The sequence below is a fragment of the Salmo salar genome, chromosome ssa01 (genome assembly GCF_905237065.1).
Source record: "Salmo salar chromosome ssa01, Ssal_v3.1, whole genome shotgun sequence".
NCBI classification, from domain to species: domain Eukaryota; kingdom Metazoa; phylum Chordata; class Actinopteri; order Salmoniformes; family Salmonidae; genus Salmo; species Salmo salar.
In genome coordinates this window covers 59,288,603-59,412,681 of record NC_059442.1, presented here as the reverse complement: position 1 = coordinate 59,412,681, position 124,079 = coordinate 59,288,603, and the positions used below count along the sequence as shown (strand labels likewise).

The 124,079-nt window shown below is 41.9% G+C and overlaps 1 protein-coding gene across 1 annotated transcript; it reads left to right on the top strand.

Moving 5' to 3' along the window:
• Nucleotides 1-10,946: 10,946 nt before the first annotated feature.
• Nucleotides 10,947-64,990, top strand: LOC100136392 (V-type proton ATPase subunit B, brain isoform). Its single transcript, XM_014202781.2, has 14 exons — nt 10,947-11,247; nt 46,518-46,573; nt 46,873-46,971; nt 47,057-47,150; nt 47,716-47,793; nt 48,483-48,622; nt 51,098-51,199; nt 52,058-52,155; nt 52,307-52,430; nt 58,333-58,483; nt 60,538-60,620; nt 60,832-60,936; nt 62,397-62,526; nt 64,105-64,990. Exons 1-14 carry the CDS (start codon nt 11,142-11,144, stop codon nt 64,245-64,247), a joined length of 1,509 nt encoding a protein of 502 aa, XP_014058256.1. The 5' UTR covers nt 10,947-11,141; the 3' UTR covers nt 64,248-64,990.
• Nucleotides 64,991-124,079: the final 59,089 nt, after the last annotated feature.

Sequence of the window (124,079 nt, the reverse complement as noted above, 5' to 3'; positions counted from 1 at the left end):
CCAGCTGCATTTACTGCTAAGTAGGTGAAACTGGAAAAAAATGACAATCTCTCTCTCTCTTGCTACTCCTTCATTTTTGAAGAAATTGATTTGTTGAAAACTGTTCAACTATTGTCTTTCTCTCTCTTTGAGTGAACTACTCACCACATTTATGCACAGCTTATGCTTTAAGTACTAGATTCATTCTCCGATCCTTTGATTGGGTGGACAACATGGACGTCCTCCAGAAGTTGTCATAATTACTGTGTAAGTCTATGGAAGGGGGTGAGAACCAAGAGCCTCCTAGGTTTTGTATTGAAGTCAATGTACCAAGAGGAGGACGGAAGCTAGCTGTCTTCCGGCTACATTATGGTGCTACCCTACAGAGTGCCTTTGAGGCTACTGTAGACCTTCATTGCAAAACAGTGTGTTTTAATCAATTATTTGGTGGCGTGAATATATTTAGTATAGTTTTATCTAAAAAGGATATATTTTTCCAATGTTTCACAATTGACATTTTTATGAAATTCACTGAGGAGGATGGTCCTCCCCTTTGTCCTCTGAGGAGCCTCCACCGCCTTGGGGATAGTGTACACCCCGAAAAGTAGACTTCTAAATATTGTGATGTTGGAGAAATAAAGCAAATAACAGACGTTATGGATGTTACATGACATTTACATTTTTGGGGAGACTGAACATATTACAAAATGTCTGTGAGTTTGTAAGTCTTAGGTCAAAACATGGATAACCATTTCGAGGGAAAGGCTTGGCAGAACAATTTGTTGACATCTGGAACATTTTTAAATGTCAGCAGAAGCCATAATACCTTAGAACTAAATAAAGGTAGCTTGAACTGCATAGGCTAAAGCCAGGCACCACATCTGAATAGAGCATATTAACTTTTTCTATATTTTGTTACATTACAGCCTTATTCTAAAACAGATTAAATCATTTTCCCCCTCATCAGTCTACAAACAATATCACATAATGACAAAGGAAAAACAGGTTTTTAGAAATGTTTGCAAATGTATTAAAAATAATGTACTGAAATATTACATTTACATAATTATTCAGACCCTTTACTCGATACTTTGTTGAAGCACCTTTGGCAGCCATTACACAGCCTTGCTTCTTCTTGGATATGGCGCTACAAGCTTGGCACACCTGTATTTAGTGAGTTTCTCCCATTCTTCTCTGCAGATCCCTTCAAGCTCTGTCAGGTTGGATGGGGAGCGTCACTGCACAGCTATTTTCAGGTGTCCCCAGAGATGTTCGATCAAGTTCAAGTCCGGGCTCTGGCTGGCCCACTCAAGGACATTTGGAGACTTGTCCCGAAACCACTCCTCCATTGTCTTGGCTGTATGTTTAGGGTCATTGTTCTGTTGGAAGGTGAATCGTCGCCCCAGTCTGAGGTTTTGAGCACTCTGGAGCAAGTTTTCATCAAGGATCTCTCTGTACTTTGCTCTGTTCATCTTTCCCTCAATCCTGACTAGTCTCCCTTTCCCTGCCGCTGAAAAGCAACCCCACAGCATGATGCTGTCACCACCATGCTTCACTGTAGGAGCAGGTTTCATCAGACTAGAGAATATTGTTTCTCATGGTCTGAGAGTCTTTAGGTGCCTTTTGGCGAACTCCAAGCGGGCTGTCATGTTTCTTTTACTGAGGAATGACTTCCATCTGGCCACTCTACCAGAAAGGCCTGATGGTTGTCTTTTGCTGGTTCCAAACTTCTTCCACTTAAGAATGATGGAGGCCACTGTGTTCTTGGGGACCTTCAATGCTGCAGACATTTCTTGGTACCCTTCCCCAGATCTGTTCCTAAACACAATCCTGTCCCGGAGTTCTACAACAATTCCTTCAACCTCATGGCTTGGTTTTTGTTCTGACATGCACTGTCAACTGTGGGAGCTTATAGAGACAGGTGTGTGCCTTTCCAAATCATTTCTAATCAATTGCATTGAACCAATGAAGTTGGTTCCCTGTGGCTCAGTTGGTAGAGCATGGTGTTTGCAACGCCAGCATGGTGTGTGCAATGCCAGGGTTGTGGGTTTGATTCCCACGGGGGGCCAGTACCAAAAAAAATAAACAAATGCATGAAATGAAATGTATGCACTCACTACTGTAAGTCGCTCTGGATAAGAGCGTCTGCTAAATGACTAAAATGTCAAATGTAAATGTAGAAACATCTCAAGGATTATCAATGGAAACAGGATGCACTTGAGCTCAATTTTGAGTCTCTTAGCAAAGGGTCTGAATACTTATGTAAATAAGGTATTTATGTTTTTTATTTGTAATACATTTGCAAAAATGTATTGTTCCTTGAGGATAATTAGGAACGTGGTTTCATTTTGATGAATAAAAAAAAAAAATCTCAGGTTGACATTCCGCTGGAATTGCCCTAATACCTACATAGTTTGTTTAAAATGTTCTCAAATTTGGACAATTTGGACCAAAAGGTGACCACTGCATATATTCTTACATGGTGTCCCCCACACATCACACTTTGTAAGGAAGTTAGAACCACTGGGGTTGGCTATAAACAACGTTCACTTTAAGCTGCGCAAGGGGAGAACACAGAAGAAATATCAGCCCGCACAGAGAAGAACGATACTGACCTTCACTTAAATACCCTATATATGACTCTCCCTGTGGTTCCTTCCCTAGGCGTCATTGTTTCTGTTTCAGTTTCATGTGTGTGCGTTGTTCATGTTCCGTTTATTGATTAAATCACTCACTCCCTGAACTTGCTTCCCGACTCTCAGCGCACATCGTTACAGAATGATGCCTCACCGAAGGGAAGCATCAGGGAGTGTTTTTTTGGTTTCGGTGGGGTCCGGGAGCCGCTACAGTCTCTCATGCCTCAGACAGATCGCCAGGCTCCTCAGCCTCCGGCGGTTCGTCAGACTCTCATGCCTCAGCCGGATCGTCAGGCTCCCATGCTTCCACAGGCTCGTCAGGCTCTCATGCCTCAGCCGGATCGTCAGGCTCCCATGCTTCCACAGGCTCGTCAGGCTCTCATGCCTCAGCCGGATCGTCAGGCTCCCATGCTTCCACAGGCTTGTCAGGCTCTCATGCCTCAGCCGGATCGTCAGGCTCCCATGCTTCCACAGGTTCGTCAGGCTCTCATGCCTCAGCCAGATCACCAGGCTACCCTGCCTCAGCAGGGGACACCTGAACATAGCTGTGCAGCGACGCTCCCCATCCAACTTGGCAGAGCTTGAAGGGATCTGCAGAGAAGAATGGGAGAAACTCCCTAAATACCCACTCCTGATCATCCCTTTGGTTGGCGTCCTGCGGCTGGAGCCAAACACGCCTGGGAGGGGGTACCATCATGTATGCTCTCTCTCTCTAGCCTCTAGGTCACCAGGCTACTCGTTATGGCGCACACCTGTTACCATTGTTACGCGCACCTGCACATCGTCAGACTCACCTGGACGCCTCAGGGCGAGTACGGAGAGAAGGCACAGGATGTACTGGTCTGAGGCGCACTGGAGGCCTGATGCGTGGGACCGGTACAGGTGGAACCGGGTTGATGACGCGCACCTCAGGGCAAGTGCGGGGAGGTAGCACAGGACGCACCAGACTGATGTCACGCTCCTCAGCACGCCCGCTCCTCAGCGCTCTCCACGCCAGCACGTCTCTCCGGAATCTTGCGTCAAGCTCCTCACTCGACTCCCTGACTGGCTCTCATTCACCCCTCGGCTCTCCATGGTAAGCACGGGAAGTTGGCTCAGGTCTCCACCCTGACTCTGCCAATCTCCCCGTGTGCTCCCCCCCAAAAAAATGTTTTGGGGCTGCCTCTCTCACTTGCCTCGTGGTTGGTATAGTGCCTCATAATATCGCCGCTCCGCCTTCACTGCCTCAATCTCCTCCTTAGGACAGCGATAATCCCCAGCCTGACTCCAGGGTCCTTTCCCGTCCAGTATCTCCTCCCAGGTCCATTCCTGTCTCTCCTGGGCACGCTGCTTGGTCCATTGGTGGTGGGAGATTCTGTCACAGTTGTCGCAGGAATGAGCGGACCAAAGTGCATCGTGTGTCGTTCCACATTTTATTTATACTGTGAAACTATGCAATACATAAATAAACTTGAATGACAAAAACATTTAAAAACGTGACGCAGAGGTGAAACAGACACTACTCAAAACTAATCTCCCACAAACCCAGGTGGAAAAAAAAACCCTACTTAAGTATGATCTCCAATTAGAGACAACGAGGACCAGCTGCCTCTAATTGGAGATCATCCCAAACAAAACCAACATAGAAATACAAAACTAGAACATGAACATAGAAATACAAAACATAGAAAAACACCCCCTGTCACACCCTGACCTACTCTACCATAGAAAATAACATCTTACTATGATCAGGACACAGCCATTATGCCTTTTGTTTTATCCATTGCACATTTTTCACTCAGCCTCATGGCAAAATGTGTAGAATATCAGGAAATTAGCTAAATTCAAAAAAACATTTAGTGTTAGTTTTAACATATCAACTAACTCTAAATGTTGTGATCTTATATATCAATTACCACAAAGTGATGGTTTATCTAACACCAAATGTGCAGTGGCCTCGTCTTTAAAGCAACACAATGAGCCAGACAAAATATAACAGCACTATACTTGCATCTACAGTATGAAGATTCCAGGTAGTTTAGGTTGGTAGTAAAGGTGTTTGCGTGAAATCATATCTGATAAATGAGGGCAGTGCTCCTGTGGGCGGGAGCCCTTCAGTAGTATTAATGTGCTATTTTTTGCATGCAGTCTAAAACTTTTGGATAGGCTCTCCAGGGAATACGGGAATGGGTTGTGTCGTCAGATTCCCCACTGTAAAGCTTACCCACTTCAATTTGTAGTGCTTTTTCTACCATCAGAGAGCTGGAGTGAGTAAGTGAGAGTGTGTGTGGGGGGAGGTGGGCAGTTAAGAGCGCTGGGCCTGTAACCGAAAGATTGCTGGTTTGAATCCCTGACTCGACTAGGTGAAGAATCTGTCGATGTGCCCTTGAGCAAGGCACTTAACCCTAATTGCTCCTGTAAATCGCTCTGGATAAGAGTGTCTACTAAAATGTAAGTGTGTGTCGGTTGGGTAGGAAGCAGAGGTTCAAAACCATCTTCAAATGTTCACGTTTAACCTATTGTGCTGGATGTGCTGCTTTAAGTGAAACAGGATCAGTGATGTATTTACCTGGAACTCAAAATAAGTGACAATGCACTTACCAGGACACCGTGTCAGTGTGAGGCACATGTGGTTTCAGAAATCTGGAGCAAATACTCAAGCTAAGGTCACAATGCACTAGCAGATCACCATTTTTGATAGATCACTAACTTGTGTACAGTAGCAATAGGTTATGTGGAATATACAGACAAAGCCTCTCTCTTTTGTCATACATTATATCAAACTAAATTATAAGGTGAGAAGTCATGATTTTCATTCATGACTCATGAGATTCTAGTGGGCATTGCATATTGCTGTTCTCTCATAATTTGCTAATATAGTACCTGAAAAAACAAACATCATAGGGAAAAACTAAAAAGTTAAAAAATTATAATTTTCACATGCCTAAGATATTAGACATTGAATATTCAGTGAGGCTTTACTGCCACACTGGCGGTGAGAAGTCATCCAATTTTGGTATTTTGTAGCACTGTTTTTAAATGTAATTTTAAAATGTAACCTTTATTTATCCAAGCAAGTCAATTAAGAACAAATTCTTATTTACAATGATGGCCTGGCCAGTGACGACTTGGAAGTGCGGTTCAATAAAGGTATTCAGGTATTCTAACTGAAGTAGCCTACTTTCAAGGACCTTTAAAACTGTACTCCCTCAATATACAAGTACCCTTGCCCGATCCTGGCCGTTCTACTGCTGTTGGCTAGGCAAAACAATTGCCACTCTCCTATACCCTGCAAATCTACAATGGTCCCAGTAAGCAAAATGCCATTGAAAAGATGTCTAAAATATGTATTTTCCAGATGTTGAAGTTAGGTTCATTTTAGGGTCTGAATGAAAAGTGAAAAGACGTATTTTACAGACGTTTAAGACACAGTACCGGTCAAAACTATGAAATAACACATATGGAATCATGTAGTAACCAAAAAAGTGTTAAACAAATACAAATATATTTTGTATTTGAGATTCTTCAAAGTAGCCACCCTTTACCTTGATGACAGCTTCGGACACTCTTGGCATTCTCTCAACCAGCTTCATGAGGTAGTCACCTGGAATGCATTTCAATTAACAGGTGTACCTTGTTAGAAGTTAATTTGTTAAAAGTAAATGAATGCATTTGTGCCAATCAGTTGTGTTGTGACAAGGTAGGGGTGGTATACAGAAGATAGCCCTATTTGGTAAAAGACCAAGTCCATATTATGGTGAGAACAGATCAAATAAGCAAAGAGAAACGACAGTCCATCATTACTTTAAGACATGAAGGTCAGTCAATCCGGAAAATGTCAAAAACATGTGCAGTTGCAAATACCATCAAGTGCTATGATGGAACTGGCTCTCATGAGGACCACCACAGGAAAGGAAGACCCAGAATTACCTCTGCTGCAGAGGACAAGTTCATTAGAGTTAACTGCACCTCAGATTGCAGCCCAAATAAATGCTTCATGGAGTTCAAGTAACAGACACATCTCAACATCAACTGTTCAGAGGAGACTGCGTGAATCAGGCCTTTATGGTGGAATTTCTGCAAAGAAACCACTACTAAATGACACCAATAAGAAGAAGAGACTTGCTTGGGCCAAGAAACACGAGCAATGGACATTAGACTGGTGGAAATGTTGAGAATTTGGTTCCAACTGCCATGTCTTTGTGAGACGCAGAGTATTTGAACGGATGATCTCCACATGTGTGGTTCCCACCGTGACGCACAGAAGAGCAGGTATGATGGTGTGGGGGTGTTTTACTGGTGACACTGTCTGTGATTTATTTCGAATTCAAGGCACACCTAACCAGCATGGACACCACAGGATTCTGCAGCAATACGCCATCCCATCTGGTTTAAGCTTAGTGGGAGTATCATTTGTTTTTCAACAGGACAATGACCCAACACACCTCCATGCTGTGTAAGGGCTCCATAATCACCCGATCTCAACCCAATTCAGATGGTTTGGGATGAGTTGGACTGCAGAGTGAAGAAAAATCAGCCAACAAGTGCTCAGGATATGTGGGAACTCCTTCAAGACTGTTAGAAAAGCATTCCTCATGAAGCTGGTTGAGATAATGCCAAGAATGTGCAAAGCTGTCATCAAGGCAAAGGGTGGCTACTTTGAAGAATCTCAAATATAAAATATATTTTGATTTATTTAACACTTTTTTGCTTACTACATGATTCCATATGTGTTATTTCATAGTTTTGATGTCTTCACTATTATTCTACAATGTAGAAAATAGTAAAAATAAAGAAAAACCCTTGAATGAGTAGGTGTGTCCAAACGTTTGATTGGTACTGTATGTATTTTTCGGACATTGAAATCAGATACATTTTAGATTCTGAATGAAAGTAGAAAACACTTATTTTCCGGACATTGAAAATACATATTTTCCTGACGTTGAAATCAGGTTCAATTTCAGTTCTGAATTAATGTAAAAAAATAGGTCATTTGCAGATGTACATTTTTGGACCAACTTAAGGCCGGTGCAGACCGGACCAAATCGGAACCAAACATTGACGTCTATGTTTGTGCCAATTCAAGGCTGGTCCAGACAGGACCAAATCTGAACCAAACATAGACTTCTAAAATTGGATCAAGGCCGGTCCAGACTTTCCCAGAAATAAGACAACCGTTCTGGTTCGTGCTTACTGTGATGTCGCTTACACTGTTGGCCGCAATGGAATTTTATGAATGTTTATCCATGTGGTAGGGCAATGTTTGTAAAACACCAAGAAAGTAATCTGGACAGGACCAAAAAAAGATGTCCAAAAGACGTTAGCGTCAGTCCGTGCTTACTGGGGCGTAGCATTGAGTGTCAGCCCACAATGGAATTGTATGAATTCCCATCCATCTGGGAGGCCTACTGTTTGTAAAACAGGCAGTTGCATTGGCTTTATTAGTCATTATTTATGTGACTCATCAATTTGGCTATTTAAGCTTTGAATATCACCTACCCAACTTAACAGGAGTTATCCTGAGTCTATTTGCAATGTGTTTACACAGTGGGAAATGCAGAAGTATTTTCTTTTTCGCTATGATCAGCTTGATGCAAACTTTAAACCATGGACAATTCCTCCCACGGGGTAAAACTCCTGGACAGCTGTGAGTATTGTCCATTCCATATTGTCCATTTTACTCTGACCTGTTTTCATGAAATGGTGTTTGTTAACATGTCAGCACATTTTTTATGTGATTGGGCGCCATTTAGGTTACAGGCTGACTACACCGCTCGCGTCGCAATTTGTTTTTAGAAGTCTATATTATTCAATTATTGCACCCACACTGCTCGCGCGCTCCAACGAGCGTCTGCGTTGCCAAGGGCTAAATTAGGTCAGTTCTATTTCTGACGCAGATTGCGCTGCAAGTCCTGCCTCTCCCATCTCCTCATTGGTTTATAGAAGCAGGTACCCACGTGCCATCTCCTCATTGGTTATACCCACGTGGGTGACTGAAAGACTAATGAGGTCAGTGGCGGTAATACACCTAATTTATAAAAGTTGTCAATCGCAATATAAAGTCAAGAGAAGAAAAAGCCTAGAAGGAGGAGAGATGACTAGAAACGATTTGGTTGACCATTTTATGTGTGGATTAATAGTGTGTGGATTAATAAGGACAGGTCGAAAAGCATTAAACATTTATGGCAATTTAGCTAGCTAGCTTGCACTTGCTAGCTAATTTGTCCTATTTATCTAGCTTGCTGTTGCTAGCTAATTTGTCCTGGGATATAAACATTGAGTTGTTATTTTACATGAAATGCACAAGGTCCCCTACTCTGACAATTAATCCACACATAAAACGGTCAACCGAATCATTTCTAGTCATCTCTCCTCCTTCCAGGCCTTTTCATCTCTGGACTTTATATTGCGATTGGCAACTATCATAAATTAGATGCATTACCGCCACCGACCTCGTTCGTCTTTCAGTCACCCACGTGGGTATAACCAATGAGGAGATGGCACGTGGGTACCTGCTTCTATAAACCAATGAGGAGATGGGAGAGGCAGGACTTGCGTCACAAATAGAACTGACGTCTATTTTAGCCCTTGGCAATGCAGACGCTCATTGGCGCACGAGAGCAGTGTGGGTGCAATAATTGAACAACATTGATTTCAAAATTTATTTTGCCTCGCGCACGCGAGCGGTGTAGTCAGCCTGTTAGGCTATTTGATCAGAGAAACGTGCATGATGTAAAAATGATGTCTTATTACATTGTCATACACTTTATCTACAGCCTGTAGAACACAGAAAGAACACAAAGTATTTATACCTTAGGCTACAGTATATTTTCTACATGATTTATGTTAGATTATTTTTTGATGGAATGTTGTTGGAGCGACGTGTCTCTCCAACCTGGAGAGGCACGCTGGGAATGGACAAGCGTTATTTTTCACACCTGCTTAGTGGGCACTGCTTATCACAGGGCGGCTCAGCACTCACCTAAAAAGCCCATATGCCACTGGTTGAAATACATTTTAATTGTTTTTGGGAAGAATTCTGTGAGGTTTTATGTGTTGTTGGAGGTGCGCATTGGTCAGTTTAGCTTGGAAAATGCCCCCCTCGTCATAGGCGGCAGCCTAATCTTGTCTAATGGGCAGGTTGGTCCTGCAAGTACCACTATAGCCAAAAGGTGGACATGCTCATAGGGGGTGGGGTGCTGAATTTTTGGGGGGCTCGCGCTACAGACGGCTATATTGGTCCGGTAGTACAGGAATAGTAAAGGACCAGTGCACTACTTTTGTGAAGAAAATAATAACAATACAATTAAAATATTAATAATTTCAGGGGGGTGCTGCAGCACCCTGCGCATCCCTACTTCCCACGGCTATTGGCATGCTGGGAGAATGTCAATTTCTTGATACCATACCAAAATGTAATCCCCATAGGTGCTGGGAAAGACAACATACACTGAACAAAAATATAAAACGCAACATGTAAAGTGTTGATCCCATGTTTCATGAGCTAAAAAAAAATCCAGATGCACAAAAATCTTATTTCGCTCAAATTTTATTCCCAAATTTGTTTACATCCCTGTTAGTGAGCACTTCTCCTTTGCCAAGATAATCCATCCAACTGACAGGTGTGGCATATCAAGAAGCTGATTAAACAGTATGATCATTACACAGGTGCACCTCACACTGGGGACAATAAAGGCCACTTTAAAACGTGCAGTTTTTCACACAACACAATGCATAGATGTCTCAAATTCTGAGGGAGCTTGCAATTGGCATGCTGACTGCAGGAATGTCCACCAGAGCTGTTGCAAGAGAATGTAATGTTCAGTTCCTTAACATAAGCTGCCTCCAACATCATTTTTGAGAATTTGGCAGTAGGTCCAACCGTCAAAAACCACGTGGGGGGGGGGAGTATTTCTGTCTGTAATAAAGTGTTTTTGTGGGGGAAAAGTGGGCACTGCTTATCACAGGCCGGCTCAGCACTCACCTAAAAAGCCCATGGTGTTTTTGTGGGGAAAAACTCATTCTGATTGGCTGGGCCTGGCTCTCAAGTGAGTGGGCCTATGGTTAGGGACTAATGAATTCATTTCAATTGACTGATTTCCTTATATGAGCTGTAACTCAGTAACATCTTTGAAATTGTTTCATGTTACGTTTATATTTTGGTTCAGTATAGATAATCACATTTTAATTTGGCATTATAAAATCTATCAAGTGGGTGTGTAAAAATGTTCACCTTCCTCCAATTCTTCGGTTGAGAGTCGTGTTAATATAATTATTTAGTATAGGATCGGTTTGTATCCCATATTCACTATGTAGCGTATATTGAAAAAATGTGCCTCTGATACAGAGGCGCGCGCAGACAACCGCAACGATCATGTGAACGCGCCCTCTGTGGTGGCTTCCAATGTCATATGACTAGCCGACGCAGTGTTATTTAATACCATACAGAAATAGCTAGCTCGTTACCAGTATCTTTGAGTTAATACCCTTAGCTACTAGCACACCAGCTATACTGTAGCTCAGGTAGAGGGTTTCGTTTATTTAAGTATGGCAACCTTGGTGGGAAACAGGACAATGGACATCAACGGTCCTGCTGCGGCAAGGACACACACACAAGCTGTGACCAGAAACTACATCTCTCAACCAAGGCTGAGTACGTAGCTAGCTACCTAGCCAGATGCTTGATTCTCCATAGCTTGCTAACTACTGGATTGTTTGCTCGAAAACAAATACTTAGTGTACGTGAAATATTCGATATAAAATGCATTTTGCATTAACATTGAGCCGACTGTCACTGCAGCGACAAGTAAAATGCTTAAATGTGTGAAATGGCTAGCTTGCAAACTAATATTAGCACGCTAGCTAACCTGTGTGCGGAGCTGTTTTTCAACAGTCCATTTATAATCTTTGCTTGTATGTTATGTAAAAGTATAATCTGCCAGTTTAATATTAGCGTAAATATAGCTATGCATGTAACAATTTATTATATTGGTTAATCATTAAGCGTTATGCGAACATTAGCTAGCTTAAGGTAAAGACAAAGTAAGCTAACTAGCTAGCATAGCCAAATCAGCTGACTGCTCCTGACAGAATGAATAACCGTGCGATAGCAAAATATAGCGTGTCACGCAATCGACGCCTTTACTCTATAATGTACAGAAGATTGATGCATGTCATGGAAATTGTATCTATGTGGCTAACTAATTGTATTGGTTTGTGGTGTGGAAATTGCTAGGAAGGATATAGTTATAGAATGACAAATGGGTTGATTATCCCACTCTAAGACGTAATCACGTGAGGCTGAAGGCACAGAACAATCAGACCGATATTTCACTGGACGTATAAATGTGACGTATCCGTTTGGCGTTTGTAGTGAGGAAGCCAACTGGCGCGCAGTGGGAGAAGATGGAACGAGATGCATTTTGGCCGACATTCTGCAAATCTACTCATCAATTAAACATTTGATCTCAATACAGTTCTGTTCCCAAAACTAGAATCTGTTATTAACAGAACCGACAAAGTTTTGTAGACTTCACCCTTTGCAAAAGTAAAAAAAAGGAGTGTGAAGATGAACTGAGTTATTGGACACGATCACCAGAGAGTAGGCGTTCCCTAACACAATATGCAGATGTATACTAGAACGCGCCAATAGGATATGGTTATTGCTTGTTCTGCCTACCGACTCATGTGTTCCTATTGGAAATGAGAAGCTGTGGTCTATATTGGTTTAGTTATCACTGTACATAGATTTTTTTCCTATTGTGTTAGACTGTACGTTTTTATGTGTACCTGTTTTTGTCGCACTGCTTTTCTTTATCTTGGGCTGTTGTAAATTAGAACGTGTACCCAACTGGCCTACCGAGTTAAATAAAACATTTAAAAAAGTTAAACAATCTTTGTTGCAGGCCTGCAGCTGGTAGTCATTAAATATCACATTTTAGTTTTTTGCCCTAGCACTACACAACTGACTCAAATAACCAACTCATATTCAAGCTTTGATTATTTGAATCAGTTGTCATGCTAGGGTAAAAAAAACAAGTGCACCCCTGGGTGGGGCAGGGGGCAGGACAGAGTTTGGGAAACCCTGATGTAGACCAATGCCAGTGAAATGCTACTTACGGGCCTTTCCCAACAATGCATATTAAAAAAAGTACAACACTTAATAATAGATACAGTGAGTAATGATAACTTGGCTATATATAAGGAGTACCAGTAACGAGTCGATGTGCAGGGGTACGAGGTAACGGAGGTAGATGCAGTGCATTTGGAAATTCAGACGCCTTGACTTCTTCCACATTTTCCTACATTAGCCTTATTTGAATTGATTAAATAGTTTTCCCTGATCAATCTTCACACAATACCCCATAATGACAAAGCAAAAACAGATTTTAGACATTTTTGAAAATGTATTAAAAATAAAAAAACATCACATTTACATAAGTATTCAGACCATTTACTCAGTACTTTGTTGAAGCACCTTTGCAGCAATTACAGTCAAGGCTTCTAGGGTATGATACTATAAGCTTGGCACACCTGTATTTGGGGAGTTTCTCCCATTATTCTCTGCAGATCTTCTCAAGCTCTGTCGGATTGGATGGGGAGTGTCACTGCACTGCTGTTTTCAAGTCTCTCCAGAGATGTTAGATCGGGTTCAAGTCCATGCTCTGGCTGGGCCACTCAAAGGAGATTCAGAGACTTGTCCCAAAGCCACTCCTGCATTGTCTTGGCTGTGTGCTTAGGGTCGTTGTCCTGTTGGAAGGTGAACCTTCGCCCCCCCAGTCTGAGGTCGTGAGCGCTCTGGAGCAGATTTTCATGAAGGATCTCTACTTTGCTCTGTTAAAACCTCTTACATCTAGACGTTCCGCTAGCGGAACACCTGCTCCAATATCCAATGATGGGCGTGGCGCGAAATACAAATTCCTCTAAAATCCAAAAACTTCCATTTTTCAAACATATGACTATTTTACAGCATTTTAAAGACAAGACTCTCGTTAATATAACCACACTGTCCGATTTCAAAAAGGCTTTACAGCGAAAGCAAAACATTAGATTGTCAGCAGAGTACCCAGCCAGAAATAATCAGACACCCATTTCAAGCAAGCATATAATGTCACAAAAACCAAAACCACAGCTAAATGCAGCACTAACCTTTGATGATCTTCATCAGATGACAACCCTAGGACATAATGTTATACAATGCATGCATGTTTTGTTCAATCAAGTTCATATTTATATCAAAAACCAGCTTTTTTACATTAGCATGTGACGTTCAGAACTAGCATACCCCCCGCAAACATCCGGTGAATTTACTAAATTACTCACGATAAACGTTCACAAAAAAACATAACAATTATTTTAAGAATTATAGATACAGAACTCCTCTATGCACTCGATATGTCCGATTTTAAAATAGCTTTTCGGTGAAAGCACATTTTGCAATATTCTCAGTAGATAGCCCAGCCATCACGGCTAGCCATTTAGACACCGACCAAGTTTAGCCCTGACCAAACTCCGATTTACTATTACAAAAGTTTGATTACCTTTGTTGTCTTCGTCAGAATGCACTCCCAGGTCTGCTACTTCAATAACAAATGTTGGTTTGGTCCAAAATAATCCATCGTTATATCCAAATAGCGGCGTTTTGTTCGTGCGTTCCAGACACTATCCGAATGGTAAATCAGGGTCGCGAGCATGGCGCAATTCGTGACAAAAGATTTCTAAATATTCCATTACCGTACTTCGAAGCATGTCAACCGCTGTTTAAAATCCATTTTTATGCCATTTTTCTCGTAAAAAAGCGATAATATTCCGACCAGGAATCTCCATTTAGCTAAACAGAGGAAAGAAAACAAAGCTTTCGGTCGACGCGGGCACGAGCCTGAGTCTCACAGTACTGTAACCAGCCACTACCCAAACGCGCTACTTTGTTTCAGCCAGAGCCTGCAAAGCCACGATTCAGCATTTTGCCGCCTTCTGAGAGTCCATGTGAGCCGTAGAAAGTGTCACGTAAGAGCAGAGATCCCCTGTAATTGATAGAGATAATCAACAAGGCCAAGAAATGGTCAGACAGAGTACTTCCTGTACAGAATCTTCTCAGGTTTTGGCCTGCCAAATGAGTTCTGTTATACTCACAGACACCATTCAAACAGTTTTAGAAACTTGAGTGTTTTCTATCCAAAGCTAATAATTATATGCATATTCTAGTTTCTGGGCAGGAGTACTAATCAGATTAAATCGGGTACGTTTTTTATCCGTCCGTGAAAATACTGCCCCTAGCCATAACAGGTTAATCTTTCCCTCGATCCTGACTAGTCTTCCAGTCCCTGCCGCTGAAAAACATCCCCACAGCATGATGCTGCCACCACCATGCTTCACCGTGGGGATGGTGCCAGGTTTCTTCCAGATGTGACGCTTGGCATTCAGGACAAAGAGTTCAATCGTGGTTTCATCAGATAATCTTGTTTCTCATGGTCTGAGTCCTTTAGATGCCTTTTGGCAAACTCCAAGCGGGCTGTCATGTGCCTTACCGGGGAGTGGCTTTCGTCTGGCCACTCTACCATAAAGGCCTGATTGGTGGAGTGCTGCAGAGATGATTGTCCTTCTGGAAGGTTCTCCCATCTCCATAGAGGAACTCTGTAGCTCAATCAGAGTGACCATTGCATTCTTGGTCACCTCCCTGACCAAGGTCCTTCTCCCCTGATTGCTCAGTTTGGCCGGGCGGCCAGCTCTAGAAAGAGTCTTGGTGGTTCCAAATTTCTTACATTTCAGAATGGAGGCTACTGTGTTCTTGGGGACCTTCAATGCTGCAAACATTTTTGGTACCCTTCACCAGATCTGTGCCTTGACGCAATCCGGTCTCAGATCTCTACTGACAATTCCTTCGACCTCATTACTTGGTTTTCGTTTTGACATGAACTGTGGGACCTTATATAGACAGGTGTGTGCCTTTCCAAATCATGTCCAATCAATTGAATTTACCACAGGTGGACTCCAATCAAGTTGTAGCAACATCTCAAGGATGATTAATGGAAACAGGATGCACCTGAGCTCAATTTCGAGTCTCATAGCAAAGGGTCTAAATACTTATCTAAATTAATGTTCCTGTTTCTTTTTTTTTTTAATACATTTTGTTAAAATTAAAACAGTGTTTTTTGCTTTTTCATTATGGGGTATTTTGTGTAGGTTGAGAATTTGTATGTATTTAATCAATTTTGGAATAAGGCTGTAACGTAACAAAATATGGAAAAAGTCAGGGGCTCTGAACTTTCCCAATGCACTGTATGTACATATTTCTAGGAATAAAGTTAGATTGTTAACAGTAACAGCAGCATATGATGAGTCAAAGTTTATACAAAAAGGGTCAAGGAAGTTAGCAGACTTATGGCATGGGGGTATAAACTGTCCAGGGTCCTGTTGGTTGCAGACTTGCATCGGTTCTGCTTGCCATGCTTAAGCAGCGAGAACAGTCTATAACTTGGATGGCTGGAGTCTTTGACAATATTTAGGGCCTTCCTCTGACACTGCCTGGGCTGTCTGCACTACCCTCTGTAGCGCTTTATAGTTGGATGCCAAGCAGTTGCCATACCAAGCGGTGATGCAGCAAGTCAAGATGCTCTCAATAGCACAACTGTATAACTTTTTGAGGATCTGAGGGCTCACTTCAAATAATTTCAGCCTCCTGAGGGGGAAGAGGTGTTGTCGTGCCCTCTTCACGACTGTTGGTGTGTTTGGACCATAATAGATCCTTAGTGACGTAGACACCGAGGAACTTGAAGCTCTCGACCCGCTCGACTACAGCCCATCGACGTGAATGGGGGCGTGCTCGGCCCTCCGTTTCCTGTTGTCCACGATCAGCTGCTTTGTCTTGCTGACGTTGAGGGAGATGTTGTAGTTCTGCTACCACACTGCCAGGTCTCTGATCTTCTTATACGCAGTCTCATTGTCGTCGGTGATCAGGCCTACCACGTCTTGTTGTTGGCAAACTTAATGTTGGTGTTGGAGTCTTGTGTGGCCACACAATCGTGGATGAACAGGGAGTACAGAAGGGTATTAAGCTCGCACCCCTGAGGGGCCCCAGTGTTAGGGTCAGTGTGGTGGATGTGTTGCCTACATTCACCACCTGTGGGCATCATGTCATGAAGTCCAGAATCCAGTTGCAGAGGGAGGTGTTCATTCTCAGGGTCTTTAGGTTAATGATGAGCTTTGTGGGCACTATGGTGTTGAACGCTGAGCTGTAGTCAATGAACAGCATTCTCATGTCGGTGTTCTTTTTGTCCAAGTGGGAAAGTGCAATAGAGATTGCATCATCTGTTGGGGCGGTATGCTTATTGGAGTGGGTCCAGGGTGTCTCGGTTGATGGTGTTGATGTGAGCCATCGCCAGCCTTTCAAAGCATTTCATGGCTATAGATGTGAGTGCTACGGGGCGATAGTCATTTAGACATATTACCTTGGTGTTCTTGGGCACAGGGACTATGGTGGTCTGCTTAACGTAGGTATTCAAGTGTCGCGTTAAACACAGAATTCTGCATTTTCGTTTAAAAAAAAAAAAACTCGTAAGAAATATCTTGCTTCATTTTGCAAATGCAGATCTAAAATGCTTGTTATTGTAATTTCTGCTCGACATCACTCATTTTGTACTTCAGTTGCACTTCTCCACTCGGTGGATAATTCACCAATGGCAGAGCTCTGACAGATGTGTAGCTACTTTTCTCGGCATAGCCTACTTTTCTCCGGTGAATTGTAAGATTCACTTCAAACAAAACATTAGGAAATGTAGCTGGCTACATAATTTCTATGATAAACATTTAGAAATATGATGGGCATTACTTTTTTCAAAAATTGCTCATTGTAAGCTCATTTACTTGTGTGGCTGCTAGCCAAATAGCATTACAATTCTGTCATCTGATGAAAAGGAAGCTATTTTCATCTGAATGTGTTACAATAATATATTTTCTGTGAAGGAAAACTTTAGTTGCACGCCACTGATGACTATTGAAGCCAAAAAAAAACGGACTTTTAATATAAAACACAGGTGAAATGGATTAAAAAACTGATTTTTGAAAATACAGAATTCTGAACTCTAACACGACCCCTGAGTATTAGACTGGGTCAGGGAGGTTGAAAAAGTCAGTGAAGACACTTGCCAGTTAGACAGCGCATGCTCTGAGTATGCGTCCTGGAAACCCGTCTGGCCCTTTCCCTTTGTAATCCGTGATAGTTTGCAAGGACTACTACATCCAACGAGCATCAGAACCGGTGTAGTAGGATTCCATCTTAGTCGTGTGTTGACACTTTGCATGTTTGATAGTTCGGAGAGCAAAGCAGGATTTCTTATAATTGTCCGGGTTAGTGTTCCGCTCCTTGAAAGGGGAAGCTCTAGCCTTTAAAACCTCTTAGTGATCCCTTCCCGTGCGATTTGACAACACCCAGTGAAATTGCAGGGCGCCAAATTCAAACAACAGAAATCTCATAATTAAAATTCCTCAAACATACAAGTATTATACACCATTTTAAAGATAAACTTCTTGTTAATCCCACCACAGTTTCCGATTTCAAAAAGGCTTTACGGTGAAAGCGTACCATGCGATTGTTAGGTCAGCGCCTAGTCACACAAAAAAACATACAGCCATTTTCCAGCCAAAGAGAGGAGTCACAAAAAGCACAAATAGAGAGAAAATGTATCACTAACCTTTGATCTTCATCAGATGGCACTCATAGGACTTCATGTTACACAATACATGTATGTTTTGTTTGATAAAGTTCATATTTATATCCAAAAATCTCAGTTTACATTGGCACATTATGTTCAGTAATGTTTTGCTTCCAAAGCATCCAGTGATTTTGCAGAGAGCCACATCAATTTACAGAAATACTCATCATAAGCGTTGATTAAAAATACAAGTGTTATTCATAGAATTAAGGATAACTTCTCCTTAATGCAACCGCTGTGTCAGATTTCAACAAAGCTTTACGGCGAAAGCACACCTTGCAATAATCTGAGTACAGTGCTCAGGCACCAAAACAAGCCATACAGATACCCGCCATGTTGTGGAGTCAACAAAAGTCAGAAATAGCATTATAAATATTCACTTACCTTTGATCTTCATCGGAATGCACTCCCAGGAATCCCAGTTCCACAATAAATGTTCGATAAAGTCCATATATGTCCCAATACCTCCCTTTTGTTCGCACGTTCAGTCCAAATGCAAAAGTTTAGACAAAGTCAAAAAAGTTAAATTACAGTTCGTAGAAACATGTCAAACGATGTATAGAATCAATCTTTAGGATGTTTTTATCATAAATCTTCAATAATATTCCAACCGGACAATTCCTTTGTCTTCAGAAATGAAAAGGAACTCAGCTCGCTCTCACGGCCGCGCGCGTGACTGAGCTCATGCCATTCTGCCAGACACCTGATTCCAATGGCTCTTATTCTCTCCCCATTCACAGTAGAAGCCTGAAACAACATTCTAAAGACTGTTGACATCTAGTGGAAGCCTTAGGAAGTGCAACATGACCCCATTTACACTGTATATTGGATAAGCAATCACTTGAAAAACTACAAACCTCAGATTTCCGACTTCCTGGTTGGATTTTTCTCAGGTCTTTGCCTGCCATATGAGTTCTGTTATACTCAGAGACATCATTCAAACAGTTTTAGAAACTTCAGAGTGTTTTCTACTAATAATATGCATATCCTAGCTTCTGGGCCTGAGTAGCAGGCAGTTTACTCTGGGTATGCTTTTCATCCGGACGTCAAAATACTGCTAAACTCTTCAATGCCATCGGATGAATCACAGAACATATTCCAGTCTGTGCTAGCGAAACAGTCCTGTATTTTAGCATCCACTTCATCAGACCGTGTCCGTATTGAGCGCGTCACTGGTACTTCCTGTTAGATTTTTTTGCTTGTAAGCAGGAATCAGGAAGACCGTTAGGGTCAGATTTGCCAAATGGAGGGCAAGGGAGAGCTTTGTGTGCGCGTCTGTGTGTGGAGTAAATGTGATCTACAGTTTTTTTTTGTCTCTAGTTGCACAGGTGACATGCTGGTCTACAGCTTATCATGATTCAAGCATTAAAAAGCAAATTCCTTCCCAAACCATATATTTTTCAAAAAAACGTGATACTACATTCACTAAAACTGTCAAGTGCAATTTTAGGCGTTCTCTGGTCATTAGTTCTATTCGTATTGACTGCCATGTAAGACAAAAATACCCAAGCTCTGGTTAATAGTTCCAGAACTTTGCAGGTTCTTATGGCAAACAAAAATGGTTGCTGTGGAGCCCCCCCTTGCTAGCTAGCCAACTACACAGCTAACACAATCACTTCAGACTGAAGATGGCAAACTATCTGCGTTTCGTGTTACCTGTTTCTATTGGCATTGCTTTGTATATATCAATACAAATTATGCAGATTCAGTCTCATCCCGACACAAATTATTATGGGACACAGTGGAGATCAAATGTCAATATTGCAACAGTGTTGCAAATGTCGGTGATAGTATCTTGATGCTTTTTTTCAGTGGATATCAAGTTTATAAGTTGCCTGGCTGGTCAGATGAGACAGTGGCTCTGTAGAGGTAACAGTTGCTAGGTAACGTTGTCAACAATGGCACTTTTTAGGATGTACTGGCCATGTGTATATGTTGTAAAGTATATTGTGTGCAGGATAGACTCTAACAATGGGAATTCCAAATCAGCCGGTGTTTAAATCAAGATGGTTTACCCACAGTTTATAAACCCAGGGGGTAACCTCGCTAGACTTCTGGGAACACTTGTGAAACAGACCAAGCAGATCAGGCCGGGGTTTGAGAAATCAATGAGGGAAGTGAACAATTCTTACTTAGTTAATTTTCTCAATCTAAAGGCACAACCTAGATTTGAGCCAATGTCTTAAGTACTTCAACATGTTATTACTCCAGCCCTGTGAAAGTGTCAAACTGACATGTTTTCATGTTCTTCAAAAACAACTAATATCAAAGGAGTGCCTTTGAGCCTAACTGCGCAGGCCGTCAAATCAAGACGACAGTTAGAGCCGATGACGTGTTCCTGCGCAAAAGCTTAGCTACCCATCGACGCCATGACATCGCCTACAAGTGTGGTCTGGGATTTCTATTGGAGAAGCATTTTCTGTCCATCTTCATACAGTCTTTGGTTTACCATTGATTGAAAATAAAATTTGTCAGTTCTGGTCTACTGTACCAGGATGGGTCTCCCATAGACATCAATGCAATAGCAGCTTGGTCTGGTCTACTTAGTTAATTTACTTTTATTGAACCAGAAAAAAACTGTGGGTGGGACATCTAGCTTCCTTTCAATCTCTGAATGTGTCATGCATTCATTTTGTCATTGTATTGCCATCCTGTATAAATATATATTTGTAAACATGTTTGACATTGACTTTGTCTACGACACTGCAAATATTAAAACTAATCATCTAGCTGATGCCCCATTCTAAAATATCCATTAAATGGTTGAAATTGTCACCCAAGATATAGCCTAGCCAACTGCAATTTTGGTGAATTGACTCATGTTAGCAGTAGGGCAATTCCACGGTAACGAAATTACTCTGACTCAGATTTTTCACTTTACACTGTATACCAGACAAACAATTGATTTAAAAGTTGAACAAACCATAGAAATCTATGCACAATGACTACTTTTAACAATTTCCACAGAAAATTGTACAACACATTTACAGGAAGAACTGTGCAGATACAAAGTTTGGTTTCTGTTACCTAACTGGAATTGCCCGTTACCAAATTATGACTAGCTTTATCAATTGAACTGGAGCTTGCAAAGCTTTTTTTCTTGTCAGTACAAAAATACCTGCCTGCATTTGTGTTGCTAAACAATACATTTTTGCAGCTCAGTTTTTACTTAAATTTTTATGAATCGATTTGCCTAAAAATGGATAACATGTGGTTTTTGATGTGTTCTTGAGTAGTGGCCAAAATTGAACACAGGATTATATGAAAGAGAACAGAGAGAAATCACATCCCCATGTTATTATTTCAAGGAACAGTTAATGGGGTCACCATCCATCTGTGATATGCCTCCATCTCGCAGGCCTTTTAGCAGTGGTGTATTAGGAAAAGGCTGCCTTTCAGAGATCTATTCTTCACCACAGTGTGAAAATAGGCCTGGCCATCATCCTGCTGTCTCTGATTCCGGCTAAAGGCAGTACACAAACAACCTTAGAACCATATTAGGAACACAAGCATTTCTCTACACCTGCGATAACATCTGCTAAATATGTGTATGTGACCAATCAAATTATTTTATTTAATATTGTAGTATGAATTCAGCCTTCTGCTCTTGGTGACCATATGTGACCCGTTTCAAGAAACTAGGTGTATTTCGCACGTCACTACTTCCCAGGAGAGGCATTTGAATGTTTCTTTTTTGGATCAAAATGTTTTTGTTGTTGTTAAATCTCTAAAGCAACATGTGAACGTTTATGTGCCTTAACAAACGTGTATGCCATCTGTTAATACGAATAAAATGGGTAAATAACGAGCCTAGTTGGTTTACCCACGGAAAAATACAGGAACAAATGATTGGCTGAGATAATGGATGGGCTGGAGATGTCGAGAGATGAGTTCAGATTGGTCTGCCATGTAGCATGCTTCTGTCTATAACATGAGCTGCTAAGTATGTGTGGATAATCCGGTCAACCGCAGCTTTTTTTGAAAGATATCATGAAGAACTGAACGGTTTGCTACTGCTCTCAACACTGCTGCCCTGAAGTTAATAGCTCGATCGACAAAGCTCAGTGGGAAAACGTTGGAGTACTTTCTAGAGGATGATCGTGCCATGCTTACTCTCGCTGACTCTGAAAAGGAATCAGCCAATGAAGAAACCCCTGATTTAGTTAACATTTTCATTGAACCAGACATTATATTGTCTTCTGATGACAATGGTGGGGAAGGCTGGCTCGCTAGCTAACGATAGCTGCCTGGCTCGCTAGCTAACATTTACGATCTGTGTAGGATTCCCCCCGAGTTCCCGAGTTGGATGACTGTTGAAATTGTATTAAATTTTTCTTCATTTTCCCCCCCAGTCTGTTTATTTTTCTCTCGAGTTCCCAGTTATTTTCAACGCGGTTTTAGAGTTGGGATTATGGTTCATTGTTTAGCTAGCTATCTAGCTAGCTACATGTCATAACAAAAGACTCCACAATGCAAGTAACAATTTCACTGTACTGTTTACAGTTTCTGTATCCTGTGCATGTGCGTTTAGGGATCCTGAGTGGCGCAGCTTTCTAAGGCACTTCATCGCAGTGCTCTAGGCGTCACTACAGACCCGGGTTCGATCCCGGGCTGTATCACAACCGGCCGTGATCGGCAGTCCCATGGGGCGGCGCATAATTGGCCCAGCGTTGTTCGGGTTAGGGGAGGGTTTGGCCAGGATAGGCTGTTATTGTAAATAAGAATTTGTTCATAGCTAACTTGCCTGTTTTGAATAAATAAAAACGTGACAAACAATTTTTTTTTATATAGTGTATGTTTGCCAGAGACTGTAATGTGAAGAACAACATTTTGTTGTTACATCCTGATTTCAAAATTGATGAAATATTTTTTTCCTCACTCCTCTACACACAATACCCCATAATGACAATGAAGACATGTTTTAGCAAATTTTTTGAAAAATGAAATGCAGAAATCTAATTTGTACTGTACAAAAATATAAACGTAACATGCAACAATTTCAAAGATTTTACTGAGTTACAGTTCATATAAGGAATCGGTTAATTGAAACGATTAAATTGAAGGCCTAATCTATGGATTTCACATGACTGGGAAACCAGATATGCATCTGTTGGTCAGATACCTTAAAAAACAAGTAGGGGCGTGGATCAGAAAACCAGTCGGTATCAGGTGTGACCACCACTTGCCTCATGCAGCGTGACACATCTCCTTCGCATAGAGTTGATCAGGCTGTTGATTGTGGAATGTTGTCTCACTCCTCTTCAATGACTGTGAAGTTGCTGGATATTGGTGGGAACTGGAACACTGGTGGAATATTCAATTCAAGTGAGAGAGACTTTGTCATTTCTTTAAACAATCATCTTTATTTAATATTGATAAATTTTTGCAATAATGAAACCGGTCAACGCAACAGTCTTCACTGTTGGGATGAGCAGCCTAACTGAAAATGAACAAACAGATTATATAGGACCTAAAAATGCTTAGTCAGACTGGTTCCAACCTTCCCATAAGCCACCTTGGTCCATCTCCTGGTTATCTGCAAGGGATGTTGTTTGACTTCCAACCCGGCTTAGTTTCCCAGATGCCAGGAAGATGAGACAATGAGGCATTGTTCTAAACTCTTCCAGGCTATCTCGGGTCACACACACCACGTCTTGTCTATGGAATGCCAGCTTTAGGTTTTTATCACCAAGTCATTGTCAGCTCAAGCTATCTCTAGCAAAACCCATTTTTCTTGACCATACGCCCAGACTAACTGCAGGAAGCTAGAGTGGAAACCACCTCTTTATAGAAACGCAGTATTAAACAGAACAGGAATGTCCTACTTTTTAAGTATTGATTGCTAACTATTAATATCAAACAAATCAGGTAAAATGTAATTTTTCTATCACATTCCCCCATTTTGAGAATTCTCTTACCTTTTTAAAAGAGAAATTACAAGGTTTTAAAGACATTTCCTCTGGTTAGTGCCTAATGAACGTGACCCGGGACAAGCATAATGATTCCACTATGTATAAGGCAACGCCTATGAACTCTATGTGCCATTAGCACAAATCTGCTATAGTTCTTAAGTATTATCATTATCATCAAAAATTGCAATTTGGCAATGGATATAAATCAAATAGATTAGGATCAGTTTCACTCAGGATCAGAGTTCACCCCTCCATTCACCAAGGCATGCTGAGAAGAGTCTCAACATAGTACACATCTTCTTTACCCATGTCATCATTAGCATAACAATAATAACAAAAACTTACTCAGTCTTTTTTTTTTATCATTCAGTTTCCAAATCATAATTAAAACCCCAATTTAATTATCCAACGCAAATTTAGAATGACATTCCTCAGTGATTCACATTGGTTCTATCACTCAAAATGTAAAACCCTCAACTTAAAACACATCAACACTGGCAGAATGTACATTTATATTAACTTCTCTAGGGCCAGTGGGACGAAATCGTCCCACCTACGTAACAGCCAGTGGAATCCTGTGGCGCGTTATTCAAATACCTTAGAAACGCTATTACTTCAATTTCTCAAACATATGACTATTTTACACCATTTTAAAGACGAGACTCTCGTTAATCTAACCACACTGTCCGATTTGAAAAAGGCTTTACAACGAAAGCAAAACATTAGATTGTCAGCAGAGTACCCAGCCAGAAATAATCAGACACCCATTTTTCAAGCTAGCATATAATGTCACATAAACCCAAACCACAGCTAAATGCAGCACTAACCTTTGATGATCTTCAACAGATGACAACCCTAGGACATTATGTTATACAATACATGCATGTTTTGTTCAATCAAGTTCATATTTATATCAAAAACCAGCTTTTTACATTAGCATGTGACTAGCATTCCCACCGAACACTGCCGGTGAATTTACTAAATTACTCACGATAAACATTCACAAAAAGCATAACAATTATTTTAAGAATTATAGATACAGAACTCCTCTATGCACTCGCTATGTCCGATTTTAAAATAGCTTTTCGGTGAAAGCACATTTTGCAATATTCTAAGTAGATAGCCCGGCATCACAGGGCTAGCTATTTAGACACCCAGCAAGTTTAGGCCTCACCAAAGTCAGATTTACTATAAGAAAAATGTTAATACCTTTGCTGTTCTTCGTCAGAATGCACTCCCAGGACTTCTACTTCAATAACAAATGTTGGTTTGGTTCAAAATAATCCATAGTTATATCCAAATAGCGGCGTTTTGTTCGTGCGTTCAAGACACTATCCGAAGTGTAAAGAAGGGTGACGCGCACGACGCGTTTCGTGACAAAAAATTTCTAAATATTCCATTACCGTACTTCGAAGAATGTCAACCGCTGTTTAAAATCAATTTTTGCCATTTTTCTCGTAAAAAAGCGATAATATTCTGACCGGGAAAGCGTGTTTACGTTCAAAGAGAGAGAAAATAAAAACATGGGATCCCCTCGTGCACGAGCCTCAGTCTGATGGTCCTCTGATAGAGCACTTACCAAAGGCGCTAAAGTTTTTCAGCCAGCGGCTGGAATTACATCATTCAGCTTTTTCCCGGGTTCTGAGAGCCTATGGGAGCCGTAGGAAGTGTCACGTTACAGCAAAGATCCTACATTTTCAATAAACAGAGCCAAGAAGCCCAAGGAATGGTCAGAGAGGGTACTTCCTGTACAGAATCTTCTCAGGTTTTGGCCTGCCATTTGAGTTCTGTTATACTCACAGACACCATTCAAACAGTTTTAGAAACTTTAGGGTGTTTTCCATCCAAAGCCAATAATTATATGCATATTCTAGTTTCTGGGCAGTAGTAATAACCAGATTAAATCGGGTACGTTTTTTTATCCGGCCGTGTAAATACTGCCCCCTAGCCCTAACAGGTTAACATGCAATACATTCACCGTATAATTAACCCAATGAACTTTCTCATCAGGGTTATAATTACAGATCAGTAGCAGTGTATAGACCTCAATGAACCTGATATTATAAATCAATTACGGGCACAGTTGACCAACCCCCTCCCTTTCCCAGCACTCAATCTTCTGGCATTTCTTAATTTTTCTTCTTCAGATAGCTTCAAAGTGGATGGCCCATGACAATGTCCCAATTTCAATGTCTCACCTGAACCCCACCACAACTATTATGTCTTGTCAACCAGTATACCAGCAATGTGAGAGATGTTTTGGAACGGATCTCTCTCCGTGCTCACTCCACATGGACTTCTTATTGCACTCCAGATAGAAAAGGCAGTTGATAGCTTCAATTGGATGCTGTACACTGGTGGCTGGCTCAGACTCAGATCTCTCGATAGAAGTGGTGTAGGACAAGGCCATATTGAATGCCATTCTTCAGCCGGTTAGAGGGGGTTTTGAGGTCCACACCCTGTTTGGTCAAATTATCCCTTCCATGCATCTACAGTGGTTCCTCCTTTAAAAGTTGCAAGCTTACACCGCAGGACTTAGAGGTAATTTGTGGTTTAGTACGATACCCTGCGTCACCACTTCATTGCTCCAGACCAGCGCAAGGGGTAGTTAGAGCACTGATTATGCTTTTGGGTCCTACTGTGTCTCTAACGGACAATGAATGGGTGACATAAACCTAAATAGAAACTGATAATTGTGCACGACTTCAGTATTACTTACTAAAACTGTTGTTACACTAAGGTTTTTATTTTATTTTGTAAGCATTATTTTGGTTTTACTGTAGGCCACTCCCGACCAGTCACGTTGTACAGCGCCTGAGTGGCGCAACGGTCTAAGACGCTGCATAGCATACTGTGTAGCTGCAGCAGATGCTGGTTCAATACCTGTGCCAGCCTCAACTGGGAGACCCATGAGATGACTAGGTTTTTGGTTTTTCTCCCTCTAAAAGCAGAAATAAATAATTCTAAATAACAAACTGGCTTTGTTTACAAATTAGTAACAATGTCTCACCTCATGTTCGACAATGGCCTTTTTTATTACTGATTTAGAATTATATAAAAGCCCGTTGGATATTCTCACAGATAATATTAACCCTGTTATTAGCAGGACAATATATATATTGGTCTGGCTCCCGAGTGGCGCACAATGGGACTGCATTGCAGTTCTCCAGCTGTATCCACTGTAAGCGTGTGACGTTCAAGGCACGAGGGCAGGGGGCACGGGATGGGCCGCAGAGCCGCGCACAGAAGACCGCCCTAGCCAATGGGGAAGGGAGGGGGAGGACCTCCACACTGGCAACACTTTTTAAAGGGCATTACACTAATAATGGAGCTGACTCGGGAAACGTTCCCTGTGTTAGTGCCAGTCTGCACGTTTAAACTAAAACCATGTAACTAATAATGGCATCTTTATGTTTTTGTTAATAAAATAATAATAAAAATACTTTCAAAATGTTGATGTTTATTTAGTTATGGATCCATAACAAATTACCATGGGAATAAATATCACTGAATTACAGAAATATCTTCTATGTAATTATTGGCAGGGATTCACGTCATATTTTTCTATATATTGCAACATGAGTCTCACTAGTGTTGAGTAATGTGCTATTAAAAGTGGTGTAGGTCTTATTTATTTAAAGAGCATATTGAAGGTAGAAGCAATAGGATTTGAAGCGATAGCCTACAGCTATTTTAGCACCGTTTCGCGCTGCTCTGAGACAAGAATGGGAACTGGTCTTGATAAATCAATGAGATTTTTATTTTCACTGACTCTCCGATTGGTTATTGGTTAGACTAGAATTAGAAAATTAGGGTATAGAAATGTTATACTCTTAGTGTAACCTTTTATTTAACTAGGCAAGTCAGCTAAGAACACATTTTTATTTACAAGGACGGCCTACTCCTTCCTCGCCGTCGGGGAATTGAACCCCGGTGTCCCGCATGCCTGCAGGACATGGGGATTCTTTAGCTAAATAGCCCAGTACTGTACTCTCGACCGTCACGTTGTACAGAGCCATATTTTCAGTTCCATCCTAACGGAAACCCAGAGGGTTTTTCTTGGAATCGAAACACCATTAAAAATAATCAAATTTAATTAAGAAAGTACCAGTCAAAACTTTGGACACCTACTCATTCCAGGGTTTTTCTTTATTTTTACATTGTAGAATAATAGTGAGGACATAAAACTATGAAATAACACATATGGAATCAGTTAACCTGTTATGGCTAGGGGGCAGTGTTTTCACAGCCGGATAAAAAAATGTACCCAATTGAATCTGATTATTACTCCTGCCCAGAAACTAGAATGTGCATATAATTATTAGCTTTGGATAGAAAACACTCCAAAGTTTCTAAAACTGTTTGAATGGTGTCTGTGAGTATAACAGAACTCATTTGGCAGGCCAAAACCTGAGAAGATTCTGTACAGGAAGTACCCTGTCTGACCATTTCTTGGCCTTCTTGATTATCTCTATCCAATACAGGGGATCTCTGCTGTTACGTGACACTTCCTACGGCTCCCATGGGCTCTCAGAAGGCGGCAAAAAGCTGAATGATATCGAGGCAGCCCCTGGCTGAAAAACAGTAGCGCGTTTGGATAGTGGCCGGTCACAGTACTATGAGACTCAGGCTCGTGCACGAGGGGATCCCATGCTTTTATTTTCTCTCTTTTGTACGTAAACACGCTTTCCCGGTCGGAATATTATCGCTTTTTTACGAGAAAAATGGCATAAAAATTGATTTTAAACAGCTGTTGACATGCTTCGAAGGATGGTAATGGAATATTTAGAATTTTTTTGTCACGAAATGCGTCGTGCGCGTGACCCTTATTTACACTTCGGATAGTGTCTTGAACGCACGAACAAAACGCCGCTATTTGGATAGAACTATGGATTATTTTAATTGTGTAAACAATAATCAACTTCTAATAGTAAATCGGAGTTTGGTCAGGGCTAAACTTGGTGGGTGTCTAAATAGCTAGCCGTGATGGCTGGGCTATCTACTCAGAATATTGCAAAATGTGCTTTCACCGAAAAGCTATTTTAAAATCGGACACCTCGATTGCACAAAGGAGTTCTGTATCTATAATTCTTAAAATAATTGTTATGTTTTTTGTGAACGTTTATCGTGAGTAATTTAGTAAATTCACCGGAGACTAAAAAGCTGGTTTTTGATATAAATATGAACTTGATTGAACAAAACATGCATGTATTGTATAACATAATGTCCTAGGTGTGTCATCTGATGAAGATCATCAAAGGTTAGTGCTGCATTTAGCTGTGGTTTGGATTTATGTGACATTATATGCTAGCTTGAAAAATGGGTGTCTGATTATTTCTGGCTGGGTACTCTGCTGACAATCTAATGTTTTGCTTTCGTTATAAAGCCTTTTTGAAATCGGACAGTGTGGTTAGATAAAGGAGAGTCTTGTCTTTAAAATGCTGTAAAAAAGTCATATGTTTGAAAAATGGAAGTTGTTTGTATTTTTGAGGAATTTGTAATTCGCGCCACGCCTATCATTGGATATTGGAGCAGGTGTTCCGCTAGCGGAACGTCTAGATGTAAGAGGTTAAGAAGAAATTCTTATTTACAAGGATAGCCTACTCCTTCCTCCCCGTTGGGCAATTGAACCCCGGTCTCCCGCATTCTCTAGTACAGCCATTATTGAAGGCTATCAAATGCTTCTCAAAGATGTCCTCTGGTGGTCAAACTAGCACTAACTAGCATTAATGGTACCAGTGATTCACACTTAAATAACGTGCCATAGAACTCTGCGGCACCATGCAAGCTGCGCCGCACTACGCTGCAACTTTTAAAGGAGGAACCACTGTAGGCAGGTTACCAAGAGTGACAATGCTCCTCGCCCCAGCAAATGGCTCTAAACTGTTACTGTGTTGTCATTGTTCTTTAGATTTATAGTAACTGCACCACTCTGCCACCTGTTGCAGAGGCTGTGGGTTTAACCAGCTGTCTCTTTGAATAGGTGTCCCCATCAGTATGCGCCCTGCCAGCAAAAATATCCCACAGATTACTGTTCCCACCCTGCCAGCCAATTCTACACCGTTTTCAAGCCTGATTACACATGCCACAATCAATGCAGTCAGGTGGGGAGTCCTCTTTTACATATTGGGTCCATCTACTTGCAGGGTTAAAAGCCTGCCCATTTGATGGGGTTGTCATCACTATAAGGAGCATTGTTAGAAGAGCCAAGCGTTAGAAACTTGAAAGAGCAAGGTAATGGCAAATTTGGCAGCATCCACATTTTTGGTGAATGCCTCAGACCTAGGCTATTCATTAATTAAACCTATTCATACTATTTGATGAATGTCTTAATCATTTGCACGCTTACATATTTGTATGATGACTGTTGGAATATTTCAACATACTTCAAATTAAACCTCCTTTTCCCTCCACATCCATCATAAAAGTGTGGATGTTATATTTGGTTTGGAATTTCGCTTCTCAGAAACGTGATACTTTCTAGTTTGAGGTTCTGCCATTTCAAGAAATTAGTCAACGTACCAATGCCTGTATGCAGGCTTTTATAGCCTTTAATGATTTCAGGAAGCAGGCTGATTTAGGCTATTCAATGTCATATTCATGTAAAATAATCCTGCTAAACTGTCCTTCTACCATATTTTTATTAATTGTTTTTTGTTTAATCTTTCTTACACTGGTTTTGGAAGCCATTGAGATTTTACTGAAGGTTGCTTTAATTCAGTTTTGCAAGGTCCGTCTTGACTCTTGTCCAATGTTCCCTCTAAACTGCCGGTCATCTCCCCCAGGACTGCTGCTCAGAAATATAAGTCCACAGAGAGAAGCACGAGATTGAACTTCACTCAACTTTCTACAGCAGTGATCACCAACCTGGACTGGTTGATCTCCATGGCATTCCTAGTCGGCAAACATTTCTGTAAAAAAAAAAAAAAACGATAAAGCCTTGTTCCTATTTTTGTTGGTATTCTTCTTGGACTGTTGGTGCACGATTCATCTGACCTGCACGTCGGGTAGGCGAACTGTTTCCATTTTGAGCCATTTCATGTGTCTGAAGGTACAAACTCCGTCTTCCCGGTGGGCCCAGAGAGCAAATCAAGTGCACTGTACGCCTACCACTGGCCAAATCGGATGGCTCAGATTACCGTGTCTGCAGTAATGTAGCAGGCATAAAAGAAAGCTACAGCAAAGTTGATACTGTGAGATTTGAAAAAGTTTAAAACCATTACTAGAGAGGGACTCAACGAGTTTAAGTTCTTACTCAGCACTGTCCATTTTTATAAGCCATAAAATGTGCGTTCTTCCTATTTCCACTCAGCGCTACAACAAACACTGCAGAAGTAATGAATTAGTAGCAACGTGTATCTATAGGCTTATGTTATTATTAGTAGCTTGGGTCTTTTAATGTTGAGGAATATTTCACTTTCATAGGAGTAACAACATGAATTTGTGCATGAGGGAGAAATAATGCAGTGTGACTCGAGTTTTGCTGTCCATCTGGAAGATGTCCCTTTTTGGTCCAGTGTCAGTGGAGGAAAGGGAGTGGCAGACCCTCAGTCTGCTGCTCACTCTGTCAGCTGATACTGACCATCAGATGCAGGCACCATCAGCCCAGTAAAATAAAAAGCATTTTAAATGCATAATCACTCAGCTGTGCTTCACAAGTAATATAACAAGTCTTACCGGTGTGATCATATCGCCTGTCTCATATTTTGAAATATGTTTTTTAAAGGCCCAACAACAGGGCAATTGAAGCAAAGCCCATATGTGGTGTCATTGGCCCTATAGCTTACTGCAAAAATTGGTTAATGTTGCATAAGCTTAATATTTTTAAAGTCATATCTTAAATAATCCTCCTCACCTCGAACCCCAAACAAAAAATAAACAAAATATAACACTTAACCTGCACTTTACCCCCCCCCCTTCTAGCTCTGACCCTACTAATAGCTACATTATTTAGGAATCATTTACTTTCTATGCTTGTTAAGATGAATGCACTAACTTTAAGTCACTCTGGATAAGAGCGTCAGCTAAATGACAAAAATGTATTTAAAAAAAATATACAAATAATAATCTGAGCGGTAGATCTTGGCTTGCATCTTGACTCAGAAAAGGTTGTAGACCACTGTTCCAGTGTTTTCCCTGTTAGGACTATCAACATCTTCCTTTACTGTGGCAATTGTGAACGAATCAATGCAATATTAGCCACTTTCAATGCAACATACCGAAACAAAACGAACTATGCAAGAGATCTTTTTGTAGGCAGAGCGCATCGGAGTAGGATTCTATTGCATTGACACGCACTACTCAGCCCGTACTCTACACAGACCAGTGCAGCATAAGCAATCAAAGCTGCAGTAGGCCTTTATGCAAATAGACCATTGCCATATATGGATCTGTGCCATTTACTTTGAACTGGACTGTGTTTACTGCATGAGTGGTCGTGAGTAGATGCCTTGTTTTGAGATCAAAGCGAAAGCTGCAAGTAGCCACGTGTGCACATTTTGTTTATATCCTTTGCTAGTTAGAGTTATTAGCCGAATTCATAGATCATTTGTAGTCAGCGATAGTCAGTGATTGTTAAGAGCACAAAACGTGTACATTTCTAGACATCTTTGATGTTAGAGCTTTTTTTTGTCTTAAAAGGGCACTGTTGTATTGAGACAGGCTTGAATAAGCTAAGTAGCCAATAGGCAGAGGGTAGTATTTTTCTGATTCTCTGTAATAATGGTATGGGAACAATCTTACACTACGAGGTCCGGAGTACTGCTGGAAAATATGGTGTATAAAGGAAGATGTCCCATTCAGGCCGTTTAACATTGAAAAGAATGTCAGTTCCGGTCTGTTTAACATGGTGGCTCTCCCATAGGCACACATGCATTAGCAGCTGGGTCTGGTCCGCTTAGTTCATGGACTGTATATGAACCAGAAAAAATTAGGGAGTGGGATGTCTCGCCTCCTCTTCCGTCTCTGCTGCTGGTTTTCTTTTCTACCTGATAACTAATTATAGTCACCTGGTGTGTCAGGTTTATATCAGTCCCTAATTAAAGGGGAAGTGTGAAAAAGCAGTGGAATTGCTTTCAAAGTCCATATTTGTATTTAAGGTTCCTATAGCGCAGTGCTTCTCAAACCTCTCCTCGGGGAACCCCAGCCATGTATTTGATCTATTCCAGAGCTAGCACACCTGATTCAGCTTTCCCAACTAATCATCAATCCTTTGACTAGGTAAATCAGGTGAGCTAGTTGAGGCCTACAACAAAATTGTGAAATGTCTGGAGGTCCCTAAGGAAAGGTTTGAGAACCACTGCGTATAGCAAACAGTTACAACCGTGACCTGTGAATGTATAGTGTTGTAAAGCTTGTTCACACTGCAGGCCTTAATGCTCAAATCAGTTTTGTTTTTTTAAATCTGTTAAGGTCTACTGACTGTACAAACGGCAAGTTACAAGTGACCAAATTTAGTTTGTGTCCTGACGGCAGTCATTTGCTGGCATGGCTACGCTAGTTGTCATAGTAACGGCGGGTGTGTGGGCAGTGGTGTAGGCTGATAGGACGCACGAGCGCCACCAATCACTCAGAAGTGATGTACCAAGCTAGGGTGACAATAATGCCTGCCATGAACGTTTCCTAGTTGCTTTGAATGTTTAAAATCATAGTGTAAGAACCACTTTTATAGCCTCAAAGGATAAGATGATCCAACTTTCAAAACAAATAATTTTAGGCCTACCACAGCAGTCAACTAGCTAGCTAGGTAGCTTGTAAACAACTGACACAACCTGGTCTCAGAGCATTTCGTATTATTCTGTGTAAAATCTGAGACTCTCCATTTATTATGATATGTTACATTTCGTATGGCATGTATTCATTTGTGGTTGTCCATTAACCATTTTATGTGAAATATTACAATTTGTATTATATGTTACAAATTTGCAAAACATTCTATGCTACGAATTCTAGCTAGCTGGCTAACATTAGCTAGGCAAGAGGTTAAGGTTAAAGGGTTAAGTTGGGTTAACCTCTCTAGGGTAGGTGGCACCAAATCGTCCCACCTACGTAACAGCCAGTGTAATCCCGTGGCGCGTTATTCAAAAACCTCAAAAATGCTAAAACTTTTTCAAACATATGACTATTTTACACCATTTTAAAGACAAGACTCTCGTTAATCTAACCACACTGTCCGATTTCAAAAAGGCTTTACAACGAAAGCAAAACATTAGATTATGTCAGCAGAGTACCCAGCCAGAAATAATCAGACACCCATTTTTCAAGCTAGCATATAATGTCACATAAATCCAAACCACAGCTAAATGCAGCACTAACCTTTGATCTTCATCAGATGACACACCTAGGACATTATGTTATACAATACATGCATGTTTTGTTCAATCAAGTTCATATTTATATCAAAAACCAGCTTTTTACATTAGCATGTGACGTTCAGAAATAGCATACCCCCCGCAAATGTTGGTTTGGTTCAAAATAATCCATAGTTATATCCAAACAGCGGCGTTTTGTTAGTGCGTTCAAGACACTATCCGAAAGGGTAAATAAGGGTGACGAGCATGGCGCAATTCATGACAAAAAAATTCTAAATATTCCATTACTGTACTTCGAAGCATGTCAACCGCTGTTTAAAATCAATTTTTATGCCATTTTTCTCATAAAAAAAGCGATAATATTCCGACCGGGAATCTGCGTTTAGGTAAACAGACGAAAGAAAATAAAGCATTCGGTCGACTCGAGCACGCGCCTAAGCCCATAGTACTCTGATCGGCCACTTGCCAAAAGCGATAATGTGTTTCAGCCAGAGGCTGCCTCGATATCGTTCAGCTTTTTCCCGGGCTCTGAGAGCCTATGGGAGCCGTAGGAAGTGTCACGTTATTGCAAAGATCCTCAGTCTTCAATAAAAAGAGTCAAGATGAAACACAACTTGTCAGACAGGCCACTTCCTGCATGGAATCTTCTCAGGTTTTGGCCTTCCATTTGAGTTCTGTTATACTCACAGACACCATTCAAACAGTTTTAGAAACTTTAGGGTGTTTTCTATCCAAAGCCAATAATTATATGCATATTCTAGTTACTGGGCAGGAGTAATAACCAGATTAAATCGGGTGCGTTTTTTTATCCGGCCGTGTCAATACTGCCCCCTAGCCCTAACAGGTTAAAGGGTTAAGGGAATGGTTAGCTAACATGTTAAGTAGTTGCAAAGTAGCTAACAAGTTGCTAATTAGCTAAAATGCTAAAGTTGACCGTGATGAGTTTTGAACTCACAACCTTTGGGTTGCTAGATGTTCATGTTGTACTCCATTTATAGCTTTGTGACAGAGGAACTGCAAGTTGAACTCTGTGAGAGAGACTCCTAAATTGATAGTGCAGTTTGTTCAGGATATTTTTCAGCTTGCTAGTTACTTCACATGCTGATATTGACATTGGTATTATTGTGGGTAGTTATGTTTTCTAGCTACAGTTGAATTCGGAAGTTTATATACACCATAGCCAAATACATTTAAACTCAGTTTTTCACAATTCCTGACATTTAGTCCTAGTAAAAATTCCCTGTCTTAGGTCAGTTAGAATGACCACATTATTTTATTTTAAGAATGTGAAATGTCAGAATAATAGTAGAAAGAATTATTTATTTCAGCTTTTATTTATTTTATCACATTCCCAGTGGGTCAGAAGTTTACATACACTCAATTAGTATTTGGTAACATTGCCTTTAAATTGTTTAACTTGGGTCAAACGTTTCAGGTAGCCTTCCACAAGCTTCCCACAATAAGTTGGGTGAATTTTGGCACATTCCTCCTGACAGAGCTGGTGTAACGGAGTCAGGTTTGTAGGCCTCCTTGCTCGCACACGCTTTTTCAGTTCTGCCCACAAATTTTCTATGGGATTGAGGTCAGGGCTTTGTGATGGTCACTCCAATACCTTGACTTTGTTGTCCTTAAGCCATTTTGCCACAACTTTGGAAGTATGCTTGGGGTCATTGTCCATTTGGAAGACTCATTTGCGACCAAGCTTTAACTTCCTGACTGATGTTTCTTAAATATATCCACATAATTTTCCTTCCTCATGATGCCATCTATTTTGTGAAGTGCACCAGTCCCTCCTGCAGCAAAGCACCCCCACATGATGCTGCCACCCCCGTGCTTCATGGTTGGGATGGTGTTCTTCGGCTTGCAAGCCTCCCTCTTTTTCCTCCAGACATAAAGATGGTCATTATGGTCAAACAGTTATATTTTTGTTTCATCAGACCAGAGGACATTTCTCCAAAAAGTACGATCTTTGTCCCCTTGTGCAGTTGCAAACCGTAGTCTGGCTTTTTTATGGCAGCTTTGGAGCAGTGGCTTCTTCCTTGCTGAGCGGCCTTTCAGGTTATGTCGATATAGGACTCATTTTACTGTGGATATAGATACTTTTATACCTGTTTCCTCCAGCATCTTCACAAGGTCCTTTTCTGTTGTTCTGGGACTGATTTGCACTTTTCGCACCAAAGTACGTTCATCTCTAAGAGACAGAACGCGTCTCCTTCCTGAGCATTATGACGGCTATGTGGTCCCAAGGTGTTTATACTTATGCACTATTGTTTGTACAGATGAACGTGGTACCTTCAGGCTTTTGGAAATTGCTCCCAAGGATGAACCAGACTTGTGGAGGTCTACCATTTTTTTTCTGAGGTCTTGGCTGAATTTCTTTTGATTTTCCCATGATGTCAAGCAAAGAGGCACTGAGTTTGAAGGTAGGCCTTGAAATACATCCACAGGTACACCTCCAATTGACTCAAATGATGTCAATTAGCCTATCAGAAGCTTCTAAAGCCATGACATAATTTTCTGGAATTTTCCAAGCTGTTTACAGACACAGTCAACTCAGTGTATGTAAACTTCTGACCCACTGGAATTGTGATACAGTGAATTTTAATTGAAATTATCTGTCTGTAAACAATTGTTTGAAAAATTACTTGTCAAACACGAAGTAGATGTCCAGACCGACTTGCCAAAACTATAGTTTGTTAACAAGAAATTTGTGGAGTGGTTGAAAAACGAGTTTTAATGACTCCAACCTAAGTGTATGTAAACTTCTGACTTCAACTGTACCTATTTAGCCAGCCAGTTCGTAAACTTGAGCTGTAACAGAGTTCCCAAAACAATTTTCACATGTTTCTACCATTCTTCTTATTATGTCAAAATGAAACATTTGTTCACACAAAATATTGTTTTCACATAGTGTTATTTAACACATTTTAACACTGTTAATAATAGGAACGTGTGGTTTGGAGTGGATTATCCCTTTAAGGAACCATCTGTTTTATGTTATCATACGAAACCTAACATATCATGAACTCAGCAAAAAAAGTAATGTCCCTTTTTCGGGACCCTGTCCTTCAAGGATAACTTGTAAAAATCCAAATAACTTCACAGATCTTCATTGTAAAGGGTTTAAACACTGTTTCCCATGCTTGGTCAATGAACCATAAACATTTAATGGACATGCACCAATGGAACAGTCGGTAAGACACTAACAGCTTAATTGCCTACTGTCTGTAAGTTCACAGTTATGAAAACTTAGGACACTAAAGAGGCCTTTCTACTGACTCTGAAAAACACCAAAGGAAAGATGCCCGGGGTCCCTACTCATCTGCGTGAATGTGCCTTAGGCATGCTGCAAGGAGGCATGAGGACTGCAGATGTGACCAGGGCAATAAATTGCCATGTCCGTACTGTAAGACGCCTAAGACAGCGCTACAGTGAGACAGGAAGGACAGCTGATCGTCCTCGCAGTGTAACAACACCTGCACAGGATCGGTACATCCGAACATCACACCTGCGGGACAGGTACAGGATTGCAACAACAACTGCCTGAGTTACACCAGGAACGCACAATCCCTCCATCGGTGCTCAGATTGTCCGCAATAGGCTGAGAGAGGCTGGACTGAGGGCTTGTAGGCCTGTTGTAAGGCAGATCCTCACCAGACATCACTGGCAACATCGCCTATGGGCACAAACCCACCGTCGCTGGACCAGACAGCACTGGCAAAAAGTGCTCTTCACTGACGAGTCGCGGTTTTGTCTCACCAGGGGTGATGGTTGGATTCACGTTTATCGAAGGAATGAGCATTACACAGAGGCCTGTACTCTGGAGCGGGATCGATTTGGAGGTGGAAGGGCCGTCATGATCTAGGGCGGTGTGTCACAGCATCATCGGACTGAGCTTGTTGTCATTGCAGGCAAACTCAACGCTGTGCGTTACAGGGAAGACATCCTCCTCCCTCATGTGGTACCCTTCCTGCAGGCTCATCCTGACATGACCCTCCAGTATGACAATGCCACCAGCCATACTGCTCGTTCTGTGTGTGATTTCCTGCAAGACAGGAGTGTCTGTGTTCTGCCATGGCCAGCGAAGAGCCCGGATCTCAATCCCATTGAGCACGTCTGGGACCTGTTGGATCGGAGGGTGAGGGCTAGGGCCATTCCCCCCAGAAATGTCCGGAAACTTGCAGGTGCCTTGGTGGAAGAGTGGGGTAACATCTCACAGCAAGAACTGGCAAATCTGGTGCAGTCCATGAGGAGATGCACTGCAGTACTTATTGCAGCTGGTGGCCACACCAGATACGGACTGTGCTTTTGATTTTGACCCCCCCCCCTTTGTTCAGAGACGCACTATTCCATATCTGTTAGTCAGAAGTCTGTTGTTGAATCTTGTTATGTTCATACAAATATTTACATGTTAAGTTTGCTGAAAATAATCGCAGTTGACAGTGAGGGGACATTTCTTTTTTGTCATTACAGTCTTAAAAAAAAAACACTTGAGGGCAAATAAATCAGATTTGACCATTCAGACACAAGTTACATTTTTATTTTTTATTTAATTTAACTAGGAAAGTCAATTAAGAACAAATTCTTATTTTCAATGACGGCCTAGGAACAGTGGGTTAACTTCCTTGTTCAGGGGCAGAATTACACATTTTTACCTTGCCAGCTCGGGGATTAGATTTTGCAACCTTTCGGTTACTAGTCCAACGCTCTAACCACTAGGCTACCTGCAGCCCATGCACATGGCCAGGAATCAGATTTGTATCAGACTTCAAACCACCTATGAAGGTGGTTTGAAATGTGGCTTGAAATATCAGATTATATGTGGTTTTTGGCTGTTCAGAATGCAGGAAAAATAACCAATTGGATTTTGATTTACTTCAAACTGCCAATGTGAACACTGCTTAAGAACCCTGTCTTGGTGAATTAATTTCAAGTTTCAAGTGCTTTGAGATTCTTTGCTTGTTGCTTCATGATTATTGGACAATTTAACAATTTGTTGCATGCTCCGTGATTTGTAGTTGCTCAAACATGAAAGGCTCTGGGTTTGAACATTTCTGGGGGTGTGCTTCCTTGAATCCCTTTGTCCTGTAAATTATCATTGAAAGTCTAGGAATATACACTTTTGTTTACCACCAAGGACATCAAAATTGAGTTGAAATTGCCTCCCTATTACAAATTGATTTGTGCTCTTGGTCCATTTGTCTCCTTTGCCTTGGATTTTTCTCCATTGAAGATTCACCAAAGATCCAACACATCCATCTCAGAGTAGCCTATCTGTCCAACTTGAATAAGCCAGAGCATTGTTTGGCAATGGGCAAGCCTTTCATTTGCTTAAAGATAGTAGGGATGTTTTCATTCCAACATCCAATAAGCCTACTCTGATACAATACAGGATTTGTACTGCTTGTTTTAAATACTGCCATATTTCTTCTGAGTAGCAACAAGGAGGTTGTTAGGTTTAAGCTGATCTAAGCACATTCTTTTTGGTTGAGTGTGTTTGTTGGCTAAGAGTTGCATGTTTGAGTTAAGGAGGTTCCCTGGTTTCAGGCTTGGGCCAATTAGCATTCCCATCTCCTGGTGGCCTGTGAGAAGCCCCCCGTGTGTGCTTGTGGTCGGGTAGAACTTGATTGTGAGCCGCATGTCACTGTTACCACTGCTTCGTACCATGTATTCAGCGTTCGAATGATGCTGCGCCCCATCCCAGCACCCACAGAGCCCCCTCTTTTTAGCTGGGAAATTCAATTGTGTTGGAATGCTCTGTGCCTCTTTTCTCTGGTACTTGAATGGGCCCTTTAGTATTTCACACCAAGGTGTCCTTCAGGGTGTGAGGTCAGGCTACCAAAACAGTTTCTAGTGGCGGATTAGGACCAATTAACATCTTTGTACACAAAGGGCTCTGGCAGCTGAACAGGCCGGAGGGTGACCCACACTGCCGTTGCATGCCAAGCCAGGGGACTGCTGCACTTGAGCTCAAGTAGCAAAAGAGGGGTGGGGAAAGTTTTTCAAACCTAATGAGAAATGTTGCTACTTCACATCATATGAATGTGTAGCGCATTGATTAATCATGATCTTGCGTAATGAGTGGGTACTATATTTCTTTTAGCTGCGTGCAACTGTCTCAGAGGACATCTCTGAGTTGGTTTTTTTTTTTTCATTATTAGGGAAGTTCTGGTGGGCCTAGTCTAAACCATAATTTCAACAATGTGTCAGTGCAACGCACCACAACATTTTATTTGCTTTGTTGGAAGGACTTATTGTGTTCTAAAAGGGTACCATCCACCAGAGGCAACTATGGTCATTTTTCACACAATAAATGTGAAGATGGTCTCTGCAAATAGGGCTATCTTGAAATTGGGCTTATGTTCCCATTTCTGTTTTCAAATATTTTCCATTAGAGCTTTGTGGACTTGTGGAAAGAGGTTGTACAATTGTACAGCCACAATTTTCTTGCATCATAATTATTATAACCCTTCAGTAAGTAGCCATATGTATCTCCTTTGAGCCATATATGGATAATTTGTAGGGTAAGTGTAGCTATTAAGTCCATAACAGGTCTAACATGACCAACCAACATACATTCTGCAATTTGTCTGAGGAGAAAGGGGCAAACAAAAAAACCTGTACAACACATACCCCCTTTAAAAAAGCAGGTTAATGTATTTGGATGCAAGATTTGTCGGAGGCGAAAGTATAATCATGTCAATCATGAGGCTAATCTTTTATTTAATTGACTGTTGAGCTTGTGGGCCAATAGGAGATTAGGGCATGCTGATGACTAGGAGTATATCACACATTTTTGATGGCCTGCACTACTCATTATTTTGGATATTGACGGTGCTTCTGCATATTTCTGCAGTTACTTTTTTGTATTTTTAGTTTTGGGAACAAATTCAACTGGGAACTCAAGAGCTTTAGGCTATGAAGTAGAAGTCCATCTGAGATGAGGTTGAATTTTTCCAGATGTTAGATGCAAGGTTTGAATGCAAAGTGTTTAGTCTGAGAAACTAATCAATTGGCCCCTAACCTTAAATTAAAAAAATTATAATCAAAGATTTGCCTATATTTGTATCGACCGGGTAGTTATAACCAAAACTCAAATGCTAGGCTGTATTATGGTGTGGCATAGTTAATAATTTAATATGTAAAGATATCATCTAGGATAGCTAACATCTTGATTATCACCACTGCATGCTTATATTTAATTCATATAGGCCTACTTGCAGATTTTTAGTTGTGCCAAGTTATGAAATGGAGCTAACCAGTATTCATAGCTCATTAGGAGATAATTTAAATAAAACAGTTTTGAGACGGGGATCGTGGTCTCGCACTGAGACTTAGCAATGTTAATTAATCCTAGACTACTCATTAGCCTACGTTCAAGGCCTGTGCCGTAGGGTCGAGGGAGGCAAAACGGAATTAATCAATGACTTTAATTGATTTTTCACTGGTAGGCGCTATGTTTCTATCAGGATGAGATGCTGCATAGTTGTGTTGTAGATTTTGGAATCTTTAAGTCTCTTCACGCCTCCACAAATGTCTTTACTCCCGGTGCAGGGAGTTGATAGAGTAGTCCGAGCAGAGGCAGTTTATTTGGAGAAGGAAGGGAAACTAGTGCCCCTCTGTTGGGGTGGTCCTTTTATCACACTTGAGAACTCCCTTTGTCTCTCACACTCTCTGTCTCACTCTCTCTCACTCTTCCCCATCTCTCTCTTACAGCCTGTCTGGGTAATAGGGGTTGAAATGCAGGTGTGTGTGTGTGGGAAATGGCTATAGCGCTATAGTGCATTGACAGGTTATTTGTTGGCCACTGCCTAATTAGTGGCAAAGTGGATGCACCCCGCCAGGCTTTAGTGCTCTGTGTTAGAACCAGTCTGCTCTAATTTCCTTGCAGCTTTGATATTGGCCAAGAGATTGACGGTTCACACAAAAAAAGAAACACAAGGGCATGATGGAAGACCTGATGAAAACAATGCCCCCGTACTCCCCTTCACTTCGCCTCCTCGGGCTATAGCTGTGCGAGGAGAAGTAGACGGAGGCCCCTGGTTTTTGCAGACACTACCAAATTGGCTCTAATGTCAGCAGAGCTAATGTTTTCCCAAAGAAAGTAAGAGGACAAAGTTTTGGACCACACCTATGCTCTTCTGTTTCTCCATACTTGGGCCTTTAAAGGGGGGCCTGAACTTCCTGATTTTGGCCTAGTTTTTCATCTTGGTCATTAATTAAGCAATGCAACGGCCATGACTGAAGCCAAACAAGAGTTGTCGGTGGTATCAAAGCACCTTACACCTTACAGTGAAATGCTTACTTACAAGCCCTAACCAACAATGCAGGAAAAAAAAAAAAAGGAAAAAAAAGATATGAATAAGAAATAAAAGTAACATAATTAAAGAGCAGCAGTAAAATAACAATAGCGAGGCTATATACAGGGGGTACCAGTACAGATTCAATGTGCAGGGGCAACGGTTAGTCGAGGTAATTGATGTAATATGTACATGTAGGTAGAGTTTTATTAAACTCTCTAGGGTCGGCGGGACGAAATCGTCCCACCTACGTAACAGCCAGTGGAATCCTGTGGCGCGTTATTCAAATACCTTAGAAATGCTATTATTCAATTTCTCAAACATATGACTATTTTACACCATTTTAAAGACAAGACTCTCATTAATCTAACCACACTGTCCGATTTCAAAAAGGCTTTACAACGAAAGCAAAACATTAGATTATGTCAGCAGAGTACCCAGCCAGAAATAATCAGACACCCATTTTTCAAGCTAGCATATAATGTCACATAAATCCAAACCACAGCTAAATGCAGCACTAACCTTTGATCTTCATCAGATGACACACCTAGGACATTATGTTATACAATACATGCATGTTTTGTTCAATCAAGTTCATATTTATATCAAAAACCAGCTTTTTACATTAGCATGTGACGTTCAGAACTAGCATACCCCCCGCAAACTTCCGGTGAATTTACAAAAAATTTACTAAATTACTCACGATAAACGTTCACAAAAAGCATAACAATTATTTTAAGAATTATAGATACAGAACTCCTCTATGCACTCTATGTCCGATTTTTAAAAAATAGCTTTTCGGTGAAAGCACATTTTGCAATATTCTCAGTAGATAGCCCGGCATCACAGGGCTAGCTATTTAGACACCCAGCAAGTTTAGCACTCACCAAACTCAGATTTACTAGAAGAAAAATGTTATTACCTTTGCTGTTCTTCGTTAGAATGCACTCCCAGGACTTCTACTTCAATAACAAATGTTGGTTTGGTTCAAAATAATCCATAGTTATATCCAAATAGCGGCGTTTTGTTCGTGCGTTCAAGACACTATCCGAATGGTAAAGAAGGGTGACGAGCACGACGCATTTCGTGACAAAAAAATTCTAAATATTCCATTACCGTACTTCGAAGCATGTCAACCGCTGTTTAAAATCAATTTTTATGCCATTTTTCTCATAAAAAAGCGATAATATTCCGACCGGGAATCTGCGTTTAGGTAAAAAGACCAAAGAAAATAAAGCATGGGGTCGACTCGTGCACGCTCCTAAGCCCATTGTCCTCTGATCGGCCACTATCCAAACGCGCTAATGTGTTTCAGCCTGGGGCTGCCTCGATATCATTCAGCTTTTTCCCGGGTTCTGAGAGCCTATGGGAGCCGTAGGAAGTGTCACGTTACAGCAAAGATCCTCAGTCTTCAATAAAAAGAGCCAAGATGAACAAGAACTTGTCAGACAGGTCACTTCCTGTATGGAATCTTCTCAGGTTTTTGCCTGCCATTTGAGTTCTGTTATACTCAGACACCATTCAAACAGTTTTAGAAACTTTAGGGTGTTTTCTATCCAAAGCCAATAATTATATGCATATTCTACTGGGCAGGAGTAGTAACCAGATTAAATCGGGTACGTTTTTTTATCCGGCCATGTAAATACTGCCCCCTATCCCCAACAGGTTAAAGTGACTATGCATAGATAATAACAGCGAGTAGCAGCAGTGTAAAAGGGGGGGGGGGGGGGGGGCAATGCAAATAGTCTGGGTAGCCATTTGATTAGATGTTCAGGAGTCTTATGCCTTGGGGTTAGCAGCTGTTTAGAAGCCTTTTTGGACCTAGACTTGGTTCCCCGGTGCCGCTTGCCATGCGGTAGCAGGGAGAACAGTCAATGGTGGTTGGAGGCTTTGACAATTTTTAGGGCCTTCCTCTGACACCGCCTGGTATAGAGGTCCTGGATGGCAGGAAGCTTGGCCCCGGTGATGTACTGGGCCGTACGCACTACCCTCTGTAGTGCCTTGTGGTCAACGGCCAAACAGTTGCCATACCAAGTATGATGCAACCAGTCAGGAAGCTCTCAATGGTGCAGCTGTAGAACCTTTTGAGGATCTGAGGACCCATGCTAAATCTTTTCAGTCTCCTGAGGGGGAATGGGTTTTGTCGTGCCCTCTTCACAACTTTCTTGGTGCGCTTGGGCCATGTTAGTTTGTTAATGTGGACACCAATGAACGTGGAGCTCTCAACCTGCTCCACTACATCCCCGTTGATGAGAATTGGGTCGTGCTCGGTCTTCCTTTTCCTGTAGTCCACAATCATCTCCTTTGTCTTGATCACATTGAGGAAGAGTTTGTTGTCCTGGCACCACACAGCCAGGTCTCTGACCACCTCCCTATAGGCTGTCTCATGTTGTCGGTGATCAGGCCTACCACTGTTGTGTAATTTTATGTGTGTGTCTCTTGTGTGTGTTCGCATGTAGCAAAAGTTTATACATTCACTCTGCCAAAACGGTACACAGTCACTCACTTGTCTAGATAACTTGAAACAGTCTAACCAGGTCTTGAAGTCTCCTAGGCTAGCTAGTGCTAGCCAATTTATTTTGCAAATTAACTTCAGCTGGCTGGTGTACGACCCTGTGGCAAAGTTGGTTTGACATTAGATAACCTATCTTTGGGGCTAGTTATGGACCGTCAATAAATTACACAATGTAAATGGGACAATATTTTCATGTTGCGCACCCTTTTAGTTGTCTCATTAAATTATTGCTACACAAAAGTCAGTAATAATGATATAATTCATGCCTTACCTTTTGAAGATCATCTTCTGTTGGCACTCCAAAATGTCCCATAAACATCACAAATGGTCCTTTAGTTCGATAAATTGCTTTTTTATATCCCCAAAATGTCCAAATGCGCGTTTGATTCAGAAAAACACCGGTTCCAACTCGCCCAACATGCCTACAAAGTGTCTAATATGTTACCTGTAAAATTGGTCCAAACATTTCAAACAACGTTCCTATTCCAAATCTATGTATCCTAAAACGTAAATAATCAATAAAATTTAAGACTGGAAATACTGTGCTCAATACCGGACGAAAACAAAGTCAAGCACGTTCCAGGTCGCGCGCACCAAAACATTAGAGTGCACCTGGAGTGACACATGGAAATAACAGGGCTACTTTTTCATTTCTCAAAGGAAAAACATCAACCAATTTCTAAAGACTGTTGACAGCTAGTGGAAGCCATAGGAACTGCAAGCATATTTCTATTAAAAAGGGATTGCCATAGAAAATTTATGGAAAACAGATTGAGCTCAAAATAATTTTTCCCTGGATGGATTGTGCTCGGGGTTTCGCCTGCGAAATAAGTTCTGTTATACACAGACATTATTCAAACAGTTTTAGAAACTTCAGTATTTTCTATCCAAATCTACTAATAATATGCATATCCTAGCTTCTGGGCCTGAGTAGCAGGCAGTTTACTTTGGGCATGCTTTTCATCCGGATGTGAAAATACTGCCACCTAGCCCAAAGAGGTTTTAAACCCCTTTACGAAAGTATAGTTTTAATTTTTGTGATGTTTTTCCCCTACACTTATGGTCATTGTTTTGATCAACTATTTGTAAAAAAAAATTTAAAAAGATTTTTAATATGATCTAATTTTTACTAATATTTTTATAATTTTATTTTTTTACTGTTATTCTCTATTTCAGCATATTCTACTGTGTCTGGAGTGAATGGCCCCCTGGTGATTCTGGATAATGTGAAGGTGACTAAAGATTTAAAATTACTTTTCTATTAGGGCTCAGACACACCAATAGCATTTCCTGAACGAGTACTTAGCATCTCGATCAGTGTGCAAGCCTTTCATCTCTTGTGGACAGAACTTATTATCTTGCAACTATGCTAGATTTTTTTTGGTTCTGGGGTTCTGACTTGCTTAGTGAAATTGATAGTCTTATTTTCTGCAGGGTTAGCCTAATTGCTGGTCATGTATGTTTTCTGTTTTGAAAGACCGAAATAAACGTGTTTGTTAAATGGAGTTTTCCAACCTTTTTTATGTGGCAGTTTCCCAGGTATGCAGAGATTGTGCACCTGACTTTACCTGATGGCACCAGGAGGAGTGGCCAGGTGCTGGAGGTGATTGGCACCAAAGCTGTCGTACAGGTGAGTCCCTCGCAACACACACACACACACACACACACACACATACCACAAACAACTGAAAGATACCGTTTAATGTCATTTTCAGGTGTTTGAGGGGACATCTGGTATTGATGCCAAGAAGACGGCCTGTGAGTTCACCGGTGACATCCTGCGCACACCTGTGTCTGAGGACATGCTGGGTAAGATGAGCCTTTCACGGCGAGCGGAGTGGCATCCGGTGGGCGCTAGGCAGGAGGAAGCATGAAATCCACCTCTGATTAAGACTGTTTTCACCACTCTGTATAACTGTTTCCGCCCACCCTCCTTCTCACACAGAAGAAAATACCCTGCAGGCTTTACTCTCTTGGTGTGCTAAATACAATTGTTCTGTTCCATTTTTACCTCGCCTCTGTTAATGCCTCAATTTGAGTCCTGCATTGAGTCTTCTCCGTGAGCAAATTAGGGGAACAAAACATTGAAGAGAATCTTTGAGGCTTGTATGACTTTTTATAAATCTCCCAGTCATACCACCTCAGTGGGACTCAATGTTAGGTGTATTTGAAAAGTTGAGTGAACCATCTGTTGCTAGTATCATTTAATAATGGTCCTAAATGAATTGGAAATATAAAATGCAGCATCTCTACCATTGTCTGAAACCTGAAGAAACTGCTCATATTCTTTTACGAATTAGAGGTAGAGATTATTATGTGGCTAGCAATCCATGCGATATGAAATGAAACTAATAGAAAATGTCTTTCATTTCAGGACGTGTTTTCAATGGCTCAGGCAAGCCCATTGACCGTGGCCCCACTGTGCTGGCTGAAGACTACCTGGACATCATGGGTAGGATGGAGCTATGATTCAGTTCATTCAGGAAGCGAAAGATATTCTTAGATAACAACATTGTCTGTGTTGAAATGCAATTGACCCTGATGTGCAAAAATAGAAACATGGTACCTGGACTATATTCTTAGTATACTGAGCTTACACCGGATCAACCCCATCTTTACTCTGCTAGTGGACTTAGATGTGAAACTATACATTAGCTTGTATAGTGTGAGTTCAGTTTTTAGTTGTATCTCACTGCTACAAGGCCAAACACTGTCTTTATATTGACTGTTGATCCCATCCCTGAATCCCTTTCACGTGTAGCATGCCATTGTGTAGGCATGGCATCCCAATGAATAGATGACTTGTAGAGGGTCATGAGTCTTCCATCTTAAGGGCAATAAGGTCTTTGACCCTGACCTCCGGTCTGACCATTTGTTCCATCTCGGGACAATGTATGGATGTATAACCTTTTGGGGATTTCATGCATCTCCTACAAGTGTACTTATTTCATTTTCTTTTCTAAACCATAGTTTGTTTACGTATGTGTGCAACTGCACATGCAGTGTAAATAGATGAATTGAAACTATTATAAGGCCAACTCTACCATTTATATCCCTAATATGACTACTATCTGGGTTGAAAGTGGCTAACCCTCTGGTATGTGTTTCTGAACCTCTGCTGTGACCGCTGCCCTGTTCCAGGCCAGCCCATCAACCCTCAGTGCCGTATCTACCCCGAAGAGATGATCCAGACCGGTATCTCTGCCATCGATGGGATGAACAGCATCGCCCGAGGTCAGAAGATTCCCATCTTCTCTGCAGCCGGCCTGCCCCACAACGAGGTACGATGGAGACGCTTGCTCTGCGAAGGCAAGGACACCCAAACACATAAGCTATATGTGCCTTAGGCTGCATTTTGCCATATTATAGCCTCAGTCAATAGCGTTGGAGATGGGTTTTCTAACATTACCAATGGACTAATCTGATCTGAGACCTGAGGCAGTCCATTCTGTTAGACACCTCAGCGATTTGTAATATCGCAACCAAGTTGATTCTAATTTAGTGTTGTCTGTTTTGGTATGTTGTAATCTATTCTTCTGTCTTTACTTTATTTGTCAAACACCCTGTGTGTGTGTGTGTGTGTGTGTGTGTGTGTGACCAGCAAATTTAAATTATTGCTGAAGTTAGTGCTAATAGATGGAGAATATTGAATTTTGTCCCTGTGGTGCAGGAGCTGGCAGAAACAGCAAAGTGGGTCTGGAGGACATCTCAGAAATCCACTGACATTTTACTGATTGTGGAGGGCGTTTTCTTATTTCACAGAGAGCTTCGCCCCGTCTATCGTCACACACAGCATTCCAGAAATCCACACACATCTACTCATTTTACTCACTCCGTATGTCTTAGTATTTGTACAATCACGCACCTGTCACATTTGATAGTCTGTATCAGACACACTGTTAACTAGATGCTTGTTCTCCATTTCATTTTAGGCTCATATATTAACAGCCTATTTAGTTACAATGGTTTGAACACATTGCATTAAACCTACTAAAGAGAAACCTGAAGGTAGCGTATAACATTGTTCTACGGCACAGCTATTAGTTGCCAACCTGCCTCTAAACATGAGTCAGATCCATGTCTCTGTGTGTCAGTGTGTTAGTTATGGGCACATGGCAGCCGTCTGGACTTCACTTCCTGTCTCACCGCCGAAAAAATAGGACGGCCCAACCAAACCTCCTAGAGTTCCACTGGTGTCATAAAGTATTTAATTTGGATTTGGAGAACAGAGTTGAAAATATTTGCTTATAGCAGACAGTCATTTAAAATTGGATTCATTGGAAAAGTTAACTGTGGCACTTTTCCACAAAAAGTAAACTTACTTGGCGTGAACTCAAGTGAAAAGGACATTCGTCAACTCTTAGAGGACAGTCAAAGTTGGTTAAAGTACTTATTTATTGTTGAAAGTAAAACCAACATGTTTTTGTCAGGGTTTTACCTTTGACTGAACTTGGAATGGGGTGAAAAATAATCTCTTGTCATTGCCAGCTTGACTGTTGTTCATCTGACTCAATCTTGGGAGTTATGGCACATCATAGGTGCAAGGTGCTGGGCAGTGTTAAGGAAGTCAGAAACATTCTCCATTCCAACATGTTCTTATTACAAGCCTCATTTTGTGTTAGTTTTATCAGTCTCCATGAGCACTTGAAATCTCAGGGAAAATATAAGAAATATCAGTGCTAAAGGACTAACCCAAAAAGTCTGGACCACCAAACTATTGCACAATGACTTTGAAAACAAGATTATGAGTTTCAACAGTTCATGTATACAGTCTTAAACAAGTTTAAGAGTATGCTGCATCGTTTCATGAGTTCATATTGTCATATCAGACCGTGTCCATGGTTTCCCATGACTGAAGGGAGGCTATTTTCTGATGCCCATGGGGAGAGCGCGTGATGGCCGCCGAGGCCTCCTGGTTAAACTGGTGAACGAATTAAACTAATAAGACAATGGTGGCGTGAGGAGATTAGGCGATCGTGTGAATAGCACTGATTTAATGTAGGATTGGTAGCCCAGTTAACGCTTGAGGTGGCTGTCCTCTCACCAGTCATCGCTGTTTGTAAACAGCCTCATTATGACCTTATGACCGTCCGGGCACACTGCCAAACTAAAACATGCACGATCAAATTCCACCGGAGGGGGAGCCTCAATCAAATGCATAGAATCCCACTGAAGCAACAGAATAACAGTGATTTTGGGCAGTGTAAATAAATAAAGAAGATAATCTGGTCGCTTGATTAGCAACTTCGTTTTGGATGTGAATAAAATAATCGAAAGGGGGTGGTTGAATGGAGCGCCTACTGAAGAATCCTACTGTAGTAAAAACAGGGTACGTCTTGTCTGACTAATGATGCTGGTCGACTTCCCGTGCCACTGGAATGGTATAAAACGCTTCTCGTTTCATTAAACATGTCATGGGGTCATTTGTGCCGCGGATCTCAATGGGCCAGGTGTCTCAGCTCAGGGTGCACTGAGAGGTCAGCCCTGATTAACAGACAGCAACCATTACGTTAAGTGATAAGCGTGAAATTCCTCCCCTCTACATTCCTAATCACTGAGTTTTTATCCAACTATGCACCTCCGACACAAGCATAGTTGGGCACACACGCATGCCGACACACACAGAAGACTCCAGTAACAAGCTGGCTGGACGGGGCGCTCGCTGATGTCCAAACATTTTTGAATAGACTGGCCGTTTTATTAACGTAAATGTTTCAAGACCTCGTCATTTTTAATCCTGTGTTTTTGATTCTCAGATTGCTGCACAGATTTGTCGTCAGGCTGGCCTGGTGAAGAAATCTAAGGATGTGATGGACTACAGCGACGATAACTTTGCCATTGTCTTTGCCGCCATGGGGGTGAGCTGAGCGGCACCAGATAGACAAAACATTTTTTTAAATCTTGTTCTTGTCTGTTTTTTCCCTCTAGTGTGTGTGGCTAATTGTTCCTCTTAACCCCAACGTGACACTGCCCCGGCTCCTTTTCTCACTCTCATTCACCAGGTGACTTAGCGTTTTAAGTCCCCTGTTACGTCTGCTCCTTTGAGCAGGTCGACGTGGCCAGAACAGGTTATTATTCAGCCGTCTTGAACACATTCAGCCGGCCAGTATCAAGTTCTCTCTAGTTCAGCTGCTCTGGTCATGACTATTTAACACCGGGTGGGGAGTCTTCTGTGACCTGTGGCAGAGATGTTAGTGACCCCCACCTCTGCTCCTCCGGGCCCCCTTATCCTCTCCCTGCTGATGGCTAATTCATACACCCATTGAGGGCCTTGTAACATAAGCACGAACTCTGTAACAGGGTAGTGGAAATGCAGTGCATAGGGGCAGACTGGTATGAAAAGGGATTAGGCCATTTTGAAGCATATGTAAAGGAGATTCTAATTTAGGAAAAGGACACTGTGTAAAGGACAGTGTATTAACACCTAATTAACACTTAACCCTGTTTTCACATATCAGAACATATTAGGTTACCTTGAGTTGAAAACTGCTGAACCAGTAAGCTGCAGCATAATTTGCACTACATTGCCCTAGGTATAGTATTTGAGAAGAATTTACCCTAATTTGTTGTGATATTTGAAAACAGGAGCTCCTTTTTCTGATATGCATTTTTTTTTTCTCTGCCCTTGGGTGACTAATATATTCCTGCTTTTGTTGAAGAATGTTCAAGGCCTTCTACTATCAACTTGGTGTGTAATCTCAAACCTATCTTTTCAGGTGAACATGGAAACTGCTCGCTTCTTCAAGTCCGACTTTGAGGAGAATGGATCCATGGACAATGTTTGCCTGTTCTTGAACCTAGCCAACGACCCCACGTGAGTTCATTTGCATAAGCTCTGTGCCAAATCAGTAATGCACTAGCTCCCTCCTATAATAAATAATCTATGGATTCATGGCAATAAAGTGTGTCTAATATTGCTACCTTTTTTATTATGTTAATTAAAATTGAATTCCTTCCTTTCTCAGTATTGAGCGCATTATCACCCCTCGCCTGGCTCTGACCTCAGCTGAGTACCTGGCCTACCAGTGTGAGAAGCATGTCCTGGTCATCCTGACTGACATGAGCTCCTACGCCGAAGCTCTGAGAGAGGTGGGCAACCAAACTAACTCAATGAAGTCTGCTGTTTACTCCTGGGAAAAAAATAACTTCTACTTTATTTTTGTGAGGTGTCAAACTTACACATTTAATTCTGTCAAAGTTTGAGAGCCATACAATTCTGTCAAAGTTTGAGAGCCTTAACTTTTCTTTTGAGTATGGGTAGCAAATTCAATGTGCCGGTTAAAGTTTGGTCAGTACAGGCTACATGGTTGTGATATTGAAAACCTTCACAAATCAAATTTTATTGGTCGCATTCACATACTTAGCAACGTTATTGCAAGTGTAGCGAAATGCTTGTGTTCCTAGCTCCAACAGTGCCGTAATATCCAACAATACACGCATCTAAAAGAATGGAATAAAGAAATACAGAGATGTTAGGATGAGCAATGTGTGTGTGTGTGTGTGTGTGTGTGTGTGTGTGTGTGTGTGTGTGTGTGTGTGTGTGTGTGTGTGTGTGTGTGTGTGTGGTGTACAGTGCATTTGGAAAGTTTTCGGACCTCGTGACTTTTTCCACAATTTGTTACGTTAGTGTCATTTTAAAATGGATTCAAAAAAAAAATTCCCTCGTCAATTTACACACAATACCCCATAATGACAAAGCGAAAACAGGTTTTTAGAAATGTTTGCTAATTTAATAAAAACTGAAATACCTTATTTACAATCGTTAAGAATCCAACCACCCAAGCCATAGACTATTCTCTCTGCTTCAGCACGGCAGGCGGTTCCGGTGCATCAACTCTGGCACCAACAGGCTCTTGAACAGCTTCTATCCCCAAGAAATAAGACTGATAAATAGCTACACAGACTATCGGAGGTAACCTTGTATCCTCATTGACTTATTTATTTTTGTCTCTATTCACACTCACAAGGCCCTATACACTCACACATTCACCCCATCATCATCTGCTCACTCACATAACATCTGTCGTGGAAATTCTCACACAGGGACACTCGAAGTCAATCTTAAGTGAATCATCCTTTATTTGTCAGCGCGCTGGAGAGTTTCCAACCAACTAAATGTACCATAGTACACATGTTAATCAGGAGCTCTGCCTGTGGGCAGTCCTAGTAGTTGTCTTATGTATGGCTATGCACAGACAAGTTAGTATTGCATGATTTAGCATAATTAATTAATTAATTAATCGTTACTGTTTTGTTTCATTCATGTGACAGAACACTTGTTTATATAATGTTCCACAGTTGACAGTGAATGTCAGAGCAAAAACCAAGCCATGAAGTTGAATTTACCACAGGTGGACTCCAATGAAGTTGTAGAAACATCTCAAGGATGATCAATGGAAACTGGATGCGCCTGAGATCAATTTTCGAGTTTCATAGTAAAGGGTCTGAATACTTATGTAAATAAGGTATTTCTATTTTCGCCTTGTCATCATGGGGTATTGTGTGTCGATTGCTCAGGATTACAATTTTTTTTTAATCCATTTTCGAATAAGGCTGTAACCTAACAATGTGGAAAAAGTTGAAGTCTGAATACTTTCCGAAGGCACTGTAAATGTATGTGGATGTTGTGTAAGTGAGCAGATGGAGTGTGTAGGGCCTGGTGAGTGTGCAATAAAAAGGTAATTGAGGATACAAGGTTAACTCCGATACTCCATGTAGCTATTTTGTTAGGTATTTAGCTGTCTTTTATTGCTTGGGGATAGAAGCTGTTCAAGAGCCTGTTGGTGCCAGAGTTGATGCACCGGAACCGCCTGCCGTGCCGAAGCAGAAAGAATAGTCTATAGCTTGGGTGGTTGGATTCTTTAACAATTTTCCAGGCCTTCCTACCACACCGCCTGTAGAGATCCTGGATGGCAGGGAGCTCGGCCCCAGTGATGTACTAGGCTGTCCGAACCACTCTCTGTAGCGCCATGCGATCGAGGGCGGTGCTATTGCTATCCAGGCAGTGAGGCAGCCAGTCAAAATTCTCTCAATGGTATAGCTGTAGAACATTTTGAGGATTTGAGGGCCCATTCCAAACCTTTTCAACCTCCTGAGGTAGACGAGACGCTGTCGCGCCTTCTTCACGACTGTGTGAGTTTGGACCATTTTAAGTCTTTAATGATTTGGACACTGAGGAACTTGAAGCTATCGACCTGCTCCACTGCGGCCCCATCGATGTGGATGGGAGTGTGCTAGTGTAACCGATGTGAAATGGCTAGTTAGTTAGCGGTGGTGCGCGCTAATAGCGTTTCAATCGGTGACGTCACTCGCTCTGAGACTTGAAGTAGGGTTGCCCCTTGCGTTGCAAGGGCCGCGGTTTTTGTGGCGCGATGGGTAACGATGCTTCGTGGGGTGTCAGTTGTTGATGTGTGCAAGGGTCCCTGGTTCGAGCCCGGGTTGGGGCGAAGAGAGGGACGGAACCTACACTGTTACACTCGCCCACCTTGTTTCCTCTAGTCCACTATCAGCTCCTTGGTTTTACTGACATTGAGAGAGCGGTTGTTGTTCTGGCACCACACTGCCAGGTCACTGACCTCCTCCATGTAGGCTGACTCATCGTCGCCGGTGATAAGGCCTACCGCCGTCGTGTTGTCAGTAACCTGATGATGGTGTTGGAGTTGAGCATGACCACACAGTCGTGGGTGAAGAGGGAGTACAGGAGGGGACTAAGCACACACCCCAGAGGGGCTCCTGTGTTGAGTATCAGTGTGGCAGATGTGGAACTGACAGCGTTAACTACTTTTGCAGATATGAACCAAACAGTCGATCATAATATCAGTCAACAATATCAAATTCCTAGTTTATGCTGCAAAACCAACTTTTATAAGATGTTTTAAAAATGGGTTCTATTTGACTCAACATTCCATGATGTCCACTAAGGCATTGTTGGCAGAATAGATGGATGCAGTTCAATGCATGATTAATATAATTCCCCCAATTAATTTCTTGGTAGTCCCAAACATATTGCTATCAGGTTGTAAATCACAGCTGGCCTGGTACATTGTTTGTTGCCTTCATTCAGGATGCACTGTTTCAGTTTCAATGACTGAATATTTTGGACAAAAACAGACAAATGTAACTAAGGCTGGGAATGTCATTACAATCCAACTAGCAAGGGCAATGCCAGCTAGGAGGACATCATGTCATTGGAAGAATTGGTGAGTGACTGACTTTTTTCCCCTCGAATTGTTTTTCGGTGGCTACACAGCTAGAGATGCACATGTCATTTGGTTAGCTAGTAAGAAATGTGAATCGCTTAGCTAGCTAGGTATGCTGAATGACTGTTATCCAGTTAGCATATCTCTTGCGTTTGCAAATTCACTCTGGCTAGCCATCTAGGCAAAACGTAAGCAAAATAAGTAAGTTAGTCACAAACACTCTATAAAACATGTCAACAGCCTAACCAGCTCTACTAGAGTGAGTGAAATGGTCAGTGAGGTGTTTTCTCATTTGTGTCTGGAAGTAGCTGAGCGGACTTTCAGGTTATGTCGATATAGGACTCATTTTACTGTGGATATAGATACTTTTGTACCTGTTTCCTCCAACATCTTGCTGCTGTTCTGGGATTGATTTGCACTTTTTGCACCAAAGTACGTTCATCTCTAGAGACAGAACGCGTCTCCTTCCTGGGCGGTATGACGGCTGCGTGGTCCCATGGTGTTTATACTTGCATACTGTTGTTTGTACAGATGAACGTGGTACCTTCAGGCATTTGGAAATTGCTCCCAAGGATGAACCAGACTTGTGGAGGTATCCAATTTTGTTTCTGAGTTCTTGGCTGATTTATTTAGATTTTCCCATGTCAAGCAAAGAGGCACTGAATTTGAAATTAGGCCTTGAAATACACTGCTCAAAAAATTAAAGGGAACAATTAAACGACACAATGTAACTCCAAGTCAATCACACTTCTGTGAAATCAAACTGGCCACTTAAGAAGCAACACTGATTGACAATAAATTTCACATGCTGCTGTGCAAATGGAATAGACAACAGGTGGAAATTATAGGCAATTAGCAAGACACCCCCAATAAAGGAGTGGTTCTGCAGGTGGTGACCACAGACCACTTCTTAGTTCCTATGCTTCCTGGCTGATGTTTTGGTCACTTTTAAATGCTGGTGGTGCTTTCACTCTAGTGGTAGCATGAGACGGAGTCTACAACCCACACAAGTGGCTCAGGTAGTGCAGCTCATCCAGGATGGCACATCAATGTGAGCTGTGGCAAGAAGGTTTGCTGTGTCTGTCAGCGTAGTGTCCAGAGCATGGAGGCGCTACCAGGAAACAGGCCAGTACATCAGGAGATGTGGAGGAGGCCGTAGGAGGGCAACAACCCAGCAGCAGGACCGCTACCTCCGCCTTTGTGCAAGGAGGAGCAGGAGGAGCACTGCCAGAGCCCTGCAAAATGACCTCCAGCAGGCCACAAATGTGCATGTGTCTGCTCAAACGGTCAGAAACAGACTCCATGAGGGTGGTATGAGGGCCCGACGTCCACAGGTGGGGGTTGTGCTTACAGCCCAATACCGTACAGGACGTTTGGCATTTGCCAGAGAACACCAAGATTGGTAAATTCGCCACTGGCGCTCTGTGCTCTTCACAGATGAAATCAGGTTCACACTGAGCACGTGACAGACGTGACAGAGTCTGGAGACGCCGTGGAGAACGTTCTGCTGCCTGCAACATCCTCCAGCATGACCGGTTTGGCGGTGGGTCAGTCATGGTGTGGCATTTCTTTGGGGGGCCGTACAGCCCTCCATGTGCTCGCCAGAGGTAGCCTGACTGCCATTAGGTACCGAGATGAGATCCTCAGACCCCTTGTGAGACCATATGCTGGTGCGGTTGGCCCTGGGTTCCTCCGAATGCAAGACAATGCTAGACCTCATGTGGCTGGAGTGTGTCAGCAGTTCCTGCAAGAGGAAGGCATTGATGCTATGGACTGGCCCGCCTGTTCCCCAGACCTGAATCCAATTGAGCACATCTGGGACATCATGTCTCGCTCCATCCACCACCGCCACATTGCACCACAGACTGTCCAGGAGTTGGCGACGCTTTAGTCCAGGTCTGGGAGGAGATCCCTCAGGAGACCATCTGCCACCTCATCAGGAGCATGCCCAGGCGTTGTAGGGAGGTCATACAGGCACGTGGAGGCCACACACACCACTGAGCCTCATTTTGACTTGTTTTAAGGACATTACATCAAAGTTGGATCAGCCTGTAGTGTGGTTTTCCACTTTAATTTTGAGTGTGACTCCAAATCAAGACCTCCATGGGTTGATAAATTGGATTTCCATTGATTTTTGTGTGATTTTGTTGTCAGCGCATTCAACTATGTAAAGAAAAAAGTATTTAATAAGATTATTTCTTTCATTCAGATCTAGGATGTGTTATTTTAGTGTTCCCTTTATTTTTGTTGAGCAGTGTACATCCACAGGTACACCTCCAATTGACTAAAATGATGTCAATTAGCCTATCTGAAGCTTCTAAAGCGATGACATAATTTTCTGGATTTTTCCAGGCTGTTTAAAGGCACAGTCAAGTCGGTGTATGTAAACTTCTGACCCACTGGAATTGTGATACAGTGAATTATAAGTGAAATAATCTGTCTGTAAACAATTGTTGGAAAAAATACTTGTCATGCACAAAGTAGATATCCCGACCAACTTGCCAAAACTATCGTTTGCTAAGAAGAAATTTGTGGAGTGGTTGAAAAACAAGTTTTAATTACTCCAACCTATGTCGACTTACTACTTCAAGTGTATATGAACAGATTTGAGTAAGATTTCGTGTTGCTAAGATGCTGTCTATTCCACTTTAAATCCCAATGCACAGTCCAATACATTTATTGACTCAATCACATGCTCTAACAATAAAATGTTCAGTAGTTTGTGTTCAGGTTCCCATTTCCTATTACCTGGTTCCACCTATGGCTCACTTCTTTGTCCCATGTCTCCCCAGGTGTCTGCTGCCAGAGAGGAGGTGCCTGGTCGTCGTGGTTTCCCCGGTTACATGTACACTGATCTGGCCACCATCTACGAGCGTGCCGGGAGAGTGGAGGGCAGGAACGGCTCCATCACTCAGATCCCCATCCTCACCATGCCCAACGATGGTGAGACATGCCGGCTTTTCTCAGAGAAAAACAAGCTAGATTTATTTAGAAGATAATGTATTTAGAAATGTTTAATTCTTCTTTTATTTATTTACTTGTCACATTAGCAATATTGGCCCAGCGTCGTCTGGGTTTGGTCGGTGTAGGCCGTCAATGTAACTGACTTGCTTGGTTTAAATAAATGTTAAATAAAAAAATAATAGTTGATTCTCCGGTTTCGTCTCTGAAGAGCTGCGTTTTAAAATTTTTTTTGACATGGAACAAATTGTTGCTTGCTGTTACTATAGTAACCTCTCGATGGGCCTCCAATCTGTATTTGAATGGGAGTTCCCCCCCCCCCCCCCTCCCCCTTTAACTTCTTGGGGCTATGTGGGACGCTAGCGTGCCACCCGTGGTGCACCCTATCAACAGCAGGTGCATTTCAAGAGCGGCAAATTTGAAACCAAATAAATGTCAAAATTCTAATTTTTCAAACATACAACTATCTTACACCCTTTGAAAGATAAACATCTCCTTAATCTAACCACGTTGTCCGATTTCAAAAAGGTTTTACGGCGAAAGCATAAAGTTAGATTATGTTAGGAGAGTACATTGACAATAGCTGTGTGTAATGTTTTGTTAATTCAAAGACAGGGTCACCAAAACCATAAAACCAGCTAAAATGATGCACTAACCTTTTACAATCTCCATCAGATGACACTCCTAGGACATTATGTTAGACAATGCATGCATTTTTAGTTCTATCAAGTTCATATTTATATCCAAAAACAGCGTTTTACTATGGCATTGATGTTGAGGAAATCGTTTCCCTCCAATAACCGGCAGTCAAGTCAGCACCACAAATTAAATAATTAAAATTAGAAAACATTGGTAAAATATTATTGTCATTTAAAGAATTATAGATTTACATCTCTTGAACGCAATCAACTTGCCAGATTTAAAAATAACCTTACTGGGAAATCACACTTTGCAATAATCTGAGCACTGCGCCCAGAAAAATATGCTTTGCTATACAGACAAACGGCCATGTTGGAGAGATCTAAAATCGAAAATACTATGTAAATAATCCATTACCTTTGATTCTCTTCATCAGATGTCACTTCCAGGAATCCCAGGTCCATAACGAATGTAGTTTTGTTCATAAAAGCTCATCATTTATATCCAAAAAGATCCGTGTTGTTAGCACATGATCTAAGCCAGCCGGACTTCTCGTCATGAACGAGGGGAAAAAATATATTTACGTTCGTTCAAACATGTCAAACGTTGTATAGCATAAATCATTAGTGCCTTTTTTAACCAGAACATGAATAATATTCAAGGTGGACGAATGCATTCTCTTTTATAACGTATTGGAACGAGGGTACCCAACATGAACTCGCGCACCAGAGTCTAATCGGCCATCACCGTTCCATGGCTCTTGTTCGGTCAGATCTCACAGTAAAAGACTCAAAACACTTTGTAAAGGCTGGTGACATCTAGTGGAAGCAATAGGAAGTGCCAAAACATTAATCAACCCCTGTGTGTTTCAATGGCATAGGCTTAAAGGTAATTCAACACATCAGGTATCCACTTCCTGTCAGAAAATGTCTCAGGGTTTTGCCTGCCAAATGAGTTCTGTTATACTCACAGACACCATTCAAACAGTTTTAGAAACTTTAGGGTGTTTTCTATCCATATATAATAAGTATATGCATATTCTAGTTACTGGGTAGGATTAGAAGAGAATTTGAGCGAGCATATTTTAGAGCACTCTCCTCCCAAGATGTGGATCAAAACACTCATTGTCCTTAAACTGGGAATTGCTGTAAAAACTTTATATTGGATCTGCATTTCAGTATCTATACGCATTCTACTCTTAAATTGTAGACATTTTAAAGTGTATGCCTGGTTCATTGACATTTATTTTGGGAAAAGTGATTTACGAGCGTGCTCAGTGCATGCTTTGAATGTACAGTATGCGTGCGTATGTTTGATAAAGGCCACTTGATTTATCGTGACTTGAACCCTGGATATTATCTCTTGATGTTGACCTCCATGTTAACTGTGTTTTCCAGATATCACCCATCCCATTCCTGATCTCACAGGGTACATCACTGAGGGACAGGTCTATGTGGACAGACAGCTGCACAACAGACAGGTACCGACATACTCACTGATGATAGACGTGTATTCACATTTTCGCTAATATGTCTCAAACCCACCCTTTTTACCTGACTATTGAGGAGTCTATCTTGAGTACTTTAGTTCTCTCCCCTGACAATTGTTGCCCAATGATCATTTGTTTACTACTTCTTTGTTGAACATTGAATTGACTATTATTATTCTATTATTTCATGCTTTCCTTTCAGATTTACCCACCGATCAATGTGCTGCCCTCTCTGTCTCGATTGATGAAGTCTGCCATCGGTGAAGGAATGACCCGTAAAGACCATGCTGATGTCTCCAATCAGTTGGTAGTTGTCAAGATCTTCTATAACGAAGCCTAATTTATAATGAACTACAATAGACATTAATAGTTTGTTGCATACAGCACCTTTAATTCACTGACTTCCCTCCACGCTTCTCTCTCTCAATGGCTCACATCAACACCATCATCCCAGAAACCCTAGACCCACTCCAGTTGGCATACAGCCCCAACAGATCCACAGATGACGCAATCTCTATTCCACTCAACACTGCCCTTTCCCACCTGGACAAAAGGAACACCTATGTGAGAATGCTGTTCATTGACTACAGCTTAGCATTCAACACCATAGTGCCCTCAAAGCTCATCACTAAGCTAAGGACCTTGGGACGAAACACCTCCCTCTGGAACTGGATCCTGAACTTCCTGATGGGCCACCCCCAGGTGGTAAGGGTAACCAGCAACACATCTGCCATGCTGATCCTCAACACGGGGGCCCCTCAGGGGTGTGTGCTTAGTCCCCTCCTGTACTCCCTGTTCACCCATGACTGCGTGGCCAAGCACAACTCCAACACCACCATTAAGTTTTCCGATGACACAACAGTGGTAGGCCTGGTCACCGACAACAATGAGACCACCTATAGGGAGGAGGTCAGAGACATGGCAACAACCTCTCCCTCAACGTGACCAAGACAAAGGATATGATCGTGGACTACAGGAAAAGGAGGGCCAAGCACGCCCCCATTCTCATTGACGGGGCTGTAGTGGAGCAGGTTGAGAGCTTCAAGTTCCTTGGTGTCCACATCACCAAGAAACTATCATGGTCCATACACACCAAGACGATCGTGATGAGGGTACGACAACACCCATTCCCCCTCAGGAGACTGAAAAGATTTGGCATGGGTCCTCAGATCCTCAAAACGTTCTACAGCTGCACCATCGAGAGCATCCTGACTGGTTGCATCTCCCCCTGGTATGGCAACTGCTCGGCCTCCGACCACAAGGCACTACAGAGGGTAGTGCGTACGGCCCAATGCAGCACTGGGGCCAAGCTTCCTGCCAACCCAGGACCTCTATACCAGGCAGTGTCAGAGGAAAGCCCTAAAAATTGTCAGACTCAAGCCACCCTAGCCGTCATACTGTTCTCTCTGCTACAGCACGGCAAGCGCTACCGGAGTGTCAAGTCTAGGTCCAACAGGCTTCTTAACAGCTTTTCCCCCAAGCCATAAGACTCCTGAACATCTAATCAAATGGCTACCCAGACTATTTGCATTGACTCTGTTATGATCTATGCATAGTCACTTTACCCCTACCTACATGTACATATTACCTTGACTAACATGTACCCCCGCACGTTGACTCTGTACCGGTACCCCCTGTATATAGCCTCGTTATTGTTATTTTGTTTTTGTGTATTTCATGTGTATTTCATGTGACAAATAGAATTTGATTTGATTTGAATCTCAATGTCTTGATCTACCACTTGTCCCATGCCTTTGTCCCCCTCAGTATGCCTGCTATGCCATTGGTAAGGACGTGCAGGCCATGAAGGCCGTGGTGGGAGAGGAGGCCCTCACCTCCGATGATCTTCTCTACCTGGAGTTCCTGCAGAAGTTTGAGAAGAACTTCATCGCTCAGGGTGAGACAGATGAGACTCAACCTATGACCGTAGCACCACAACCAGAGAGCATGCCTAGTAAAAATCTAGTTGTATGGCATGGTTTAAATCAAAAGGTGAAAACAGTGGCATGGCATTCTCCCGGGGTTCAGTATTTGGTAACGGAATGAATGGGTGTTTTGGCAGGCTTTTCACACCGTTAACTGAGAGGCATTATGCTTGGCCAGGTCATTGACACACTTGCTCGGAGATCTTGTCTGTAGATTTTATTTACATGTTGCATTAAATATTAGATATTATACATTTGCCACCATGGCTTATGTTTGTCTTACCTTTTATTGCACAAATTCCTTTAAATCATTGACTGATCAAGTGTTGCCCGAGGTCTTTGACCTTATTACTCCAAAATTCTGCCTGCGTAGCGGTATCATTCAAGTGTGATATTAAAATGGAGATTGATTTTGCCCAATGACATTGAAAAATATTGTAGTATTATTTGATTAATAATATTTTGTTTGCATGTTGAATCACATATCAGCTAATTAAGGTTTGTTAGATGTTTCTTAATAAACCATTTTGTTTTGCATGTCATTAATTGCCGATATTATCATAAAATGTTGCATCGCTGGGTTTTGAAATATATTTTACTGTGATCTGCCAGCTCTTGGCTCTAGCAAAGGATGTATGAATGCTGCATGCTGTTTATTCTTCTTTCCTTCAGGTCTTTGTTAGTAAAAGTTCATGTTCAATGCCTTCAGGCATGATCATTTTTATCAGCAGAGGGAAATAAAAGCCAATGGCAAACTTCATGTCAGATACATAGATGTATTTTTTCCCCTCAACACCTTGGTGACATTCAGCGATAATGTGTGCATGTCGTCAAAGCATTATGCCAAACCTATTCTCACACTTGTCCTTGGATTGATGAGATTGCTAAAGGAAGGATTTGTGAGCAAATCTCTCCAGCCTTGTGTATAGTGAGCCTGAATTCCTTTTTTAACATGAGTCAAAGCCTAATGCGATCCATTATAATGAGAATCTCATTAGTATTGAGTCTACTGACGTGAATTGAAACCTCAAATCGAAAAAACCTCGCTCCATAGAAGTAATATGAAATGCAAGTATCATGTCAGACTTTTGCGTCTTCTCTCTCAGCTGAAACAGACAAATGGGGCCGTCTTTTGGGCGACGAACAAGTGCCTGCCGTTCAGTCTTGTCCTTCAGATAATGACATTACAAAGCAGGGATTGCACTATTGTAGGCTATGCTTCACAGGGAGCTAATGCTTGTAATCCTGTTGTGACACGATATGATTATTGACTTAATATCTAGCCTAACAATTATCTCTTTCCGACAGAGTAAGCTGTGATGTATTGGGGGGGGAAATTTCAGAAATGTTAGCTCCATGACCTGATGTTGACCATGGCACCTACAACATGTGTTCTGAAAAATATCACGGAATCACTGGATAATATTGTTGTATTCATACTCTTACTAAAACCTCTGAATAAAATATTCAATTAGAAATTAGTCATCACATGGAATATTGTCAAATGTCATAGCGTTCAATATCTAAAACAATGTAACCTCACCCCTCAGGCCCTTATGACAACAGGACTGTGTATGAGACCCTGGACATTGGCTGGCAGTTACTCCGAATCTTTCCCAAAGAAATGCTGAAGCGGATTCCCCAGAGCACCCTAGCTGAGTTCTACCCCAGGGAGTCTGCAGCTCGTCACTGAGCGCCCCTCGACTCAGAGATCAGAGCAATAATCTCAGCTCCCTCTGTAATGTACTGTATCTGTGTCCGACTATCTCATTTTATTTAGAGATTTAAGCTTACCCTTAAATCAAAGAATGATCCTGTTATTTATTGGGGAATGTTACAGTTGGATTTTGTTCATTGAATGTTGTCCCCACCTAAAGTAAAATAAACTTTCCAAAAAGGTAAAACATCCTATACATTTAGATCTCAAAGGAAGTTGTGTGTTCTCTTTCACATTTCAATGGTTTAAATTTGTCCAATATGTTTGTTACTGTCACCCTGAAAATAGCACTTCAGTCACTTATTTCAGATGGTGGGGCAATTACTGTCAAATTATAGGACTTCATCAAACACCCAGGAGGTCTGAAAGTGACATGACATAGGTTCATTTATTACACTGAACATCATTGGTACTTAAATGTTTACTTGTATAGGCTTCAGGTAAGGGTTTCGATATTGGACAAACTTTTGGCCTACTTGAAATTGATTTATATTGTAGATGTCGAACTTTGTAGACTAATTGCTTATTTATTGGCCTCTAATAACTATTGAAAGAAAATTGTTTACATGGTTTGTTATTGCTATATGTATGTGCTGTTAAAAGAATAATAAACATTCCTCTGTTTCGTTGTTAATTGTCTTGTTCGTTTGCCGAAATCATCTCTGTATTATGGTTCTTCTGTTTTCCTGTCCATAAATAAATTATATTAGAACTATGAAGGATATGACGTGTTTGATTTTGTATGCAATGTCAGGTGGGATTACAATGTTATTTAAAGGGGAAATCTGCAATTCAAACAGCTGCTACCCTGCCACTGATTTGGTAAATAGCTTAGGCGTGGGGCTTTAGAAATGTGACCGCTGTCAAATTCATAGATAGAGCTATGGATGCACGGGTGGGCGGGCTGTCCATCCATGATAATACAATTATAGTCTTAACCATGTTTTGAGGCTATACAGTGTTTGTTTACAAATATGATGGGTTAAGACCAATTAACGAAGCTCATGAGGCATTTATAAGTCATACCTTTCAAGAATCAATGGGTATATATGAATTTAAGAATCTCAAAAGGGATATAGCAACAGCAGATTGACCCTTTTTAAGGTTGATGGGACACACACTTGTAGTAGGGCTTAGTAGTGACTCAGCAAAAAAGCCAAATCGAATAATATTTTTTTTATATTACGTGTCTGAGTCATAGACCGTATATAGGCCCAAGTTAACAAAAACATGCACTCGTATCCTAGATCAGACCGGAGGTTGTAAAATATGGCCAAAGGTAAGTCTTGTACATAGGCAGAAAGGAAGAGGCCTAGCGAGAGCGTCCACTCCCATTAAAATCTGTCCACGTGGAAATATATAATATAATTTCTCGCAATAGCGGCCCCAGAGGAACTAACTAAAATAAAACTATACTGAACAAAAATATAAATGCAATATGTAAAGTGTTAGTCTGTTTCATAGAGCTGAAATAAAAGATCCCCAACATTTTTGCGCACAAAAAGCTTATCTCAAATTTGTTTACATCCCTTTTAGTGAGTATTTCTCATTTGCCAAGATAATCATTCCACCTGACAGGTGTGGCATATCAAGTAGCTGATTAAACAGCATGATCATTACACAGGTGCCCCTTGTGCTGGGGACAATAATAGGCCACTCTAAAATGTCCAGTTTTGTCACACAACACAATGCCACAGATGTCTCAACTTTTGAGGGAGCGTGCAATTGGCATGCTGACTACAGGAATGTCCACCAGATCTGTTGCCAGAGAATTGAATGTTAATTTCTTTACCATAAACCACAAACTAAACTTCCGGCTTAACAACAGCAGACAACCTGTAACCACGCCAGCCCAGGACCTCCAGCTTCTTCACCTGCTGGATAGTCTGAGACGAGCCACCCAGACAGCTGATGAAACTGGGTTTGCACAACCGAAGAATTTCTCCACAAACTGTCAGAAATCATCTCAGGGATTCTCATCTGCCTGCTTGTGAACTTCACCAGGGTCTTGACCTGACTACAGTTCGATGTCGTAACCGACTTCAGTGGGCAAATGTTCACCTTTGATGGATTCTGGCACACTGGTGAAGTGTGCTCTTCACAGATTAATCCCTATTTCAACTTTATGGCATCCAGTGGGTGAGTGGTTTGCTGATGTCAACATTGTGAACAGAGTGCTTTGTGGTGGTGCAGTTATGGTATGTGCAGGCATAATCTACGGACAACGAACAGAATTGCATTTTATTGATGGCAATTTGAATGCACAGAGAAACCGTGATGAGATCCTGAGGCATTGTCTTGCCGTTCATCCACCGCCATCACCTCATATTTCAGCATGATAATGCACAGCCCCATTTCGCAAGGATCTGTACACAATTCCTGGAAGCTGAAAATGTCCCAGTTTTTCCATGGCCTGCATACTCACCAGACATGTCAGCATGTTTGGGATGCTCTGGATTGACGTGTACAACAGCGTGTTCCAGTTCCCACCAATATCCGGAAACTTCGCACAGCCATTGAAGAGGAGTGGGACAACATTCCACATCTTTCAGAACTAACCTGCTCCAGGGTAGGCTAACTCCACTTACCCTGAATGAAATTACTGAGCCGTGTGTTGAGGACCAATGAAATCAGATTCCCTCCCTCTTGCAAAGATTGCATCATCATCCCCTTAATTTGAGGAAGGCAACTGGTTAAATATTGTATTAATTATATTGTACATATACACATACATACTAGCTACTACTTTGAAATATTGTTACCCCAACTGAGCGTATGATGTCAATGTAGTGTGTCTGAGGTGCCCTCTGAATCACCTATTTGGAACACCGTGAATGCACATTATTCACCCCATTATTCACCCACTCAACCCCAAATTCCAGCTCCTTCTCTCTGGCTGCAGGTACAAACTACCTAAGGTAAAAAAACAAATAGGGCCAAGTATTATTTTATTCCGAATGCAATTCTGCACTTTAGCGCTTGTACTTTAACTATGAAATTGCACTTACACAGACTACTGCTTGCAAACATCTTTTGCTATTTGTTATTGTTTTATTATTATTTTTTATATGTTTTATGACTGCTGCAAAATGAATTGCCTCTCTGAGGACATTAAAGTTTTCTGAATCTGAATGAAGTGTGAAATCCCAGCAAAAATGAATCACTGCATTCTGAGATAGGATGCGTTTGGGTGTAGGGTGCTAGCCAGCATGATGTGTTAGAGCAGCAGTGTTGAGTAAGCACATGTGACCTGAATGTTGTACCCTAAAGGAAATAGTACTTGACCTGGTTTGTAGGTTGAAATATGACTGCACAGTGCCTCACAGTAGGGTACCTACTAAGCAACCAATGCTGATTATGTTACATGTAAGTCAGAGTTATCCTCAACTGCAATTAGTACTAAAGGTATAGTAGTAGACTTTTATCATACCACTGTGTAGAAATATCACACTGGGCTAGTGAGTGAGACAAAGATGCATTATTGTGGCGGGGTTTAGAATTGTGGCAGACATGGCTTGGGAGACCAGGGGGCAAATTCAACCAGTGTCATTTCCCTACATTTCTCCAGATTGTGGTTGATTTAGCATGGCAGACAAAACAAGCAAAAATGAACTGCCCTGGATATATGATACTTCTCAGGACTCACTGAACTAACTCGATTATCCACTGCCAGGCTGGTCTTACTTTTAAGAGGGAAAATAGAACATTCATTGTGTTATCATATCAAATTAAACTACTGTTGTGATGAAATCTCAATCTCATGAAGTGCACTCTTAGAAAAAAATACTTCCAAAAGGGTTCTTTGGCTGTCCGCATAGGAGAACCCTTTTTGTTTCCAGTTAGAACCCTTTTGGATTCCATGTAGAACCCTCTATAGAAAGGGTTCTACCTGGAACCAAAAGGGTTCTTTCTACCTGCAGCCAAAAAGGGTTATTCAAAGGGTTCTAGAAAGCACCTTTTTTTCTAAGAGCTTTTTTTCATTGTGCCTTAGGACCATCAATGTAGTCTGACTTTGGATGATTTTGCTTTTCTCATTTCACTTTAAAGCTATATGGCAGCGGTTTATATAGCACTTGTTAAGGTTCACATAAGGTTTATTCATATTGGGAAGCTTTATTACATAGCCCATCATCCTCATGACCTCAGCTTCTCTCCCTCTGAATATTTAACTCAGATTGTGTTTAAGTGGAGTCTGATCTTGCATTGACTGGCTCAGTGAAAGTAGGCCACTAATGAAAAAGAAAAAGAGATATTGTCAAAGTGTTTTGTTCTCTTTTGTGCTTTTGGTCATATCAGTGTCAACGGATGCAGGCAGCAAGAGACGAGGCAGTCAAAAAGTGATTGACAAAGATGATTGAGCTAATATTAATATGATATTCTTACATATCAGATTGATATTGTTTTCCCCCTGGCAACATTTGCATCATATTGGAAACTAGTCAGTGATTCTAAAGAAGGGAATGTTGTGACTGTTAACACATTCAGTTCTGTTGTGTAGTGTTTACTGATAGCATTCTCTGCCAACTATCAACCACAAAATCTCTGCTGCTGTGACCTTTAAAACCTGGACTCGCTGTGAACTGTGTATGTTTGACGTTTACCTTTGGTAAAAAGCACACCCTAGCACAGATTTATTTACTCTTGCTGCCCCTTCTGTCAATGCAAAATGTATTCATCTTTAGTTTAATAGAGAAACATACATTAATTGGATTTTCTTTTGTAAATGCTAGTGTACAGAATGCAAAATGACACCTAAAGCATCTCTGCCACTTCTCCTCTTTTACTTTTTCACATACAAATACAAATGTGCTTGAAATACAATGTATTTCTGTGTTATTTTGCAGGGACAGTTTTTCTTAAAACCAAAAAATGCATCACTCAAGCCAGTGATTTTGATCGCTGGAATTTTAGGAAAATATCAAAGATATTTGAAATAATTGTTCTTTGTAATCGTTGCAGTCGAAGGATTTTTATCTGAATAAATGTGGCCTTTGCTCATACATCCAGTGTTTCTGCAGTCAAAAAACACATATTGTGTTTGACTTCCACTTTAAGAGGCTGCCTTGCTATGCCAAGCAGCTGCATATTAGGACCTATTACGTGATTTCATAGCTCTTAGAAAATTGCTCCTATTCACGACGAAACACCGGGGCTACAGAGGGAGAGAAAAAAATCCCCCCAACACACAATCATGTCTTTTCAATTGACGATGGCAAGGTTGATGACAACATGACCATTGTGCTATAATGATAACACCACAAAGGCATCTGCCCCCTCATCAAGGCTTCCGTACGGCTGCAGATACAATTTAATTCACTTCTCTGTCTGCGCTGATACCATTATGCAGCACGTCGACACAGGGGTAATCACTGTCTTCCCCGATAGGAGGGAAAAGAGGGTAGAAAAAAAGATGGACTGATGATGGTGAGGCCAAAACTTACAATTAAGACTGCCAATTCTGATGTGTCAGAACCCCTGTCACCCCGCACTTGTTGTCACGCCCTGACCGTAGAGAGCGTTTTTTATTCTCTATTTGGTAAGGTCAGGGTGTGATTTGGGTGGGCATTCTAGATTATGTATTTCTATGTTGGCCTGATATGGTTCCCAATCAGAGGCAGCTGTCTTTCATTGTCTCTGATTGGGGATCATATTTAGGCAGCCTTTTCCCACTGGGTTTTTGTGGGATCTTGTTTTTTGATTAGTTGCCTGTGAGCACGCCATTTGCTTCACGTTTCGTTTGTGCTTTATCGTTTTTGTTTGGTGAGTTTCATTTATTAAACGATGTGGAACTCTACGCACGCTGCACCTTGGTCTCCTTCTTACGACGTACGTGACAGAAGATCCCACCAAAAATGGACCAAGCAGCGTGGCCAGGATGAGTGGACATGGGAGGAGATCATGAGTGGAGCAGGGCCCTGGACGCGAATTGGGGAGTATCGCCGTTCAAGGGAGCAGATGGAGGCAGCAAGAGTGGAACGGCGACGATACGAGGAGTTAGAACGACAACGGAAGCCCGAGAGGCAGCTCCAAAAATAAATTGCGGGGGGCACACGGGGAGATTGCGGAGTCAGGGTTTAGACCTGAGCCAACTCCCTGTGCTTACCGTGGGGAGCGTGTGACCGGTCAGGCATCGTGTTATGCAGTGATACGCACTGTATCTCCAGTGCGTGCCCACTCTAGCCCGGCAAATGCCGGCTCCCCGCATTTGCCGGGCTAGAGTGGGCATTCCTGCCAGGACGGGTTGTGCTGGCTCAGCGCTCCTGGTCTCCAGTACGTCTCCTCGGTCCAGGATATCCTGAGCCGGCTCTACGCACTGTGTCGCCAGTGCGCCTTCGCAGCCCAGTGCGTCCTGTGCCAGCGCCCCGCACTTGCCGGGCTAAAGTGAGTATCCAGCCAGGACGGGTTGTGCCAGCTCTACGCTCCAGACCTCTAGTGCGCCTCCATGGTCCAGTATATCCTGCACCGGTTCTACGCACCAGGTCTCCAGTGCGCCTCCACAGCCCAATACGTCCTGTGCCTGCTCCCCGCACTCGCCCTGAGGTGCGTGTCACCAGTCTGGTGCCACCTGTCCCGGCTCCACGCACCAGGCCTCCAGTGCGCCTTCCCAGTCCAGAGCTTCCGGCGACAGTTCCCAGTCCAGAGCTTCCTGAGACGGCCCGCAGTCCAGAGCCTCCTGAGACGGCCCGCAGTCCGGAACCTCCTGAGACGGCCCGCAGTCCGGAACCTCCTGAGACGGCCCGCAGTCCGGAACCTCCTGAGACGGCCCGCAGTCCGGAACCTCCTGAGACGGCCCGCAGTCCGGAACCTCCTGAGACGGCCCGCAGTCCGGAACCTCCTGAGACGGCCCGCAGTCCGGAACCTCCTGAGACGGCCCGCAGTCCGGAACCTCCTGAGACGGCCCGCAGTCCGGAGCCTCCTGAGACGGCCCGCCGTCCGGAACCTCCTGAGACGGCCCGCGGTCCGGAGCCTCCGGCGGCGGTCGGCGGTCCGGAGCCTCCGGTGGAAGTCGGCGGTCCGGAGCCTCCGGCGGCGGTCTGCGGTCCAGTCCCTCCGGCGACGATCTACGGTCCAGTACCTCCGGCGACAGTCCGGGTCCTCCGGCGACGATCCACGGTCCAGAGCTTTCAGTGACGACCCCCGAAATAGAGTCGCCACCGAGGATGGCGGATCCGCGAGCAGAGCGGGGTCTACATCCCGCACCGGAGCCGCCACCGAGGCTAGATGCCCTCCCGGACCCTCCCCTATTGAGTCAGGTTTTGTGGCCGGAGTCCGCACCTTTGGGGGGGGGGGGTGTACTGTCACGCCCTGACCGTAGAGAGCCTTTTTTATTCTCTATTTGGTTAGGTCAGGGTGTGATTTGGGTGGGCATTCTAGATTATGTATTTCTATGTTGGCCTGATATGGTTCCCAATCAGAGGCAGCTGTCTTTCATTGTCTCTGATTGGGGATCATATTTAGGCAGCCTTTTCCCACTGGGTTTTTGTGGGATCTTGTTTTTTGGTTAGTTGCCTGTGAGCACGCCATTTGCTTCACGTTTCGTTTGTGCTTTATTGTTTTTGTTTGGTGAGTTTCATTTATTAAACCATGTGGAACTCTACGCACGCTGTGCCTTGGTCTCCTTCTTACGACGTACGTGACACTTGTACACTTCCAGGCCTGTTTATTTACCATGTCTACCAGCAATTATAATTAACGTGTAATTTAGTTCAAGATGTCCTTTTTCTGGTGTTGAGTGAGTTGGGCATTATGGATTTTATGAAAGATAAGAGCAAGAGAGGTGGGGATGAAACTGGCAGCTAAGTGCTGTTGAATGAATGACGTGGAGAGGGTGCAGGAGGAACTTTGATATCGCAGCCACAGACGTTCATCAAGTTTTAATTAGGTGTCATTGGGAAGGGAACGGCCTGTGTTAACGGCATTAATTCCTATTTTTCCCCTTCGACCACAATGTTTAATTAGTTAAGTGGCAGTAAGACTCTTTCACTGGGGTTTGTGATTACGCCTGCACATTATGTCAATGGTTATAGTATTAAGTGTGTCTCTGAATGTTTCTGTTTTTATAACAACTCACTGGCTAACGTGAGATTTTATACTTCAATGTTTAAAAAGTCTATCATCAGGGACTACATTTTTTTCTAAATGTGCTAAAAAATGTCCTTTGTTTCCATCAACAATTCATAACCACTCTGGTGATAAGATCTATTATGTTTCTATAATAATTTGCCTTTCTGACCTTGAGCACCCAATGACATTAATTACATTGTAATAAAATGCACCCATTGTTGCAGGGTGGTTATTTTCTTTGACCTTTGTATAGTGGTCTCAAGTAGTCTCAAATGTGTTTAAGTAGTTCCGCTGATGTTGTGGTTTTCCCAGAAAGCAAAATTGGTAACCTCAGTCGCAGTGGTAATATTAGTTCACCTTATAAATTGAAAAGAGAACATATGTGGTTCATGGCAAAGCTTTGACATAACAGAAAACGCAAACATACATACTTATATTGTCAAGTTTGTCAAGTACATTTCTTAGTAAAGTTTCAGATTTCACAGTAAGGGAGTCTACAGAAATGCTAATGTTTCTGGTTGTTTTGTAAAGAGCTCATAAGAAGTGCACAAAGCGTCAAAGTCCTAGTCGTCTCATCCTTAAGCGTTACCTCTGTCCTTCAGATGTAAAGCTAATTGTGAAAGCAACTGAACATGACCAACCAAAGACATGTAAAAAAATGAATCCGTATGATATTCAAGATTGAAACATAAAGAGATGAGTTCCAAGAAGGTGAACCTTAGGATCAGACAACATGGTAACATTTGTGTTGTCTACAGTATGCCAACAACAAAGCTACTGTAGGTCTACCTCTGTAGTGTAACTCTGCTATTGATCCAAATAAAAAATAGATATAGTCCTTGGGCTCCAATTCAATCAAATTGTTCTCATCACATGCTTTGTAAACAACAGGTATGTACATTAACAGTGAAATGCTTACTTACGGGCCCTTCCCAACAATGCAAAGAGAGAGAAATAATAGATAAGTAAAACTCGTAATAATAGAAGTAATAATAAATACATAATGAGTAACGATAATGTCACGTCCGTCGTTGAAATGATCGAACCAAGGCGCAGCGTAAGTAGAGTTCCACATATTTATTAACGGTGAAATTCCCAAAAAACAACAAAGAATAAACGAACGTGCAGTATGTGGCGCACAAAGGCAACTCAACAAAAACAAAACAATATCCCACAAATGTAGGTGGGAAAAGGACCACACTAAGTATGATCCCCAATTAGAGGCAACGGTCATCAGCTGCCTCCAATTGGGAACCATACTCACACCAACATAGAAATACAATACTAGAACACCCCCTTGTCACGCTCTGACCTATTGCACCATAGAGAACCCCAAGGGCTCTCTATGGTCAGGGCGTGACAGATAACTTGGCTATATACAGTACCAGTCAAAAGTTTGGACACATCGTCAAGGGTTTTTCTTTATTTTTACTATTTTCTACATTGTAGAATAATAGTAAAGACATCAAAACTATGAAATAACACATATGGAATCATGTAGTAACCAAAAAAGTGTTAAACAAATACAAGTATATTTTATATTTGAGATTGTTCGAAGTAGCCACCCTTTGCATGATGACAGCTTTGCACGCTCTTGGCATTCTCTCAACCAGCTTCATGAGGTAAACTGGAATGCATTTCAATTAACAGGTGTGCCTTGTTAAAAATACATGTGTTGAATTTCTTTCCTTCTTAATGCGTTTGAGCCAATCAGTTGTGTTGTGACAAGGTAGGGGTGGTATACTGAAGATAGCACTATTTGGTAAAAGATCAAGTCCATATTATGGCAAGAACAGCTCAATTAAGCAAAGAGAAATGACAGTCCATCATTACTTTAAGACATGAAGGTCAGTCAATCTGGGCGGCAGGTAGCCTAGTGGTTAGAGCGCTGGATTAGTAACCGAAAGGTTGCAAGATCGAATCCCCGAGCTGACAAGGTAAAAATCTGTTGTTCTGCCCCTGAACCCACGGTTTCTAGGCTGTCATTGAAAATAAGAATTTGTTCTTAACTGACTTGCCTAGTTAAATAAAAAAATGAACAAATCTGGAACATTTCAAGACCTTTGAAAGTTTCTTCAAGTGCGCTAGCAAAAACCATCAAGCGCTATAATGAAACTGGCTCTCATGAGGAGGAAAGGAAGACCCAGAGTTACTTCTGCTGCAGAGGATAAGTTCATTAGAGTTAACTACACCTCAGATTGCAGCCCAAGTAAATGCTTCACAGAGTTCAAGTAACAGACACATCTCAACATCAACTGTTCAGAGGAGACTGCATGAATCAGGCCTTCATGGTTGAATTGCTGCGAAGAAACCACTACTAAAGGACACCAATAAGAAGAAGAGACTTGTTTGGCCAAGTAACATGAGCAATGGACATGAAACCGATGGAATACATATTTGAGATTTTTCTATCCATCCGCCGTGTCTTTGTGAGACACAGAGCAGGTGAACGGATGATCTCTGCATGTGTGGTTCCCACCGTGAAGCATGGAGAAGGAGGTGAGTTGGTGTGGGGGTACTTTGCTGGTGACACTGTCCGTGATTTATTTAGAATTCAAGGCACACTTAACCAGTATGGCTACCACAGCATTCTGCAGCGATACGCCATCCCATCTGGTTTGTGCTTAATGGGACTATAATTAGTTTTTCAACAGGACATTGACCCAAAACACACCTCCAGGCTGTGTAAGGGCTATTCGACCAAGGAGAGTGATGGAGTGCTGCATCAGATGACTTGGCCTCCACAATCCCCCGACCTCAACCCAATTGAGATGGTTTGGGATGAGTTGGACCGCAGAGTGAAGGAAAAGCAGCCACCAAGGGCTCAGCATATGTGGGAACTCCTTCAAGACTGTTGGAAAAGCATTCCTCATGAAGATGGTTGAGAAATGCCAAGAGTGTGCAAAGCAGTCATCAAGGCAAAGGGTGGCTACTTTGAAGAATATCAAATATAAAATATATTTAGATGTTTTTAACACTTTTTTGTTTACTACATGATCCATGTGTGTTATTTCATAGTTTTGATGTTTTCACTATTATTCTACAATGTAGAAAATAGTCAAAATAAAGAAAAACCCTTGAATGAGTAGGTGTGTCCAGACTTTTGACTGGTATTGTACATGGGATACCAGTTCCGAGGTGATGTATGGGGGTACGGGGTAATTGATGTAGATATGTACATATAACTTGGAATAAAGTGACAGATAATAAACAGTAGCAGCAGCATATGTGCTGAGTCAAAAAAGTTTGTGCAAAAAGTCTGAAAGAGGATAGTCTGCGTAACTATTTAGCAGTCTCATGGCTTGGGGTTAGAAGCTGTTCAGTGTCCGGTTGGTTCCAGACTTGTTGCGGTAGCAGAGAGAACAGCCTATGACTTGGGTGACTGGAGTCTTTGACAATTGTATGGGCCTTCCTCTGGCACCGCCTTGTATAGAGCAGTGGTGGAAAAAGTACTAAATTGTCATACTTGAGTAAAAGTAAATGCTATAGATCAAATTCCTAACATTAAGCAAATAAAGCCGCACGATTTTCATTTAAAAAAAAATTATGGACAGACAGGGGCAAATTCCAACACTCAGTCATCATTTACCAACACACTATTTGTGTTTAGTGAGTTCGCCAGATAAGAGGCTGTAGGGATGACAAAGGGTTATATTGATAGATGCATGAATAGGACCTGATACAGTAGATGCATGAATTGCTGTCCTGCCTGAGCATTTTAAATGTAACGAGTACTTTTGGCTGTCAGGGATAATGTATGGAGTGCAAAGTACATATTTTCTTTAGGAATGAAGTGGAGGAAAAGTAAAAGTTGCCAAAAATAGAAATAGTAAAGGAATGTACACATACTAAAAAATACACTTAACTTCTCTAGGGTAGGGGGCAGTATTTTGAAAATTGATGTGCTCATTCACTGGAGGGTTTTGGAGGCAAAACATTTTCTGAACATTACGCGCCAATGTAAAATGGGGTTTTTGGATATAAATATGAAAGCGTGCCCGTAGTAAACTGCCTGCTACTCAGGCTCAGAAGGTAGGATATGCATATTATTAGTATATTTGGATAGAAAATACTCTGAAGTTTCTAAAACAGTTTGAATGATGTCTGTGAGTATAACAGAACTCATATGGCAGGCAAAAACCTGAGAAAAATCCAACCAGGAAGTGTGGAAATCTGAGGTTTGTAGTTTTTCAAATGATTGCCTATTCAGTATACAGTGACTTAGGGTTCATTTTGCACTTCCTTTAGGCTTCCACTAGATGTCAACAGTATTTAGAACCTTGTTTCATGCTTCTACTGTTACTGGGGAGAGAATAAGAGCTGACTAAACAACTGGACTGCCTGAGGCTAATGAATTGTTTACTGCGCGGTCACACAGGCACGTCGTTCCTTCTTTTTCCTCTGTAATGAATACGCTATTGTCCGGTTGGAATATTATAGAATATCTATGATAAAAAAGACCCCAAGGATTGGTTGTAAACATCGTTTGACATGTTTCTATGAACGGTAATGGAACTTTTTGACTTTTCGTCTAGGGTTTTGCACTCGTGCATTGTGCCTTTGGAATAGTGATCTGAATGTGCGAACAAAATGAAGGTATTTGGACATAAATAGGGAGTTTATCGAACAAAATGAACATTTCTTGTGGAAGTAGAAGTCCTGTGAGTGCATTCCGACGAAGATCAGCAAAGGTAAGTGAAGATTTATAATACTATATCTGAGTTTTGTTGACTCCAGAACTTGGCGGTTACCTGTATAGCTTGCTTTGATGGCTGAGCTCTGTACTCAGAATATTGAACAATGTGCTTTCGCCGTAAAGCTATTTTGAAATCTGACACAGCGGTTGCATTAAGGAGAAGTGTATCTATAATTCTTTCAATAACTGTTGTAAATTTTATCAACGTTTATGATGAGTATTTTTGTAAATTGATGTGCTCATTCACAGGAAGTTTTGGAGGCAAAACATTTTCTGAACATCATGCGCCAATGTAAAATGGGTTTTTTGGATATAAATATGAACTTTATCGAACAAAACATACATGTATTGTGTAACATTGAGTCCTGGGAGTGTCATCTGATGAAGATCGTCAAAGGTTAGTGCTTAATTTTAGCTGTATTTCTGTTTTTTGTGACTCCTCTCCTTGCTTGGAAAATGGCTGTGTGGTTTTTCTTGTCTCAGCGCTGTCCTAACATAATCTAATGTTATGCTTTCACCGTAAAGCCTTTTTGAAATCAGACAATGTGGTTGGATTAACGAGAAGTGTATCTTTAAAATGGGATATAATAGTTCTATGTTTGAGAAATTTGAATTATGAGATTTTTGTTGTTTTGAATTTGCCGCCCTGCTATTTCACTGGGTGTTGAATAGTGTGTCCCGCTAGCGTCCCACATACCCCAGAGAGGTTAAGTAGTACTTTAAAGTATTTCTACTTAAGTACTTTTCATCACTGGTATAAAGGTCCTGAATGGCAGGGAGCTCGGCCCCAGTGATGTACTGGGCCGTACGCACTACCCTCTATAGCGCCTTGCGGTCGGATGGCAAGCAGTTGCCATAGCAAGTGGTGATGCAGCCAGTCAAGATGCTCTCAAAGGTGTAGCTGTAGAACTTTGAGGATTTGAGGGCCCATGCCAAATCTTTTCAGCCTCCTGAGGGGGAAGAGGTGTTGTCGTGCCCTCATCATGACTGTGTTGGTGTGTGTGGACCATGATAGATCCTTGGTGGTGTGGACACCGCAGAACTTGAAGCTCTCGACCCTCTCCACTAGAGCTCCGTCGGGCCACCATGCGGCCTTGTGAATGTTAACCTGTTTAAAGATTTTACTCACACCTGCTCGTCAAACATCTCATTCCAAAATCAGGGGCATTCATTTTGAGTTGTTCCCCCCTTTGCTGCTATAACAGCCTTCACTCTTCTGGGAAGGCTTTCCACTACATTGCTGTACCGACTTGCTTCCATTCAGCCACAAGAGCATTAGTGAGGTCAGGCCATGATGTTGGGCGATTAGGCCTGGCTCGCAGTCAGTGTTCCAGTTCATCCCAAATGTGTTTGATGGGGTTGAGGTCAAGGTTCGGTGCAGGCCAGTCAAGTTCTTCCACGCCGATCTTGACAAACCATTTTTGTATGGACCTCTATTTGCGCACGGGGGCATTGTCATGCTGAAACAGGAAAGGGCCTTCCCCACAAAGTTAGAAGCACAGAATCATCTAGAATGTCATTGTATGCTGTAGCGTTAAGATTTCCATTCACTGGAACTAAGGGGCCTAGCAGGAACCATGAAAAACAGACCATTATTCCTTCTCCACCAAGCTTTACAATTGGCCCTATTCATTTGGGCAGGTACTATTCTCCTTGTACTGCCAGGTGGTGAAGCGTGATTCATCACTCCAGAGAACGTGTTTCCACTGCTCCAGAGTCCAATGGCGGCTAGCTTTGCACCACTCTAGCCGACACTTGGCATTGCGTATGGGGATCTTGGGCTTGAGTGTGGCTGTTCGGCCATGGAAACCCATTTCATGAAGCTCCCAACGAACAGTTCTTGTGCTGACGTTGCTTACAGAGGCAATTTGGAACTCGGTAGTGAGTGTTGCAACCGAGGACAGACAATTTTTACGCGCTACGCGCTTCAGCACTCAGGTGTCCTGTTGTGTGAGCTTGTGTGGCCTATCTCTTCGCAGCTGATTTGACTAACTGACTTGTTGGATAGGTGACATCCTATGACGGTGGCACATTGAATGTCACTGAGCTCCTTAGTAAGGCCATTCTACTGCCAATGTTTGTCTATGGACATTGCATGGCTGTGTGCTCTATTTTATACAACTGTCAGCAACGGGTGTAGCTGAAATAGCCAAATCCACTCATTTGAAGGGGTGTCCACATGCCTTTGTATATATAGTGTACTATACGTACGTATAGTCACTGTTGGGATGACGTCGTTGATGCACTTATTAATGAAGCCGGGGACTGATGTGGGAAACTCAATGCCATCTGATGAATCCCAGAACATATTCCACTCTGTGCTATGGAAACAGTCCCGTAGCTTAGCATCTGCTTCATTGGACCACTTCCGTATTGCGCACGTCACTGCTACTTTTTGTTTGAGTTTTCGCTTGTAAGCAGGGATCAGGAGGATAGAGTTATGGTCAGATTTGCCAAATGGAGGGCGAGGGAGAGCTTTGTATGTGTTTCTGTGTGTGGAGTAAAACTGATCTGGAGTTTTTTCGCCTCTAGTTTCATGCTGGTAGAAATTAGGTTCAACGGATTTCCGTTTCCCTGTATTAAAATCACCGGCCACTAGGAGCGTCGCCTCTGGATGAACATTTTCTTGTTTGCATATGGCCCTATACAGCTCGTTGAGTGCGGTCTTAGTGCCAACATCGGTTTGTGGGGGTAAATAAACAGCTACGAAAAATATAGATGAAAACTCTTGATACGATAGTCTCGAACGGCGCTCGAACTGTTTGTTCTGCAGTGATTGTACGTCCGCCAATAGACTGGAGGGTTGCGGCGGTTTATGCACTAGTGGACATACTGTTGTTTCATCAGGGTTCCCGCACGTCAGGTTCGTTTAAGCCGCCTTTTGCTTTTCCCGGTCTTGGGCATTACGGCCTGGTCCGGGGTGAGCGTGTGCTGTGATACCGACTCGTTGAAGTAGAAATCCTCATTCAGAAGAAGCTATTTTCGGTAATAGGAAACGATGGTGGAACCATTATGTACTAAAACAGTTAAGATCAGCTAAAAAACCCCACTAAATAGCAGAATTGGTCAGGAACCCGTAAAACGGCTGCTAGCCATTGAAGCGCCATTCTCTATGTCAGTTAATCGCAGATAAAGGAAAACTGCGATGTGCAATGTTTATGCTGGTTTGGAGATAATTAACAGTGTTGTTTCTGTCGCTCTCCTACAGTGTCCCACATGGTCATTGAAGAGGTCAACAGCATTCAAGAGAACCTGGACATAGAGAGGACATGCAAACAGAGTGTGGAAACCCTGGCCTCCAAGGTAGATCAGCCTAATGAGCATTGCCCTTTGTTTTCTTCCAATTCTGACTTTTGTATGCTCACAATTCTTCCCTTAAACCAAATATTGGTCCCAATTTACTAACACTTTTTGTGGTAAAATTGGTCCTGTAATCCAGTGCACAGTTATTGTTGTGAAATGCTTGGCAAATTTCTAGGTCTAATCATTACGCACTCAATTTTTTGGACAGAAGCCTTCCGTGTCCACCTGGCAGTTCTGTACAATACCTCCTCCTTCTCCTCCTCCTAACAGTCCAGTCCAATTTTAGCTTTACCAAAGAAATATCAATCTATATAAGTTGCAAACATTTAACCTTGTAGCAGCATGTTATACAATGTGTGAGTTCTTTGTAGATTTACACGTGTGTGTGTGTGTGTGTGCGCTTGAGTGTGTGCCCGTGTGTGTACTTGCGCATGTGTGTATGAGCGCTCACGTGTTTTTGTGTGATTAATTCATTGGCTTACCATTTGAATCTGGCTGTTGTGGTCTTAAAGGTTTGGATAACCACATAGGAAGACAGAAAGAGGGAGAGAAGGATAAGAGAAGGTTTAGCAGATGAATCAAAGCCCTTCTTAAATTTAAAAAAATGGGAGAAAAAAGATTGAGAGAACAACATTATAAAGGCGCTCCAATATGGGTCAGACCAGCCTTGTAAAGGGGTCTTTGTTCTCTTCTCTCTCTGGTGAAAACAATGCAAGAGAAAAATGAAGACATCTCTTTTCTTACTGTGATAAATGGGCTTTACTGGAACATCATAAAATGAATCTTCCAGAATGAACTAAAATATCAGAGAACCTTGAATGCTGTGTCACTGTATAAACCTCTATTGTTTACGCAGGTCGACATACAAGTCTAAAGAACGAACTAAACACAGAGTAAAGAAGAACACATGATTAAAAATGCATTGTTGTCAATTACAACCACCTGGAAATATTGTAATGTTGTCCCGTGAAATGTATTTTCATGTCAAATGATGAGCTTCCCCTATATTTAGGCACTACCTTTGTGAATGAACTAGAGCAGTGCTTCTCAAACCTCTCCTCGGGTATCCCCAGATGTTTCACCGTTTTGTTGTAGCCCTGAACTAGCTTGCCTGATTCACTAATCAAGAGCTTGATGATTAAATCAGGCATAGATCTCCGTGGGCACATCCTACCTTCGATGGTTTTGTCATAGTGCTCTGCACATCACTTTAGTCTGACAAACAGTTTTGTGTGAGGTGGTAGACATCTTAATGGGATAATATGAGATCCAGCTAATTTATTATTTTTGCAATATGGAAGGTATTAGGATATAGTGTGAAAATAAATAATAGAAAATGAATTAAATGTGTTTGAATCCAGAAAAAAGTGCAATTTTGAAGATGACAGCATTGTCAGCTCCTTTACATTTAAATTGAACACAAAATATTTTGGTAGGTCTCATGTAAAAAGACAGCCAAACTGACTTCTGTGAGTCATTTGTTTAATTTTCTTGAGCCCAACGCTGGTAATTCTGACTGCCAATAGCACCGAAGAAAAAAAAAGTTATATCAAAATCTTAAACTTTCCAACATTTTAAATTAAAAATCAATAATAGCGGGTACTTGCTATTTACCACCAGTCAAATCACAACAGCGTTTTGTGTTGATGTTTGATCAAAGAAGATGAGGGGGTCGTGATTTTGTAATGGTGACCTCTGAAGCGCCTCGGATAGCCTGCCTGCAAACCAGCCTGATTTCTCTGAGTATGTAATTTCATAAATTCGTTCTCATCAATAGTAGATTATTATCAAAGACTGTGATTCTGTGTTATGTATTGTTGATTGCATTTTTAAAAGATGCACTTTGAAGAGCACCATCGGAAAATGGAATTGCTGCAATCTGCCTTGACTGGGATGTCATTAATAAATGCCTCTATTATAGCTCTGCTTTTTTTCTCTCACCACACTCTCCGTCTGAAATGACATCAAGAAATGGGCATCATCTGCACCCCTTTTCTTTCCTTAGGCTTCATTAGTCTTTACTTAGTAGTAGTATCCATAATTGACACACATGGCCATCTTGATGATAGAACTTTAGAATTTGAACATCTCATACTGGTAGTTCAATATGGGTGACTTAGGTTGAATTGATGAAATTGTATGGAATTTGAAAAGAAAAAGGACACAAAGTCCAAAGTGCCATATGAATGGGGGATGTAAATACATTTGTTTCATAAAGTAATGTGAGAAAGGCCTTTTCCCCTGGCTCTGTCTAATGACATGGCTGTTATTTCACACCTGATTATTGCTTGTGCATCCTTCCGCGATGCCACTTACAGGTACAGTGTGATTAACTGGATGATGAATGAGGAAATCGGGCCAACAGTTTATCTGGCATCTTGTGCCACATTGCCTATTATCTGCTTTCCTTCCCATCTGTTTCCTATGAAATGTTCTTGAGATGCTATCTAAAAAAATGCATGTATATATAAAAAATACTTACATTTGTGTTATATAAATTACTCAGTTTTGCCTTATCTAAGTGAATTGCTTGCTTATGGAATATGCCATGAGCTGCAAGCCACTACCAAGTGAGGTTCAATCAGTGTTTAAACCTACTTCATGTGGTTCTGAGCCAGACCCGGCAGCAGGATAAATGACTAATTATATTGAATTCTGCTTATAACATTTTTATTTTATTTTACCAGGTAAGTTGACTGAGAACACATTCTCATTTACAACAAATCATTGAGTGCACTGTATTAGCACAACTGACAGAGCCCTACAGCAAGGGCATTTTAGTAATGAATATAGGCTACAAGAGAGACAGGGCAGTTCACCTGTTCCAAACAGCCTATGTGAATTCAGCCGTACACACAGCTGTCTTAACAAAATAATGCAAACTAAATGCTGAAAGTAGTAGCATAGTTATTCATGAATGCAAACAAAAATACTGAATAGCAGTTTAGCTTAGAATATCGACACAACTGCGAAAGCGAACGAATGAATGTGAACAAAATTGATAAAGGTATGACACAATCTATATTTAGGCTAGTTACATTAACAGTAAACAAAAGCCGAATGGAGATCAAAATAACCAAAACATAGCCTACAGCCTACTACAGTGAGATGCAGCCATGCAGAGCTGTCCTGCCAAATAAATAGGCTTATACAGCCCCGCTTCAAACATGGAAAATCACGCTGCTCGGTCATGAGATCAGCGACATTTTGTGATATGGCACAATACACTTCTGTGAATCAAATTCGACCCACGTAATCAATTAAGCAATGGCAGCCTACCATAAACACGTTTCCAATACGTACAGTCCCATTTACAGCAACGAAAACCAATAGGCTACCAAGAAAACCATAATAGAATGTATCTATTTCTATGATGAAACATACCGATATGTAGTTATACCCAGGGGTGTCATTTGGGTTCTTGCACACTATATCACTATAAACATAAAAGTTCAAATGCTTTTGACCAAGAAGTGACAGGTTCAATGGCACAAAATCTCAGCTGTGCTTTATCAGCACCATGGACAGCGCCCTACACACTAAAGCAAGATTTTGATAAAAACCAACCAGCTAAATTGTTTCAATCTTACCTTTTTAATGCAGCCTCCTTGATGCTCTGTGGACCTACCTGAGTAATCGATCATTCCATTCTCCCCAAAATCTTCTCGTAAGATCCCCCTCAAATGTCAGTTGGATTAGGAGAGCTTTCCTTGGGTGTAGCATGCTTCTTCTATGCTGACTGAAAACGTTCCTGAAAATGGAAAATGTGTTATTCCATGTAGATGTGAACGCCCCAAAAGTCAGTCCATGTATCAGTGCAGTAAGCACAGTCGGCAAAGCGGAGAGAGGCTCCGAAAATTGTTTCAGGATATCAAGTGGGGTCCATTTGTCCTCAAGTTGGGTCCATTTGTCCCAGAGCGGGCGATTTCATTCTGCAAAAACTGGCGAGCAACTCTAAACTCAGCTTCCACCAAATTTGTTTTGCTTAGATCCAGCAGTGGTTTCACCTTGTTCACATCTAGAAAGTAATGTCCCTCTGGGTCAAGGGCACACAGGGCCTCCAACCAGTTGGTTCTTGGGTTCGCAGAATCGTTCTGACATTTCACCAATGACAGCATCCAACATGCCGAAGAACACGCAGTCTCTTCTCCTCTGTCCTACTGGCCTACTGTACTGTCCACCACGTATTGCTGGAGATTTGTTACTTACATAACGTTGTTGTTTGCTTGGAGCTGCTGGTGGTGCATCAAATCATTTGGTACTATCAATAGCATTCTTCCAGTTAGAATACCCATCTTGGGTGAAGGCCTTGTCTGTGTTAGCATTGGACCCAACACAGAATTTTCAACATGGGAAACATGCCGCATCTGCAGTAACCGAGTATTCCAGCCACTCTCTTCCTATGAACCAGTTGCTATTAAATTCAAGTTTTTGGAGAAAAAAATAACAACTGGAAAACCTGCGCCTATGGTAGGATTCTAGGTTAACCTGGGTTCGCTCCCCTGTTCCAAGATCATCAGGAACAGTCTGAGGTGGAGGTGGATATGTGGAGCCATTATACTGACAGCACTTGTGGGGTGGGTAGGCTCTGCACATGGAACTAGCTGAGCTCGGCAGCATCATCACTGCTGTGCTAGGTGGTGGCCTCGGTGGTTTGATGCTGCTTCTGCTGCTCATCGCTGTCCTTCTTCTCCTTTGTTTGGGTACTTTGGCGAAGCCGATTTCTGATATGTATCGTGGCAGATTAGCTGGTTCGAGCTAGCTAAATAGGCTAAGGCTAATAACACTAACGCTTTTTACAGTTTGCTAAGAAGCTAACTACACTCGGTAGTGGTGGGCGTGAGACAGAATTGAGTGAAGCAGTTTCAACGGTAAACTTGACCGCGCCCTTATAAATGAAAACCAAACCAGGCGTATCACGTTGTTCACTTAGCCTACCACAGAGATAAGAGATGAAAGCGTATTTTCCCGCTTTTTTTGGAAACCCAAAGGAATCATACTTGACTGCCAAGTTGCTTTCCATAGCCCCCTTACACACACCACAGTGCGCCCTGTCCATTGTGCTGACACAATGGACAAATAATCCTGATAGGTATCAGTCTGGTGTTTTCTGTAATGTCCTTAGTGATCACTGTTTTACAGCTTGTGTTCGTAATGGCTGCTTAGTGAAACGACCTGTCCTGATTTGTCATAGACGCTTGCTAAAAAACTCAAATGAGAAATAAGTGCACTCAGGTTATCTGGAAGGCCAAAGTTAGTTACTTTAAGGAGCAGTTCTCTCTCTGTGGGTCTAACCCGAAGAAGTTCTGGAAAATGGTTAAAGACCTGGAGGATAAACCCTCCTCCTTACAGCTGCCCATGTCCCTTAATGTTGATGATATGGTTGTTACTGACAAGAAGCACATGGCTGAGCTATTTAATCACCACTTCATTAAGTCAGGATTCCTATTTGACTCAGCCATGCCTCCTTGCCGTCCAACATTTTCTTATCTCCTACCCCTTCTAATGCGACTATCGCCAATGCTTCTCCCTCTTTTTCCCCTGCCCCGCTACAAAGTTTCTCCCTGCAGGCAGTCACCAAGTCCGAGGTGCTAAATTAGCTCCTTAAACTTGACCCCCAAAAACCACCTGGGTCAGATAGTTTAGACCCTTTCCTCTAAGTTTGCTGCCCCTATCATCGCCAAGCCTATCTCCAACCGTTTTAACCTGTTTCTCCTTTCTGGGGAGGTTCCCACTGCTTGGAAGGCAGCCACGGTTCATCCTTGGTTTAAAGGGGGAGATCAAGCTGATCCTAACTGTTATAGGCCTATTTCTATTTTGCCCTGTTTATCAAAAGTGTTAGAAAAACTTGTCAATAATCAACTGACTGGCTTTCTTGGTGTCTATAGTATTCTCTCGGGTATGCAATCTGGTTTCCGCTCAGGTTATGGAAGTGTCACTGCAACCTTAAAGATGTCACCATTGCCCTTGATTCTAAGCAATATTGTGCTGCTATTTTTATTGACTTGGCCAAAGCTTTTGATACGGTAGACCATTCCATCCTTGTGGGCCGGCTAAGGAGTATTGGTGTCTGTGAGGGGTCTTTGGGATGGTTTGCTAACTACCTCTCTCAAAGAGTGCAGTGTATAATATCAGAAAATCTGCTGTCTCAGCCACTGCCTGTCACCAAGGGAGTACCCCAAGGCTCGATCCTAGGCCCCACGCTCTTCTCAATTTACATCAACAACATAGCTCAGGCAGTAGGAAGCTCTCTCACCCATTTATATGCCGATGATACAGTCGTATACTCAGCTGGCCCTTCCCCAGATTTTGTGTCAAATGCTCTACAACAAAGCTTTCTTAGTGTCCAACAAGCTTTCACCACCATTAACCTTGTTCTGAACACCTCCAAAACAAAGGTCATGTGGTTTGGTAAGAATAATGCCACTCCTCCCACAGGTGTTATTGCTACGTCTGAGGGTTTAGAGCTTGAGGTAGTCACCTCATACAAGTACTTGGGAGTATGGCTAGATGGTGCACTGTCCTTCTCTCAGCACATATCAAAGCTGCAGGCCAAAGTTAAATCTAGACTTGGTTTCCTCTATTGTAATCACTCCTCTTTCACCCCAGCTGCCAAACTAACCCTAATTCAGATGACCATCCTACCCATGCTAGATTACAGACACATAATTTATAGATCGGCAGGTAAGGGTGCTCTCGAGCGGCTAGATGTTATTTACCATTCAGCCATCAGATTTGCCACCAATGCTCCTTATAGGACACATCACTGCACTCTATACTCCTCTGTAATCTGGTCATCCCTGTATACCTGTCGCAAGACCCACTGGTTGATGCTTATTTATAAAACCCTCTTAGGCCTCACTCCCCCCTATCTGAGATATCTACTGCAGCCCTTATCCTCCACACACAACACCTGTTCTGCCAGTCACATTCTGTTATAGGTCCCCAAAGCACCCACATCCCTGGGTCGCTCCTCTTTTCAGTTCGCTGCAGCTAGCGACTGGAACAAGCTGCAACAAACACTCAAACTGGACAGTTTTATCTCAAGCTCTTCAATCAAAGACTCAATCATGGACACTCTTACTGACAGTTATGTCTGTTTTGCGTGATGTATTGATGTCTCTACCTTCTTGCCCTTTGTGCTGTTGTCTGTGTCATATAATGTTTGTACCATGTTTTGTGCTGCTACCATGTTGTGTTGCTATCCTGTTGTTGTTATGTTGTGTTCCTACCATGCTGTGCTGTCATGTGTTGCTGCCTTGCTATGTTGTTGTTTTAGGTCTCTCTTTATCTTGTGTAGTGTTGTCTCTCTTGTTGTGATGTGTGTTTTGTCCTATATTTACTGTTGAAGTCGGAAGTTTACATACACTTAAGTTGGAGTCAATAAAACTTGTTTTTCAACCACTCCACAAATTTCTTCTTAACAAACTATAGTTTTTGCAAGTCGGTTAGGACATCTACTTTGTGCATGACAAGTAATTTTTCCAACAATTGTTTACAGACAGATTATTTCACTTATAATTCACTGTATCACAATTCCAGTGGGTCAGAAGTTTACATACGCTAAGTTGACTGTGCCTTTAAACAGCTTGTAAAATTCCAGAAAATTATGTCATGGTTTTAGAAGCTTCTGATAGGCTAATTGACATAATTTGAGTCAATTGTACCAATTGTACCTGTGGATGTAGTGCCTCTTTGCTTGACATCATGGGAAAATCAAAAGAAATTTGCCAAGACCTCAGAAAAAAAGTGTAGACCTCCACAAGCCTGGTTCATCCTTGGGAGCAATTTCCAAACGACTGAAGGTACCACGTTCAGCTGTACAAACAATAGCACACAAGTATAAACACCATGGGACCACGCAGCCATCATACCGCTCTGGAAGGAGACGTGTTCTGTCTCCTAGAGATGAATGCACTTTGGTGCGAAAAGTGCAAATCAATCCCAGAACAACAACAAAGGACCTTGTGAAGATGCTGGAGGAAACAGGTACAAAAGTATCTATATCCACAGTAAAACGAGTCCTACATCGACATAACCTGAAAGGCCGCTCAGCAAGGAAGAAGCCACTGCTCCAAAACCGCCATAAAAAAGCCAGACTACGGTTTGACCTGCACATGGGGCCAAAGATCGTACTTTTTGGAGAAATGTCTTCTGGTCTGATGAAACAATAATAGAACTGTTTGGCCATAATGACCATCGTTATGTTTGGGGGAGGCTTGCAAGCCGAAGAACACCATCCCAACCGTGAAGCATGGGGTGGCAGCATCATATTGTGGGGGTGCTTTGCTGCAGGAGGGGCTGGTGCACTTCACAAAATAGATAGCATCATGAGGCAGGAAAATGATGTGGATATATTTAAGAAACATCTCAAGACATCAGTCAGGAAGTTAAAGCTTGGTCGCAAATGAGTCTTCCAAATGGACAATGACCCCAAGCATACTTCCAAAGTTGTGGCAAAATGGCTAAAGGACAACAAAATCAAGGTATTGGAGTGGCCATCACAAAGCCCTGACCTCAATCCCATAGAAAATTTGTGGGCAGATCTGAAAAAGCGTGTGCGAGCAAGGAGGCCTACAAACCTGACTCAGTTACACTATCTCTGTCAGGAGGAATGGGACAAAATTCACCCAACTTATTGTGGAAAGCTTGTGGAAGGCTACCCGAAACGTTTGACCCAAGTTAAACAATTAAAAGGCAATGCTACCAAATACTAATTTAGTGTATGTAAACTTCTGACCCACTGGGAATGTGATGAAAGACATAAAAGCTTGTCATGACTTCGGCTGAAGTTGTTGCCTCTCCTTGTTCGGGTGGTGTTCGGCGGTCGACGTCACCGGTCTTCTAGCCATTACCAATCCATTTTTCATTTTCCATTTGTTTTGTCTCGTTGTCCCACACACCTGGTTTTCATTTCCCAATTACTGGTCATGTATTTAACCCTCTGTTTCCCCCATGTCTTTGTTTGTGATTGTTATTTGTTCAAGTCGGTATGTTCCGGCTGGTATGTACCGGGTGCTGTTTATCACCCATGCTTTGTGGCAACCGTTCTTTTTGCACTTTGTAAATTGTTTACTTTGTGCTGTCGAGTAAAGTGTGTTGTTTCACTCATCTCTGCTCTCCTGCGCCTGACTTTATACACCAGCTACATCCACCAACCTGACAAAGCTGAAATAAATCATTCTCTCTACTATTATTCTGACATTTCACATTCTTAAAATAAAGTGGTAATCCTAACTGATCTAAGACAGGGAATTGGATGTCCAGGATTAAATGTCAGAAATTGTGAAAAACTGAGTTGAAATGTATTTGGCTAAGTTGTATGTAAACTTCCGACTTCAACTGTATATTCAAGTCTACCAATGTTGTGTCGTCAGCAATCTTAATGATGGCTTTGGAGTTGTGCTTAGCCACACAGTCGTGGGTGAACAGGGAGTACAGGAGGGGACTAAGCACGCTGGTTTTTGGAAAAATGAGGGAGAAGTTGTAGCTTTTCTAAGTGGCTCCCATTTTGGCTGTAGTGTTTCCAAGCGCATGGCCGAGACAGCGCGTTCTTTTTGTTTATCTCCGGTAAAACAATAACGAATCTCAGTCTTAAATTGTATTGTTTATTTGCGTATTAGGGTACCTAAGGATTGATTATAAACGTTGATTGACTTGTTTGGATAAGTTTATTCATAATGTTTGGGATTCATTTTGTATGCATTTTGAAGGAGTGAAACCGAGTGGATTATTGACTGAAGCACACCTGCTAAACTGAGTTATGGATATAAAAAAGGACTTTATCGAACAAAATGACCCTTTGTAATGTAAATGGGACATTTTGGAGTGCCAACAGAAGAAGATCTTCAAAGGTAAGGCATATATTATATCGCTAATTCTGACTTTCGTGTCGCAACTCCCTGGTTGAAAATGATTTGTTATGCATTTGTGTGCTGGATGCTGTCCTCAGATAATCGCATGGTTTGCTTTTGCCGTAAAGACTTTTTGAAATCTGACACCTTGGCTGGATTAACAACAAGTAAAGCTTTATTTTGATGTATTGCACTTGTGATTTCATGAAAGTTTAATATTTATAGTAATTTAATGTGAATTTGGCGCACTGCCATTTCACCGGATGTTGGCCAGGTGGGACGCTACCATCCCACGTATCCATAAGAAGTTAATCGTTTTCAAGCCCTGCCACATCTGACTAGAGTCAGAGCCAGTGTAATAGGATTCAATCTTAGTCCTTTATTGATGCTTTGTCTGTTTGATGGTTTGTCTGAGTTCATAGCGGGACTTCTTATAAGCGTCCGGATTAGTGTCCCACTCCTTGAAAGCAGCAGCTCTAACCTTTAGCTCGGTGCGGATGTTGCCTGTGGCTTCTGGTTGGGAAATGTATGTACGGTCACTGTTGGGACGACGTCGTCGATGCACTTATTGATGAAGTCGGTGCCTGAGGTGGTATACTCCTCTTTCAGGATGAATCCTGAAACATCCTGTGGTTGCACATTTGACATGCTGGTAGAGGGTAAAATGGATTAAAGTTTGCCTCCATTAAAGTCCCCGGCCCTTCTGAATGAGCATTTTCTTGTTTGCTTATGGCCTTATACAGCTCATTGAGTGCTGTCTTAGTGCCAGCATCGGTTTGTGGTGGTAAATAGATGGCTACGAGTCGTATAGATGTGAACTCATGGTAGATAGTGTGGTCTGCAGCTTATAATGAGGTATTCTACCACAGGTGAGCAATACCTTGAGACTTCTTTAATATTAGACATCACGCACCATCAGTTTTTGACAAATAGACACACACACACACACACACACACACACCTCGTCTTACCAGACGTAGCTGCTCTCTCCTGCTGAAAAACTGAGAAGTCAGCCAGCTCCTATATTATTTGTGTCATCGTTCAGCCAAGTCTTGGTGAAACATAAGATATTACAGTTTTTAATGTCCCGTTGGTAGGATAGTCTTAATCGTAAATCGTTCAGTTTGTTTTCAATGATTGCACGTTGGCCAATAATACAGAGGGTAGTGATAGTTTACTCACTCGCCAACTAATTCTCACAAGGCACCCAGACCTCCGCCCCCTGAATTTCCGTCTTTTCTTCACGTGAATGACAGGGATTTGGGCCTGGTCTCTGGGAAACAGTATATCTTTCGCATCAGACTCATTAAAGAAAAAATCTTCGTCCAGTTCGAGGTTAGTAATTTCTGTTCTGATGTCTAGAAGCACTTTCTTTTCAGTCATAAGAGACGGTAGCAGTAACATTATGTACATAATGAGTTACAAAAAATGCGAAAAAACGAACAAAATAGCTCAGTTGGTTAGGAGCCCGTAAAATGGCAGTCATCCTCTCCGGCGCCATTGCATTAACGACAGAGAATTGGTTGATTTCCAGTTTTTAATCATACACTTTTTGAAGATGATTGATGAGAAAAGTATTGTACATCCCATCGGGTATCTAACTGCACCCTCATATGCCATGTCTTGAAATATGCAGACAGATGGATTAAAAGTACATTTACGTTGTAATACTTCTGACAGCCAACTTTCCAACTCCACCCATAACTTTTGGACTTTATAACATTCCCATAAGGCATGGATTATTGAGTCATTATTAGTTTTACACTTCAGACATAACTCTGTCATTGTGATGTAGAATGTGAATTTTGTCTCCTGTATAATAAATTCTCTACATTAATTTATACTGGATTAAGCATACATTTTGTTAAATGTAATCTCGTTATTAAGTTCCAACATTCCCTCCATCTTGTGCCAATATCAGTTATTTTTAAGTCTTGGTTCCAATAGTTGGAATAGTTTTTAACGTTTTTTTTCTACGAGATTGTCAGTTGGATAGGCTCTCTGCCGGGTTTTGTACAGTTTACCTATCATATGAATATGCTTTTCTGAATCAAATACGTTTCCCTCAAGATTGCTCTGATGACCAAAATATTTCAAATTGACATTTTGTGACATAAAACTTTTAAACTGCATGTATTTGAAAATATCTACATTGGTCAATTCAAAATTCCTTCTTAAACTGTCATGGAAATATATGTATTTCCTATTAACAAGTAATTAACATCATATGCCTTTAGTTTTCCCTGTGCACCAATTTATTGGTGAATTCTGAAAAGCTATCCAAGGATTGTTCCATAAGGTTCTGTTTTTAGAGAGTGATATTGTTTCATTTTCTTCCATATTGTTATAGTGTACTTAACTATGAATTTATTCATGTTCTTAGCTTTATGCTTTGAAAATAGACACGCAAAAATATTATGGGGATGCATGCGCATCTTCAATATGTACCCATTGTTCCTTTTTAGTGCATTTAACTATATGTCGCAAATAAAAGCCTTGGGTAGCAGGTTGATACATTTTCCAAGTCGGGAAGATTAAAACCACCCTCAGACTTAGGAAGATGTAAAACTCATTTTTATTCTATGAATTTTATTTTCCCATGTAAAGTCTGTTATGACCAAGTATACTTTTTTAAAGAATGTCTTCGGTGCGGTAATTGATATTAATGAAAATAAATACAAGCCATTATATTCTGGGAGTCATGCCATTCTGAGGTAGAAGGAATTGTCCATAGAGCGCCGAGACATGATTGTGTCAAGGCACAGATCTGGGGAGGGTACCAAAACATTTCTGCAGCATTGAAGGTCACCAAGAACACAGTGGCCTCCATCATTCTTAAATAGAAGAAGTTTGGAACCACCCTGACTCTTCCTAGAGCTGGCCACTCGGCCAAACTGAGCAATCGGGGAGAAGGGCCTTGATCAGGGAGGTGACTAAGAACCCGATAGCCACACTGACAGAGCTCCAGAGTTCCTCTGTGGAGATGGGAGAACCTTTCAGAAGGACAACAATCTCTACAGCACTCCACCAATCAAGCATTTATGGTAGAGTGGCCAGATCAGTAAAAGGCACATGACAGCCCGCTTGGAGTTTGCTAAAGGCACCTAAAGGACAAACAAGATTCTCTGGTCTGATGAAACCAAGATTGAACTGTTTGGCCTGATAGCCAAGCGACATGCTCATCACCTGGCCAAAACCATCCCTATGGTGAAGCATGTAGGTGGCAGCATCATGCTGTGGGGATTTTATTCAGAGGCAGGGACTGGGAGACTAGTCAGGATTGTGGGAAAGGATGAACAGAGCAAAGTACAGAGAGATCCTTGATGAAAACTTGCTCCAGAGCGCTAAAGACCTCAGAATGTGTGACGGGATTGTGTAGAGGTAGGTGAAGGAGTCAAGCGCAGGAGAGCAGAGATGTCCGAGATGCGTATTTAATAGGCAAGTCCCATAAACATACAGGTCAGGTACAATACCAAAACAAACGCTCTTAACAACAGAGAAAACCAGTTACTCACGGAAGGAGGGAAACTAAACACAACACTCCTAAACTTATACACACTATGTATAATACGTGAGAACCAATAAGGCACAACCTTAGCGAACAACATCACAAGATGTTGCGTCTCGAACCCAAAAAGCCATGTCTTCCCTTATAGCAGTGGTCACCAACCGATCGATCGCAATCTCTAAGTCATTCCTAATCGATCACCAAACATTTCTGTAAAAAACCCAATGATAAGCCTTTCGTTTCTATTTTATTTTTTATTTGTCTCGTGCAGTTGATGGTAGGTGCACCCGATTCAGCTGCCCTGCATGCAGGGTAGGCGACCTGTTCCCATTTTGAACCATTTCAAATCAAGTACACTATAGGCCTACCACTGGCCAAATCGGATGGCTCAGATTACCGTGTCTGCAGTAACGTAGCAGGCGTAAAAGAAAGCTACAGCAAAGTTGATACTGTGAGATTTTTATACATTTAAAACCATGACAACAGCGATACTGTCAACGAATACAGCAAAGAGCTGCTGTTTTTATGAGGGAGTTTATGTTTAAGTCTTTACTCAGCACTGTTGACACTTTCTATTCAACACTTTTATAAGCCATAAAATACACGCTCTCCCTACTTCCATTCCCACGCGTGCTACAACCAGCACTGCAGCTGTAATGAATGAGTAGAAAAGTGTATCGATAGCCTTGCATTATTATTATTAGTGGCTTGGGTCTTTTTTAATATTGATGAATATTTCACTTTCTCTGGTCATAGGGGTAACACAATTTGTGTATGAGGTAAAGAATAATGTGTTGCGACTCGCGTTTTGCCGTCAGCTCCCTTTATGGTCAGTTTCAGCAGAGGAAAGGGAGAGCTGAGGGACATTCAGAGGCAGACCCTCAGTCTGCTACGCTCTCCCTCCGCTGAGACTGACCATCAGATGCAGGCTCCATCAGCCTAGTAACATTTTAAAAAGCTAATTATTTAAATGTATGCTCACTCAGCTGTGCCTCACAAGTAATACAACAACTGATCTATTACTGGTGTGATCATACAGCCTACCTCAAATGTGGAAATATAATTTTTAAATAAATAAAAAATTGTCTGAGAAAAACAACAATGCATTGGCAGGGCAATTCAAGCAAAGCCAATATGCGGTGACAATGTTTTGGGCCTATAGCCTACTGCACAAACCTCATTACTACAGTACTGTTTTTAACATGTTCACATTGCATAGGCTTATGTTTTTTAAGTCATGTAAAAAACATGATAACGGTAGATCTTGGCTTGCATTTTGATCAGAAATTTGATCTCGACTTAAAAAAGGTTGGTGACCACTGCCTTAGATGAAAAGACAATTAACAACTTAGAGATGCAACTGAGAGCAACGAACAGCTAAAGAATATTCAGGAAAACATAGCTAAAATGCTCTCAATGCTCACCAAAACAAACAAACATTTATAAAATGGGATTTGCTCGAAAGAAAAGCAGTCTATCATGTCAGATATGCATATACAGGGCGGGTACGTGGACGAACAGGACAACAAAATGGGCCTTCTGGAACCAAAGGTACAAACTTTAGAAGATGAACTGGGCCAGCAAGAAAACAGAATGAGACAAAAGAATATGAGAATATTGTACCTACCGGAAGACAAGTAAAAATGAGACCTTTTCAGCTACATGATCAAGCTGATATCAGAGTAGGTTGGCGTGAATGAATCACCGGAGGATCTGGAGCAATGCCATCGGATCGGCGTGAAACAGAAGAACACTAAATACCCTTGCATGGTAATCTTTAAATGTGGAACTATCAGACCAAAGTCAACATTTGGAAGGCACAGGGGGAAAGGATATTAAACGATATCCATGGCCAGTCCATTCGATTCGTCCAGGACCTGTCTGCTGAACTGAAGAAAAAATGTAAGCAATTCATTCCAATCAGACAGTCACTGGAGGAAAAAGGAATCAAGTCTCAACTCCGATTCCCGGCATTGATGGGGGTATGGAAGGGAACACAGAGGATGGAGTTAACAAGCCCCTATGAAACCCTGAAGAGGCTGCAGGAACATTTTCCAGTTGAAAGTGATAAGCACAATAGGCTACATACAGTGATGCCCAAGACCAGCTTATCGTAAGATTAGACAATATTCTTTCCCCCTCCCCCAATACAATCTAGACTCTATTGTCCCCAAGTAACTGTTCTTCTCTAGGAAGTAGAGATGGAATTAGCAGATGCCAATGAAATAGAGTACCAGTCGAAAGTTTGGACACCTACTAAGGGTTTTTCTTTATTTTTGCTATTTTATAGATTGTAGAATAATAGTGAAGACATCAAAACTATGAAATAACACATATGGAATCATGTAGTAACCAAAACAGTATTAAACAATATATTTTATATTTGAGATTCTTCAAAGTAGCCACCCTTGCCTCAATGCCAGCTTTGCACACGCTTGACATTCTCTCAACCAGCTTCATGAGGAATGCTTTTCCAACACTCTTGAAGGACTCAACGCTTTTCCAACACTCTTTTTTTCCAAGATGGCGTAGCAGTTCAGACGTCCTCTACCCTCCTCTTGTCGTGTCCCGTGTATATATATATATATATATATATATATTTACATATTTTTTTTTCTTCACTTATCTTTTTATATATATATATATTCTTTTTTAATTCTAAAAACTCAACCTCAAAGCACTCTCCTGCAACCCGCCTCACCAATTTAAAAAAAGAAAGTATTATTTACCTCATCTGAATTCCACAACAGAAGCTAGCAAGAGGTTAGCCATTTTCACTGGCTAACATTGAAGTTCAGCTAGCCACGGTTAGCTGTCCTCAGCTATCCATTAGCTCGAAAAGCTATCGCCAGTTTTTGTACAGCCCTGCTCATTATACCTTATCCAACCTCTCAGTTCCTCCACCCACACATGCTATGACATCTTCTGGTTTCAATGATGTTTCTAGAGACAATATCTCTCTCACTATCACTAAATGCCTAGGTTTACCTCCTCTGTACTCACATCCCACCATACCTTTGTCTGTACATTATACCTTGAAGCTATTTTATCGCCCCCAGAAACCTGCTCCTTTTTCTCTCTATTCTGGACGTCACAGACGACCAATTCTTATAGCTTTTAGCCGTACCCTCATACTTATTCTTCTCTGCTCCTCTGGGGATGTAGAGGTGAATCCAGGCCCTGCAATGCCTGGCTCCACTCCTACTCCCCAGGCGCTCTCTTTTGATGACTTCTGTAACCGTAATAACCTTGGTTTCATGCATGTTAACATTAGAAGCCTCCTCCCTAAGTTTGTTTTATTCACTGCTTTAGCACACTCCGCCAACCCGGATGTCCTAGCTGTGTCTGAATCTTGGCTTAGGAAGTCCACCAAAAACTCTGAAATCTTCATCCCTAACTACAACGTTTTCAGACAAGATAGAACGACCAAAGGGGGCGGTGTTGCAATCTACTGCAGAGATAGCCTGCAGAGTTCTGTCCTGCTATCCAGGTCTGTACCCAAACAATTTGAACTTCTACTTTTAAAAATCCACCTCTCCAAAAACAAGTCTCTCACCGTTGCCGCCTGCTATAGACCCCCCCTCGGCCCCTAGTTGTGCTCTGGACACCATATGTGAACTGATTGCCCCCATCTATCTTCAGAGCTCGTGCTACTAGGTGACCTAAACTGGGACATGCTTAACACCCCAGCCATCCTACAATCCAAGCTTGATGCACTCAATCTCACACAAATTATTAATGAACCCACCAGGTACAACCCCAAAGCCGCAAACACTGGCACCCTCATAGATATCATCCTAACCAACGTGCCCTCTAAATACACCTCTGCTGTTTTCAACCAAGATCTCAGCGATCACTGCCTCATTGCCTGCACCCGTAATGGGTCAGCGGTCAAACGACCTCCACTCATCACTGTCAAACGCTCCCTGAAACATTTCAACGAGCAAGCCTTTCTAATCGACCTGGCCCTGGTATCCTGGAAGGATATTGACCTCATCCCGTCAGTAGAGGATGCCTGGTTATTTTTTTTAAATGCCTTCCTCTCCATCTTAAATAAGCATGCCCCTTTCAAGAAATTTAGAACCAGGAACAGATATAGCCCTTGGTTCTCCCCAGACCTGACTGCCCTTAACCAACACAAAAATATCCTGTGGCGTTCTGCATTAGCATCGAACTGCCCCCGCGATATGCAACTTTTTAGGGAAGTTAGAAACCAATATACACAGGCAGTTAGAAACGCCAAGGCTAGCTTTTTCAAACAGAAATTCGCTCGTGCAACTCCAACTCTAAAAAGTTCTGGGACATTGTAAAGTCCATGGAGAATAAGGACACCTCCTCCCAACTGCCCACTGCACTGAGGATAGGAAACTCTGTCACCACCGATAAGCCCACTATAATTGAGAATTTCAATAAGCATTTTTCTACGGCTGGCCATGCTTTCCACCTAACTACCCCTACTGCATTCAACAGCACTGCACCCCCCACAGCTACTCGCCCAAGCCTCCCCCATTTCTCCTTCTCCCAAATCCATTCAGCTGATGTTCTGAAAGAGCTGCAAAATCTGGACCCCTACAAATCAGCTGGGCTTGACAATCTGGACCCTTTCTTTCTAAAATTATCTGCCGAAATTATTGCAACCCCTATTACTAGCCTGTTCAACCTCTCTTTCGTGTCGTCTGAGATTCCCATAGATTGGAAAGCAGCTGCTGTCATCCCCCTCTTCAAAGGAGGTGACACTCTTGACCCTAATTGCTACAGACCTATATCCATCCTACCCTGCCTTTCTAAGGTCTTCGAAAGCCAAGTCAACAAACAGATTACCGACCATTTCGAATCCCACCGCACCCTCTCCGCTATGCAATCTGGTTTCAGAGCTGGTCATGGGTGCACCTCAGCCACGCTCAAGGTCCTAAACGACATCGTAACCGCCATCGATAAGAAACAATACTGTGCTGCCGTATTCATTGACCTGGCCAAAGCTTTTGACTCTGTTAATCACCACATCCTCATCGGCAGACTCAGTAGCCTTGGTTTCTCAAACGATTGCGTCGCCTGGTTCACCAACTACTTCTCTGACAGAGTTCAGTGTGTCAAATCGGAGGGCCTACTGTCTGGACCTCTGGCAGTCTCTATGGGGGTACCACAGGGTTCAATTCTTGGGCCAACTCTTTTCTCTGTATACGTAAATGATGTCGCTCTTGCTGCTGGTGAATCTCTGATCCACCTCTACGCAGACGACACCATTCTGTACACTTCTGGCCCTTCTTTGGACACTGTGTTAACAACCCTCCAGACGAGCTTCAATGCCATTCAACTCTCCTTCCGTGGTCTCCAACTGCTCCTAAACACAAGTAAAACTAAATGCATGCTCTTCAACCGATCGCTGCCTGCACCTGCCCGCCTGTCCAGCATCACTTCTCTGGACGGTTCTAACTTAGAATTTGTGGACAACTACAAATACCTAGGTGTCTGGTTAGACTGTAAACTCTCCTTCCAGACTCACATCAATCATCTCCAATCCAAAGTGAAATCTCGAATTGGCTTCCTATTTCGCAACAAAGCATCCTTCACTCATGCTGCCAAACATACCCTTGTAAAACTGACCATCCTACCAATCCTCGACTTCGGCGATGTCATTTACAAAATAGCTTCCAATACCCTACTCAACAAGCTGGATGCAGTCTATCACAGTGCCATCCGTTTTGTCACCAAAGCCCCATATACTACCCACCACTGCGACCTGTACGCTCTCGTTGGCTGGCCTTCGCTTCATAATCGTCGCCAAACACATTGGCTCCAGGTCATCTACAAGACTCTGCTAGGTAAAGTCCCCCCTTATCTCCGCTCACTGGTCACCATAGCAGCACCCACCTGTAGCACGCGCTCCAGCAGGTATATCTCTCTGGTCATCCCTAAAGCCAACTCCTCCTTTGGTCGTCTCTCCTTCCAGTTCTCTGCTGCCAATGACTGGAACGAACTACAAAAATCTCTGAAACTGGAAACACTTATCTCCCTCACTAGCTTTAAGCACCAGCTGTCAGAGCAGCTCACAGATCACTGCACCTGTACATAGCCCATCTATAATTTAGCCCAAACTACTACCTCTTCCCCTACTGTATTTATTTATTTTATTTATTTTGCTCCTTTGCACCATATTTATATTTTATCTTTGAACTTTCTTCAAACTACAAATCTACCATTCCAGTGTTTTTCTTGCTATACTTTATTTACTTTGCCACCATGGCATTTTTTTGCCTTTACCTCCCTTATCTCACATCATTTGCTCACATTGTATATAGTCTTATTTATTATTATTTTTTTATATATTTTTTCTTCTACTGCATCATTGATTGTATGTTGTTTTACTCCATGTGTAACTCTGTGTTTTTGTATGTTGTCGAACTGCTTTGCTTTATCTTGGCCAGGTCGCAATTGTAAATGAGAACTTGTTCTCAACTTGCCTACCTGGTTAAATAAAGGTGAAATAAAAAATAAAAAAGGAGTTCCCACATATGCTGAGCACTTGTTGGCTGCCTTTCCTTCACTCTGCGGTCCAACTCATCCCAAACCATCTCAATTGGGTTGAGGTCAGGTGATTGTGATGGCCTGGTTATCTGATTCAGCACTCCATCACTCTTCTTCTTAGTCAAATATCCCTTACACAGCCTGGAGGTGTGTTTTGGGTCATTGTCCTGTTGAAAAATAAATGATAGTCCCACTAAGGGCAAACCAGATGGGATGGCGTATCACTGAAGAATGCTGTGGTAGCCATGATGGTTAAGTGTGCCTTGAATTCTAAATAAATCACAGACGTGTCCCCTGCAAAGCATCATCACACCTCCTCCTCCATGCTTCACTGTGGGAACCACACATGCGGAGTTCATCTGTTCACCTACTCAAAAATAATAAATCCAAGATGGCAGCATGTCAAGTCATTTGTCTGTGATGAGTAGATTTTAACCTACTAATAACCTATTCAGTTATGGTTGAGTAAATCCACTATTTCCTTGTTGTGTAGTGCAAACTATTTTGTTTTGCTGGTGTAAAGATCACGGGTCTCCCTCAACTCGGATACATTTTTTGTTCTCGCTATTTGCACTTCTTTACTTGAAGTTTACCAAAGTAACCCTATCTCTGGCTGGCCTGAGTTATTTCCTCCGCTATCCCTCCGTGGAGTGTCTCGTCCAAGCTGCTCCTCTTCGCTCTCCTCCTGGCTGTCAGAGGCAGCTCAACAATCCCCAACCTGTTTTCTCAATCGACCCCCACACCCAATCTACTCACACGTGCACACACTCATATACAGACTCATACATACACACTGTCCCTCTCTCCCCTTATCTTTCCTTTGCCTCTATTTCTTACATTTCTCAGAGAAAATGACAATTTTCGTGGTATTTCTTTGTGCCCTGACTGAACTCTGGAGAAAACGAACATTGTCGCTCGGTGAGTACATCTGACAATGTGCTCTCCAGTCCATCAGACATTTTGTATGCGGGAACTCGCTCTTTTTCACTCCGTCCACTCGTCCAAGTGCCGACGCATTTGTGGCATGATGTGAACTTTATGAACTTGTCACTACCAAAGTCTAATGGTTTTAAATGACTGTTTTGTATTGTCTGGAAACTCACATGTAGAATTTGCTTGCAGTAGGTCTCTTAAAAAAGAGAAGCCGTGCAAGGTTATTAAGCAGAGGTGCCTAGTTATTCTTCTTTTGTTGATATCAGGTAACGTGCAACATAACCCTGGACCTGATATGCAATGTCTCCAAACCCCCTCTGATTTTAAATCTAGATCTGGTTTTGGTATTTTTCAAATAAATGTATGCAGCCTATTGTCAAAAAATGATGGTGTTTGGATTTTGGCGGAATCAACTGATGCTGATGTAATTGTGTTTTCTGAAACCTGGCTCAGCAAGTCTGTTCTTGATAAGGATATTTGTATAAATGGTTACGATGTGTACTGCACTGATCAAGTTAAGGTGGGGGTGTGGCTAGATATGTAAAGACTAAATTCCTTGTAAGTGTGGCAAAGTCTGAAACTATTTGTAAACAGTTGGAATGTCTGGCTTTGAATATTGAGGTTTCAAAGGGTCTCTCTACAACTGTGATTGGCTGTTATAGACCCCCCTCTGCTCTCGAATATGCATTTTCTTCTCTGATGCACATTATGTCTAAACTTTACAGTGAAATTATCTTGATTGGTGATCTCAACTGGTGTTGGTTAAAGCCGGTGTATGATGATTTAAAAATGTTTTGTAATTCTATGAATCTTACCCCATTGATTAACTCACCCACTCGCCCAAATCTGAAATGTCCAGAGAAATCTACCCTGATTAACTTGATATTGACAAATGTTCCACATAAATATTCTGCGGTTGGTGTTATTTTGTAATGATTTAAGTGACCATTGTGCTGTTGTTGCTGTTAGAAATACTAAGGTTCCTAAGACAAACCCACTCTTTATTCATAAGAGAAATTTGAAGAGTTTTAATGAGCAGGCTTTCTTTCATGATTTGTTTTATTTTGACTGGAGCAAGATTGAGCTTATTCCTGATGTGGAAACTGCCTGGAAATTCTTTCATTATGTTTTTTTCCCAAATACTAAACAAACATGCCCCATTCAGCAGGTTCAGGGTTAAAGGGCGGGATAATCCATGGTTTTCTTCTGAGCTGTCTTGTATTATTCATAAATGTAATCTAGCCTGGGCTAAAACAAGGAAATCATGTTCTGATGCTGATTGGCTTATTTTTAGGCAGTTACGAAACAAGTGTTCTTTTCTTCTCAGGAAGGCCAAGTCTGAATATTTTATGTCTGTTACCACTGATAACCTGAATGACCCTAGAAAGTTTTGGAAGGCTATTAAGTCTATGTCTGGTAACAGTAATGTTAATGAATTACCGTCATGTGTATTGAAGGACTTTGTTGCTGTATATGACAAAACTGAAATGCTGAATTGTTTCAATGAGCACTTTGTATCATCTGGTAGGCTGTTTGATTCAGTGTCCTCTGTCTCTGTACAACCCTGTGTGGTTGAACCAGTGAGAGCTGGTCAAACTTTTAGCTTTTTGCCATTCTCCGTGCAGGAGGTACTGTACATAAAGCCCTGAAATCCTTAGATCAGAGAAAGCCTGCAGGTCCTGATTTTCTTGATCCCTGCTTTTTAAATCTGGCAGCTGATTTCATAGCTGAACCACTTACAAATATGTTCAATCTAACCCTGGAATGTAATACAATTCTAAAGATCTGGAAATCAGCTTTTGTCCTACCACTTTTAAAAAGGGGAGATCCAACTATTTTAAATAATTATAGGCCACTCTCAAAGCTTTGTGAGGGAACAGCTAAAATAGTTTTTATATACTGACTCTATTCTATCAATGTACCAATCGGGCTTCAGGAAGAAGCATAGCACAATTACAGCAGCCATGAAGGTTTTCAATGATATCACTGAAGCCCTCGACAAAAAACAGCACTGTGTCTCACTTTTTATTGATCTCTTTAAGGCTTTTGATACAGTTGATCATGCTATATTGAGGCAGAGATCGGCGAGTGTAGTTCTTTCGGAGCATGCAGTTGCATGGTTTGCTAACTATCTGTCTGATAGAACTCAGTGCACTCAATTTGATGGGCTCATGTTTGTTAAATTGTCTGTCTGTAATGGTGTGCCCCAGGGCTCTGTACTTGGTCTCCTCTTATTCACTATTTATATAAATAATTTAGACAAAAATGTGCAAAATGCACAACTTCACTTTTATGCTGATGATACTGTTATTTATTGTTGTGCCTCATCTCTCACAAAAGCTTTCCAAAACTTGCAAACTGCTTTTTATATTGTTCAACATACCGTGTGTCATTTGAAGCTTATCCTCAATACTGACAAAACTAAACTAATGGTGTTTTCTAAAGCAAGAAATAGACCTCTGAACCTTTCACCGATTACTACCTGTCAAGGAAATGAGATTGAGACTGTAACCTCATATAAATATCTTGGGATTTTAATTGATGACGGCCTCTCTTTTAAATTGCATATTCATCAACTTACAAAAACATTTAAGCTGAAGTTGTGATTTTATTTTAGGAATAATGCCTGTTTTTCTTTTGAGGCCAGAAGGAGGCTAGTATTAGCTACATTTATGCCTTTACTAGACTATGGGAATATTTTATATATGAATGCTTCCATGGCGCATTGAGATTTATTTTAAACTGCAAAACCCTTACGTACCACTCCACTTTATATACCAGGGTTGGCTGGCCTTCTCTAGTCACTCGTAGGCTCAGTCACTGGCATACTTCTATTTACAAAGCCATTTTGGGTTTACTACGATTTTATTTTGGCATTTTTATTGTTCAGAAATGTGGTGGGTATTCTCTTCGTTCGGAGGACTTTATCCTGCTTACTGTTCCAAATGTCCGAACTGAATTTGGTAAAAGGGCTTTTATGTACTCTGCGCCATCGGCTTGGAGTGCCTTACAAAATACTGGTAAAATAGAAGAACTTGTCCCGATTGGTGTTTTTAAATCACTGATGAAGGATTTTGAGTCTGATTCCCTGACCTGTCAATGTTTTTAATTTGCTGTTTTATGATTTTGTTATACTCTTGTGAATTCTATGGTTTTTACTAGATTACTTGTAGTTTTTCATGTTGTCTGTCTGTAAATGTGTAATCACTTGGTGCTGCCTATCTTAGCGAGGACGCTCTTGAAAAGAGATTTCAAATCACAATGAACCCTTCCTGGTTAAATAAAGGTTAAATTAAATAAATAAATAAACTCTGCGTCTCACAAAGACACGGCGGTTGGAATCAAAAATCTCAAATTTGGACTCATCAGACCAAAGGACAGATTTCCACGGGTCTAATGTCCATTGCTCGTGTTTCTTGGCTAAAGTAAATCTCTTCTTATTATTGGTGTCTTTGCAGTAATTCGACCATGAAGGCCTGATTCACGCAGTCTCCTCTGAGCAGTTCATGTTGAAATGTGTCTGTTACTTGAACTCCGTGAAGCATTTATTTGGGCTGCAATCTGAGGTGCAGTTAACTCTAATGAACTTATCCTCTGCAGCAGAGGTAACTCTGGGTCTTCCTTTCCTGTGGTGGTGTCTATTTTGGTTAGGCCAGGGTGTGACTAGGGTGGACATTCTATGTACTTTTTTCTATATTTTGTATTTCTTTGTTTTGGCCTGGTATGGCTCTCAATCAGGGACAGCTGTACTTCGTTGTTGCTGATTGGGAGCCATACTTAGGTAGCCTGTTTTCCTTTGGGTTTTGTGGGTGGTTTATTTCTGTTTAGTTGTCTAACCTGACAGAACTGTGGGCTGTCGTTTTTGTTTCTTTGTTTATAATGTTCTCAGTTTAATACATACAAGATGAGCACTAACCACGCTGCGCCTTGGTCTACTCACTTCAACAGCCATTACAGGGGTCCTCATGAGAGCCAGTTCCATCATAGCACTTGATGGTTTTGCGACTGCACTTGAAGAAACCCTCAAAGTTCTTGAAATGTTCCGCATTGACTGATCTTCATGTTTTAAAGTAATGATGGACTGTCATTTCTCTGTGCTTATTTGAGCTGTTCTTGCCATAATATTGACTTGGTCTTTTACCAAATAGGGCTATATTCTGTATACCACCCCTACCTTTTCACAACACAACTGATTGGCTCAAACGCATTAAAACTTCTTCGGGATCAGTGTCCCTTCCACGGGACGGTTGAGCTAACATAGGCTAATGCGATTAGCATGAGGTTGTAAGTAACAAGAACATTTTCCAGGACATAGACATATCTGATATTGGCAGAAAGCTTAAATTCTTGTTAATCTAACTGCACTGTCCAATTTACAGTAGCTATTACAGTGAAAGAATACCATGCTATTGTTTGAGGAGAGTGCACAATTTTGAACATAAAAAGTTATTAGGCATATTTGGGCAGTCTTGATACAAACGTTTGAACAGAAATGCAATGGTTCATTGGATCAGTCTAAAACTTTGCACATACACTGCTGCCATCTAGTGGCCACCACTTATATTGCACCCGGGCTGGAATAATACATTATGGCATTTCTCTTGCATTTCAAAGATGATGGTACAAAAAAAATACAAAAGAACGGTTGGTTTTTTCTTTGTATTATCTTTTACCAGATCTATTTTGCTATTTTCTCCTACATTCCTTTCACATTTTCACAACCTTCAAAGTGTTTCATTTTAAATGGTATCAAGAATATGTATATCCTTGCTACAGGCAGTTAGATTTGAGTATGTCATTTCAGGTGAAAATTGGAAAAAAAGGGGCGGATTCCACATGAACTTTTAACAAGGCAGACATGTTAATTGAAATGCATTCCAGGTGACTACCTCATGAAGCTAGTTGAGAGAATGCCAAGAGTGCACAAAGCTGTCATCAAGGCAAAGGGTGGCAACTTTGAAGAATCTAAAATATATTTTAATTTGTTTAACACTTTTAGGGGTACTACATGATTCCATATGTGTTATTTCATAGTTTTGATGTCTTCACTATTATTCTACAATGTAGAAAATTGTAAAAATAAAGAAAATCCCTTGGTTGAGTAGGTGTGTCAAAACTTTTGACTGGTACTGTACATGGACACTGAAAATACAAAATAAAAGAGGACAAGTATAGCATGTATGTTGATAGTTATTCTATGGATGTGTGTGTGTGTGTGTGTGTGTGTGTGTGTGTGTGTGTGTGTGTGTGTGTGTGTGTGTGTGTGTGTGTGTGTGTGTGTGTGTGTGTGTGTGTGTGTGTGTGTGTGTGTGTGTGTGTGTGTGTGTGTGTGTAAGATGGAGTGAGTGGGTGTACTGTATATGTGTCTGTGCATATGAATGGTTGAGTGAAGGAGGATAAATATACTGGTCAAAAAAATAAAGGGAACACTTAAACAACACATCCTAGATCTGAATGAAAGAAATAATCTTATTAAATACTTTTTTCTTTACATAGTTGAATGTGCTGACAACAAAATCACACAAAAATAATCAATGGATATCAAATTTATCAACCCATGGAGGTCTGGATTTGGAGTCAAGCTCAAAATTAAAGTGGAAAACCACACTACAGGCTGATCCAACTTTGATGTAATGTCCTTAAAACAAGTCAAAATGAGGCTCAGTAGTGTGTGGCCTCCATGTGCCTGTATGACCTCCCTACAACGCCTGGGCATGCTCCTGATGAGGTGGCGGATGGTCTCCTGAGGGATCTCCTCCCAGACCTGGACTAAAGCATCCGCCAACTCCTGGACAGTCTGTGGTGCAACATGGCGTTGGTGGATGGAGCGAGACATGATGTCCCAGATGTGCTCAATTGGATTCAGGTCTGGGGAACGGGCGGGTCAGTCCATAGCATCAATGCCTTCCTCTTGCAGGAACTGCTGACACACTCCAGCCACATGAGGTCTAGCATTGTCTTGCATTAGGAGGAACCCAGGGCCAACCGCACCAGCATATGGTCTCACAAGGGGTCTGAGGATCTCATCTCGGTACCTAATGGCAGTCAGGCTACCTCTGGCGAGCACATGGAGGGCTGTGCGGCCCCCCAAAGAAATGCCACCTCACACCATGACTGACCCACCGCCAAACCGGTCATGGTGGAGGATGTTGCAGGCAGCAGAACGTTCTCCATGGTGTCTCCAGACTCTGTCACATGTGCTCAGTGTGAACCTGCTTTCATCTGTGAAGAGCACAGGGCGCCAGTGGCGAATTTGCCAATCTTGGTGTTCTCTGGCAAATGCCAAACGTCCTGCACGGTTTTGGGCTGTAAGCACAACCCCCACCTGTGGACGTCGGGCCCTCATACCACCCTCATGGAGTCTGTTTCTGACCGTTTGAGCAGACACATGCACATTTGTGACCTGCTGGAGGTCATTTTGCAGGGCTCTGGCAGTGCTTCTCCTGCTCCTCCTTGCACAAAGGCGGAGGTAGTGGTCCTGCTGCTGGGTTGTTGCCCTCCTACGGCCTCCTCCACGTCTCCTGATGTACTGGCCTGTCTCCTGGTAGCGCCTCCATGCTCTGGACACTACGCTGACAGACACAGCAAGCCTTCTTGCCCCAGCTCGCATTGATATGCCATCCTTGATGAGCTGCACTACCTGAGCCACTTGTGTGGGTTGTAGACTCCGTCTCATGCTACCACTAGAGTGAAAGCACCGCCTGCATTCAAAAGTGACCAAAACATCAGCCAGGAATCATAGGAACTGAGAAGTGGTCTGTGGTCCCCACCTGCAGAACCACTCCTTTATTGGGGGTGTCTTGCTAATTGCCTATAATTTCCACCTGTTGTCTATTCCATTTGCACAACAGCATGTGAAATGTATTGTCAATCAGTGTTGCTTCCTAAGTGGACAGTTTGATTTCACAGAAGTGTGATTGACTTGGAGTTACATTGTGTTGTGTTTAAGTGTTCCCTTTATTTTTTTGAGCAGTGTATATGAATATGTGTAGGAGGGTGGGAGAGAATGGGTGTACGGAGGCATAGGGTATATGTTGTGTGTGAATGAAGGAGAATGGATGAGGAAGTAGATGTATATGTGTCTGAGAAGAAGGGAGGGGGGAAAAGACGGGAAGTTGGGATAAACTTGGCCTAGGTGGGTAAGAGAGGACAAGGATGGGAGGTGGTGATAAACTCGGTTTGGGGGGGCCAAGGGTGGGTAAGGAAGGTAGGGTGCGATAAGCTTGTGACCTGGAAACCCGTTGTACAATTAATACGAGTTCTGGACAGATTAGGAAAGGATGTTGAATCATTATTATTCGTTGTTTGTCATAATAAATTAGATTCAATGGTGATTATTGGTGAGAATGGCGAGGGGTTTTAGCCGTGGGATTGGGATGGGGTGACTGGGAGGGCATCAGACACTTTTATGAGATGTGCCCTGACATTCTTTGGCTCTGTTCTCGCTGGACATCCGTATGTGAATGACCATACGGATGGTCATTCACACATCCCTGAATCAGGTCATCCAGACCGTTTGTTTTTTTACACTCTCCCTTTTCCTCCCTCCAGTTGTACCGGCAGAACCGCTCCTTAACGAGGAAGAGTATGTTGTACCTGGCCCACCTGGGGCCAGAGACCATCACTGAGATCAGGCTGGAGGATGAAGAAAGGGAGGAGGAGGAGAGTGGGGAAGCACGGGTAGAAAAGCAAGCCACCATTGACCTTGAGGGTATAAGAGCGGAACTAATGGACATCAGAGAAGCACGTCTAAATATAGATTTGGGGGTGGTTTAAAAATACTTTTTTGTTTCTACAAGTTTCAAAATCCATCTCTGAAATTGAAAATGCGTGTTGATCCTCTTGGTGAAACAGCATAATGATGTCTAGATGTCCCTATTATGTTGTCATAGAGTAGGCCCTATGCACATTCGTACAATTAGGAAAATAAGTAAATGGAGCCCTAGAATGATTTCCATTTACAGTATTCTAAAAATAGTATCGCAATTGAATTATTTGTGAAATCAATTAACAGCACAATCAAATTAACTCTTTCATTTTTCTCTTCACTGTAGTTGCTGCTCTTCACTGTAGTTAATACAGTTTTGATTGCAGACAGTCCAACTAAAGAAGCTCTTGGCGAAATACAACAGTCAGAGAGTCTTCTGTAAAGCAATTAAGACGCCCTTCTCTGCAGCTTTTTTTTTTGCGAAGCAACCTTGAGTATGGTTACATTTGACTGGAAGAAGAAGAGTCAAGTGAAGCCTGAACCCCCTCACTGTGCTGTGAGTGCTGGGTGATCCTTAATGACTGGAGGCATATTTCGTACAGAAAATTATCAAAAAGCAAAATCACTATTAATTTGGTTATTTGGCAGGCTTGAGTTTCAAGACTTTCCATAACCTTTTATACTGCATGCAAATTGCAGAATTTATATTTTAGGTTTCAACAGAAACACGCGCTTTCAACAGAAACACGTGCAGATTTTAGAAGTTCTGATTAGATCTTTTCTGTATTCAGTGTCGAGAAGTACGAGGCCCTGCAGGAGAACCTGGATCTAGAGAGACACCTGAGGGCAAAGGCAGAGAACTTTGTACGAGTGGTGAGCGCTCTCTAGGCACCCATAATTGGCTTAGCAGCTGTGGCTGGGTATTTCTGTCAGCTCGATGTCTCCTCAACTGTGATTATAATATGATGGTTCCCAATCACATTTTGCAGGCACCTGATCCTGAACCTTTTTTCCTACTGACTCATCGCTTAGACACTAATATGTGACTACTTTCAGGAAACTAGGCATGTCGCAAGTCACGACTTCACAGGAGAGGCATTTGAACGTTTATTTAAATATTTTAGCAAAATGTGTTTTTTGTCAGAAATGCCTTCTTGAAATGTTTAACTTTCATGTGCATTAATAACAAACGTGTATGCCATCTGTAAATACAAATAGTTGTTCAATTATGAGCCTAGTTGGTTTAGCCACAGAAAAAGAGAGGAACCTTCCCGCTAGCCATGATTGGCCGAGATAATGTATGGGCTGACACGCGGTGAGATGAGCTTCGGATTGGTCTGCAGCGTCTTCTGTCTATAAAATGAGCTGCTCGTTATGTGTGGATAATCTTTTCTACTGCATTTTTTTAAAAGATATAACGTTAGCCATGGAGAACTGCAAATGTCTTGCTACTGCTCTCAATATCATTGTTTCCCTGAATTTATCAGGCGCTATCGACGAAGGTGAGTGGGAGAAAGTTGTGATGGACTACTTTCAGGAGGACGATCATACCATGCTGACTCTAAAAATGAATCAGACGATGACTTGACACAACGGGCCAAGCAAGCTGCACAAACAAAACGGAAACGACACAGGACGTCTTATTTAATGAAAGGTTGCAGTCTGCCGTGAAGCATTCATCCAGGTACACGGGTAAGAGTCTAGCTACAGTTTCAGATATTATACAATTCTAATTTTGTCAGAAAGTTGTTTTCATTGCAAATTAAAGCTTACTGTTAGCTAGCTAGCTGGCGTTAGGTGGCTGGCTATCTAACATTACATGTACGATCTGTGTAGTAATATAATCTCAGAAAGCCATTTGCATTGCTAGTTATAGCCTAATGTTAGCTAGCTAACATTGAACCTATTTGGTTAACTTTTTCTTGCTATGAAGATCAATTTGCATTGCTAGTACTCTATGGATTGGGATTATGGTTCATCGTTTAGCTAGCTAGCTAGCTACATGTCTAAACAATAGACCCCAAGTTAAAGCTTACTGTTAGCTAGCTAGCTGACGTTAGGTGGCTGGCTCGCTAGATAACATTACGACGATGATCTGTGTAGTAATATTATCTCAGAGAGCCATTTGCATTGCTAGTTATAGCCTAATGTTAGCTAGCTAACTAGCTAACATTGAACCTATTTGGTTAACTTTAGCTAGCTATGAGAATCAATTTGTATTGCTAGTACTCTATGGATTGGGAATATGGTTAATTGTTTAGCTTGCTAGCTAGCTACAGGTCTCAACAAAATACTCTACTTCGCCAGATGATTACATGACCCATCAAGTTAGCCGGGTGTGTCTGACGGTTATTACGACTATCTATTGTATAATAATGCAAAATCTGGAATTTGTCTTTCAACATCAGTAGAACACGCCTGACTCTCCTCCACAAGTCATACAAGGATAATGGTCTAATGCCTCTCATCAAAAAGAGAGCTGGAAAAGCAAGCACTTGTTCAGAGTGAGCGGTCTGTCTACTAGAAGATGGTTGCTGACTGCAATACCACCTGTCAAGACCTGCAGTTGTCTCTGGGGGCCCTACTGAACCATCAAGCAAAGACATCAGGATGCATTACAGCTTTGATTTTGCTCAACAAGTAAGCAACATTTCCTCCTTTATACTGATTAAGGACATAGATAGATAGATATACACAATTCATTTAAATGTATCTTGATGTTCTTTTGTTGTTTGCAGGTGCACTATCCTTCGTACCCTATGCAGCCAGGTCCCACCTACTTTTTAACTCCTTGCAAGTGTGGCTTGTTTGGTGTCTGCTGTGAAGGAATACCACAACAAGTCAACTACTTGATTGATGAAGGCATGTCATCCAGCAAAAGCAACAGTGCAGTCATCAAGTCATCAGCTGCATGCGCCATTTCTTCACTAACTACAGAGTTGAGAAAACAGATGTTGACCTGAATTGTGAAAACTGCAGTGACCAAAAAACGAACAAGTTTGTGCTCTGATATTGTGCCTGGCGGACCATACACAAGCACCACCACAGTCTGGACCTTCACTTCCTGTTCACAGGCCGCACCAAGTTTGCCCCCGACTGGTGCTTTGGCCTCATTAAGCAGTGCTTCAGATAGACCAGAGTGAAGACTTTGTCTGAGATTGCTGGTGTTGTGAAGGACAGCACTGTGACAGGGGTCAACATCCCACAGCTGGTTGGACTGGAGGATGGTACGGTGCTGGTGGAAAGCTATGGCTGGCAACAACACCTGACTCCGTACTTCTGGCCGCTGCCACAGATCAAGCCGTACCAGTACTTCAGGTGAATATCATTTTCATTGCATTGTATGGGGTTATTCTTCTTATCTAAACTTGGGAGGTGAATTGATGTTATGCAAGGTTGTAATGTCTTCACATTTTGTTGTTGTTATTTCCTGTTTTACAGCTTCAATGCTCTGGAGCCTGGTGTTGTTGTCGCCAAGGAGCGTTTGGACTCAGTCGGGACCAAGTTTCAGCTGCTGCGCAACCCTGACATCCTTCCTCACATAGATGGTCTGCCTGTACAAGCACCACCTGGACTGGACACAGCTGGAAAAACATATTGTTTTGAGAAGATCAGGCAGTTTTGCGATGAAGAAGCTATGGACATCACATGCCCAGCACTATGGTCAAGGGCAGGACAGAAACAGGCTCCGAATATAGATTCCCTTGTTCATGCGTGGTCCGGACGGACCAGTTCATCACTGGGGGCGAGTTCCCAGTCATCAACACTATCTGCAGTGCCTCTATTGACATGACTCTCTCCTAACACACACACACCATACGTTGCTGCTACTATACATTTTTGTATCCTGCTGCTCAGCCACTTTACCCCTGATTGTATGCATGTAACTACCTCATCTATCACCAATATCACTGATGTCGTTATTAATATTGTTCTTGTACATACTGTATATTATTTTATTCTTTCTCTACTGGCATTGACACTTGTTCTTTTTTTCTTTATATTGACAGTGTCTATTTTTGAAATTGCTACTATGCAAGTAACCATTTCGCTGTACCGTTTACACCTTCTGTAGAGACCCATCCACTTAGCAAGATGTTGCTGGGGGTTATAACATTTATTTCACATGACCCATCAATTTTGACGGGTCTTGGTAAGCGTCATCTAATATTTGTAAAATGTTTTTATTTCTGGACACTTTCTGTTTACATTGAATTTTTCCTTATTGTAGGCTACTAGTTTTACCACTTTTAGTCTTAATCTTTACTACACTACTCACTGTTTAGCACATGACCTCATATGTGAATCCATAAAGAGATGGGTGGGGCTGGCTTAAGAGGGTGTGAACAGTGCTGAATGGGTGTAGACGAAGAAGAGCTCTCCAGTAGGTTTACAAAAACATCCAAGGGCCATTTTCTCAAAAGTGGGGTTACAAGTTTAACTTTCAAAGCAGAATTACTTCAAATTTTGCTGCATAAGACCGAATCAAGGCGGTCGGTCACATATGATGATGCATCATGGCTGTTTCCCAACAAGTAAACAATGAAATCAGGCCATTTCCCTAATATCAGTCGAGGTGGCTGTGTTTATCTGTAAATGAATGATGCATTTGAGCTGTAACATTGGACACCAGTATCCAATAGTACAATGTTGTTTAATGTTGAGAATATGTGATGCTGCTGTGTTCAAAAGATGATTCAGTCATACGCACAGGTGCACCTTGTGCTGGGGTCAATAAAAGGGCCGTCTAAAATGTGGAGTTTTGTCACACAACACAGTGCCACAGATGTCTCAAGTTTTTTAGGGAGCGTGCAATTGGCATGTTGACTGCAGGAATGTCCACCAGAGCAGTTGCCAGAGATTTCTCCACCATAACCCGCCTCCAACGTTGTTTTAGAGAATTTTGCAGTACGTCCAACCGGCCTTACAAATGCAGACCACGTGTATGGTGTCGTGTGAGCGAGCAGTTTGTTGATGTCAACGTTGTGAACAGAGTGCCCGATGGTGGCGGTGGGGTTAAGGTATGAGCCGGCATAAGCTACAGACAATGAACACAATTGAATTTTATGGATGGAAATTTGAATGCACAGAGATACTGTGACGAGACCTTGAGGCCCATTGTGGTGCCATTCATCCGCTGCCATCACCTCATGTTTCAGCATGATAATACACGGCCCCATGTCGCAAGGATCTGTACACAATTCCTGGAAGCTGAAAATGTCCCAGTTCTTCCATGGCTTGCATACTCACCAGACATGTCACCCAGACATGCATTTGAGCTGTAACATTGTACACCAGTATCCAATAGTACACGGTTGTTTAATGTTGAGAATATGTGTTCAAAGGTTGAATCAGTCATACGCACAGGCGCATCTTGTGCTGGGGGCAGAACTATTGTTAACGGGTATGTACAAAAGCACAAGAAAGAGACATTACATTACATTTAAACTACTTAAGTGTGAGGAGTGAAGTCTCTGATGGGCATTGACTAGAGCAGTGAAGTCAGGTATTTTATTTTATTTTATTTCACCTTTATTTAACAAGGTAGGCAAGTTGAGAACAAGTTCTCATTTACAATTGCGACCTGGCCAAGATAAAGCAAAGCAGTTCGACAACATACAACAACACAGAGTTACACATGGAGTAAAACAAACATACAGTCAATAATACAGTAGAAAAATACGTCTATATACAATATGAGCAAATGAGATGAGATAAGGGAGGTAAAGGCAAAAAAAGGCCATGGTGGCAAAGTAAATACAATATAGCAAGTAAAACACTGGAATGGTAGATTTGTAGTAGAAGAAAGTGCAAAGTAGAAATAGAAATAATGGGGTGCAAAGGAGCAAAATAAATCAAATAAATAAATACAGTATGGGAAGATGTAGTTGTTTGGGCTAAATTATAGATGGGCTATGTACAGGTGCAGTGATCTGTGAGCTGCTCTGACAGCTGGTGCTTAAAGCTAGTGAGGGAGGTAAGTGTTTCCAGTTTCAGAGATTTTTGTAGTTCGTTCCAGTCATTGGCAGCAGAGAACTGGAAGGAGAGACGGCCAAAGGAGGAATTGGCTTTGGGGGTGACCAGAGAGATATACCTGCTGGAGCGCGTACTACAGGTGGATGCTACTATGGTGACCAGTGAGCGGAGATAAGGGGGGACTTTACCTAGCAGGGTCTTGTAGATGACCTGGAGCCAGTGGGTTTGGCGACGATTATGAAGCGAAGGCCAGCCAACGAGAGCATACAGGTCGCAGTGGTGGGTAGTATATGGGGCTTTGGTGACAAAACGGATGGCACTGTGATAGACTGCATCCAGTTTGTTGAGTAGGGTATTGGAGGCTATTTTGTAAATGACATCGCCGAAGTCAAGGATTGGTAGGATGGTCAGTTTTACGAGGGTATGTTTGGCAGCATGAGTGAGGGATGCTTTGTTGCGAAATAGGAAGCCAATTCTAGATTTAACTTTGGATTGGAGATGTTTGATGTGAGTCTGGAAGGAGAGTTTACAGTCTAACCAGACACCTAGGTATTTGTAGTTGTCCACATATTATAAGTCAGAACCGTCCAGAGTAGTGATGCTGGACAGGCGGGCAGGTGCAGGCATCGATCGGTTGAAGAGCATGCATTTAGTTTTACTTGTATTTAGGAGCAGTTGGAGGCCACGGAAGGAGAGTTGTATGGCATTGAAGCTCGTCTGGAGGGTTGTTAACACAGTGTCCAAAAAAGGGCCAGAAGTATACAGAATGGTGTCGTCTGCGTAGAGGTGGATCAGAGAATCACCAGCAGCGAGAGCGACATCATTGATGTATATAGAGAAAAGAGTCGGCCCGAGAATTGAACCCTGTGGCACCCCCATAGAGACTGCCAGAGGTCCGGACAACAGGCCCTCCGATTTGACACACTAAACTCTATCAGAGAAGTAGTTGGTGAACCAGGCGATGCAATCGTTTGAGAAACCAAGGCTATTGAGTCTGCCGATGAGGATGTGGTGATTGACAGAGTCGAAAGCTTTGGCCAGGTCAATGAATACGGCAGCACAGTATTGTTTCTTATCGATGGCGGTTACGATATCGTTTAGGACCTTGAGCGTGGCTGAGGTGCACCCATGACCAGCTCTGAAACGAGATTGCCTAGCGGAGAAGGTGCGGTGGGATTCGAAATGGTCGGTAATCTGTTTGTTGACTTGGCTTTCGAAGACCTTAGAAAGGCAGGGTAGGATGGATATAGGTCTGTAGCAATTTGGGTCAAGAGTGTCCCCTCCTTTGAAGAGGGGGATGACAGCAGCTGCTTTCCAATCTATGGGAATCTCAGACGACACGAAAGAGAGGTTGAACAGGCTAGTAATAGGGGTTGCAATAATTTCGGCAGATCATTTAAGAAAGAAAGGGTCCAGATTGTCTAGCCCGGCTGATTTGTAGGGGTCCAGATTTTGCAGCTCTTTCAGAACATCAGCTGAATGGATTTGGAAGAAGGAGAAATGGGGGAGGCTTGGGCGAGTAGCTGTGGGGGGTGCAGTGCTGTTGACTGCAGTAGGGGTATCCAGGCGGAAAGCATGGCCAGCCGTAGAAAAATGCTTATTGAAATTCTCAATAATAGTGGATTTATCGGTGGTGACAGAGTTTCCTATCCTCAGTGCAGTGGGCAGTTGGGAGGAGGTGTTCTTATTCTCCATGGACTTTACAATGTCCCAGAACTTTTTTGAATTTGTGTTGCAGGAAGCAAATTTCTAACTGCCTGTGTATATTGGTTTCTAACTTCCCTGAAAAGTTGCATATCACGGGGGCTGTTCGTTGCTAATGCAGAACGCCACAGGATGTTTTTGTGTTGGTTAAGGGCAGTCAGGTCTGGGGAGAACCAAGGGCTATATCTGTTACTGGTTCTACATTTTTTGAATGGGGCATGCTTATTTAAGATGGTGAGGAAGGCATTCTTAAAAAATAACCAGGCATCCTCTACTGACGGGATGAGGTCAATATCCTTCCAGGATACCAGGGCCAGGTCGATTAGAAAGGCTTGCTCGCTGAAATGTTTCAGGGAGCGTTTGACAGTGATGAGTGGAGGTCGTTTGACTGCTGACCCATTACGGATGCAGGCAATGAGGCAGTGATCTTTGTTGAAAATATAGTATATAGTATAGTATAGTATAGTATAATATAGTATAGTAAATAAAGTATAGTTTCTGACATCGCTATGCGCAGGATTGCTAAGAGGTGAGAGCCAGTAAGATATGATCTGTGCCTTGACTTGTTATATTTTGTCACTGAAAATGTCTGTTCACATACATAGGTTGACCCAAACAGTACAAACATCTTCTGAGCATGACTCCTAATCTTTGGAAAGTTTTGTTCATTGAGAGATGCGTAGAACCTGGTCAGGGACATTGTTTTGAATAGTTCTCCAATCATTGCATCAGACTGAAGATCGATAAGCTCAAGTTACAGGTCAGTGGGAGCATTATCCACATGGAAGGTGAAAGGAGAGGAAACCAACAGCATGTCATTTTCCTCAAAACAACGAGAAAACTCACCGTTCAAAGCACACAGCAGCGATGTATACATCTCCCACTGGTCACCTGATAGGGAACAGACTAGTAGTGCCGGAAGGTGGGTGAGATTGTTGGCTTCTACTTGATGGGTCAGGAGGAGTCATTTTCCCTTGAAGGCTTTGACAAGGACGTACAAAAATGATGTGTACAAATGATGATGTGCAAAAAGGCCCTTCCTTTGTAGTTCGGAATTCAGTTCATTCATTCATTAGGGCCGTGATGTCCACGGTGAAGGCAAAATCAGCCAACCATTCTTTATCTTGCAGTTGAGGGAAATCCACATATTTTCCTTTCATTTGTAAAAACTCAGCAATCTCCGACTTCAGGTCCCACACCCTTTTAAGCACCTTCCCCAAACAGCCATCTCACGTTTGTGTGGTAGGGGAGATCTGCATGACCCGACTCTGTCTCTTCCAACAGTGAGGCAAACTGTCTGTGGTTTAAAGATTTTGCTCTTAGGAAGTTTACCACTTTAGAGACTGTATCCCCAACATGGCTCATTTTCAGAACACATTTACAGAGCACCTCCTGATGAATAATGCAACGCAGGAAGAAAAAAAATCTGATCTGGGTTCAGCTCAGCTCAGCTCAGCTACTAGGTCCCACGCTCTTCTCAATTAACATCAACAACATTGCTCAGGCAGTAGGAAGCTTTCTCATCCATTTATATACAGATGATACAGTCGTATACTCAGCTGGCCCCTCCCCGGATTTTGTGTTAAATGCTCTACAACAAAGCTTTCTTCATGTCCAACAAGCTTTCACCACCGTTAACCTTGTTCTGAACACCTCCAAAACAAAGGTCATGTGGTTTGGTAAGAAGAATGCCCCTCTCCCCACAGGTGTGATTACTGCCTCTGAGGGTTTAGAGCTTGAGGGAGTCACCTCATACAAGTACTTGGGAGTATGGCTAGACGTCACACTGTCCTTCTTTCAGTACATATCAAAGCTGCAGGCTAAAGTTAAATCTAGACTTGGTTTCCTCTATCGTAATCGCTCCTCTTTCACCCCAGCTGACAAACTAACACTGATTCAGATGACCATCCTACCCATGCTAAATTACGGAGACATAATTTATAGATCGGCAGGTAAGGGTGCTCTCGAGCGGCTAGATGTTCTTTACCATTCGGCCATCAGATTTGCCACCAATGCTCCTTATAGGACACATCACTTCACTCTATACTCCTCTGTAAACTGGTCATCTCTGTACACCCATTGCAAAACCCACTGGTTGATGCTTATTTATAAAACCCTCTTAGCCTCACTCCCCCCTATCTGAGATATCTATTGCAGCCCTCATCCTCCACATACAACATCCGTTCTGCCAGTCACATTCTGTTAAAAGTCGCCAAAGCACACACATCCCTGGGTCGCTCCTCTTTTCAGTCCGCTGCAGCTAGTGACTGGAACGAACTGCAACAAACACTCAAACTGGACAGTTTTGTCTCAATCTCTTCATTCAAAGACTCAATCATGGACACTCTTACTGACAGTTGTGGCTGCCTTGCGTGATGTATTGTTGTCTCTACCTTATTGCCCTTTGTGCTGTTGTCTGTGACCAATAATGTTTGTACCATGTTGTGTTGCTACCATGTTGTTGTCATGTTGTGTTGCTACCATGGTGTGTTGTCATGTGTTGCTGCCTTGCTATGTTGTTGTTTTAGATCTCTCTTTATGCAGTGTTGTGTTGTCTCCCTTGCCGTGATGTGTGTTTTGTCCTATATTTATATATTTTTTAACGTATTTTTAATCCCATCCCCAGTACCCGCAGGAGGCCTTTTGCCTTTTGGTAGGCTGTCATTGTAAATAAGAATTTGTTCTTAACTGACTTGCTTAGTTTGATAAAGGTTAAAAAATAAATAAAAATACTTGATCTTGTATCCTTTTCAAAAGGCCAACGTTTTTTCCTGTCAAGTTTGGGCACCCATCTGTGGTCACACTACTTTTCAAAACTCAGTCCAAGCTTTGCCACACACTTATTAACCTCCTCCAATAAATCTTTCCCTGTGGTTGTGCTCTTCATTGACTGCACTGAAGCAAGCTCCTCTGTAATTTCAAAGTCTGGTGTTATGCCTCGTAAGAATATCAACAACTGTGCTGTGTCACGTCTATTACTGCTCTCATCCAGGGCCAAGGACAAATAGGTGAAATCCTTTACCTTGTCTTTCAACTGTTGTTCCATATTCTCTGCGATGTCCTCAACACTGTTTGTCTTGACAAGGAAACATTTTCAAACAGCTCTTTCTTGTTGGGGCAAAGTATTTCTGCAGAGTCAATTAAACATTATTTAATGAATTTGCCCTCAGCAAATGGCTTGCTATGTTTAGCAATTTTGTGGGACAGTACACAGCTAGCTCTCGCAATTCTGTTGTTTGCTGAATGCAGTTTTGTGAAAAGTCCTTGCTGCTTTTGCAACTGAGAAAGCAACTCTTTGATTGCACTTGCCCTCTGCTCAGAAGACATATTCCTATATTTCTCTGCATGCTTCATCTGGAAGTGTCGGGACATGTTGTAGTCTTTCAAGACAACAATGCTCTTATTGCACACTACGCACACAGCTTTCCCTGATACCTCAATAAAGAAATATTTTGATCTCCACTCTTGCTGGAACACCCTACATTCATTGTCTACTTTCCTTTTCTTTGAAATCTTTGAAAAACTCATTTTTGCACAATTTCTAGCTAGCTACTATTTGTGTGTTAGCCTGTCAGTCAATGTCTATCCTCGTGCAGTTGTTATTTATACGTGCCTTCAAAATAAATGTTCCACAAGCGGTGAGAGTTAAATCATTACACAAAGGCAAATACTAACCATTGTATAATGTGTAAATTCAGACCGTTTCACTCTCTGAGCATTCATAGCACACACTGGACGCTATGGACGAGGCATAGGGTTGATCTGAGCGTTCTGACCTCATAACTGCAGTCAAGCACCCAAGCTAATTGGCTAAAATTGACTAGCTAACAAAGCTACTTCCAGACACAAATGAGAGACCTCATTCTGACCATTTTACTCACCCTAGCAGAGCTGGTTAGGCTGTTTTCATGTTATCTAGAGCGTTAATGACTGTAGCTGTGCTGCTGGCAACAATTTAAATTACTTTTTACTGACACCGGTCATATTCAGTGGGTGTTGCACGTTGTCACGTCCTGGCCAGTATAAGGGCTAATTGTTATTGTAGTTTGGTCAGGACGTGGCAGAGGGTATTTGTTTTATGTGGTTCAGGGTGGTGTGTTAGTTAGGAGGGCGTTTGATTTATTATTTCCGGGTTTTGAGTTGTAGTCTAGTGAGTGTGTTTCTATGTTGAGTTAATTGGGGAGGACTTCCAATTGAAGGCAGCTGTTTGGTGTTGCCTTTGATTGGAAGTCCTATATTAGTTGGGTGTGTTTGTCTTGTATTTGTGGGAGATTGTTCTTGGATTGCTGTGTTGCCTTCAAGACTGTTATTTTATCGGTCATCAGTTTGTTATTTTTTGTATACGTGTTTGTTTGGTTTTTTCCTTCTTTTCCCGTAAATAAAGAAGATGAGTATACACATACCTGCTGCGTTTTGGTCCTCCATTACCGACGAAAAGCGTGACACACGTTCATGAATTCAGTTATTCTGAGCTCCGGCACACTCAGACGAAAGTGCTCTGAAATCAGAGTACATAGCCAGAGTGAATTTAGTAACGCACCCTTAACTTCCGGAGGACCTATCATCCTTCCACTCCCTCCCCTCTACCTTCTCTTCCTCTGTATCCGCTGCTAATGCCACTTTATATCACTCTAAATTTCAAGTTAAGCCTTGGAAGCTCTTTCCACCATCTCCTCCTTCCTTAATCCTCCACCCCGGCCCCCCTCCCTCTCTCAACGTTGTCAACCACTTTGAAAAGAAGGTTGACAACAACGCTCCTCATTTACTCAGCCTATTCAGTCCACTGGTCCCACTCACACAGAGCTACCCTACGCCTTGACCTCTTTCTCCTCTCTCTCTCCAGATGAAATCATGTGACTAGTGAGGTCCGGCCGGCCGACAACCTCCCTTCTCCAGACCATCTCTGGAGACCTTCTCCCATTCCTCACTTCCCTTATAAACTCCTCCCTGACCATTGGCTGCGTCCCCTCTGACTTCAAAATGGCCCCAGTTTCTCCACTCCCCAAGAAACCAACACAAGACTCCTCTGACATCAAACTACAGACCGGTATCCCTTATTTATTTTGTTTCCAAAACACTTGAGCATGCTGTCTCTGACCAGCTTTTTCACTATCTCTTTCAGGTTAGAAGCTATGGTGAGATTCGATTGGTCGCGATATCGTGGAGGATGTGAATATATTTAAGCTTTTCCCTCCCTGTTCAGCTCCCTTGCCCATGCTTGCATCGCTCAGAGGTCCGTTGCTCAACGATCCACTTTAGAATGTTTCTGCCTGTCTCTAATTGTCTCACCGTTGTGAAGCAGGAAAGAATAACGAAATACTTCTGGGTCACAGATTTTAGGCAATCCTTCAGAATAAGAGTCTCATCCTGTATATTTTGTAAATTAATAATTAGTGAGAAGATTTGGGTAAATGTGTACAATTATCAGTATATTTTAAACTAGTTATCATTCTACTCTAGCCCTTCAGTTTCAAAATCTAGTTTACACCCCCAGCATTGTCGCTGCTCATTTTGTGGCCCTTAAAGGGTGGCCAAGTGTGGCATGCTGCATAATGAGACCTTTACATATGGCCTCTTTGCAAACACACATTTTTATAGCCTCACTGGATTCTATACAAGCTAAGGCGCTTTAATCTGCATCCACAAATATTTTTTTTATTATACTGAAACTACCAACACACTATCACAGATTATTTCCCTCGTCAAATATCACCTTTTTTAGATTACAAAAATATTATCTGAAAAAAATCGAATGCAGTTTTGTGCGGGGGACCAATATGAATGTGTATCTGAACAAGACTGAATGTCAATAGGCATGTCAATTAAACTGTGAAATTCCCTTTTGAATGATAATGGCCAAAGGGAGCACTATGGGCAGCCAGGGGCGAAAATCTGATATCAACTTTGGAGGGGACAATTACATGAAATTTTCTCAAGAGCAATTCCTGAGGGGGACACCAAAAGTAGTGCTGTAACACATAGCCTACATTGTAATATGGTAAATGTATATTGAGGAACCAAAGAAATAAGGTGTTTGCCGTACTCCTAACTACCGGTACCCAAAACTACACAACTAATCACAACAGCAATACCATTGCCTTTAACAAATCTTAGTTCAGTCACCAGTTTAAGTTGAGAGTGGGGGTATCCATGGCATTTTCCAATTATGTTCCTATTTTACAAGTCAAAAAAATTGAGAACCTTTCATAATGTTGCCAAACAAAGACTCAACAAACTTACCTGAGACTCCCTGTCTCTGCCAGTCTATCCCTGCATATCTGTCCCCAACTCTGCTGTCTGTGTGCCATCTGTTGCCTGCTCTGCCTAATGACATCATTGTGAAACATTTCCATTAGAATTTCATTTCTTTCTTATGAACATTTTATCAACTAGTCTTTGAGATATTAGGCTACTAGGGTTCTTACTTTGCATTTTGGTGTACTGAAAAATACTCTGATGTCCGTCTTCTATTTTTCTGCCATTTTTCTACCTGGCTGGCTGGCTACACACACACACAGTGTGTAGGTTATTTACAGTAGGAGATGGGCTTCTATCATCTTATCTTTTATCATTCTATTTGGGCTTCGATCTAAAAGGTAGCTAGCAAATGTGAAACGGATTAAAATGACAAGAGTTGACAGCTGTATGAGTTCACCATTTACACAACATATGCTGCAACCTTTTGTAATTTTAATAGTTTGTTTCATATTGGCTGGCTTCCAACAATAGCTGAATTTGCAAAGCTAGCGAGTGGTGTTTGCTATAATCTTTGCTACCCGGGTTAAATAAAGGTGAAAAAAAATAAAAAATAGTTCCCTTGCGACAATTTAGCTTTTGCAACGAGACCATTAAATATATTTAAGACAATGGTAGAAGAGAGTGTAGTTCTGTTCAGTTTGGACTCCAGTTTATCGCTAACCTTATCACAGGGACTTTGAAGCACTAACTTACACCATCTGCATGCTGATCTTGGAATAAATTGACGATAGCAAAGATTCCATCTTTGACGAGGCCACATAAATGGAATAGGTACTAGCTAGCTTAATAGTTAATATTTGCGCGCTAGCTCTGCATATTCAGCTAGTGTGTGTGCGCGATTGACTGGATTAACCTCACGTCAGTTACATTCATTGAGTGCCTTTCAGACAGTGGATATGACCCCTCTGTTACCTTGCCAACTAAGGAACTGGCAGTGGATCAAACCATTGTGAGGCAAAGGGTGGGGGGGTCGCAATCTTTTGAAACTTAAGAACGCGCTATTAACCTGTTATGGCTAGGGGGCAGTATTTTCACGGCCGGATAAAAAACGTACCCGATTTAATCTGATTATTACTCCTGCCCAGAAACTAGAATATGCATATAATTATTAGCTTTGGATAGAAAACACTCCAAAGTTTCTAAAACTGTTTGAATGGTGTCTGTGAGTATAACAGAACTCATTTGGCAGGCCAAAACCTGAGAAGATTCCTTACAGGAAGTGCCCTGTCTGACCATTTCTTGCCCTTCTTGATTATCTCTATCCAATACAGGGGATCTC

Bases quoted from the DNA above. Each gene is read 5' to 3' on its own strand.
- LOC100136392 (XM_014202781.2), top strand. From the start codon at position 11,142: ATGGCAACCTTGGTGGGAAACAGGACAATGGACATCAACGGTCCTGCT. The intron at 51,200-52,057 runs GTGAGCTGAGCG...CTATCTTTTCAG, and splicing joins TTGTCTTTGCCGCCATGGGG to GTGAACATGGAAACTGCTCG. The intron at 62,527-64,104 runs GTGAGACAGATG...CTCACCCCTCAG, and splicing joins GAAGAACTTCATCGCTCAGG to GCCCTTATGACAACAGGACT.